Source organism: Saimiri boliviensis, chromosome 4 (assembly GCF_048565385.1).
Source record: "Saimiri boliviensis isolate mSaiBol1 chromosome 4, mSaiBol1.pri, whole genome shotgun sequence".
Taxonomy (NCBI): Eukaryota; Metazoa; Chordata; class Mammalia; order Primates; family Cebidae; genus Saimiri; species Saimiri boliviensis.
Genome location: NC_133452.1, coordinates 92,204,129 through 92,348,307, shown reverse-complemented (window position 1 = coordinate 92,348,307; position 144,179 = coordinate 92,204,129). Strand labels below are relative to the sequence as shown.

The 144,179-nt window shown below is 40.1% G+C and overlaps 1 protein-coding gene across 3 annotated transcripts; it reads left to right on the top strand.

Moving 5' to 3' along the window:
- The first annotated feature begins 75,302 nt into the window (after window positions 1–75,302).
- ADGRF1 (adhesion G protein-coupled receptor F1) lies at window positions 75,303–122,476 on the top strand. 3 transcript variants are annotated; one of them, XM_010333978.3, is made up of 17 exons: window positions 75,303–75,454; window positions 87,918–87,992; window positions 88,974–89,085; window positions 90,325–90,382; window positions 92,195–92,344; window positions 93,911–94,084; window positions 95,660–95,760; window positions 97,270–97,328; window positions 102,176–102,327; window positions 104,092–104,255; window positions 106,343–106,531; window positions 108,564–109,937; window positions 111,622–111,663; window positions 113,296–113,355; window positions 114,914–114,967; window positions 117,634–117,700; window positions 119,068–122,476. In XM_010333978.3, exons 2-17 carry the CDS (start codon window positions 87,964–87,966, stop codon window positions 119,139–119,141), a joined length of 2,859 nt encoding a protein of 952 aa, XP_010332280.3. In that variant the 5' UTR covers window positions 75,303–75,454; window positions 87,918–87,963; the 3' UTR covers window positions 119,142–122,476. The 3 variants fall into 3 exon arrangements, 2 of the variants coding, with proteins under 2 accessions (XP_010332280.3, XP_074253974.1); XM_074397873.1 differs by having other exon boundaries at window positions 87,918–89,085; XR_012517269.1 differs by lacking the exons at window positions 117,634–117,700; window positions 119,068–122,476 and adding an exon at window positions 114,451–114,603 and having other exon boundaries at window positions 87,918–89,085; window positions 114,914–114,959.
- The last annotated feature ends 21,703 nt before the right edge of the window (window positions 122,477–144,179 follow it).

The window sequence follows — 144,179 nt, the reverse complement described above, 5'->3', positions numbered from 1 at the left end:
TAACATAACCAGATTCTCACAGTGACTATTGGAGAGAGATTCCCTCATACTTCTGGCAGGGGGAGGGGAAAAATCTCTTGAAAGATGCCAGAGCATTTTATTCTTCTTCACAAGGCCTGTCCTCAGGGAAACCGTTTAACCAGAGCCTAACTCACCTGGAAGAAGGGAATTATCTACGTCTAGCCCACTCTAGCCACCCTGTCCCACCTGGGAGTGGGGAAAACTGACAAGCATTTGTAAAGTTCATAGTCTAGAGGCACAGGCTCATTAAAAGACTATGACCTAATTGTAAGACTATAGGATGTTTCTCCTTCCTCCACAGCTTACCACCACATGTCAAATGGCCCATTTGCAGCAGCTCCTCTTTTCTAGTATGTCATGTCTGACTATCAAAAATTTACAAGGTATACTGAAAGGCAAACAACACAATTTGAAAAGACTGCAAGTATCAGAACCAGACTTTGATATGCCAGGAGTGCTGAAATTTTCAGACTGGGAATTTAAAATAACTATGATTAAAATGCCAGGAACCTAATGAATAAAGTAGATAGCATGCAGAAATTGTTGGGCAATGCAAGCAGAGATGGAAATCCTAAGAAAAAATTTAAAAGAAATACTAGAGAGGGGGGGCGGGGGAAAGAAATACTAGAGACCAAAATACTGTAACAGAAATAAAGATTGCTTTTGATAGGCTTATTAGCAGACTGAATGAGGTTGAGGAAGAATCTCTGAGCTTGAGAATTTCCCAATAGAAACTTCCAAAACTGAAAAGCAAAGAAAAGATATTGAAAAATAAAAAACCCAGAACACAATATCCAACAAGTGTGACATCTAAAAAGGTATACCATGCATAATGGGAATACCAGAAGAAGAAAGAGAGAAAGAAGCAGAAGAAATATTGGAAACAATAATAACTGTGAATCGGCCCGTCTCACACCTGCAATCCCAGAACTTTGGAAAGCCCAGGCAGTTGGATCACTTGAGGTCAGGAGCTCAAGACCAGCCTGGCCAACATGGTGAAACCTATCTCTACTAAAAGTACAAAAAATTAGCCAAGAGTGGTGGTGGGGACCTGTAATCCCAGCTACTCGGGAGGCTAGGGTAGGAGAATTGCTTGCAACTAAGAGGCAGAAGTTGCAGTGAGCCAAGATAGCACCACTGTACTGCAGCCAGGGCAACAAAGCAAAACTCTGTCAAAAAAAACAAAACAAAACAAAAAAAAAAACCTGAGAATTTTCCCCAGATTAATGTCAGACACTAAGCTCAACCTGATAAAAGATATCTATGGAGACGCCACAGCTAACGTCGTATTCAATGAGAAGAAAGTAGAAGATTTCCCACCAAAATCAAGAACAAGGCAAGGATAATTCTTTTCACCACTCCTTTTCAAGGTCATACTGGAAGTTCTAGGATAGAATGCAATAGGGTAGCAAAGGAAATAAAAGGTATACTGATGAGGATAAAATAAAACTATCTTTGTTCACAGATGATATGATTTACTGTGTAGAAAATATGAAAAAAAAATCAACCAAACAAAATCCCTTCCTGGAACTGATAAGCAATTATAGCAAGGTTGTAATATATAAGGTTAATATAAAAAAGTAATTGCTTTTTCTTATACCAGCAATGAACAAATAGAATTTGAAATAAAAAATATAATACTATACCATTTAAATTAGCACCCTCAAAATGAAATACTTAGGTGTAAATTATAATAAAATACGTAAAAAATCTATATGAAGAGAAATACAAATTGCTTAAAGAATTAAAGAGCATACAAACCACAAAAAAAAGAAAAAAAAAGAAAGAACAACTAAATAAATGAAGAGTTATTCCATATTCATGGATAAGAAGACACAAGAGTGTCAAGATGTCACTTCTTCTCAACGTGGTCAGTAGATTCATTGCAATCCCAATCAAAATCTAGGCAAGTTATTTCATGAATTTTGACAAACTAATCCTAAAGTTTCTATGAAAAGGCAAAAAGCCTAGAATAATCAACATGATATTGAAGGAGCAGAACCAAGTTGAAGGACTGTCATTACCTGACCTTAAGATTGACTGTAAAACTACAGTAATCAAGAAAATGTAGTATTGGTGAAAGAAAAGACAAATGTTTATTCATCCATTGAAAAATAAAAACCCATTTTTGGTAGCATAAATAACATACTTTTTTAAGGAAATATAATAATATTTTCCAAAATAAAGTGAGAAGACGTACATTTATTGTTTTACATTTTTGCAAAGCTCTTTGATGTTTGGCTTATTTATAAATAAATAGATTCTCATATGTGCTTCTTTATTTGATGTATTGTGATGTAACATTTTGATTGAAAATCTAGCCTGTCACACGTATTCATTTGGAAAGGAGAAAAGTATTTTAATAGCCTTTCAGGTAATTATGGATATTCTTCTTTAATAATATAGTTAAACTTGACAGGTGATAGCTTCTGAAAGATTAGCCACAATGTGAAATCTCAAACTATATTAATGAACTTCTTATACTCTGTACAAATGTAAGAGAATGAGAGTGAAAAGGACAAATTATGTCTCCTCCTCCTCTTTTTACTCTCCCTCTTCCCCTCTCCTCTTTTTTCTATTATTATTATTAAAATAGTTTTTACCTCAAAGATAACCCTAAACAAATATTAGGATCTATAGGTGTTCCCAGCACTGTCTTAGATAAATAAGCTACCTGTCCCCCACCTCCCCAACTCTTTATTTTTTCTTTCTCTTTTGACTCTCATGGTTACATAGAAAGAGACTTGTTCAGTTCAACTCAGAAAATATGGCTTTATTTTATGGATACAAATGACCTGAACTTAACCTGTGCAATTCTTTCTGGCCCATGTTCATGTGCTACATGCTCTCTTTCCCATGAAACTTTATCATCTTCATTCTTTTTTCTCCCTTCTCATACTTCCTGCTTGCTATTAACGTCAAACTTACCCTTGTCTTCTCCAGCCTCAGTCTCAACACCAAGACTTGTTAGCTCCTGTAGATAATTGCATATTCTGCTGATGTTTTCAACCTCACATTTATAATGGCAAAACTCTAATTAATCAGCTTATATTTTTGCAGCAGTAGCAACTGGCATATTCAGTGGTGACACTATGGATTGGCTGCCCTTAGGCTAGGTGTCCCTCAACCCCCGCCATGCAGTGAGCCCATCAGCTATGAGTAATGGAATGGATAAACAAATACAAATTGTATTTCTTCTGTGTTCTTTTTAAAGCAACTGAAAATGTATCCCTATTTTGGTTAGACTTGAAATTCTTTGAAACTTTCAAGCATTACCAGCATTCTCTAAGACTCTCCCACTTAGTATGAAGTATAAGGCAGCAGTTAGTCAGACTGTGGAGACACCCAACTGGATTTAAATCCTATCTCAGTGACTTGCTGTCTGTGTGATCTTGGATAAATTATTTAATTTCAAATTGTAAAATGGAAAGTAAGGATGATAATGGTACTTAGCTCCAGGGTCCTTGTAGGATTAAGTGAGGTGATGCATGCAAAGCACTCAGCATATATGAAGTACCCACATAAAGTTAGTGCTCATCAGGGAAGGTTTCCTTCCACGTGGAGAAGTGAAGTCTGTGATGCCAGAGAGGGTGAAGAGCAGTCCCTGGGCCAGTTCACTAACATGCCTCTTTTTCACTTGCCTGTAGACTTGACTAATTCAGGCCACCTTTCCTCAATTCCCAGATTTGCTTATTTGGAAATACTACTATCCTCAGTCACTTAAGCACTAGAAAGCTTAAACAGTATTTTTTTTTTAATTTTCTTGTCAGTCTTATTTTTCTCCAGCTTTCACCCTTCCTCTTCTTCTTTCCTTTTTTTTTTTACCTGCTTCCATTTCCTCTTTCAACTTTATTCCTCTTGTCCCTTTATCTTTTTCTTAATTAGAGTATGGGGAAGCTGCTATAACAAGGAGATGCTCAAATGTCATGGCTCTAAAAAGAGGGAGGTGTTTGTTTGCATTCCTTTTTAGGATGGTCCAGAAGCAGTGACGCCATGTTGGTGGGATCTGTTCACTGCCAGGCACTTGCAGATCCAGATTTCTTCTTCACGTTGTTCCGCTCTCTCCTGAAATATTGTACTCATCAGCATTGTGGAACCTGGCTCACTCCATATCCACAAATTCTAGCCCACAGGAAGCGGGAGAGAGAAACTGGAGGGCAAGCACATTCCTTAAAAAAAAAAAAAATGTATCCTGGAAGTTGGCATGTTGGCCAAAATTTAGTCACAAGGTCATGCGTAGTTTCAAGGAAATCCTGGAGGCTAAGTAGTTGGCTGAAATCGGGAAGAGATCAGGTCTTCTTACCAAAAGGAAGACGGGGAGAATAGGAGATAATTCTTTTTCTTCCATAACTTTAGGTCTATCAGTGGAACTCACAGGGTATGGAATTTAATGTTTTAGTGACATGTTTCTCATACTTTACAGCAGTTGAAATGCTGTTGTTTCCCTCTGCCTGAAATGCTCCTACCAGCCTCCTCCCTATCTTTGTGCTACCAATTCCTTCTCCTTCAGATCTCACTCTAGACATCACTTTCTTAACTGGGAAGACAGAGTTATGTCGCCCCCTAAGCTATCCCATGACAGACTCCTTAACTCTTGTTCTCCCTTCTTACTTTACTACTGCAATTGCCACTTTATCTACCTTGCACACTACACTGTGGATGCAGCAGAGCTGGAACTTAGTCTGATTCATGAGCCTATTTTTAGTATGTAACACGGTTCTTGGAGCTGAGAAAGAACGATCATACAAAGCAAGCCACAAACAAAGATCAAAGGTCAAAGATCTGCTGGACTGCTAAAGATAGACATGTTAGCATATGCTTATGGACTATGTGACCAGTAATGCACTAAGCTCTTTATGATAACTCATTTAATTCTCACAGCAAACTCAAGAGCCAGGCCCTACTCTCATTCCCATATTACAAATGAGAACGTGAAAGCACAGAGGGGATAAGAAAAATTCTCCAGGTCACATGGAATTTGGATTCAGGCAGTGGAGACCAGAGTCTGTGTTCCTGTCCACAATGTTTTATGGCCCATGACAAATCACCCACCCTGTACCTCTTGGATTATGGGCCATGATAAACCAACAATCTTGCACATCTTCAGGAATTCATAGGAAGGAGTCAGATTCAGTACCTTGAGTTTTGACAGGCAACATTAAAAACAGGTCCTCACCCCTCAGCCCCACATTGGGTTTGATTTCAGGGATAATTAAGGGAAGAGATTTTGTGACTTGGATACGCCCTCACAATCCTCCTGTCCAGTTGTACGTATGAGGTAACGAACTCATCCCAGTGTGACTGGAGCGTTCTCAGTTTTAGCGTTAAAAGTCCATTACGTTGGGCAACCTCACATTCCCTGACAAACTCTTAGTTCTGGACCATCTGGAAAGGTTGGTCACTCTAGTGTGGGGCTTTTGTGCATGAGCCTGAAGGATTCTTGCCACACCCAGGCCAGCCAGCTGGACCCAAGGAGGGACAAGAAACGTCATTACCCTGCAATAGGCTCCTCACCTGGCCCTTGCTCCACTTTCTGTGTGTGTGTCCAACTTTCTCCCTGCTCTTCTTAGAGCAGGTGATCTCTGATCCCCTGACAGGGAAAGAACCTTCCCATAAAGAGGCTCAGGTCTTAGCTGGAGTGAGATACATATTAGTCTCAGCAAGTCAAATCTCATTATTTTCTTTGGTAGAGATGAGAGAAGGTAAGGATATGGGTTAGGCTGGAGATGGTTCAGCTGAGAAATTGTAAGTATTTTTCAGGAATCCATAGCCAGGGATAGACTCAATTTAATTCATTAAAAATATTTGTTAGGTGAATATCAACATATTTACATGTTTTCCCTTTGCCCCTTTTATAATGATGCAAAAATGAGTCACTCAATTACCCCAATTCCTTAGCTTATACTCAATGGGAAACATCATTTAAAAAGGTTAAAACTGTTTAGATGACTTCTTTTTATTACTCTATTTATGTTATGCCCCAGAGTGATTTCAGTGCCTATGCAATTGTAAAAGATCCAGAAATATCATTAAGTAATTGTGACATCAACATACTGCTGAAGTTTGAGTAGTGATCCCTCCTAGTCAATGGTATACATCCATTTTTGTGGATTCCTAACTCTCCATTTAGGCTTCAGCTTTGATCTAGTGCTAGAAAATTATTATATCATTAACTCAAATGAGAGCCTCAAGTAAAATACTTCATTATTCTATTCCAATTTAATACCAGACACATTTTTAGTAACTACTTCTGCATTTTGTCAAACCGTTGAAGTTTACCAAAAAGGCATTGTGAAAAAAGTTGTTAAGTTTTTCAATGACATATAATGGAATGGTATCTTTTCTAAGTTAATGAGGTGAACACTAACAATATGACCCTGAAGAAGAACCCAGTGGAGAAGGAGGAAAAGGATAGCATATGCCACGGTGGTCATGGCTTGTTTCTCTTCCCAAAACCGAATATTTTTATTGAACATTTGAGCGAAATCTTAACTGGCCTGATTACCAATTTGGAAATGACACAAAACTGGGAAGGATGGTTAATGAGAAGTCAGTATCCAGATTCAAAGTGGCCTTAATAAGTTCTATTGGAAGGCAGCTAAAATCTACATAGTAAAATTTAACAAGAATAAGTTTTTGCCTTCAGTCAGATGAAAAACAAAACAAAATAAGTGCATAAACATAAACTAGTAATTTATTTGAAAAAGACAAACTGGAATTAATTGACTGTAAAGGCAATACAAGCCAACTGTGACTGCCACATTGCAGCAAATAGTCCAGTGTGGCATTAGGTTGCATTGAGGAGAAAAATGTGGCCAGCACAAGGGAGATGATAGATCTGTTGAATTTTTACCAGATCAGATGGTATTAAGAGACTTTTCTAATATTCTAGATGCTGCAATTTTAGAGGAACATGGATGAACTAAAATGTATCCAAAAGAGAGTGAATGTTGAGGGTTTTGGAAACCATCACTTGATGGATCCGAGACTATTCTACTAAAAAATAGAAGGCTTTGGGGGGCCTTCAGAACAGTCGTCAAATACTGAGATGTGTTCAGAACTCAGGGTTGTTGGGGAGAGGAAGCCCTGTTAGTTCCCCAACAATCGCCCCTACAATCTCCATTTTCCTTGGAGATTATGCCAGAAATGGAAGAATTAATTAAATGTATATAATTGTCAAATAATTCTTAGTATTACCTTGCAAGATGTCCTCCTATTCCAGTTACCTCCTGTGACAAATAAGAGTTTCCACAGCAGAGCAATCTCCCCTGCCCTGCCCTTAGAGACAATCTCATTTATATAATGAGATTTATATTTTCTGAATCCAGAATGAAGGTGCAAAGCCCTCTAAAATGATTCCACTGAGGAAGGAGGATCACCTGAGCCAAAGAGTTTGAGACCAGCCTCTGCAACATAGTGAGACCCTATCTGTACAAAAAAATTTTTGAAAGTAGCCAGGAGTGATGGTGCATGCCTGTAGTCCCAGCTACCTGAGAGTGCGAGCAAAGGGGCTGAGGTGGGAGGATCGATCATTTGAGCCAGGAGGTCAAGGCTGCAGTGAGCCGTGATCACACGTGACCTGTACTCCAGCCTGGGAGACAGGGCAAGACCCTGTCTCTAAACAGATAAATGTGATTCCACTCCCACTGATGAACTAAAATGCACCCACAAATCTGCCTCTCTTAGTGTCTTCACTTTCGTAATGTTTTTCTGCTTCTTGACTAGCCACGCCTCAGTCGTCCTGGCTCAAAAACACATTTACCTTTAACACTTCCTGTCCCTCATCCCTTATATCTCAGGAAATTCCAAGACCTGAAATGCAACCAGATTTTGTACATTGCACAATGGACTGGACTAATCCAGGAATATTCACTGGAAACCTGTGGTTTTTGTAATACGTGGCTGTGGTGTACATGTTACAAACCTCCTGTTAAGTGCAAATCAGAAACTCTGCACATGGGAAGAAAGCCAGGGAAAATTTGGGGAACAACTCCTTTCTTCTTACTCTGCATCAGAGTGTGCAACCCTGACATCTATACAAGTTTCAACCTGTAAAGAGATTGAAAGATATTTAAGGGAAGTCAAATTCACATCTTTGGGAGCACATCTCACAAGTTGGGTGTATTTCCTGAGAGGCAGGAGGATGGTCCGGTTGAACCCTCGAGTCTTCCTCTGTCTGAGGGAGGTTACTGTGAGTCTTGTGAAGCCCTGGTGCAGAAAACAGCTGCAGATTTGACAGGAAATTGTAGGAGATGGGAATGAAGCATGAGGCAAAACGTCTTGTTTTGCTGTTCTCAGCCTCCTGGGGTCTCCAGGGCTCTGGGCCAAAATTTGGACACTGGGAAATTCAGGGGAATGTTGTGCTGTGTCTGCAGCTCCGTTTCTTGAGATTGAGATTTGGATAATTAGTTGCTAACATTTATATTGTGAAAACTGTTCTTAGACTAATCTTGCGGGTTGAGAGAGTAGCCAGAGTTCACCATTTACTTCATCAGTCTTTCTAAAGGCTTGGGTGTGGTACAGGCCATTCAAAAGAACAATGCGTTGGCTTTAGGGAATCTGAAAGTCTCTCCCTCTCCAGTTTATTTGGTTTACCTTGAACATTCCCAGCTAGGAAGTTATCTTTTCAATAGATCTGGAAACCTTGGAGATGGCCCTGGCACCTCCATAAGGGTCTGAAAAGATTTCCCAGCCAGGAGGCCTGGCAGGAAACTCTGGGATCTGGGGATATGTGTGAACCCTGTTCCAAGTTCATGTGTTCCCAGCTCGTGGTTCTAGGACATAAGGTCAAAGCTATGGGATTTGGGGAAATCTGGGTAATGTTGTCAACATGAGCTGTAGTGCCATTCTTCCCTTTGCCTCACATTATCTGCTCCTGACACCCACGTGGAGGGGGCACCTTTGGCTTCCCCACCCCGCTGCGCATCTTCAGGGAGGCTTCACTCACCTTCACTCTGTCACTGACAGCATACTTTTTGAGGACTGTCAGTAAGGGCAGGGTGAACGTTTAAGACCTCTTGTCCCTGGGGAGCCTGTTTGGAGCAGCAGGCCTGTCTTATTGGGAGATTTTGATGATCTGTCATGGGATGCTCACTAGGTCACATCTTCGTCTTTGAGGTTTTTCCCATAGTTTCCAGTCGCAAGACTGGCTGTTCATTGGGGGGAGATTCCTGGCAAGGCTAGGAGAAAAGCTTTGCCTCCGTTATGCTGTTGGAATCCTCTTTCCATCCAGGATTAGGGGCTCTGGCTTTGGAAGAGGACTCCTAATACAAAAGTAATAATAAAAATAATGAAAATGTTTGCAGTGTGCTTGCTCAGGGAACATGAGTGTGCTATGTGCATGATGTTGTGATGATCCGATGTAATCCTTCCCAACACTACCATGAATAATATACTATTATTAGTTTCATTTTCCTGATACAAAAACCAAGGTTGAGCACCACCAAATGGCAAGGGATGCAGGATCTGAACCTGAAGGACCTAAGCTGCTTAGAAAGAACGCCTATCTTAAAAAATCGCTGCTATACATAAAAGTGTCGTATTCTCCTAAACTTGCCTTTGACACTCAGCTAAGAACACACTGGTTATGAGTTTTGCACGCCTCCTTGACATTTTAAGAGGGAGAAGAGTATCATTTTTCCTCAAACAATTAAAGAAAATCTTTCTCACCTCCTAATTTATTGAAGAAAATGTGGGAAAATCAGCAAATTAGAAGAGAGGAAAAAAGAAAAAGAGAAAGAAGGGGTCACCATTATGTCACTAATATTTTGAGATTTTGGGGGGTAGCATTTATCTAAGGCATCACGTTTGAAGGATAAGTTCACGTGAACGATGAGTTCACGTCCTTTGTAGGGACATGGATGAACCTGGAAACCATCATTCTCAGCAAACTGACACAAGAGCAGAAAATCAAACACCGTATATTCTCGCTCATAGGCGGGTGTTGAACAATGAGAACACATGGACACAGGGAGGGGAGCACTACACACTGGGGTCCGTTGGGGGGAAATGGGGGAGGGGCGGAGGGGTGGGAAGAGATAGCATGGGGAGAAATGACAGATACAGGTGAGGGGACGGAAGGCAGCAAAGCACACTGCCATGTGTGTACCTATGCAACAATCTTGCATGTTCATCACATGTACCCCAAAACCTAAAATGCAATTAAAAAAAAATATATATTAAAAAAAAAAAAAAAGATTAAAGTAAAAAAAAAAAAATACTGTGCTTGGAACTCAAATCGCTTCCCTAACCTTGCTGACCACGTGCAGCTTGTTCAGAAATTCCTGTGGGGGCAAAGGTCAATAGGACCTATTATGTTATACACACTAACATTAGAAAATATGTGTGTGAAACAGAAAGAAAAGGAAGTCTCAGGACTTGCAATTCTGCAAGTTGGTCTCATCTGGCTCAGGACAGTTCCAGCCTGGCTCAGGAATGCAGGTGGAGTTCTGGAGCTGATGTTTATTTGCATTGGAGTCTCTAGGATTTTCACAGTTTTACATGTCTTTTAGGTCATCTAAACAAAAACAGTGGATATTGGTTGTGTTTCTGTTAATGAAAAACGGAATCATACTTTACAAAGTTTGAATGTGTGTAGTCAGGGGGAGAAGAGTCAAGAAGATTGATTCTTCTTGGGTTGAGGTATAACAGAAAATCTTAAATTACTTGATACTAAGTTCTTGGAATCTGCCCACTAGTAATCACCATTAACAATCCTGGTGAGGCAGATAGGTGGAGATAAGAACTAGTGGGACTGAATTTTTTTCCCTCATAAATTTTGCTCAACGTCTTGTCTGTAAGCAACGTTCACATCCTGATTCAGACCTCACCAAGCAGATAATTTTCTCTTCTGATTTTCTTCTATAGTTTGTGTTATGAAATTTCCTGTGGAAAACACAGCAATCTATTGCCTTACATTTTCTGCAAATATAAATCCAGTTCCCTCTAAAAACAATTTTTGAGAGTTCTTTTGTTTTCTCTATTGTGATAGAAAATTATGAGTTTCCAAGTGAGTATAAAAACATATTTTTTTGAAACAGAGTCTCACTCTGTTGTCTAAGCTGGAATGCAGTGGTACAATTGTGGCTTACTGTGGCTTTGACCTCATGAGCTCAGGTGATCCTCCCACCTCAGCCTCCTGAGTAGCTGGCACTACAGGCACATACCAGCATGCCTGGCTAAATTTTTTTAAATTTTTTTGTAGAGACAGGATTTTGTCATGTTGCCCAGGCTGGTCTCAAGTTAAGTTAAGCCACTCTTCTTGACCTCCCAATGTGCTGAGGATTACAGGCATGAGCCACCTTGCCTGGCCTAAAACTGTATTTTTATTTCAAAAGATATAATTAAGGATTCAGGACATGGAAAAATAAAATAAATGACAGTAAAAGGTGTTACAGTTCTCAAAATGGCAAATAATGGTTGTGTTAGAGGTTAGAGACAATCGTGTGGATTGGACGCTCAGTTGGATGGCCCCATGCTGTGTGTTTTTCCAACTGTGGCTCTTTTAGTGGGTTGTAAAATTAATTGAGTAGATTATGACCACTATTTATGACCACTATTTAAAATATATAACAGAAAATATCAAAGTGCATTGCATGTAGGAAGGTTATGTACTATTTTATGGGCATTTTTTTCAGCTATAACCAGTCACACACACACAAGCATATGTGATGAGTTTCATTACAAAATATAATTCTTCTCATGGATTTAACCAAAGAAGTTTGAAAGATGCTCCATTAGCCCACTGTAGCAAAGTAATCTACTCTCTCTCTCTCTCTCTCTCTCTCTCTCTCTGTCTCTCTCTCCATATATATATATGTTTTTTGAGACAGAGTCTCATTTGGTCATGAAGGCTGGAGTGCAGTGGTGCAATCTTGGCTCACTGCAACCTCCACCTTGCAGGTTCAAGCAATTCTCCTGTCTCAGCCTCCCAAGTAGCTGGGATTACAGGCATGCGCCACCATGCCTGGCTAATTTTTGTATTTTAGTAGAGACAGGGTTTTACTGTGTTGCCCAGGCTGGTCTTGAACTCCTGAGCTCTGGTGACTGGCCCACCTCAGCCTCCCAAAGTGCTAGGATTACAGAGTGAGTCACTGCACCTGGTCAAAATAGATCTTTATTGCTATAATTTATTAAATGCCTAAAAATTGTCAGGCCCATTAATAATATACTTTAAAAAACTTTTTAGGAAATTACAATTATAGCACTCTAGTACATGAATCAGCCAAAGGCTGTCTTCAAAATAACAGCAAGCATTTAGTGAATTCTGTTAACATGTTGGGCATGGTGCTAAATCTTTTTCATGCATTATCAAATCTATTTCTCATACTGACCCTATGAGGAAGCTACTTTTATTCCAGTTTTTCAGAAGATAAAGCTGAGGTTTCTAGAGGTCACACAGCCAGTAGAACTCAAACCCACATCTGTCTGGCTTGAGAGCCAAAGCATTTCACTACCATACTACATTAGTTTTCAAGAAACAAATTCCTCAAGGGTCTTTGCAATCTGTAAAATCTTCTTTGCTGTCTGATTCTTTGGAAATGTTCCTTACCCTAACGCTAACCCTAAACTCTAAACCCTAACCCTAGGATAATTTAATCCACTTTTATCTCCATTGAATGTTGATAAGGGATATTTCTGTGGTTTTGGGTGTGGAGGGTTGGGTGATATTAGAGAAAGTTTGTTACTGACCTAATCCTAAAGAACCTGTTCCCTACTTTTCTTACAGACTAAGACTCAAAGTCTTAGATTCCAAGGGAAACCCTCCTACCCTCACTGGGGATAGTGGGGATTCTCCTCATTCTTCCCTTCTACCAAAAATGAAGTTTCCTCAGCAGCAGAAACCAATCAACAACACAACAATAAAAATCAAATAGGAATTCTAAATTTTGGAGTCCCTGGCACTAGAACAAATTTCTCTAGGTCAGAAATCAGCAAACCTTTTCTATAAAGGACCAGTAATAGTTAATATTTAATATAGTTAATATTTTGGGTTTTGTGAACCATATGGTCTCTGTCACTTCTCTGTCATAACTATTCAACTTTGCTATGTTAGTGTGAGAGCAGCCATAGACATACTGAAACGTCTGCGGGCTGTGGATTGCCAACCCCTCTTCTAGAGCTCACAATGGAATCCTCCCTGCTGGCCAGTTCAGAGGAAGAAGAAGATAATTTTCATCTTTTTTAGTTTTATATCCTCCCTGAACACTTTGGCACTGTGTGTGCCTAGCCTCCAGCAGCTAGGGGAAACCATCATCTATCTCCTCTTCCGAATCTTCAGAAACATCTTTTGTCTAAAGTATTGTAGGGTTGAGTCTTTGTTTTTTGGATATGTAAAGAAACAAATGAACACCAGTGTGAAAACAGATGTCTCCACCAAGAGACAGCCAATATATGCTTACCTTTTTTCTGTCTCTTCTCTCTCTCTCACACAATTGCATTACATATATTTATGGAAACATTATCCACATGCTATGTATATTTACAGAAACATTTTCCTTATATAGATGTGTAATATATGATAAAACATACAAAAAAACTTACAGTTAATTCTCTCTCAGCTTTTTTTTTTTTTAATTTAAGAGAAGGGATTGCACTCCATTGCCCAGGCCAGAGTACAGTGGCACAATCATAGCTCTTTGCAACTACCTCGTGGGTAGCTGGGACTACTAGTGCATGCCAGCATGCAAGGTTAATTTTTTTTTTTTTTTTTTTTCGTAGAGACATGGTCTCACTATGATGCCCAGACTGGTCTCAAACTCCTGGCTTAAAGTGAGCTTCCCAACTCAGTCCCCAAATTCTACAGGGTGGAATTACCTATGACTCTTTTTAATGCCTTTAAAAACTATTTTCTAAACTTTGTGTAAGGAGCATATATTAATTTTATCCTCAGGGAAAAAGAGAAAATAGCCCCTTATCATTTATTTTCATCTTAGTATTTATATAGATGAAGGAGAAAGGGAGGAATAAATGTTGAGGAGCAATCTGGAGGTGCTAGAAGGGAAAACTGGGGCTCCAAAATCTTTCCATACTCCATTTCTACAAAGGGATGTTTGGTTAAAAACATTGGGGAAACAAAGTCAGCACTGCACTTCCTTTTTGAAATCCTGGAAGGAAAGGCACGGAGAGGGTAGAAGTTGGGACGGATGAGCCATTTTTCCCACATTCTGCATTCAGAGACAGAAAAGAGACTGCTTTTGACATTTGAAGGTGGGGACGTGGATGTTTAAAATAAGTATTTTCTGCATGTTTACTTGTTTTGCCTTATTTAAAAGTACTACTGGCTAAGTGTGGTGGCTCACACCTGTAATCCCAGCACTTTGGGAGGCCAAGCTAGGAGCATCACTTGAGGCCAGGAGTTCGAGACCAGCCTGGCCAATATGATGATATCCTGACTTTACAAAAAATACAAAAATGAGCCAGGTGTGGTGGGTGGGGGGGGGCTATAATCCCAGCTACTTGGAAGGCTGAGGCAGGAGAATTGCTTGAACCTGGGAGGCGGAGATTGCAGTGAGCTGAGATCGCATCACTGCACTCCAGCCTGCGTTACAGAGCAAGACTCTGTCTCAAACAACAACAACAGCAGCAGCAACAACAACAACAAAAGATGCTACTAACATTTTTCTACTTTCCTCAGTCTATGCTGATTTCAGAGAGTCTAATTCTCTAGACCTCGAGACAGCCTTAGTCCACGAGGTTTATTTCAGGTGCTTTGTTGAGGAGAGGGGAAGGTTTAAGTACGGTGAGGAGAGGGGAGAAGCAGAGAATGGACAGAGGACCTGGGCTCCTTTATCCAGCTCAAGCCACATTTGTTAAGTGCTCATGCATGGCCAGCCACTGTTCAGGGTGATAATAGATCCAAGAATAAGGCTGAAACCCTGTCCTTTGACAACACTGTCTAATACAGTGGTCCTCAGCCTCAATTACATATTACAAATACCTGGTAGCCTTCAAAAAGTATTAATGTCAGAGTCCCACCCCAGACCACCTGATCAGAATCTCAGGGTTAGGGTCTGAGCCAAAAAAAAAAAAAAAAAAAAAAAGCCAGGCTAGTTGACTTTAATGAGTATGCAGGGAAAGTTGAGAACAATGGTCTAAAGGCAAAGGCAGTCTAAGACCATATCATCCTGAACGCATCAGATCTCATCTCAAGGCAAAGGCAGCACAGGCCAGTCACTGCGATTCTACGTGCTCGTGCTATGAGAGGAATATGTAAGTCCTGGTTGGTCATGTCGGAGGAGGAAGAGATCAACTGTGCTTTGGGAAGGGAAGTTCTGTGAAAGAGTCATAGAAGAAAAGATGCTTAAGCTAAATCTCAAAGGACAAGCAGCCGTTTCCCAAGCCAGACAAAGACGGGTGGGGTGGGGTGCATTCCATGCAAAGAAATCATGGAGGTGTGGAGGGCGGGTAACGTACCCTGTAGCTGCGTGGAGGAGGGTCAGGCACTGTTATTTATCTGCCCAGGTTGCCATAACAAAATACCACAAACTGGGTAACTTAGACAACAGAATGCATTGTTTCAGTTTAGGAGGTTGAAAGTCCTAAGATCAAGGTGTTGGTAGAGTTGGTTTCTTCCGAAGACTGTGAGGGGAAATCTGTTCCATGCCTCTCTCCAAGCTTCTGGTGGATTTCTGGTAAAGTTCATTGTTCTTTAACTTGCAGACCCATCGCCCAACCTCTGCCTTCATATTCACATGGCATTATCCCTGTGTGTGTCTGTTCCAAATCTCCTTTCTTCATGAGGACACCAGTCATGTCGGATTAAGGGCCTCTCCAACTCCGGAGTGACCTCATTTTAGCTAATTGCATCTGCAACGACCTTATTTCCAAATAAGGTCACATTCTGAAGTACTGGAGGTTAGGATTTCAATGTATGAATTTTTGGAAGACACAGTTTGACCCCTAACAGACAGAACAGCAGAGGCTTGAGAGGAGGCTTGAGAATAAGGCATAACGTTGGACAGAGAGACCCTGCACAAGAATTTGAATTTTGTCTTGAGGGATCTAAGAACCACTGAAAGCTTTTAATATTGAGACTAACAAGATAAATGTAATAGCTAATATATATATGTGCCAGGCACTCTTCTGGCTTAACTTTACATGCTTTCGCTCCTTTAATCCTCATAAGTAAAGTCCTAATTTTACAGATGAGAAAACTGGGGCAGAGAGGGGGTTAAGTACTTTTTCTAAAATCATATGCCAAGTAAGTAGTGCTATCAGAATTTGAATCCAGAGGAACCTAGCTCCAAAGCCTCACTGTTGCTGCTGCCTTTGGGCCATGAACACCTCAGAGTCTCAATTTTTCCCTCGCTGTGGGTAACTTCCTCTCTGGGTCTCCTGCCCTTACCCTTCTCTCGAGCTGCAGTTCCATGTCTCTTGCGGTCTGTGGACATTCCTATTTCAATGTCCTTTATCATCTCATACTCACCAGCCCTGAAATTGAATTCCTTCTTTCCCCTGAAACAGGAGCTTCATTTCTGTTTTAAAACACTGCTCTTCATGGCTAATCCATTCCTGTCCTGCCAGTGCACGGGGGTAATCATGGAGGCCAAAGATACCTGGTGTCTTGGTTTCTTCTGGGGCAGTGGGGATGGTTGTGACCATTCAAGGAACGGGCTGTGTCAAAGTGGACTCCGTACAGGTGTTCAGAGGCAGTACACCAGGGCCGCCAGGGGTATTGCTGTGGGAGGATGGGGAGTCTGAATTGCCATCAAAAGCACGGGCATTTAGTTTTCCCCAGATACATTTCAACATCTTGCTAGGCCTGGCAAAGAAGACAAGTAAGCCCTCACTTGGTAGTGGGGACCCCATGGGTACAAAGTGATTCTGAGGCTTCCATGGGAGGTTTGTATAAAAAGTTGGTGTTCCACTGCTCCCTCCTTTCAATAAGTGGATCTGTTTTAAAGCCTGGGTCCCATCGTTTAAGCCATGAAGCCATGCCCCTTGAGTGACATGTGAAAAAGGGCACTGCACTGTGAGCTGGAAGACCCTCATTCTAATCTTTACTCAGTTTCTTGAATATTTAGCAAGCCACTTCAGAAACACGGAGAATAAACAGACCTTAAGTGTATTTCTTCGTCTGCAGAAAGGTGTTAGATTCTATGATCTCTAAAGTTGCTTGAAGTTCCAAAATTTCGATTGCTATGTCGTAATTGGATATCAGACCGAAGGTATTCGATGTCAGCCACACCTGAAATTGGCAGATCAGTCTTAAACCAATTATATTTGTGAGAATGGAGGAGTGAGTTGTTTTTTTTTTTTTTTTTTTTTTTTTTTTTAATGCTGATAAAAAGTTCTTTTATGCCTCCTTTAACCCTAAAGTTGGGTTTCTTCATTGCTGTCTCCTGTCACCTGCTGTTTATGAAGAGAAGTATCATCAACAAAAATTGCTAAATGCAAGCAGTTTTGGCTAGATTGACTTCTGGGTAACTGAACCAAACAATTTCCCTAAGGATATATTTGTCTTTTTTCAGCCACTGTGGCACCAAAGACAAACTTCTTCCATGGCAATGGGCTCCATTTGCCAATTTGTGCAGGTAACAAGCTGTCTTTCTCCCTGGCAATGGAGATTTTCCTGTTGTGACATGAAAAGAAAGCATTGTCAGTTTTATTATTATTTTTGAAAGAAAATGTTTTGAATCACTTGTTTGAGGCCTTCTCTTCTAGAGTTGCATGGAGTGATGACTAAGTTAAGAGAGGGCCTTAACACGGGGGAAAGTGGGGGCTCCTGGGAATGATGGGAGGACACTTCTTCTTTAATAGCAATTACCTTGCCTGACCAATTCTAGGCAGCCAAAGGACAGTCATTTCATATTCTACTGCTTGACTGTTGGCTTTTGAGATAGAGACATAAAATCAAGGAATCATAGCCCCACGTTTCATTAAGGGAAGTTCAACACTGAGAAGTGAAGAAATGCACTTAGAGTTATTGGTAAAGGAGATAAGATTTAAACCTGAGTGTCCCAAACTTAATCCCAGATGCCCATGCTTCTTCATGTAGAAGTATGTCCACTTGAGATTTGTCGGAAGGTATTAGGTACTTACCGAAACCCTGGCCTTCAGCTGTTTGCTTCCTAATGTTTCATACTTCCTTATTGCAGAATGCAAAGGTGTGCCTCAGATGCTGCCAGGACTGGTGCTATGATGACTGAGTCTGGGCATTTCAGGCCACAAGGACTTCCAAAAGCCAGAGTTCACACCATGTATTAAAAACCTTGAATTTCCGTTTCTCCTAGACAGAAGACAGTTTCACTTCTCTGTGACACTCCCAAAAGAACAAAGCTTTGAAGGAGATGAGATCTAATTGTGAAACTATGGGTAACGTAGCTCAAGCATGTTTAAAGTACAAAGAGGAGTATGGAAAATAGAATCACAAGATTTGGAGGAAATTTGAGAATATATAGCATCTACCCCACTGTCCTCAGGCAGGAGTGCATGTAAATTTAGTAAGTCATCCTAATTTTAGAGATCGCGAGGCCTAGTGATTCTATAACTCCCTCAGAAGGGCATTTCAAGCAACCTTCATAGTCATTCTTTCTTTGTTCATCCATTCTGCCTCCTTTTCTCTCATCTGAGATGCATATTCTCCAAAAAGCCCCTTCTTTTTTTCTTTTTTACCTGAATAGAGTTTAATAAGAGGGCAGGATAGGGCATCAGCAAGTAAGGGTGAAGCCTCGAGGGACCAGCAGCAGTAGGAAGCCATCACCGTCTCCAGGGTTGAATGGGCAGGGGGAGATGGCATGTTATTGGAGCCTCTTGAGAGCAAGATCCATGCTCTGGACAGGAGTAATGGCCACAGAGGGTTGCAGCTAAACTGCAAAGAAGCCACAGGAAGGTAGGACAATAAAGAGCTGGACTTCTCTCCAATCCCACCCTTCAATCTCTTGATGGTCCCTCCCACTGGCTAATCCAACCAGGGCCAGAGAGCTAAGAAGCCCAGGAGATCTGAACTTAGAGGTCAGTCTACCTGGAGCTGGAAGAGAATGGAGATAAGCAATGAATAGATGGGGAAAGAGAACGGCAAGTGGAGGAGAACCAGCAGTGGAGCCCCAGGATGATGGGAAGGGCCAGGAAACCCCACCTCTCTCCATGGAGACCTTCAGCCAATCTACATGTGCTCAGCCCCATCAGAGCCCTATTCCCTGAGGGGCCAGATTCCTCCTTGTTGAGAGTCTGAGCAGCTCATGAAGCCATTCTGGCCATGCCCTGCTGCGTAGATTGCATTTCTACTCTTCTCCCATCTGTTTCCTTTCCTCCTGCACTGAGGGAACATTTCTCATCTAATGAGTACTGCTTCTCTCTTATTCTAAAAGCACCCAATATTTGAAAAGCAAGATTTCATCATGCCTCAGACCTATTTTCTAAGTTAGATAGCATACATTTTTAATCCTTTATTCAAATCTTTAAAAATATTTTTAGACATGTGATCAATTATCAGTTTATTGTGAATTCCTAGAACTCACACATTATTTCTGTTTCTCAAATGGTGACAATTCCTCTCACATCAGCTCCTGCATAACCCAAGTTAGGTATATATGTTTGTATCCAAGCCCCAAGTGAGCCCTTACCTACCCAGAAAACTCTTATTTGGCAGCTTTGCCTTTAGAAGTAACCTTGACAACTGTAAGCTGTAACTACCAATGGAGGTAACAGAAAAGCCAGAAAGAGAAGAGAAGAATCATATTGGGGCCAGTTATAAAAAAAGAAAGCAGCCCTGTATGCCTTATTGGACCTTAGGCAGTCAGTGGGTTTAAAATACCATAAATTCAATCACTGATTTTTTTTTTTTTTTTTTTTTTTTTTTTTTTTTTTTTTTTTTTTTTTTGAGACAGTCTTGCTCTGTCACCCAGGCTGGAGTGCAGTGGTGCAATCTCAGCTCACTGCAACTTCTGCCTCCCAAAATGAAGCGATTTTCCTGTCTCAACCTCCTGAGTAGGTGGGATTACAGGTACATGCCCCCACATCCAGCTCATTTTTGTATATTTAGTAGAGACAGGGTTTCGCCAGGTTGGCAAGGCTGGTCTCAAACTCCTGACCTAATTCTCCTGCCTCGGCCTCCCAAAGTGCTGGGATTACAGACATGAGCCACTGTGTCTGGTCTCATCACTGACTTTTGTACATCCTCTAGAAAAGATGTTGACAAAGGGTATGATTAGTAAGACCTGTTTGAAGAAATTTGTTTCTTGCTTTAGAATGCTTTCCAACCAAATTTATTCAAGTAAATTGAATCTTAGCAGGAAAAGAGGTCAATTAGCTAGATATTTTACCACCGTAGGTTGTCAGAAAAATGTAAGCCAAGAAATGCTTTGGTTAACAACTCATTTAAAAGATGAGGAAAGTGGAGAGCAAAGAGAAGAGACAAGTCCCTGCAGGCAATTAAAGATAGGGATAGGAGGGGGTGGGAAGGATCTGCCTGACTATGGGCTTTTATTTTTCAGAACACTCAGTCTGAAAATGTGCTGCAACCTCTGGGTTACCAGCGGCACCATGAGTACTGAAAATGTTTATAATAGTACTGATCAGGGGAAAGTTACAGTTGGGGTTTTGGCTAGAAAGTTTGACTGACTGCTATAATAGCTCCTTGGCTTTTAGCATCGGCCACCCTTTCTACTGCTAGGTACCTCAGGCTTTGAAGGACAGATGGAGGAAAAATCCCAGGAAAGCCAAAAGTTTGAAATTATACTCATCATCAGCTTTGATGATGAATTCAACTCTCTTTATTGTTTGGATATCAATCACATATTGAGCTTAGATTATACCCTCCTTGAGGTCACAAATCTGAACTAATCTATGCCTTAAAGTTCTGTAAATGTTCTTAATAAATTACTCATTCAGCTTTCACTTAACAAACATTCACTGAGTACCAGCTACATGCCAGGCAGTGTTCTAGACCTGAAGGAAACAGCTGAAAATTCCTACTCTTCTGGAGGTCTCCTTTACAAGGACATACATAGTGTTGGTATATGCTATATTTTTTTTTTGTCTGTAACCATAATGAGATCATGAAATGTGAAATGGAACCAAGAACAAAAAGCACTGATGGGGAAGGAGGGCCCATCAGGGGCCTCAGCAGGGAATGCTTCCCAGATCTGGCTATTCATAAGAAATAGCAGGGAAGGTTTAAGAAATACAGATTTTCGGGCCTCACTCAAGACCCATGACATTAGTACTCTAGCTGTGAGGTCCAGGAATCTATTTTTCAAAAGCTCCCTGAGTGGTTTTGATGTGGCCACTTCAGAACTGGTTCCCAGGCCTTTGCTTAGAAATTACTGAGCTAAATGTTCTTTCGATGCCTGTATCAGTCAGGGTTCTAACAGGACAAAAAAGGCACTTCCTGTTGGGTAATTTGAGGAGAGTTTACAAAGAGATGACTTACAAACGTGTGGTTGGACCACTGGGAAACCTTATAGAAGTATGCAGAACCTTGAGGCTGGTAACCCACAGCCAACAGTTAGCATCCCTAAATGTGAAGACGAGAGGTGAATGGGGTTCCTAGAACCAGAAGGCAGAGGGCTGGGGGTAGAGGGCCTCTTGACAAGACCTCTGCTCTCCAGTTGAGAGACACAGCCAGAGGATTTAAGCCAAATCCAACCAGAATCCAGAACGCAAGGTGCCTATTTTTTTTTTTGAGACGGAGTTTTGCTCTTGTTACCCAGGCTGGAGTGCAATGGCGTGATCTCGGCTCACCGCAACCTCCGCCTCCTGGGTTCAAGCAATTCTCCTGCCTCAGCCTCCTGAGTAGCTGGGATTACAGGCACGTGCCACCATGCTCAGCTAATTTTTGTATTTTTAGTAGAGACGGGGTTTCACCATGTTGACCAGGATGGTCTCAATCTCTTGACCTTGTGATCCACCCATCTTGGCCTCCCAAAGTGCTGGGATTATAGGCGTGAGCCACCACACCTGGCCAAGGATGCCTATTCTTAGAGACCACATAAGCCAGCCTACCAGGCACAGAGAGCAAAGAGAGATAGAGGGTGAATCTGGAGGAGCAAATGAGGACATTCAGCCTTTGCCGGTCCTTTGCCGCTGGGGGAATGTAAGAAAATAAAATGGGGCTGGAAACAGGTCTAAGTAGGTATTCCTAATATTTCATAACAAAATTGTTTTCCTGAGCTGTGTAACTCTTAGCTCCTTATCGTCTCTACTTGGTACGCCCAGGGACAACAAAACGCCAGGTTTTGCATTTGCTTCTGTTTTTTGATAGTAGTTAATATTTACCAAGTACTCACTATATTCCATACACTGTGATAATTTTATTTTAATTTCTAGAACAACATTTTAAAGTAGGTATTATTATTTTAAAGAAAAGAAAATTAGTGTAGAGAAGGGTTGAAAAATTTACCTTGGGTGACGCAGCATGTAAACAATAAGGCCATTATTTGAAGCTAGATCTGTCTTCTATCAATGTCTATGCTATTAGCCTACCAAGGAAAATGTAAATCTCACTCACTCTTGGAAACTTGGGAGTCTATGTTCTAAGTAATTTCATCAAATACAAACACACACACACACACACACACACACACAAAAGACACACACACACAGTTTCTTGTACTCTTGCATGTAGTTTCATATTCATTCATGACCTATCCATGTATCTGTTAAATATTACATACCTTTCCATTCACACTCAGAAAGCAACTTGAGCCTTGTACACTATCTATGATTGTAGACATTCTTGATTCCGGCCTTAGCACTAAGCTGGTACATTTTCTCTGTGCTCTGCTGGTACTTCTTTGTCCAGAACGGAGCTAGGATGATCAACTGTTTGTTCTATTTGTTCTGGACTGTGTGATTTCCCAGGACATGAACATTTCAGTGCTAGAACTGGGACAGTTCCAGGCAAACTGGGATGATTGGTAAATGCCAGGTTTTAAAAATACCTCCAATTTTGTATGTCAGCCTCAGAAATTCTAAAGGCACACAAAAGATTATTCTTTATCTTTTTCTACAATTCAGGTTCTGGTTACTTCTATCTCTGTGTTATCCTACACTTAATTTCTAGCCCTTCCTTACTACAAATAAATTGCAGCATGGAAGTTGCATGATAAGACAGGCAGGGAATTGCAGCAACACAAGTCATCTTGGCATCCAAATATGGCAAGTGATGAAGCATGTAAGCCATCTTCAACATAGCCCAGATCCCCATCTCTTACAATTTTAGTCCTAGACATGTGACACTTGGCACAAAATGCACAGTGCTTATTTCACTATGTTGTAATTGCTTGTTTATTCCTTGTCTCCCTTGTTAGACAGAAAGATAATTGAGGGCAAGGATCTAGCAATCTCAAGATTTAGAACTGGACCTGCCCCGTGATATTAGCTCAGTGACTCACTGGGGAGCATCTTGGGTTACAAAGAGGGTACATTTACTCAAGATTTGTTTCTGAACTTTTTTGATTCATTATGAAGTTTGGCTTTTTGTATCATCCTTGAAATACATTAGGCACTTGAAGTGGGCATGAGGTTTGGGGAGCTCACATTACAGGAGAGTTTCCTGCTAAGTTAAGCTTCCAGGCTCATCCCCATAGATTGATCTGTCCTGTGGACTCTTCCCACTCCCCACCCAGCTCTGTAGGAATCAGAGTCACCAGAGTGAAGAGAGCCCTAAGGCTTCTTGGTTAGCTTACTTTCTGGCTCTGATGTGGCCTTTACTCTTTCTTGTTGTTTGAGGGAATGCCAGACAAATGAAAAAAAGTTTATTTTTTAGGGGGACAATGATTAAATTCAAGAAAGTGATGAAGATTCTTTAGAAAGATGCCCAGGAATCATGCCTTCCTGCATAATATCTTTTAAGATAGAGAGAAGGACAGCAAAAAAAAGAATTAGCTTTTTAAAGCATTTATTTTGTGCTAGGTACAATGCTAGCTTTTTACATACCCAAATGAAATTATGACATACCACAATATTACAAGATTAATTATCATTTCCAGTTGCAGGTAAGGTTTCAGTGTGGTTGTATAACTTGCCCAAGGTCATAAGAAACAGAGATGCAATGTTAAATCAGGTTTTTAGCCTGTAAAACTCATGTCTGTGTTTGCTAAGATGTACCATCACCTCCTGATGATCTTGAAAATCTCTGGACTGGCTCCCGCATCCCAGATTTCTCTCAGTTTTCTGATGTTGCTCAGATACTGAACATGACCAGGAAACATTGGGTTAGTTTCCAGAGAAAGTCTACTAGAGGCATAGGGCTAATGACAGGATGGTGGAAAACATCCCTAAAGGAAGGAATGAACAGCATGAGCCGTGGTTTGGGAGCGTCCTTATAATATTTAGGGAAAAAGACTCCATTTATAAATGCTCATAAAATCTCTGATTAAATTCCACCTTATAAATTATTCACAGAGAACTGCTCAGGATTTCCCCTCACAGCCGGGTGAACAGCTGGCCTTCTGCAATGCCAGGACTAGGGGTTTTGGTTAAGGATCAGTGCCCTCTGCAGGTTGAAGTCAGAGAAGCTGAAAGAATGAGAAAAAAAAAAAAGGACAAAGAATTTTCTGCTCCTGGTCCTTCTCATGTAAGTGCTTGCCTCAAAGTACATGAAAGACAAAGGGTAGGGGACTTACGGAGGAAATATTTTTCCTCGTGCGACCTTGAGTGTGAAATGTCATAGAACCACTGGGCAGGTGATGAAGAAACCAGTTCGTTCCTCGAATTCATCCTCATGGTGTTGCTTTGGCCCCACTGGGTCTTCCTGCACGTTCCATTCTGTTTAACTGTCTCAGTCCAGCTGGACCTCAGCAACAACCCTTCAACAGCGGGGAGAGTTTCCCAGTGAAAAGGCAGCACCAATGCACACCAGAGGACTCAGATTCACTGTCTGTGTTTTCTTTATTAAGATACAAGGTACAAGAAGGCCTAGAGAGCAGATGCAGAACAGCTCCTTGGCTCTGTTTCTGGCTGTCAGCCCCAAGTCAGTGGTGGCAGGGGCTGGGAAGAAACTGACCTAACCTTTTTCGACCAGCTACTTTGTGCTGGGTTCAACTTTAACTCACTGATTTCCTTAAGAAGAGGAGTTCTATCCTCTGGTCCTCTTTGAGCCTTTGGTTGGGTTTATTTCTAAATGACTGACTTGTCATTTCTATAGGACTTTCCACAGGAAGAGCTGAGGTCGGAGTCAGCAGCAAGGAAATGATGTGGCAGCACAATCCCACCAGGGTGCACCTAGGAGATCTTGTGCCAGTGGTTAGGGCAGACAGAATGCAGAGGATTCCCAGCCTCTAAGCCTTCTTCTTCTTCTTTTTTTTTTTTTCTTCCCAGCAAAAGTAGTTTAGGAAGCTCAGACAAACAGTCAAATCTAGGAAACCTTTGCTACTGGCCTGAATTCATTATCTGTTTGGAGAACTGGGCTTTGATTTTGTTCCTAAGTCTCAGTCACCATGCTGTAGCCACAATCCTGATGACTAGATCTTTGCCATCTTCCTGTGCCTGAGGCCTTGATGTGGTAACTGAAACAGATGTTGGTATACTCCCCACTATCCCCTCAAGCCATACCATTTCTGAGCTTGTTGGTTCAGCTTGCAACTGTCAGCATCTGTGTCCATTTGTCTTCTGGCTTTTTGTGGAGAGGGGAACCCTCTGTGGCCATGTACATAGCAAGCCAGAAGTACCAGGGAGCTAATGTACATTCTTTCTGCAGCCTTCAACCCTTCTCAGATACTAAACATAAAGCCAGTGTGTCTTCTACAGAATTTAAGAACAATGTGAAACTCAGTACATCTGTAAGATCATGCTCAGAGTCAGTGCTTGGCAGGCTTGTTCCTTAGAATGACCACAAGTTTCTTGAAGGCAAACAATAGGTATTGATGAGTACCCCAATATTCAGTGCCAATTATGGGAAAAGATTTTCTAAGAATTACTGTTGTGGTATTGGACAAAATGGTGAAGCATTCATTGGAGTCTGGAACTCAGGCTGAAGAGATTGAAACTTGTTGGGCTCAGGAGACTGTGGTCTCTTCCATTCAAACTTGGTGCCTTAGAATATGTTTTGTATCAGTTATCTCTTGGTGAATAACAAATGATGCCCAACATAGTGGCTTAACACAAGAATCATTTATTATCTCTCACAATATAGTTCAGGGATACAGGAGAGACTTCTCTGGCTGCAAACTCAACATCTCCCATTGGGTTGTGGTTAGATGCTGGCCAGGGCTCTGGAAACTGGAAGGCTTGATTGAGAATGAAAATCAACTTCCAAGGCTGCTTCCTTACATGCCTGGCCATAAGTGAGAAGTCCCAGAGAGCCTCTTGAGTGCCCTCATGGAAGGGTGGCCCATTTTACCAAGATCGAGAAACCCAAGAGCCAAGGTAGAAGCTGCAATGCCTTCTCCCTCTTATTTATTTATTTATTTATTTTTGAGACAAAGTCTTGCTCTCTTGCCCAGGCTGGAGTGCAGTGCCATGATCTTGGCTCACTGCAACCTCCACCTCTGGGGTTCAGGTGATTCCCCTACCTCAGTCTCCCGAGTAGCTAGGATTACAGGTGTGTGCCACCATGCCCAGCTAATTTTTAGTAGAGATGGGATTTTGCCATGTTGCCCAGAGTAGTCTCAAACTCCTGACCTCAAGTGATCCATCCACCTTCCCCTCCCAAAGTTCTGGGATTATAAGCATGAGCCACCACACCTGACCTCCAAGGCCTTTTCTGACCAGCCTCAGAAATCACACATCACCATTTCTGCAGTATTCTGTTGGTCACAAGAATCAATCCTGCTTCAGGGTAAGAGGGGACTCCAGAGGGCATGGATACCCAGAAGTGAGGATCACTAGGGGCCATCTTGAAGGCTGGATGCCATAAGTTTCTAGGAAAGAGTTTATTCCTTAAACAGTTTTAGGTGAGAAACGTGAAACAACAATAGATTCAAAAGATATTGGAAAGTGCCTGTTGACTGGACAAGCAGAAACATTTTAAATGATTTGTGTAATTTCCAATAATGCTGTTGACACAATGGGCAATGATCTGTAGTTTGAGGTTGGGACTCCTTAGAAACATGTAGATTGAGTTGAACTTGACCAAAACAGAGAGTTTTGCTTCAGATGAGGGAGAGTTAGCTCTCCGTGATTGACTTTCTTCTAAAACCCTAAAATCCATTCCATTAATTCTGGAACCTTGAACCCAAGAGTTAGGCCAGTGCATGGTCTGAGTTTTGCTACCTGCTTTCTGGACCGGGATGTGGCTGCACAGTGGAGCCCTTTGTTGTGCTCTGAGCAGAGGAATCCCACTGGCCTGACTGCTTCGGGGCTCATTTCCTGAATAGGACAATTCTACCACCTGGTGGATCCGTCTCTCCAAAGCAAGCAGGCTCCTCTTCATGCCTCCAAGCTCCGAGGCCTGTGCTGATCCCCAAACACTGGGGAACAGAGATGACCCATGGACACCTTATCAAGTGTCATCAAATGCCACTTGCTCATAAGAAGCTTTTACGTTCATTAAGTTCATGCTATCAAAGGTCAAGTTCCCATCATATAAATGAAAAAAAAAAAAAAGAAAAGAAAAAGAAAAAGAAAAAAGAAGATTTTAAAAACCACAAAGCTGAGAAAGCAGCATTGAAAGAAACCAGAGCAAATGAAAAGCCAGCAATTAGTATGCTGAGCCTTATTACTCAGTCATGGACATAGCCTGAAAATGCCACTGTCATCTTGTGGGAAGTTGTCCTTTTAGCCATTCAAAGCGAAAATAATCATAACAATACTATGGTACATTTACTTCCTGATGTAATATATTAAAATACATGATCCTTTAGCTTTCTCAAAATAACTTGCTGAGGTCAATATTATTTGCTTCTGGCCACTCTAACTAAAATGGCAAACCCTCCTTTTTCCCTTATCCCACTTAACTTTTTTTCATAGAGCTTCTCACTATTTGGCGTTGTATTCTATGTCTACATATTTGCTTATCTTCTTATTGTCTGTTTGCCTGTCTAAAAGGTAAGCTCCATAAGAGCAGGGGTTTGCCTATTTTGCTTTTTGCCACACTCCCAGAGCCTAGTAAATACTCCATAAATGATTGTGGAAAAATAAATTTTACATCAAATGAGCTATGAGAGGTATAAAATTTGGCCTGAAAGATCTGGGGGAAGTTATAGCTGACTTCCCCAGATCTTTCAGGCCAAATTTAATGTACTTTTTATCCCGTTGTGCTTCCGGTTTTCTATATCAAGAGCCAAAAGTCCAGGTTTTAAGAAACCTGAGGCCACCAAGTTGCAAAATGGGTACATGGAAGAGCTGAGACTAGAACCGAGGTCTTCTGATATTCAGTTAGTCACGTTCTTGCTATCACAAGCAAGCTAAGGGTTGTGCCCCAGCATATAAAGGTAATGGTGCGGTAAGAAACAACCCTTTTATCCTCTGGCTTTTTCCGCTGTGGCTGGTTGGCCTCCTGGTTTATAGGCTTGTGAATGCACAGTGTGTATATCTCAGGATTGTGCAATACGCCTTGTTCCACGTCCATTCCATTCTATTATCAACACGATCTGTAAGGAAATAGCTTGAAAACAGTTATGCCTGCCTACCATGACTACTTGGACTCATATGTCTACATTTCTACGTGGGAGTAATTTACGTCCAAGCTCTAGGCAAACATCTGAATCAGGGCTGGATGTGGTAGCTCAAGGTAATTCCGGCACTTGGGAGGCTGGGGCAGGTGGATCACCTGAGGTCGGGAGTTTTAGAATAGCCTGGCCAACATGGTAAAACCTCATCTCTACTAAAAAGAATTAGCCAGGTGTTGTGACATGGGCCTGTAATTTCAGCTACTCAGGAGGTTGAGGCATGAGAATTGCTTGAACCCAGCAGACTAAGATTGTAGAGAGCCAAGATTATGCCACACTATTCCTGCCTGGGCAACAGAGCACTACAGGATGGGCAACAGTGTCTCAAAAACAAACTAACAAAAAAACAAAACAAACAAGCAAAAAAACAAACAAACAAACAAAAAAGTCTGAATCAGCACAGAGATTAAGTCCCACAGAAGTTCAGAACAGATCTCATTTGTCACGTTTACACATTTTCAGGCCCATTTGACAATTCTTTATCTATCTTCTGCTTTACTAGGTAAAGCTGAACCCACACCACCTGTGTTTTTCCTTTGCTTCTCTGGCTTTGTCTCTCTTGAGAGCTGAAAGTAGCTGTCAGGATGGAGCATGCCCAGTGAACACCCAGGAGTTTTGGTTGTCAAATTGGGAAACCTACAGCAATTACTCCCTTATGGTCATTTGCTTGTAAGGCCAAGAATAACCGAAATACATCAGCTTGGAGTAGACCCTCAAGAGCAAACGGATTAGTTCAGCTTATATCCCTGAAGCAGCTTGTTAGTTGGGATCTGATTCTGCTGAGCAGAAACACATGTTTATACCCAAATGACTCAGTTCAGTGTATTCCTCCCGAAAACAGTGTTGGAGTCCACGTACTGGCATTAATTTGGCGGATTTGTTATGCCGGACCCACCTTGTCCCATCACTACTGTCTGAGCTGCCTTTCTAAGCCCTCTTTCTGCTCTACACCATACAGTGAACAAAAAAAGCATTATCTGATAAACTACTTAAGAACTGCAGGAATCTGGCTGAAAATAAATGAAGGAATTTTTGCTACTGAATACACGGAATCAAGCGACTGCAGAGTGTAAATTCTCCACAGTTTGTCACATTTTCATGCTATCTTTTCCCCTTGGAAAGACAGCATAAAGAAAAAAGAATCACTGGAAGGGGTGTGGGCCTTGGAATGTGGATTCAAATCACAGATCTGCCATTTACCGACTGTGACACTTTGGGATGGCTAACATTTAAAAATCTCCGTTTTTATTTTTATCTGTAAGCCAGGTATAGTGACAACTATCTTGCAAGCTTGCTGTTAAGTCTGGATAATGTGAGTACAACCACTGACAGTTCCCAGTAGACAAGCAGGGTCTTCATATATGGCAGTAAATGTGATTATTGTTAATAACATTTGCTAAGTGTCTTCTGTGTGAGTCAGGATTAGGGCAGCCATAGTCTCACCGAAGGGCAGAGAAAGGAAAGCTGAGGGAAATCCTTGTTGTAGCTGACTTCTGTGATTTTGGACAAGTCAACCTGTCTGAGACTTAGTATTCGTTTCTTAAAAAAAAAAAAATAGGGAGAAATACAGGTACCGTGGCTCATGCCTGTAATCCTAACACTTTGGGAGGCCAAGTAATCCCAGCACTTTGGAAGGGCGGATCACTTGAGGTCAGGAGTTTGAGACCAGCCTGGGCAACATGGCAAAACCATATCTCTAGTAAAAATACAAAAATTAGCTGGGCATGGTGGCACACGCTTGTAGTGCTAGCAACTTGGGAGCCTGAGGCAGGAGAATCGATTGCTTGAACCCTGGAAATGGGAGGTTGCAGTGAGCAGAGATCATGCCACCGCACTCCAGCCTGGGCACAACAGAGTGAGACATTGTCTCAAAAAATAAATAAATAAATAAATAAAATAAAATAAAGAGTCACAGGAGTTCAGAGAATGGAGCTCCAAGGGCAATGGAGCAGGTTGCCTGAAACTCAGAGATTTCTAGTTTAAAACAAAAGATGTTGAAAGTGATTCATCCTCACAGCTTTCAAAGGGTAGACCTGAGGATGCAATAGAAACACCAAAGTCCTTAAATAATCTGGTCTATCTTGGAAGGGCAGGGCAGGGTGGGGCAAGGCCAGCTACCAAGAGCACATGTTAGTTTTAACTTTGCAGACAAGGAAACTGGAATCCACTGATATGGTCAGAGTCAGATGGGAAGCGTGAGGTGAAGGCCAGATATTTCCAAATGTGGTCAAAGGAAATGGAAAGAAACTAGGGTTTAGAGCCAGAGAGTCTGAGTTTGCTATTCAGTTCCTCCCTTTACTAACCATGCAAATTTAGGTAAATTACTCCGAACCTCTCTGAGCTTCATTTTCTTTTCATCTCTAAGAGGAGGATGAGGAAAACACATCAATGACATCACTGGGGTTGGCATGGGGATGGAGTGAAATAGCAGAGACAAGGATGCAATTTAGTACAGAATTGTGTTTCTACCCCTCCCTTTCAGTTGTGATAATGAGTTTCACTTTTTTTCTAGGCTGAAGCCAATAGAGAGCTCAAGTTTTGTAGGCCAGAAGGTAGGGAAGATTATTCTTTTCTCTTAACTGGTATAAAAGTGTAAACTGATTCAAAAGCAGGGCTGATGGGTTTTATTATCTTTGTGTTCTCAATAAGTATCCCAGAGCCAAGAACTTGGAAGGCACTACACAAATTCTCATGAACTTGAAAGCATCACCAGGCTGTTTATAAAACTTCAAATTATTCCTCCACCTACAGCAGCCCATTTTGATATTAGAAGAAACGGCAAATCAACATCGTTTGAGAGTGTTCTGCTTCTGGTCTGGTGAAGTAGCTGCAACTGAGTCAACCTGCAAGATAACAACTATAAAATCTGGAGATAAAATATTTTTAAAAATTAACTGAAGGCACAAGAGAGTGAGGAAAAGCACACAGATACTGGAGGGGAGTTGATTCGTGAAGGGAATGATACTGGGTACATTTCTCTTTTTTTTTTAATTAAAAAAAATTGTTTTCAGCTTTTGGCATGAGGGCAGGCCATAGTCTATCCCCTCTGTTGTGAATAAAACCAGTGGAAAATTATGTCTTACTGGCTTAATAAAAAAAAAAAAAAAAAAAAAAAAAAAAAAAAAAAAAAAAGACGGAATTCAGGACAACCAGAGCTGAGGAGAAAATTCTGAAAAAGACAGTCAGGGAGAGAAAGCCTTCAATTCTGCTTATAAACTCCATCTGAATCTTTGTCTAATCCGAACCATAATAGGCACAGGGAACTACTTCAGAAAACAAAATCAATGCTTTTTTTTTTTTTTTTTTTAACTTTTACTTTAAGTTTAGATGGCATGTGTAGAATTTCATTTTTTATTTTTTATTTTACTTTAAGTTCTGGGATACATGTGCAGAACATGCAGGTTTGTTACATAGGAATATATGTGTCATGGTGGTTTGCTGCACCTGTCAACCCATCATCTAGGTTTTAAGCCCTGCCTGCATTAGGTATTTTTCCTAATGCTCTCCCTCCCCTTGATCCTCACCCTCCGACAGGCCCTGGTGTGTGATGTTCCCTTCCCTATGTCCATGTGTTCTCTTTTTTCAACACCCACTTATGAATGAGAACATGCGGTATTTGGTTTTCTGTTCCTGTGTTAGTTTGCTGAGAATGATGGCTTCCAGCTTCATCCACGTCCCTGCAAAGGACATGAACTCATTCTTTTTTATGGCTGCACAAAATCAATACCTTTCAGAGGAACGTAACAGAAGTCAAAGTTTCTACAACGTATTTTTTTGCAATGTCTGGGATATAATCTCAAATTAATTGTTGTATGAAGAAATAGAAAATGTGCTCTCTGCATTAAAAATACCCCAAAATTACAAAATTGTAATCGGAGGCTTATAATACATGTCGATATCATACCTATTAGAACTGTTTTGCATAAATGATGCAGGTTTGTTATATTTTACATGATGTTGTATAATATTAACTCTACATTGGTTGTGAAAAGTTAAGAATGTATATTTTAGTTCCTAGGGCAAACACTAAAAAATGACATGGAGACATGGCTAAAAAGTCAATAAAGAAGTTAAAATAGAATATCAACTTAACTTTATTTGATTAGGGCTTTCCAGATAGGCTTCCACTGAAGATTTTCAGACCCACTCAATAGCAGCCTCAGCTTATAATCACAGAATGAAAGGATTAGCAAAATCCGATGTGAGAATCTAAAAAGCCTCCCTAGAGACATGACCCCTCCAGTCTTAATGAGAACAAGAAGGGAAGCAGTAGAATTCAGGAGGGACATCCCAGATTTAGGGACATGAGCAAGAACTAGGGACATGTAAACATAAAAGGGCAGGGCCACTAAAGTTCAAGGCTCGGAAATGTGTAAGAAACTCCTGGCTCTCTCCTTTGAAGTCTGCTTCCTGCAGCTGGTTGTCCCAGGACTTAGAGAAGGTAAGGTTGAGGGAGGCGAGTTCCAGCCACAATCAATCATTACAGCACTTTGGACTAATTTGGGTAAACAAGTGGCTAGGCATTTGCTGACTACACTTCCAAGATATTGAAGAAGGAAGGAAAAGAGCAAATCAACATTCTTGTCCCTCTTTCAACCTGGTGTTTTTGCACCTGTATAGCCACGCCACAAAGCAGGGGAAGTTGCTTAACTTGCCTGCTATTAATCCCTCAGATTATTCACATACTCCCTTGGGATATGGTTTCCAAGTCAGCACTGGCTATTTCAAAATCAACAGCTGTGGGGGCATGAAAGTGCCTGAGAAGTCCATACTGAGCCAGCCCCAAATCCCACATTATTTTTGTGTAAACAAGGAATCGCAAGGACTGAAGAAGTTTTACGAATACAAATTAAACTGAGAACTCCAAACCGTATATCAGAAACTCCTTCACGTGGTTTTCTGGAATCTACATTTCTGACTTAGTCCAAAAGGCAACTAAATCTTACTTTGTTCTGATTCAGCACCTTCAGAGAACATGTTGCCTTCCAAAAGGGATTAGCATTTGAGAAAGAGCTTCTTATTTGGAACTGAGTCGGGGAAAAGAGGGCTGAGATAAATAATAGAATAACAAGGTAGATCCAGAATTTTCTTTTTTTGAAATGGAGTTTTGCTCTTGTTGCCCAGGCTGGAGTGCAATGGCTTAATCTCGGCTCACTGCAACCTCCGCCTTCCGGCTTCAAGCTATTCTCCTGTCTCAGCCTCCTAAGTAGTTGGGATTACAGGCATGTGCCACCATGCCTGGCTAATTTTTGTATTTAGTAGAGACAGGGTTTCACCATGTTGGTAAGGCTGGTCTCAGACTCCAGACCTCAGATGATCTGCCCACCTCAGCCTCCCAAAGTGCTAGGATTACAAGCATGAGTCACTGTGCCTGGCCGGATTCAGAATTTTTCAGGGGGACAAAATACTGGCTGACTCTAAGGGCTATTGTGTCTTTGGGTTCTATAAATGACTAGACAAGGGCCTGGAAATGCCTATGGTGGGGAGAAGCTGTCTGACTGCAGCACAGGGACTAGGTTCAGGGGAGACAGGCACAAAATGTAAGGGAGCACACACACACACACGCACACACACAAAGAGCAATCAAAATAAACGTTTTAATGCAATACTGAAAAAACCCCACAGAATTCCTGTAAAAATCTGTGACAAAAAAATACCCAAATTTTACATAAAGACTAGGTGTTGCTCTTTGTTTGCTACCTTGGGCTTTTATGTGACAGGGAAGGCTGTTTCCCATCAGTGCTTGGTTCCTGTCTGCGTTGCCATGGCATCCTTCTGTGTGGGCATATGAGGAAAGTTGGTAATGATGAGATGGTGAGCAAACAAGCTAGATAGCACAAAGGTTTGTGTATAGATAAGATTTTTGGGTTTGGTTTTAATGGCAGAGATTTAACTAATGCTTCTACTTGATTCAAAGTAGGAGGATATCTTGATAAATGCATTTAGGGTCACATATTTTTCCTTCGCTTTAGGCTCCAACAGGACTCAGCATGACACTGGGCTGAGCAGGATGTGCTGTGATTGGGGAAGACTTGGGAAAAGCCAAGAACACTTTTACTGAGAGCTTGGCATCACAGAGGAGCTTTTGAGAATTCAGGATGAGTTGATCCACAGCTGAGGGCTTGAGGAATAGCTGGCTGCAAATTCCTAAGAAGGGCAAGGAACAAAGCAAACTGGAGGGATCAGCACAATAATTGAGCCCACAGAGGGAAGACAGCTTTGGCCGAGGAGTCAGCTACTAGTCCCAGGCCTGCCCCTAACTTCCTGTGTGACCTGGACTTATCACACCCTTTCTGAGCCTCAGTTTCTACACCAGTAAAATGAAGTGGTTCTTATGCTTGTTTTATCTTGGAGCCCATTCCAAATACATTTTATGTGGAAGCCATAGATAGAAGTAGTATGATCTGGTTGAACTCGAGTTTTGCTATGGTCTGAATGTTTGTGTTTCCCCAACATTCATGTGTTGAATCCTAACCCACAATGTGACGGTATTCGGAGTGGGCGGGCTTTGGAGATGATCTGATCATGGAGGGAACCCTCATAAATGGCATTAGTGCCTTACAAAAGAAGCCCAAGGAAGATCCCTTGCCTCTTCCCCATGTGAGGTCACAGCAAGAAGATGCTGTGAGCCAGAAACCACCCTAAACCAGACACAGAGTGGCAGACTTCTCAGACTTCTCAGTTTCCAGAACTGTGAGAAATAAACTTCTGTGTATACGCTACTCAGTTGACGGTATTTCGTTATAGCAGCTGAATGGACTAGAAAAGGGTGTAAAATGAAGACTCTCACCTGTTTAGTTTTCCTGGATGCCCCCAACATGGTCTCCTGTGGAAACCTCCACCTCCACCATCTCAGGGCTCTTCAGAGGACAGTTTGAAAACACTGTGTTAGGGAATGATTGATGTCCATTCCAGCTCCAGCATTCTATTCTAGCCCAGAAGAAAGCCCTGCCTGTGCTGCATGTTTACAATTTGACAGTGAAATGTTTACCCATGTCAAAAAACCAGAGGAGCCTCCAGCTTTTGGACCGCACTTTTGGGTGTGTCCTGTTCTGTTTCTGGGCTCTTCCAGCCTGGAGGGCCCATGGAATTAGCAGAAGCATCAATAGGATTTAGTCAGCCTTACTGTGGCCAGTGCAATTATACAGTGGAGTGAGGCACATTGCCAGGATTTTAACATGAAGCAGGCACTCCTGGGGAACATTGACAAATGACCAGAGGTTGTCTGCACGTGGCCAAGTGCCAGCCACAGCCAGCTGGGCTGTACTTCCTGATGAATGTGACCATTCCTGACTTGTGAAATGTTCCAGGACTAGGAGTAAATGAATTCTAGGGGTATTCAAAACAACAAAGTTCTCTTCTTCTTTGATAGGGTTGTTGTCAGCTGGGTTATGATTTTTTTTTTTTTTTTTTTTTTTTTTTTTTTTTTTGAGATGGAGTCTTACTCTGTCACCCAGGTGCCTCCTGGGTTCAAGCAACTCTCCTGCCTCAGCCTCCTGAGTAGCTACACGCCCAGCTAATTTTGGTATTTTTAGTAGAGACGGGGCTTCACCATGTTGGCCAGGCTGGTCTCTATCTCTTGACCTAGTGATCTGAATGCCTCGGCCTCCCAGGGTTCTGGTTTTAATAGCAGAGCTTTTTACTAGTGTAGAAGCCCTGTTATTCAATTGTTATGGATCTTCAAACATGTAACAGCTGACTCTTAAAACAAAGGGGCTGGGGATGTAACAGGAACTATGGAATGAATGGGAATTTCAGGCCCTGGAAGCTCCTAGCTGGAACTCTAGTTTCAGTTCTTAAGAACTGGAGTTCTTCAGAATACTAGCTGTGTAATATTGACCCAGTTTTTAAAACCTATCTGAACTTCAAGTTTCTTACCTATACAATGAAAATAAGATACCTGATAGATCTGTTCTGAGGATTATAAATGGGATTATGTGAATAAAATGCATATAGTAGATGCTCAGTAAATGTTTCCTTCCTTTCTTTTTTCTGTAACTCTCATCTCTTTAGAGAAATAGGTCAAGAAGAGTTTTCTGCTTAGATCAACAATGGGATCTGTTTTGTGGGATTATGCTGATTATTCATTTTTATTTTTCCATTTTCCAAGTGTTTCATAGTAAGCATGTGTATCAGGATATTTTAACTAGCCTAACACCTAACAAAAATTGAAGTTTAGAAGAAGAATAGAGTTCATATTTCTGACAAAGGGCTAATTTCCCTATACATAAAAGGACAGTAGAACTAAAATTTTTAAAAGACCAATAATCCAATATAAAAAATAAATTAAAAAGTTTGTGTAATAGGAAATGCAAATAACTCTTAGACATATAAAATAATGCTCGTGGTTCACTCAGAGTAAGATCAATATAAATTTAAATTACACAAAGATACCATTTTTCACCAATCAGATTTGCAAAAATACAAAAGTGACAATACATTCTGTTGGACCAGTTCTATAGAGAGTGGTCTGACATGCTTACGTGTGTCACAGATGTATGCATATCTATAAACTTATATGAAATGATCTCCAAGATATAAAGCAACAAAGGCAAAGTGTATAGAAGAATGTGTAAAATGAGCTACTTTTGTGGAAAAGGAGAACATTTTCTTGAAATGCAACAAAATTATGGAAAGATACACTAAGAAAAGTGTTGGAAACTGGCTGGGTGCAATGGCTCACGCCTGTAATCCCAACAATTTGGGAGGCCGAAGAGGGCAGACCACCTGAGGTCAGGAGTTCGGGACCAGCCTGGCCAATATCTCTACAAAAATACAAAAAATTAACCGGGCGTAATGGTGGGTGCCTATAATTCTAGCTACTCAGGAGGCTTAGGCAGGAGAATCACTTGAACCCAGGAGGCGGAGGTTGCAGTGAGCCTCGATTGCACCATCGCACACCAGTCTGAGCAATAGAGCACGACTCCATCTCAAAAAAAAAAAAAAAAAAAAAAAAGTATTGGAAACTGAGCAAATGACAGGAGTAGAAAGATTTTTCACTGTGTATAATCTTATGATTTGTTTATTTTTAATTGTTAAAAACGTATTCTCATTAGAAAATATTGTGATAAAACATAAAAAGTATGTTAGGAAAGATGGAGAATGTTGTATAGACAATCAACAGTGATTGCCAAGCATGCCTTAATGCCTTAATTTCTAATCAGATAAAGGACAATACAAATTTTTTTTTTTTTTTTTTTTAAGATAGCAGTCTCCCAATATGCGGGGAACTTTATTTCTGAAACACAGTGATTAGGGCCTTCTTAATTTGCTACAATTCAGATTCTGGTTGGGAGTTTAAGTAGTACTTTACCAATGCCACATTTCATCAGTGCATTATTTTTATAACTTTTTAAAAAAATCTATGCATTTTAACATATAATATTTCTTTAAGAATGCATATATTATTATTAAAAATAACACAGCATTTATAGTTCCATCAACCAGAGGAGAGTAGTGGCTTCAGAATTTCTGTGTAGAAAGAACTAAAGACAGCAAACTAGTTGGAGAAGTGAGGAGAAGTGAGTCAATGTTTCTTTGCAATGTTTCTTTTTACTGAGGTTTGCTCTAATCAAAGATCGAAGATTAAAAGCTAAGACACTGAAGTAGCTGTTGGTGCCTGAGGCAGACTGCATTTTCCAAAGGTCCCCACAATATATCTTATCACACCTGTTCTTCCTACAATGCTATGTTGCCCCTCCTGTCACTGAGAGGCAGAGTCTGTGTTTCCTTCTGTCTGTCATGTGCTGAATTGTGTCCCCCCAAATATTTATGTATTGAAATCCTAATACCTAGTACCTCCAAACATAACCTTATTTGGAGTTAAGTTTTTTAAAGAGGTGATTAAGTTAAAGTGAGTCTTTAGGGTAGGTCCTTATCTACAGGGTCATTTTTTTTTTTTTTTTTTTCAGAGACTGAATCTCACTCTCTCACCCATGCTGGAGGGCAGTGGTGTGACCATAGCTCACTGCAGCCTCAACCTCTTGTTTAAGTGATCTTTCTGCCTCAGCCTCCAGAGTAGCTAGGAATACAGGCATATGCTGCCACACCTGACCTGGCTAATTTAAAAAAAAGTTTTTGCAGAGATGAGGTCTTGCTATGTTGCCCAGGCCTGGTCTGTAGCTCCTGGCCTCAAACAATTCTCTTGTCTTGGCCTCCCAAAGTGCTGAGATTACGGGCATCAGACACTGTAAGCCAAATAAGGACTAATGTCTTCATGAGAAAAGGAAATTTGGAGACACGGAGAAACACTAGACATGTATACACGCAGAGATGATGATGTGAGAACATGGTAAAAAGGTGGCCATCTGCAAGCCAGGGAGAGTTCCCCTAGAGAAACCAGCACTGCCAACACCCTAATCTTGGACTTTGAGCTCCAGAATTGTGAGAAAATACATTTTACTGTTTAAGCCACCCTCTCTGTGGTATTTGGTTATAGCAGCCCTAATAGACTAACACACCTCCTGTCTTAGTTCAGGCTGCTGTAACAAAATGCTATAGACTGGTGGCTTAAAGAACCGACATCTATTTTTCATAGTTCTTGAGACTGGAAGTCTGAGATCAGGATGCCAGAACGGCTGGCTTCTACTGGAGGCCCTCCTCCTGGCTTGCGGGAGGAGCTAGTGTCCTCAGGTGGTGGAGAGATAGAGGGCTCTGTTTTCTTCCTCTTCTTGCAAATGCGCTAATCCCATCATGGGGACTTTGCCTGCATAACCTTATCTAAATCTAATCATCTCCCAAAGCTCCTACCTCCAAATCCCACTGGGGACTTGAACTTCAGCATATGAATTCTGGGGGGGCACGAACATTCAGTCCATAGCACTTCCCTTTGAATCTGGAGGGTCCTTTATGGGTGCCTGGACCAATACAGTAAGGCAGAAGTGACACTGTGACTTTCAAGCTTAGGTCATAAAAATACCCAGTGCATTCTCCTTGTTGTCTTGAGATACTCCTTCTTGGAATCCAGAGCTGTGAGGAAGAGAAGCCACTTTGTGGAGAAACCACATTTAGGTGTTATAGCTGACAGCCAACACCATCATCGTTTGACTTCAGATGACTTCAGTCCTCATCGTTCATCATCACCCCCAGTATTCAAGCTACACCAGCTGATACCATGGAATACAGTAACAAGTTGTCCAGCCAAGCTTTACTCACATTGTAGGTTTGTAAGAAAATGAATGATTGCCGTTGTTTTCGTGACTAATGTTGGGGTGGTTTGCTACCCAGCATCCGGATCCCTTTGACCGAGCCAGTGTATCCAACCTTCACCTGATAGGAATGTGGGCTGCTAACAGCTTACAGCTGCTCCCTTTCCTTTGGAGAATTACCCTAGGCTGACTGGAGTCCCAAGGGAGGTTACACCACCCTCAGCCCAGGGGCAGCCTGCAGCCAATGACTGGTACACAAGGTGGTCCTTTACTTGAAGCAGAGCCAACTCTGTGGTATAGTTCACACTCCATGAGATTAGGGTGAAGCCAGAGCTCAGGTGAGGCCACACTCCTATCTAGCCCTTTCCCTGCTCCATCTCCTTCCTGCTCTCCCTTTCTTCTGAGACTTCCCCCAATAAATCACATGTGCGGAAATCCCTGTCTCCAGTGCTGTGTCTAGGTGTCTGACCTAAAACAGGCACAAATGGAAGACATTAGGCAGGGTCAGGGAGAAGTCTTTCCCAGCCATGGGTTGATGGCTCTGCTGCTCTGTTAATATTTTACTATACATGAGCTTATCTAATACTTGTAAAGCATTTAGTAAATTCCCCAGCCTACAGTAAACACTCAATAAATGTTAACCATTATTACCATATCTCTCAGTACTTTTTCTTTTTTTGACATAGGGTCTCACTCTGGGTCCCAGGCTGGAGTGCAGTGGCATGATCTCGGTTCACTGCAACCTCTGCCTCCCTGGGTACAAGCGATTCCCCTGCCTCAGCTTCCCGAATAGTTGGGATTACAGAGGCACACCACCATGCCCAGCTAATTTTTGAATTTTTAGTAGATACGGGGTTTGACCATGTTAGCCAGGCTGGTCTTGAACTCCTGGCCTCAGTGATCTGCCCACCTGGGCCTCCCAGCTAATTTTTGAATTTTTAGTAGATACGGGGTTTGACCATGTTAGCCAGGCTGGTCTTGAACTCCTGGCCTCAGTGATCTGCCCACCTGGGCCTCCCAAAGTGCTGGGACTACAGATATGAGCTACCATGACCAGCCTTTCAGTACTTTTTCTACATTTAATAATAATGTCTACTGAGTACATACTATACATCAGGCACTGTTTGAATCATATTTCATGTATAACCTACTTAGTTCTCACAACAAATCTATTAGGTAATGGGTAATATTATGATTGGGCAAATGAGTCTCAAAGAAATTAAATAACGGATCCAAGGATATGTAGGAAATAAGAGACAGAACTGGAAGTGTTTTATATATGCTCATATGATGTTTTAATAGTTCACCAATTTACCTTTTTGTGACCAATTGCCTAAGTGTGGAGTGGGATACTTCACTGCATTTTAAAGAGCTACGAATATGTGTAGTGGTTCTCTGCAGCTGTTCCTTCATTATCCCATCCTGGGAGCTACCCTGCTCATAGACTTCTTGGTAACATCATTCCTTTTGATTCTTTCTTACTGAAGTGCCTTACCTCTTCTCTCTACTTATCCAAATTCTAACCATCCTTTAAGATTCACATCAAAGCCTATCTCTCCAAACATGAACTCCCATGTTAATTACAGCAGTATCCACAATAGCCCAAATGCAGAAATGTCCATCGATGGATAAATGGATTTAAAAACTGGGCTATACACATACAATGGAATATTATTCAGCCTTAAAATGGAAGAAAATCTTGCAATATGTGACACCATGGATGAACCTGGAGGACATTAGGCTAAGTGAGATAATCCAGTCACAGAAGGACAAATGTTTTATGATTCCACTGATGTAAAGTATCTGAAGAATAGTCAAATTCATGGAAACACAGAATAAAATTGTGGTTGCCAGGGGCTAGGAAAAGAGGCAAATGAGGAGTTGCTGTTCATTGGGTACACAGTTTCAATTATATAAGATAAATATGTTCTAGAGATCTGCTGTACAACACCATGCCTGTAGATAACAGCATTGTATTATACCCTAAAATCTGCTAAGAGGATAGATCTCAGGTTAAGTGTTTTTATCACAATAAAATTTAAAAGAAAAAAGAAAACCCTAAGTTCTATTCTTCCATGTTGTTTTCCTTGATGTCTGATGCCCTTGCTCATATCTTCTGCAGCGAACTCTTTCAGTATTTATTGGATGTGCAAGTCACTCCTGGCTCTAACCATTTCCTGCCACCCCTGATCCCTATACTGATGAGTCTGTTTCCATCAGTTGCACTGTGGGCATTTTGAAGGCAGGAGCAAAACTTACGTATTGTTATTTCTCCAGCATCTTGCATAGTGTCTGTGACAAGGCAGAGTCTTAATAAAATTTTGTTGATTGCATGGAAAAATCAACAAACTATTTCATAGATGTGCGTGTTTTGTGTCTTTTATCTCGATTATAAGTCTTTGAAGTCCAGTCCTGGTTTTTAATGTCTTTTGTCCCTCATTATGTTAGGCAAATGCTAGGTCTATCGCAGAAATACTCATGGAACTGAACCAGAATTGTCTGCCCTGAAGAATTGGCCACAGTTTACTCTTGCTTGGGAAAAAGGACAACTCTCTGTCAAAGGGAAGCAGACCCATGTGAAAGCCTACATGGAATTAGCAAAAATTTTAAATCTCTGAGCTTGCTGCATGGCCAGCTCTGTGTACTGTTTCTATAACTCTGCATGTGACCAAATGTCCTTGATTTGACCTTGTGGGGATATGTAAACCATGGGACTCAAGGAGGGATGTTTGTGGGAGGCAGGGATCATGTGATGTGGAACAAACTTTATTTGCAATTCCCTGACCCAAGAGTGATTTCTGGGAAGTGGCAAAAGGTGACTCCACAAAGAGCCTTGCTGGCTTCTACAAAGACTTGACTTTTTGTGGGGATGGCACTCTGCCAGGCTGAGAGGAAGAAGAAAGCAAAGGGGCGTTTTACTCCAGGTTCCATCCTGACCCTCACCAGCTTTTTTAATGCTAGTTTTTAGCATGAGGCTTCTCCTTCACAAGTTGAAGGCTGAGCTAAAGGAATACTGGTATGCCCCTTTGTACTGGAAGACTGAAGTCATTCATTTCTATAAACAAAAAACAATTTTAAAAACGCATCAAGGGGCTTGCTATTCAGTGTATCACAGTGCATACTTTTGCAACATGAACTGTCTGATCGCCCTTAACTTTATCAATTTTATAAACATAGATGATCAATATTGTGGTTTGTTCAAAGGAATTTATGTTTACCTTCAATGAATAGAAAAAGGCCACAAGGTACAAGCACTTTAGGAAAGTTCATGAAGCTTTAGAGAATATTTCAACTTTGTTCCTATTGGGGCGCTTGGATAGCTTCAAGTTCAACCTCAAGGTCATTGTATGTGCATGCTGCTGTCAGCCAGAAAAGATGAAGGCTCCTTGGGTTGGGGTCAGGGTTGTAATAGGGTAGGGAGAAATTCTGGGCATTTGCAGCTGTAGGAAGTGCGTGTTCTCTCTTAATTTTGTTTACTTAAAAAGAGAAAAAGAAATCCACATGTCTCTTTGAAGCCCTGTGGGACTGTTTTCACTGTAAGCACACAGAGAAAGCCTGGGATTGTTCCTGGAATGCTGGTCTTACCATTTATTGTCCTTGAATTTAATGCCTGCTTTGCATTTGGTATAAAGATTCATTCATTCCTGTGCCAAGAAATAAAGAATCCCATTGTCTTCCTGCCCAAATTGTTCCAAGGCCATCTTTTTTCCCAAGGCCAAAGAGCCCAGATAACATCTTGCATGGCCTCATGACCTGGGGTCCAAAGGGAAGTTGTACCCTTTCTTGTCAGAACTTTTCTACCACAATACTCTGTTACACAGAGTGGACCTGCTCCTCTCAGCACCAGAAACCTCATCCTTTTCACAGGGATCCTTAATCACCTCTGCAGATTGCCAAACAAGACATACTACAATTCACTGAAATGATGGCTGTGTCATTTTACTAGAGTGATGAGCCCTTGGTGACAAGACTAGATCAGTGAGTGTCATTGTTTTGCATGCTGTGACATGCTTTATCTCAGAATATTCCTTGATTACTCACAAGAATAAAAGCCAATTTAATTAAAATGAACCCAGAAGTGTGAAAAAAATCTCAAGCAAAAGGGGTTCCAAGTAAGGTGGTGATTTTTTCAGGCTAAAGCCACCCCCAGGGGCTGCAGCCTAAAACACATTTCTTTCTCCTTTCTAACAGAATGTTCTGATTCATTTAGAGGGTTTAATTCCAACCATCACGAAAATGGCATGTTGTTTCTCCCACACTTCTTCCACATCTGCCCTCCTAAACCTTCATCCTTTCCTTCAGGCCTTCCTCCGCCAAAAAGCTACTGGCCTCCAACTTCCGAGAGAAAGCAGAAGATAGGCCCCCTCCTCCCCACCTCTCCCTTCCTTCAGTTTCGCACAAAGGCAGTCTTTTTCCAGTTTGCTGCTAGTCTCGCCTCTTGTGTTCCTCATCCAAATGTCTCCTCCAGGAACTTGTTCCAAGTTATTTCTGCTTTGTATTGTATTGTCCTTTTCTGTTTCAACTGGCTCCATTCCCACGTGCTATAAAGATGCTTAGGTCTCCTTCATCTTTTAGAAACACCCCTCCTTACCTTTACTTAGCCTGTGTCTTTCTACTCTTCCTCAATACTTCCCTTTGTCCTTTCCCTTCCTGGATAAGGCCCTTCAAAGGATCCTTTCTACTGGACATCTCTACTCCTACCTACACTGTATTTTCGTGATGTTGGTTTCCTCTTAATGGCCTCAACCTTCCCCACAATAACTCTCCCACTCATAGCCCCACAATTCCAACGAAACCATTCTGAAGTAGGGCACTAAATACCTTCCTTATTTTCTTTTTTAAAAAATGAATTTAATTATTTATATTTGAGGTTTACAACATAGACTACCTATAGTTAGTAAAATGGTTACTACAGTGAAGCAGATTAACAGGTCTATCATCTCATACAGTTACAATTAAAAAAGACCTTCTAATTGTTAAAGGCAAAGGACTTGTTTTAGACTCATTTTGTTTGGATTTTTTACATAGTATTTGTCTCCATTAATCACTTCTTGAAATTCTACTCTTGATTTCCACGACACCACCACCTCTTCCTTTTCCTTCACTAGAATTTCTCCCTACCCTATTCTGACCCTGACCCCAACCCAAGGAGCCTTCATCTCTTCTGGCTGACAGCAGCATGCATATATACTGACCTTGAACTTGAGCTTGAAGCTATCTATGCACCCCAACAGGAACAAGGTTGAAATATTCTCTAAAGCATCATGAACTTTCCTAAGGCCTTTGTACCTTGTGGCCTTTTTCTATTCGACAAATAAGAATACTTTTCCGTCTCACTCTCTCTGACAATTCCTTCCCACCCACACCCCCAAATTCCTTAGGGTCCTTGGGTCTCATTCCTTCTCAATCTCTTGTGGCAATTTCTTCCATGTCCATAGTTCCACCTTCTACCTACATACTGATGGCTCCTATATTTATATCTCCACCCCAGACATTCCTCCTAAGTTCCAACTGCTTCCTTCAAGATCTCTTCCCCTTAAATGCCACACACGCTGCTCAAACTCAACACACCGAAACTGCACTTACCTTTATTATAAAACTTGTACCCCAAACCACAAAATGACAGGACCATCAAAATCAGAAACCTGGGAGTCATCCTCACTCTTCCTCTTTCCTTCACCTCCTATGGCCTCCTAGTCAGTTACCACATCTTGTAGACTTGACCTCTCTGGCATCTCTGACATATATTTACTGCTCTCCTTCTCCTCTGTCCTCGTCTTTTTCTTGGATTATTAAAATGCTCTTCTTGCCTCTGTGTGTGTGTGTGTGTGTGTGTGTGTGTGTGTGTGTGTACACGCGCGCGTCTGCAGTTGATCTTCCTTAAAGCAGCTTGAGTGAAATTCCTTCAGTGTCTTCCTACTGCTTTTAAGATGCAGTCCATACTCCATAGCGGGACCAATAAAGCCGATTATCATCTAGCCCAGCCTGCCCCTGAGCTCTCCATTTCTCTCTCACCTACACCTCTTGCACACCACCCAACACACAGACCACAAGCTAAACATATGCTCTGTTTTCGCTTTACCCACACTGACCCCTCTCTTACTGCCTTTCCTTACTTGTCTTGCTGCTCCATTTTCCTCTGTCCTCAGCCCTCTTCTACACCGCATTACCTAAAAATCTGTGTTTTAATTCCCAATCCAGGGTTATTTTATCTCTAACCACTAGGAGGATTTTATGGAATCGATCCCCACCCCTACTTCCAGGTACAGCTATTCCCTCCTTTAAGCCTCGTGGTGCTCTGTACATTCTTGAACGTGGATGCTATTGTCCTTTATTACCACGATTGTTCATTTTTGTTTCTGTACTCTTCACAGTGCCGGAACCGAATAAATCTTTTTCTGAATCAGTGAGGTGGACTGTTACTATTTCCAGTCTTACAAGTGCAACTTACAAATCTCGAGTACCAAGAGTGGCTCAGTTTTGCCCTACAAGATAACTCTGCCATGAGGAAGGAGGTAAAGCTATCTGGCTTGCCTGAGATTTTCAATAACCGAGAGTACGAGTTTTCTCTTAGTTAGCATTGGCGGAGTGCTTACTGAGAGTTAGGTTGTGTGAGAATATTCTCTGCTGTCAGTCAAACGTTTAAATGCCTCTTTCAGGATAAGTGCTTTTAATGCTCTTTAATACTTTGAAGATAATTGTAATTTTGGGTTAGAAAACACTTCAGCAGCCGAGCGCGGTGGCTCAAGCCTGTAATCCCAGCACTTTGGGAGGCCGAGGAGGGTGGATCACGAGGTCAAGAGATCGAGACCAACCTGGTCAACATGGTGAAACCCCGTCTCTACTAAAAAATACAAAAAATTAGCTGGGCATGGTGGCGCATGCCTTTAATCCCAGCTACTCAGGAGGCTGAGGCAGGAGAATTGCCTGAACCCAGGAGGCGGAGGTTGCGGTAAGCCGAGATGGCGCCATTGCACTCCAGCCTGGGTAACAAGAGTGAAACTCCGTTTAAAAAAAAAAAAAAAAGAAAAAAAAAGAAAACACTTCAGCAATTTAAATTTATAAGTTTTTCAAATTGGGTTTGCATTTTGCTTTTACAGGCTGGCAACATAACTAACTTGAATTTGTGGTTTGCTATTTCTTTCTTTTTTTTTTTTTTTGCAAGAACAGGCCTCACTCCTTGGGAGCTAGGAGGAACACATTCTCAGGTCCCCCTATGTAGAATATTTGCCTAATGGTCTCAGAGGAAACACATCATAGCTGATCCTATTTACTGAACATTTACTTTGTGCTAGGCACTTTCTTCTTCTTATCTCATTTCATCCTTACAACAACCCTGGTGTGCAGGGATTCATTTACAGAAAAGGAAACTGAGGTTCTGTGCATGCCATTCAGTGGAAAAATCCCCGTGTGGCAAAGGGTGTTTATCAGGAGACTTCTTGGCCAGTGTGGTGGCTCACGCCTATAATCTCAGCACTTTGGGAGGCCAAGGTGGCTGAATCACTTGAGGTCAGGAGTTTGAGACCAGCCTCGGCAACACAGTGAAACCCCATCTCTACTAAAAATACAAAATTACCTGGGTATGGTGATGCAGGCTTATAATCCCAGCTACTTGGGAGGCTGAGGTGAAGAATCCCTTGAACTCAGGAAGCAGAGTTTGCAGTGAGCCCAGATCACACCACTACACTCCAGCCCTGGGTGACAGAGAAAGACCATGTCTCAAAAAAAGGAAAAAAAAAAAAAAACTTCTTTGCTCCTGGAGACATCTTTGTGCATTAGGATGAGTAGGCAATCATCTGGGATCTTTTCCAACCACTGGCCTTCAGTACCTGTCTAGCATTTTGGGTCTTACCCTACCCTGAGACCCTCATCCTTCTGTAACCACCAAGAAGAAAGGCCCGATTGTATCATCTACCCTGATTCAAGGCACCATTCACTTCCACGTTTCCTGATGACTTTGGGTGCTAGTTTGTTTCATCCTCTAAAATTCAACACCCTTGAAATTCAACTTGAATCAGATGCTCAAGATGAAATAAACTGAGCTTCCAATCTTATAAACTAAACTATTAATGGGTAATGGGGGAGGGTTAGAGAATCTCTATCTTCCCATTCGCTTCAAAACTTCACGTTAAATGCTTTCTGGAAACTATGTCTTACAGTGTCAGTGTTGTTTCCCCTAAGGACGATTCTTAGGGTACATTTAAGGCATGAAGTAGGAAAGGGTCATAGTGCAGTTGACCAGAAGATATGCTATTTTAAGGAAAGTATGAGGCCTTGAGTTGAGAAAGCCTCAAATTAGCTAGAACAGTGCTTTCCAACAGAAATATAATGTTAGCCACATAGCCACATATGTAATTTAACATTTTCTGGGAGACGTTACACAAAAGTAAGAAGAAACAGGTGAATTTAATTTTAATAATATACTTTATTTAGCCTAATTGTTTAAATATCATTTCAATCTATAATCAATATAAAACTATTCATGAGATATTTTACATTTTCTTAGTACCAGGTCTTTGAAATATAGCATGCTTTTTATATACTGGGTTAGCTACATTTCAACTGCTCAATAGCCACATGTGGCTAATGGCTACCGTTTTAGAAAGTTACAGCTCTAGCATCTTGGGGTGGAAATAATACTTAAAAGTCATTGCATCCTACAATGCATTGAAAGCCTGAAGCCCCTATAGCACATCTGAGCTTAATGGCTGTTCTGGTTGTGGGTGATCTATTGGAAAACATAATTTTTCAATGTTGGGATGATCTGACCTTTAGCAATTTTTTGGACTCTGATCATCCAGGTTCAGAGAAAGCAAGCATAATACATTTTACAGAGGAGAACGTTTCAAATACCTTAAGAAGACAATTGTTTTCTTTAGGTTAAGCATCCCTGTTTTCTCTGCCCTCTGTATCAGGGGGTGGATTTCCAGAGTCTAAAGGAGGTTGGACATGAGTCTCTCCTAAGTGCTCCCCAAGTCAAATGTTCTTACAACTCCAGATGTTAAGCTATCAAAGGCTCTGTGTAATGTAGAAATGAAAATCTTCAAAGAAAAAATAGGCAAGTAAATCGATGAATCACTGTGTTCGTGTACTCAGGTTATAGGGCCTGGAACCAATAAAAAGATAAAATTGTGATATTTCTGCATAGGCCCACAGCTTCTCCTGCTACATATAGATCTTAAACCTCTGCATGATGTGCTTTTTCTCTTCTGAACTATTCCACCCTTTCATCTGGTCTACCATTTAATTTTTCTCTAAGCCTTCCACATACAAAGAGTACACCCAACACCACCTCTCAGAGAGGAATGAGTAGTCACTTATTAGTGTGAATTCAAGCCAGTGAGTTTTTCCCCAGGATAATTATAATTTAAACCCTAGCCCTACTTACAGGTGTTAAGGAGGCAGGAGATCATTCTCATCCATGAAACAATTAGTAGAAATTCAGCTATACTTTAATTTAAGCAAAAATTCAAGTTTAGTTCTTTGATTTGTCTTATAGATTGAGCAAAAGGCATCTCTTAAGTAGCAAATCATAATTTCTTCCTTCACTTTATCCAGACCATTTACCTATTTAATCAACAGGTGGGAGATTGCAAGAGGGTCACTACTCCCAGGCCATGGAAGGCCCAGCAGTGGGAACTCAACCAAGAGCTTTGGGTGAATTTGCAAAAATTCTTCATCCCTATTGGAAAAGCAATTTACTTTCTTGAGGAGAGAGAGTATGCTTTGTGAAGTAGCAGCATCATTTTCCCTTAGCAGGGGCACAGTGACAACACATTATTAGCGTGATGGAGAGACCTCTGGAGTTGAAAGCAGGAATGGATGGAGGGACCTCTAGAGTTGAAAACAGGAAGAACATGGCCCCTTATCCAAAAAGAAATAGTTGGTAAATCAGTGTCACACAGGTAAAGGATATCCTTTGCTTTTGGTAAAACTCATAAATGCAGGACAATTTAATACTTAAATTAGGAAATTTATAAAATTATTTATTAAAATCAAGAGTAAAATCTCCTGGAGGAACTTAAAAAGTAATTTGATTTACAAAACACAATTTAACTTTTCCAAAACACTTCTTTTGGGCAGATGTGGATATACCATTTGTACCTATTTGTGTACCTGTGCTTATCTTCCAGAGTCAACTTTCAGAAGACTCCAGCCAGCAACCATCTAAACATCAGTAAAAACAGTACAAGCAGGTAGAACCTTAAATAAAGGGAGGTGGAGGGAGAGTTACTTTTGAATGAGAAGGGATATGATGAAAATAAGGAGTAAATTAAGAATTCATTCATTCCTCCTGAGGCCCTTTTTTCAGTTAAAAAAAGAGGATAGCTGTGAATAACATTACTCATGGTGGCAGATTATATTCGGCCACAACAATATCTCTCATCACACACACTTTTTTAAATAATGTGACCTTATCATGCACTCATCAATAGGTGGAATCTAAGTCACCTCTTCTGGAATGTGGAATGGTACTATGGCTTGCTTGGAACCCATAGAATGGGAATTGCAGTGAATTTGCATGACTTTCATATATTGTTTATTTTCTCAAAAACATACTATATTTACCTTGCCATGATGCACGATGTATACATTTAATTTCTTAAACATGTTATTTTAGATGATTATAGAGTCACAAATAGTCATAAGAAATAACACACAGAGATCCAAGGTACTGTTTTCCCTGATGGTAATATCTTTAATATTGTACACAACTGTATAGAATCAATATCACAGCCAGGATATTGACATTTGTACAGCCAAGATATGTATCATTTTCGTTACTGCAAAGATCCCTCATGTTGCCCTTTTAAAGTCACACCTACTTCCTTTCCATTCACACCCCATCTTAGCTTCTGAAAATCACTAATCTGGTTTCCATTTCTATAACAATAATTTTGTCATTTCACAAATCTTAAGTAATGGAAATATACAGTATGTAACCTTTTAGGATTGGCTTTTTCACTCAGCATATTTCTCTGGAGATTAATCAAGGGTTATTTGGCCAGGCACTTTGGTTCAGGCCTGTAATCCCAGCACTTTGGGAGGTTGAGGCAGGCAGATCATCTGAGGTTAGGAGTTTGAGACCAGCCTGGCCAACCTGTTGAAACCCCGTCTCTACTAAGAATACAAAAATTAGCCAGGCATGGTGGTGTGTGCCTTTGGTTTCAGTTATTTGGAAGGCTGAGACACCAGAATTGCTTGAACCCAGGAGGTGAAGGTTGCAGTGAGCTGAGATAGTGCCAATGAATTTCAGCCTGAGCGACAAAGCAAGACTCCATCTCAAAAAAAACCCAAAAAACAAAAACAGGTTGTTGTGTGTATCAATATTTTGTTCCATTTCATTGCTGAGAAGTGTTCTATTGTAAGAATGTACCAGTTTGCTTAATCATTCACCTGTTGAAGAACATCTGGGTTATTTCCAGTTTTGGGTTATTACGAACAAAGCTGCTATGAACATTTATGTTCAGCTTTTGCGTGTGTGTGTGTATGTGTGTGTGTGTGTGTGTGTGTGTGTGTGTGTGTGAACATTTGCTTAAAAAATGCCCAGGAATGCAACTGCTAGTATACAGAAATAAAGTAATTTTGCATACTGATTCTGCAAACTTGCTAACTCGCTTTTTAGTTAAAGAATTTTTGTTTTGTCTATATAGAAAACAAAATATATTCTGACCTTTCAGAAAGAAAAAAAGAAAACAAAATATAGATGTTTTGTTTCTATATAATCATGTTATTTGCAAATATGGAGAGTTTTATTCTTCCTTTCCAATCTGTATACTTTTCATTTCCTTTCTTGCTTTGTTGCATTGGCTAGAAGTTCCAGTGACATGTTGGCTAAAAGTAGTGGTGAAAGTGAATGTTTTCACTCTGTTTCTGATCTTAAGAGGAAAGTATTTAGCCTTTCACCAATAAGGATAATATTCACTGTAGACATTTTATAGACATGGTTTATCAAGTTAAGGAAGTTCCTTTTTATTCCCAATTTTCTGAATTTCTTTTTAATCATGAAGAGGGACTGAATTTTGATAATTGCTTTTTTCCGCATCAATTGATATGATCATGTGATTTTAGCCTTCTGGTATAGTGGATTATGTGGATTGATTTTGGAATATTGAACCTGCCTTGCATCCCTGAAATAAACTTCACTTGGTCATGGAATATGCCTCTTTATATATTTGCTGAATTCTATTTGCTAATATTTTGTTAGGGATTTTTTTTTTTTTTTTGTCTATGCAGGATGTTGGTATGTAGGTTTCTTCTTTTATACTGATGGGAGGTGATTGGATCAAGGGTGTGGTTTCTATTGGTTTAGTACCATCCCCCTAGTGCTGGCTCGTGATAGAGTTCTCATGAGATCCGGTTGTTTAAACGTGTGTAGCACCTCCCACTTCACTGTCTCCTCCTGGCTATGTGAATACCCTGCCTGCTTCCCCTTCACCTTCAACCACAATTGTTCCTGAGGCCTCCCCAGAAGCCAAAGCCTATACAGCCCACAGAACTGTGGGCCAATCAAACCTCTTTTCTTTATAAATTATCAAATCTCAGTCTTGTCTTTATAGTAGTGCTGGAATGGATTAATACAATGGATGAAATATATGAACAAAAATGTTTTCCGATTGGCAGCATTTGGGTTTGATACTATCCTTAGTTTCAGGCATCAATTGGGGTCTCTGGAATATATTTCCCACAGATAAGAGGGGGCCACAATTCTTTTCATGCCATTTCTCTTTCTTTTCCCCTTTATGTTCTCATGATTCTATAGGTTAGAAGTCTGATATGAGCCTCACTAGGCTAAATTCAGGGTGTCACCAGGGCTTTGTTCCTTAATGGAGGCCTTGGGAAAAAATGCTTCCAATTTATTTATATTTTTGACAGAAGTCAGTTCCTTGTGGTTGTAGCACTGAGGTCTATGCTTCCTTGCTGGCTGTCAGCCAGGGGCTGGTCTTTGCTCTTAATGGCTGCCCACTTTCCTTCTCATGCTTTCTATGTTCCAAAGGCCTTGCTATCGTCCTCGCACAGGTGCCCCAGCACTTCAGAGCCTGCAAATGTGTGTCGGTCTCTCTCAGGCTTCAAATCTCTTTCACCTCCCCTTCTGTTGCATCTCTCTTCCTGTTTTGCCACATGTCTCTTCTGCTTCTAACTGAGGAAAGTTCTCTGCTTCTAAGAGTTTATATATCATATTAGACACACCAGGTAATCCAGGATAACCTCTCATTATTAAGGTAAATTGACTAGTGGCTTTAATCACATCTGTAAACTTTCGCCATAGGTTCTGGGCATTAGGGCATGACCATATCTGGGGACAGGATATGACGACTATAGCAGTCAACCAAAAAGGAAAATAGAATTCATTGTTATCAGCACATTTGTGCAAACAAATATATATAAGGCAGAGCTAAATAATTTTTTCAGGTTCTTTCTGGTCAAAGTTTTTAAAAAATCCACCCTCTTGATGTTTTCTGCCATCTCACAAAATGATCTGCCACTTACTGAAAGGCAACACTTTCGAAAAAAGGAAAACAGTTGTGTTCTGAGTATCAAACACTTTTTTCTTTGTGGCTTCCTTCCACTGTTAACTGTCCTTCTCCTTCCAGAGTGTTTCTGAGCATTTAGGGATAAGCTAGTCATCTAATATGTGACAACAGATTGACAGCAAAAAGGAGGAGAAAAGGAGAGGGTCAAAGGAAAAGGAAGGGAAAGGCGGAGAGGAAAAGGAGGAAGGAAGAAAGAAGAAATAAGTCGTGGTGTGGAGACGATGCAGAGGGGCAACTGGCTATAAGATGCTACTGATATGCTATTTGCAAAGCTACCCAGCCTAGTCATCATGGAGCAGAGATACATGAATGCACATGGGGCCCATGCTTTATGGAGATTTTATGAGAATCACAAAAGACATCCCTTCCGGGCAGATGCAGCACATAGCTTAGCAAGTGTTGGAGACCAGGCGGGGTTGTTCAGCCATAACTGGGCCAGTTCCCCTGGGAAGGTACAATGCTCGTGGCTGTGTGCAGTGTCCCTGACAATGGGTGCCATAGAAAGCTGCCTTCCCACTGTGGGAAGAGTGGCCTCGGACTGCTGCACAGAGCCGGCCTGGGACTGCTGGTCACTCTTGCCAGGGTCCTTCTCCTGCAAGGCCTACGGGAGAACCTGGAGTCGGACAGATTTTGCCTGGTTACCAATTGGATTAGGGCTCTTTGATCAGAAATCTGTCCTTTTTTTCCAGCCAAAAGAAGTCTCCAGTTCCCTTCTCTTTCTGTTTCTTAATTCTCCTTGGGATTAGTCACCTGGTCCGTGTTAAAGGAAGCCGAGAGCTGGCCATCTCTCCCAGCACCCTCCCCATTTACAGGAAGCTAAATGGCAGCAACTGTCCAGTCCTTACTGGCTATTTCCTTTGAGACAGTGGCCAGAGGGAGCGGTGGAGCCGAGGCAGGAAGGAAGAATAATGTTGTTGTTTACCACTGCTTGGCTCAGCAGATGAAAGCCTCCAGGCCTTTGGCTCGAGATAGCACAGAAAGGCACAGGCAGGGCCAAACTTCAGTCCTTCCTCATCAGTGTTTACACCAGAGAGCCCTGGGCACTGCCTTGCTGGCAGCCTGGGTGCTAGCAGCTTTTTGCTCATGGCCTGATTGGAGAAAGATTCCAGATCCTGGAATGGGTGGAGGGACGTGCCCACGAACATGTCCTGTTCACTTGGCCAAATGTGCAGGTCACTTGGCTTGAGGGTGATGCACCCTCCCACACTCAGGACCACATGTGCCAGGAGAATCTCAAGATGGAGCTAGAAGAGGTCTTACATTAGGATCTGCTTCAGCTTTCTGACTTCAGCTAGGGAGAATGGAATAAGCCCATTTTACGGATAAAGCAGCTAAAGCCTGGCCTTACCTTAGGCTAGAAAGTAAGGGATTGGCGGAGAAAAGAGGATAGGGCAGAAACATCGTTTGTGGTCCCCTTCTGGGGCCAGTGTGGCAGCCTGTCCAACCCAGACCAGCATAAGCAACACTGTAGAATTAGTGTTTGTCTGTTTACCCTCTTCCTGCCCCCACCAACCCACACATATAGCATCACCTCTTTTTCAGGTGTTGCCTATCATCCAAAACTTAAGTGTGTGGTGTTGCTTATTTAAGGGATGCCATTCCCACAGGAATTGCAGGGGGACTTTGGGGAGGAGAACTTGATTCAGGCTTTAACTCTCAGTAAGTTAGTATCTCATGATTTGAAGAAATAGAGAGGAGACAGTTGGATATTCCAGAAAGTGACTTTTTAGAAAGCATTTATGATATGCTAGTCATTGGCGAAGCACGGGGCATATAATATCTCATTTAATCTTTACAGCCAACCCTACAAGGTAGGAATTAATTGTTCTAGGCTCATGGATGAGGCTTGGGAAGTGAAATACCATGTTGAGCATCACAAGCTGATTGATGAAGTGGAATTGGATTTGAACCCAGCAGTTGTCCCATGTTTATAACCTCTGCACTGTATTGCTTCTCATGGTAGAGCAGGAGAGACAAAAGGGTGTTCTGAGAAGAAATGGGGAATGGAGTTGGATTGGCAGAGTATGTGAGTTGGTGAGCTGGCCAACCTTTCAAAGCCTTAGTTTCATCATCTGTAAAAAGGAAAAAAAATAGAACTCACCACAGGTGATTGTATTTAAAATTTAATTAGGAATATACCTGTAAAATTCCTGGCACTAGTAAGAGTTCCATAAATGCTCAGTGAGGAGGTGAAATAAATTAGTGGGACTGCCTCAGTTATTTGCATCCAAAGTCTATTTGTGTCTCCGAGGAAGGGGTAGGTGCAAAGGGCGATGGGTGCAGGAAGTGTTGTGGTTTGCTGTGAGACAACAGCATGCAGAAGCGGTTTCAGCAGGTCCCGTGAGTCAGTGGGAAAATTGCCCAGGTATTGCTATGCCTGAAGGAAATTCACTGCCCAACAGCCCCGAACAGAGAGAACGGTAGATTCTCACATTTTCTTTGAAGGGCAGTTTGCTCTATTTCTTAGTGCAGAAATCTATTCTGTGAAACATTACACTACTTTTCTAAAAAACTCCCAAAATAGTGGTCAGCAAAAAGCTTCTTCCTCTTTCCCTTGGATTTTATTTTCCTACCTCTTATGCAAGCCAAATACATAAAGTGTCCTGATGCCTAGAAGACCTGATATTAGTAACTCTCAGCATATTCCCTGTTCCTAAGTGGTCACTCTGAAAAGACATTGCCCTTGGAGACTTCTTAGGATGGTGGGCCATGGTACCACAGTAACGATGCATGCTGATTGAACAGGAAGGGTCCAGTGATTGCTATAGCTAGTCAGGGTTGTTGGGAATAGTTCGACTTAGCATTGGATCTTCACGTGTTACATGTCAAATCACCTGTCATCTACAATGTTGTGGGAGATATCAGGGGGATCTGTGTGGCCAAGGAGATTCAGGTGAAGTGCTAGCAATTTTCCATACAACAGGAAAGGAATGGAAGGCTCTTGGCCCACTGGTGGCTTCTGTATAATGCCCATTACCTCACTGAGTTTTCTTTATTTCTGGTTGGTGAAAAAATGCACCTCAATAATACAGTACAATTTTATAATTTTCAAAGAACATGGTAAAACTCAATCTTGTGAAATCTCAGAACAACATCAAAATTCTAGAGCCATAGATTGGAAAACTCTGGGATGGACAGTTTGTAGTTATTTAACTTGGATGTGATGGCTAATTTTATGTGTCAACTTGACTAGGCCATGAAGCGCCCAGATATTTGGTCAGACATTCTTCTATGAGGGTGTTTTGGTCAGACATCCTTCTATGAGGGTTTTTTGGATGAGATTAACATTTGAATTGGTAGACTGAATAAAGCAGACTGGCGTTCTCGTGTGGGTAGTCTTCATTAGTTGAATGTCTGAATCTAACACACAATCTGACTCTTTTGAATAAGAGGGGACATTATCCATCTGACTGTTTGAGCTAAAGCACTGGCTTTTTTTCCAGACTGGAACATTGGCTCTTTTTTGGTCTCGAAGCTGCCAGCTTTTAGCCTGGAGCTAACACTACTGGTTCTCCTGGTTCTCAGGCCTACAGACTCAGATGGAAGTTACACATCAGCTCTCGTGCAGATCCTGGGGCTTCTTAGCCTCCGTAATCACATGAGATAGTTTATTAAAATAAATCTTTTTATCTTTTTATCTATCTATCTATCTATCCATCCATCCATCCATCCAATCATCCATCTATCCACCTCTCTCTTTCTCTTTTACCTATTGACTTTCTTTCTTTGCAGAACCCTGACTAATACATTCGGTAAATTAGACATGCTTTTGTCTGGCCATGTTGGTATGCTCAAGCATTTGATGGGCATTTAAGTTTGCTCTCCCACAGTTAAGTGTTTGTACTGTCATCCCTGCCCTGCTGCCTGACTATGAGTAAGTGTGTAAGGGAACCAGGAAAGAGAATGTGGATTTATCATGAGAAATTTATACCCCCTCCAAAATTCTCTAAATTTATGTGGATTTGTTTAAAAGTTTTTGTTAAATAGTTTTATAAGTGACAAATTACAAATGAGGTTTCCAGCTTATAAAGCGTAAGTATGAGCATGTGATCAAACTCTGTGAATAAGGGCTAGCAAAATGTGGGAAAGAAGCACTAAGCTTGGGAATAATTGACATTCTGCTTTTAGGTCTAAAAATTAAAGTTAAGTTAAAATAAAGGAAGTCTTTATGAGAGGTTAAAATAACTTACATGAGACGTTGTTATATGCTGGAGACAATAAATTTAGCAAAGGGTAAAAATTTTAATATATGATAGCACCGTGATGGTTTATCGAGAAAAGTAGAAAAAGTAAAAGTAGAACCCCCTGTCTCTGAAAAGTGATATAATAGTGTATACTGGATTTCCCACCTCATTTTCTTTTGTGTCAATTATGAAAATAAGAGAAGACCAGCGGATGTGGCATATTGTAAGGTTTTAATTAAGTTCTTAGGTTATTATGGTTAGTATCCTCTTTGTTGTTTTTATTGAACATAAGCAGGCAACAGGAAATGTTTATTGTAAGATCTAATACTATTCTCAAATTCTTATGCATTTGTACTGTTTACTATACAAAGTCGCCAGCTACTTATATCCTGGGACTTGGTATACTTCCTATTGTGTCTGACTCAGTACTTACTTTAGTTCTGGGATCCATCATCCACTAAAACAGGCATGGAGGCACTATAAGAATTGGCTGACATCTTCAGTAAATGTCATCCAAAGTAGGCCACGAGTGATAGTGTTCCTGAAGGAAGAGTATAGGTTAAAACCAAGGAAGGTAATATCTTGCATTTATACAACATGGTTTTTCCATAGAGTGCAAAGTTCTTATTATTGCTTACAGTTCCAGGTGTCTTGCTAAGAATGTTGTGTTGCTTCCTGGATAGTATTTCACTGTAAGGTTATATCTGAATTTGTTTCTTCCTTCACTTGTTCATGAACATTGGATTGCTTTTAGATTTTGTTGCAAATAAATCTATGAATATTGCATACAACTCTTTTTTTTTTTTTTTTTTTTTTTTTTTTTTTTGAGACAGGGTCTCACTCTGTTACTCAGGCTGGAGTGCAGTGGTATGATCATGGATCACTGCAACCTCAACCTCCTGGGCTGAAGCAGTCCTTCTGCCTCAGCCTCCTGAACAGCTAGGACTACGGGCATGTGCCACCACATGTGGCTAATTTTTAATTTTTTAAGAGATGGGATCTCACTATGTTGCCCAGGCTGGTCTCAAATTCCTGGTCTTAAGTCATCCTCCCATCTCAGTCTCCCAGAGCACTGGGATTAGTCAGTCACCATGCCTGGCCCATACAGCAATTTATGTTGATGTATTACCTTCATTTCCCTTGAGTAAATATCTACAAGTGGGATTGCTGGGTCACGTGGTAAGTGCATATGTAATCCTATAATTAAAAGTAACACCCATTGTGCCACAAAGTATACACCACGAAGTATATCCAAGTTTCAATAGCCAAATCGACCAAGCAGAAGAAAGGATACCAGAGAGTGAAGATCAACTCAATGAAATAAGATGAGAAGGTAAGAATAGAGAAAAAAGAGTGAAAAGAAATGAAAAAAGCCTCCAAGAAATATGGGATTATGTGAAAAGACCTAATCTACATTTGATAGGTGTGCCTAAATGTGATGGAGAGAATGAATCCAAGCTGGAAAACACTCTTCAGGATATTATCCAGGACAACTTCCCCAACCTAGCAAGGCAGGCCAACATTCAAGTCCAGGAAATATAGAGACCACCACAAAGATATTCCTCAAGAAGAGCAACCCCAAGACATATAATTGTCAGATTCACCAGGGTTGAAATGAAGGAAAAAATGCTAAGGGCAGAAACCCTACAAGCTAGAAGGGAGTGGGGGCCAACATTCAACATCCTTAAAGAAAGGAACTTTCAACCTAGAATTTCATATCCAACCAAACTAAGCTTCATAAGTGAAGGAGAAAGAAAATCCTTTATGGACAAGCAATTGCTGAGAGATTTTGTCACCACCAGGCCTGCCTTACAAGAGCTCCTGAAAGAAACACTAAACATAGAAAGGAACAACCAGTACCAGCCACTCCAAAAATGTACCAAATGGTAAAGACCATCAACACAATGAAGAAACTGCATCAACTAATGGGCAAAACAACCAGCTAGCATCAAAATGGCAGGATCAGATTCACACATAACAATATTAACCTTAAATGTAAATGGGCTAAATGCCCCAATCAAAAGATACAGACTGGCAAATTGGATAAAAAGTCAAAACCCATTGCTGTGCTGTATCCAGGAAATCCATCTCACCTGCAAGGACACACATAAGCTCAAAATAAAGGAATGGAGGAAGATTTACCAAGCAAATTGTAAGCAAAAAAAAAAGCAGGAGTTACAATGCTAGTCTCTGATAAAATAGACTTTAAACCAACAAAGATCAAAAGAGACAAAGAAGGACATTACATAGTGGTTAAAGGATCAATGCAACAAGAAGAGCTAACTATTCTAAATATATACGCACCAAATACATGAGGACCCAGATACATAAAACAAGTTCTTAAAGACCTACAAAGAGACTTCGACTCCCACACCAGAATAGTGGGACACTCTAACACTCCACTGCCCATATTAATCAGATCGACAAGGCAGAAAATTAACAGGGATATCCAGGACTTAAACTCAGATCTGGACCAAGCAAACCTAATAGACATGTACAGAACTCTCCACCCCAAATTCACAGAACACACATTCTTCTCAGCACCACCTCGCATCTACTCTAAAATTGACCACATAATTGGAAGTAAATCACTCCTCAGCAAATGCAAAAGAACAGAAATCATAACAAACAGTCTCTCAGACCACAGTGCAATCACATTAGAACTCAGGATTAAGAAACTAACTCATAACTGCACAACTCATGGAAATTGAACAACTGGCTCTTGAATGTTGACTGGATAAACAATGAAATGAAGGCAGAAATAAAGATGTTCTTGAAACCAATGAAAACGAATACACAATGTACCAGAATCTCTGGGACACATTTAAAGCAGTGTCTAGAGGAAAATTTATATCAATAAGTGCCCACATGAGACAAAAGGAAAGACCTAAAATTGACACCCTATCATCAAAATTGAAAGAGTTAGAGGAGCAAGGTCAAAAAAACTCCAAAGCTAGCAGAACACAAGAAATAACTAAGATCAGAGCAGAACTGAAGGAGACAGAGACACAAAAGAAACCTTCAAAAAAGTCAATAAATCCAGGAGCTAGTTTTTTGAAAAGATCAACAAAATAGACAGACTGCTATTTTTATTAATAGATTAATAAAAAGGAAAGAGAGAAAAATCAAATAGATGCAATAAAAAATGATAAAGGGGATATCACCACCGATTCCACAGAAATACAAACTACAATCAGAGATTACTAAAAACAACTCTATGCACACAAACCAGTAAACCTAGAAGAAATGGATAAATTCCTGGAAATTTGCACCCTCCTAAGCCTAAACCAGGAAGTTGAAACCCTGAATAGACCAATAACAAGGGCTGAAGTTAAGGCAGCAATTAGTAGCCTATCAACCAAAAAAAGCCCAGGTCCAAATGGGTTCAGAGCCGAATTCTACCAGACATACAAAGAGGAGCTGGAACCACTCCTTCCAAAACTATTCCAAACCATCCAAAAAGAGGGAATCCTTCCCAAATCATTTATGAGACCAACATCACCCTGATACCAAAACCTGACAGAGACTCAACAAAAAAGAAAACTTCAGGCTAATATCCATGATGAACATAGATGTAAAAATCTTCAGTAAAATAATGGCAAATCGATTGCAACAGCACATCAAAAAGTTTATCCATCACGATCAAGTAGGCTTTGTCCCGGGGATGTAAGGCTGGTTCAACATAGGCAATTCTATAAATGTAATCCACCACATAAGCAGAACCAAAGACAAAAACCATATGATCATCTCAATAGATGCAGAGAAGGCCTTTGACAAAATTCAATAGCCCTTTATGCTAAAAACTCACTAGGCATCAATGGAATGTATCTAAAAATAATAAAAGCTTTTTATGATAAACCCATAGCCAATATCATACTGAATGGCAAAAACTGGAAGCAATCCCTTTGAAATCTGGCACTAGGCAAAGATGCCCTCTCTCATCATTCCTAGTCAATATAGTATTGGAAGTTCTAGACAGAGCAATCATGCAAGCAAAATAAATAAAGGGTACTCAATTAGGAAAGGAGAAAGTCACATTGTCTCTATTAGCAGATGACATGATTGCATATTTAGAAGACCCCATCATCACAGCCCAAAATCTTCTTAAACTGATAAGCAACTTCAGCAAAGTCTCAGGATACAAAATCAATGTGCAGAAACCACAAGCATTCTTATACACCAATAAGACTAAAAGAGAACCAAATCAAGAGTGAACTCCCACTCACAATTGCTACAAAGAGAATAAAATACCTTGGAATACAACTAACAAAGATGTAAAGGACCTCTTCAAGGAGAACTACAAACCACTGCTCAAGGAAGTAAGAGGACACAAACAGATGGAAAACATTCCGTGCTCATGGTAAGGAGGAATCAATATTTTGAAAATGGCCATACTGCCCAAAGTAATTTATAGATTCAACACTATCCCCATCAAGCTACCTATAACCCTCTTCACAGAACTGGAAAAAACGACCTTAAAGTTCATATGGAACCAAAAGAGAGTCCACATAGCCAAGACAATCCTAAGCAAAAAGAACAAAGCTGGAGGCATTATGCTCTCTGACTTCAAACTATACTACAAGGCTACAGTAATCAAAAAAGCATGGTGCTGGTACCAAAACAGAGATATAGACCAATGGAACAGAACAGAGGCCTTGGAGGCAATGCCACACATCTATAACCATCTGATCTTTGACAAACCTGACAAAAACAGGCAACGGGGAAGGAGTCCCTGTTTAATAAATGGTGTTGGCATAACTGGCTAGCCATGTGCAGAAAACAGAAATTGGACCCTTCCTGAGATCTTACACTAAAATTAACTCCAGATGGATTAAAGACTTAAACATAAGACCTAATACCATAAAAACCCTAGAAAAAATCTTAGGCAAAACCATCCAGGACATAGGCATAGGCAAATACTTCATGACTAAAACACCAAAAGCATTGGCAACAAAAGCCAAAATAGACAAATGGGATCTAATTAAACACCAGAGCTTCTGTACAGTGAAAGAAACAATCATTAGAGTGAACTGGAAACCAACAGAATGGGAAAAAATTTTTGCAATCTACCCATCTGATAAAGCACTAATATCCAGAATCTACAAAGAACTGAAACAGATTTACAAGATAAAAACAAACAAACCCATTCAAAAGTGGGCGAAGAATATGAACAGACACTTTTCAAAAGAAGACATATATGAGGCCAAGAAACATATGAAAAAATGCTCGTCATCACTGATTATTAGAGAAATGCAAATTAAAACCACATTGAGATACCATCTCATGTCAGTTAGAATGGCAATCGTTAAAAAATCTGGAGACAACAGATGCTAGATAGAATGTGGAGAAATGGAACACTTTTACACTGTTGGTGGGAGTGTAAATTAGTTCAACCATTGTGGAAGACAGGGTGGTGATTCCTCAAGGACCTAGAAATAGAAATTCCATTTGACCCAGCAATCCCATTACTGGGTATATACCCAAAGGATTATAAATCATTCTATTATAAAGACATGTGCACATGTATGTTCATTGCAGCACTGTTTACAATAGCAAAGACCTGTAACCAATCCAAATGCCCATCGATAATAGACTGGACAAGGAAAATGTGGCACATATACACCATGGAATACTATGCAGCCATAAAAAGTGATGAGTTTGTGTCCTTTGTAGGGACATGGATGAATCTGGAAACCATCATTCTCAGCAAACTGACAGAAGAACAGAAAATCAAACACTGCACATTCTCACTCATAGGTAGGGTGTTGAACAATGAGAACACATGGACACAGGGAGGGAAGTATCACACACTGGGGTCTGATGGGGGGTACTAGGGGAAGGACAGCGAGGGGTAGGGAGGTTGGGGAGGGGTAACATGGGGAGAAATGCCAGATATAGGTGATGGAGATGGAGGCAGCAAACCACATTGCCATGTGTGTACCTGTGCAACACTCCTGTATGATCTACTCATGTATCCCAGAACGTAAAGTACAATTAAAAATATATAAAAAATAAAAAGTAACACTTGTCATTAACAATTTGTTAAATTAATAATTGCCAAACTATTTTCTAAAGAGATTGTACAATTTTACAAGTGTTACAATTGTTCAGCACCGTCGCCAATCTTCATATTGTTGGAAAGCAGGAGACTATGTCATATGATCAATCATTTATTAAATTAAGTATACCTATGCATACATATATGTATATGTACACATAAATGGTGTTCTAAGAAAGTTTTCAATAGTTGATGACAAAAGTATAATATTATACTTTAGAGAAGCTAGACTCCAAATTTATTAGTCACTAGAGGGTGTTACTTCTGAGAAAAATATTTTCTTTCTTCTTTTTTTTTTTAACACCACAGTGTTTTATTTTTCTTCACTTGAAATTCACATTCCATTTTTTTTCTTTTATCCCATGTCAGAATACAGTGCCTTCGGCAATGATTAGAAAAACGTGGCAAAGGGCTAAATTACATTGTCTACTAGTTTTTTTTTTGTCTGATCACTCAGGTTAATTTTATTCATCTCATTGTTTTTTCTCCCTTATTAATAATTAGTGTCAGTGCATACTCAGGCATTGAACACGTATTTCACAGGAAAGGTTTGGGCCTTATTCCTCATCATTCACAGTACCCTCCCCGCCACAATGCTCTTACAGGCAGAAGGTCGCCAAGGCGAGGAAGGGGAGAAAAGAAAGGGGCTACTGGAGATTGATCAACAATTGTGGGTGATCTGATCCTACTTGCATTTCATCTGTGTGTAGGGAAATAGAAACTGCCTGCAAATACACATTATACCCCAGCAACATAAAGAAGGAGCAGAAACAGTAAGTAAACAGGACAGAAAAATCATTGCAAAAATCAGTGTACTTTATGTGTCTCTCTACATACATAAAGTCAAATGTATTTTTTATGGAGTCAAGTTTATAAAAAATACATACATAAGATGAATTAGAACTCTCTAAAAGTCTCTACACAATTTATACCTCCAGTATTGGAAGTGAGGCAAAGATAAAATACTCTTTTATCTTTCCTTATGAAATAAATATATTTTTCTTTAAAGATATATCTTTTGTCCATTTGCCCCAGAAGTGCCCCTTGGCTTTTTTATGTTAAATTTGCAACAGAACTTCATCCTGGCTGGAAATATTTCCTAACATCAAGTTCAATTTCATTTTATATTTTAATGATACATGAAGACATATAATCATACCTCACAAGCCTTAGGATATAACTGAGGAATCTTCTTTTGTGTTTTTTCATAGATTTAAAAATATTTTTAATATTATTCCTGCATAGTTATTAGATTCATTCCTTGATAATGGGTTTGGGCATAATCCCGAGAGACACGATCCTGAACACTGTATTTCTGAAGGTTGAAATCCTGAAAAATCAAAATCCTAAAAATATAATTCTGGAAAAAAGTAATTTAAAATATATTTATTTTCATTTTTAAAAGGGGGTTCATTTGCAAAACATTGTAAAAACACAACAGAACACTTCATAGCCCACTTCACACAATAAAATAGGTAATAAAGCATATATGTTTTTGCAAGTCCACTTACGTATACTAGCAACAATTGCATGGGTATAAGTTATGAGCAGACAATTGTATTCACAAATAGATCAAAAAGCGAGATGTATAAATTATGTATCACTATGGCTGGTAAATTGTGCACACTCACCTTTGTAACGGCAATCCTCTAAAATGCTGTAATGGACAACCCGTGTTTTTTGACAAGATCGATAGAAATTTGTGATCAGTTGCCATGGCATATGCAGTCACCCAAAGAGCCGAGCTCCTCGGTAGTTTTATCTTTTACAAAAGCAGATGCACTAAAAGGACATTTCTTCATTTATTAAGGGAGTTGCAATATTTTTACATACACATACAATGCTTACACATAAAGTCAAATGTATTTTCACGGAGTCAAGTTTATTAAAAATGCATGTAATGAATTAGATCTCTCTAAAAGTCTTAACACAATTTATACCTCCAGTATTGGAAATGAGGCAAAGATGAAATACTTGGCACAGCAAATAGTGACAAATAACAGTGTCAATTTAAAATAGTTGGGAATCAAAAATTTGAAAAGAGAAAAGGGAAAAAAAATCTCAAACTCAAAAGAAAATTTACCATATAAAAAAGGAATTACAGGGATAGATTATGGACGATTGCATATAGGCAGTTCATAAGAGCTGGCCAACTTTCACTATCACTAGCTCTATTTTGAAGTCTTGCATCACGATGAACAGCAACTGTTTTTTTTTTTTTTTCCTTTTAGGGTATGATTCTCCTTGGAGATTATATTCACTTTCATTTTCTTTATGGTGCTGCTCTTTTTGAAATCATTCTGTGGTTCAATATACAACAACATGAGCATTCCCTATTGTTTTCCCATCTTCCTTACCACACTTCTAGGTTGCTTTGTGTATGTGAAATCCATTCTGCATGCACTCATATACAGACTACAGATTTGGTAGAAACTATACTGCTGATCGAACCACGACACTGTTGCATAAGTGTCTTCCTATCCTACCATGTACATAATTATTTTTAAACTAGTCAGTAACTTTGCTGGCTTCTTCAGAGAAATGCACTTTTAATTCATTAAAAGCTCCTGGAATTTCATCATCTGAAAGGAATGCCAATCCAGACAAATAATGCTTTTCTGTTTTTGAGACAGAGTCTCGCTCTGTTGCCCAGGCTGGAGTGCAGTGGCGCAATCTCGGTTCACTGCAACCTCTACCTCCTGGGTTCAAGCGATTCTCCTGCCACAGCCTTTCGAGTAGCTGGGATTACAGGCACGTACCACCATGCCCAGCTAATTTTTGTATTTTTAGTAGAAATGAGGTTTCACCATGTTGGCCAGGCTGGTTTCGAACACCTGACCTCAGGTGATCACCCACCTCGGCCTCTCAAAGTGTTGGGATTACAGGTGTGAGCCACTGTGCCCAGATGAAATATGGTATTTTTAAACTGACGCTTTCATTATTGCCTTATCACATGACCTGTCCAATCATCTGAAATGTGTCTCCAAATGCAAATAAAGGTAATAGTTCTTGCCTTTATTTAAAAACAAGGTAATAGGTCTGCCTGACATCATAATGCAACTAACATGATGCAACTACCCTGCTTACAAATGAGAACTCATTTATACCTTTCTCAGAATTCGGTTTGCAGAATTTCAACATTTGGGATTTTAAACTTTCAAGATTGTGATTTTCAAGATTTTAGACTTTAGAGATTTTGACCTTTTGGTATCTTGTCATTCAGAATTGTGATCAGGACTTGCCTCATTAGTTGACTTGATTTGAACATGTAGAAAATCAAGCCATATTCTTCGTTAAAGGAACTCGGAAGACATTAATTTTCCCCCAATTTACCTATACACTTAACATAATCTCAATAAATATATCAATAGGTTTTTGTGGTGTGTGGGGAGGGGGAAAATCAAGCTTATTCTAACATTTACATGAAAAAATTAATAAGGAGCAATAGAAAAAAATTTTGAAAAGGAAGAAAAATGAATAATTATAATAGATTTGGAAGTATATGATGAAATCACAATAAACGGAGTGTTAAGCTGTTCTTGAATAGACACGGATAAATGAAGTGAATATGAAGTCCATGAATTGACCCAAAGCTACATAGAAATTTAGTATTTAATCGAGATAGTCTCTCAAATCAGTGAGGAAAGGATGTGTTATTCAGTGCTTGGTGTGAAACACTGCATGGAAAAGAATGTGAGGCATAGCTATGATGGCACACACAGCTGATTGGAATGAAAGAAAGTGACAACTATATTTTAAGAGCATTGTACTGAAAAGAGAGCCACTAGCTGTGCTAAAAGGGATTGTAACTTTCTTGCTTGAAGCCCCAAGCTCATTCAGCATATTAACTGCCCTCCAGGTTTATCACAAATATTTCTCTTTTTAAAATTTTTATTTATTTATTTATTTTTGAGATGGAGTCTTGCTCTGTCGCCCAGGATGGAGTGCAGTGGTGCAATCTCAACTCACTGCAACCTTCATCTCCTGGGTTCAGGCAATTCTACTGCCTCAGCCTCCTGTGTAGCTGGGATTATAGGAATGCACCACCATGCCCGACTAATTTTTGTATTTTTAGTAGAGATGGGGTTTTCCCATGTTGGTGAGGCTGGTCTTAAACTTTCCTGACCTCAAGTGATCCAGCCACCTTGGCCTCTCAGTTTTGTGATTACAGGCGTGAGCCACTGCGCCCAGCACAAGTATTTCTTATATAGGTCATGCCCATATGGTTTCCAAGAACAATTTCTTTTCTTTTTTTCTTTTGCAGTAGTAAGCTTTATTTTTTAAATGATTGAAAGCAAATATATGAGATGTAATTTACTTTACAGCTTCAGCATGTTACGACTCAGAATTGATAATGAATGTTCAATTTGAATATTGGCTTCGTACAGCAAATCAGAGTTTTCCCAAATGTGTTCTGTGGAACATTTATTCTGTGAGATGTTTCTGGAAAAGAGATCTGTGCTCAAAAAAGGGCAGTATACATTTTTTTTTTTTTTTTTTTTGGTGGTTAGTTTCTAAAATAATTGCGGAAGATAAAAATTATGTATACACAAAATTGTCCTTGAAAATTCCTTTGCTGTCCAAGAACAATTTCTTTGCTTCCCATTGGCCAGACAAGAAGCAAATGCCATACATTATCAGATTTCTCTTATGGCAGCTTTTTCCCACTCTTAGTACCAATTTCTGTATTAGTCGGCTTAAGCTAGGTTACCATATAGTAACAACCTCAACATTTCAATTGCTCAAAACAAAAAAGGTTCATGTCTTGCATATATATTTTAAACAAAATTTGCCACATCTATTGATGGACTTTTAGATTACTTTCAATCTTCATATATTAGAAATCTGCATTGTATACATGTCATTTTGCAAATATACAAGAATGTGTGTAGCTTATATTTCTAGAACTAGAATTGCTAAGTCAAGTGATATATAAATTTAAATATTTAGTACAGATTTACTGATTTATATTTTCACTAGCTCTATATGACGCTGCCTATTTCCTCCTACCTGCAACGATAGTGTCATTAACCCTTTTGATCTTTGTCTACTTGAGAGGTAAAAATAGTATCCCATCATTGCTTTAGTCTTAATTTTTCAAGTTATACTAGATGTTTCCTTGCTTTTCATATGCTTTAGAACTATTTGTCTACTTTTCTGGGTTTATTTACATTCTTTTGTCTATTTGGTTAATTGTATCTTTTCTCATCGATTTCAAAGAACTATTTGCATATTAGGAAAAAGTATTAAGTAAATTGAAAATACCTTTTTTTTTTTTTTTCTAGATCATTATTTCTATTTGGATGCTGTTTACTGTATTGCTGGCCAGGCAGAATTTTTTTTTTCCTTTTTATGTAAATACTAATTTTTTCTTTTTGTGACATCTGGGTTTTGTTCTTACTGTAAGAATACCATTGCCATTAGAGTAACAGCTTATTTAAAGAATGTGTCAGCAATAACTGTTTTCTTCTACTATCTTTATAGTTCCATATTTTGCACTTACAGTTTAAATCCAGATAAAATTAACTTCAGTGTAGACTGTGAGGGAAGGATATGTACTTGTACAATTTCTAACTGATAAAGTGGGTGCTTTTGTAAATGAGGATAGGTTAGTTGTAGAATAAGAGTAGTTTACTGAATATGCTTTTGTAATTTTGAGTTTTCTACCCTGTTCATGTAAAATTTACCCAAATTTTATTAAAGTAAATAAATTATTGACTGTTATGCAAAAACCTCCAGAAAGAAGCTCCAATTGAATGTGACTCTGCAAGAATACAAACCAGTGTTGTCAGATCTTCTCATTTTCCAAAAGAAGCTGAAATTTGGATTTCCATGTGAAATCCCCTGATGTTTAAATGTTGGCAACTAATTCAGAGTTACAAAAACAATGCATGGCCTAAACGAAACACATCTGCAGGCCAGATGGGGCCCACTGGGTGCCAGTTTGAGACCTGGGTTTTAAACACTTCTTATCCTCAAAGATTCATTTAAGTGCCTCTTCTATAGCCTTCTGTTGCACAGTGTGTTCAGCACCCATTGCAATGTTTTTTACCTGATTACTGCTGGCTTCTCCATTATAGATGCTTGAAGAGTGTATTTATGGATTTTAAAGTGCTGGGGCTTAACACAGTGTCTCACACCTAGTAGACATTTAATCTAAATGCTTGTTGAATGAATAAATAGATGAATGAATGAATGAACTCTGCTCCAAGCAGAATCTATGTCCTGAAAAACTGGACAAGGCAACTCAGGTCAGAGATTACCTGGTTTGGACCGCTCCTTCTCCCGCTTCCTCCATTAAGTCCCTCAGTCGCCTTCATGGTAAATTGAAAATGACTGTACCCTATAGTGATTTTGCAAACACGTGGCCTATACAACATTGTGAATATTGGACACTAGATGTCTCTCTTTGCCTAGAGGACATTTGGAAGTGCTGGTGTCGACCTGGGGTTTGTTGAAACAATACTTATGTGAAAAATAATGTCCTAATCTCAGGTCACATCTTCAGATGTTTGTCCTCACGAGGAAGTTGAGCACAACCATGACGTCCAAATGTCCAGGGACGGAATCAGCTTAATTTTGTTCTAGGAGAGCTTCTCATCCACAGGAATGGACCCTTCACACTCTGAGTCTGGTGGGTGTTAGCCTCTAATCCAGCAGACTCATGAGTGTTTTCCAGAAGCCTTGCTTGTGCTATTTTTCTCTGATCCTTTAGGCTGGTGGAGAAATGCAACTTACTGTAAGGGGTCTGGAACTCTAAAACCTGCGTGGTGAAAAGCAGGATTCTTGTAATATGTAGCAGATTCTCCTTTGAGGCTTCCCTGACCCTGTAGAATTCCTGTGCATCCTGTGATTGCAGGGCATGTGTTCTCGTGCCTGCAGCTGTACATTTCCTGTGGCCTCAGGAGGATCTTTTGAGCTTGGAGACGTGAACTTCTTGGTACTGTATAATTCTCATTTTAAACACAGAGTGAGGGGGAGAAGCTTATCATTTATCTTATAGGTCATAGCTTTCTCTTCTCGGTGCTATCTCTGGCATCCAAATACTGTACATTCTGAACTGATTAAAGCCCATAGATAGTGTCTTGACTGACTCTGCCAAATTTACCTAGGACCTTGAATTTAGTGACACTTGAAGCTTGCTTCTTAAATAAAACGCAGTGTGGATTCTGCAGGACTTTCGTGGCTCTCTAATTTATTTTGGAAGATTCAGATGATAAGAATGTTCTGTCTTATCAGTACCTGTGCTTGCCTTTTCTTTTTCTTTGGTTATTTAGCAAGGTTAGGACACGTCTATTTGTATTTTCCATCTGTCTTTAGGAAGTAGTAGAGAATCGGGTAACAGAACAGACTTTGGAGTCAGGTGGTGTAGATTTTCTGGCTCACCATTCACTTAACAGCTCTATGCCTTGACTCCCTTATCTATAAAATATGGTTGCAGGGAATATAAAACCATGTGAAAACTGATCACAACAGTACTTGGCACATAGGAAATACTCAGTAAATGTTGGATGATCCACCACACAAAAAAAGAATGACATCCTGTCATTTGCAATGAGGACAGAACTGGAGGACATTTAGTGAAAGGTGCCAGATATAGAAAAACAAACTTCACATGCTCTCACTGTTTGTGGGAGCTAAAAATTAAAACAATTAAACTGACGGAGATAGAGAAAAGAGTAATGATTTCCAGAGGCTGGGAAGGATAGTGGGCAGTGGGGGAGTAGGGATGGTTAATGGGTACCAAAATATTGGTAGAAGAAATATGGTCTAGTATTTGGCAGCACAACAGGGTGACCATAGTCAATGCCAATTTATCAAACATTTAAAAAATACCTTAAAGTGTATAATTGGAATGTTTGTAACACAAAGAAATGATATTGCATAACCTCAAAGGTTTGGGGTGATGGTTACACACTGTATGCCTATATCAAAATATCTCATGTACCCCATAAAAATATACACCCACTATGTGCCCATACAAATTAAAAAAATAATTAAAAAATAAGATGTTGGCTTAGCCGGCCATGTGGCTTACCTGTAATCCTAGCACTTTGGGAAGCTGAGGCAGGCAGATTGCTTTGAGCTTAGGAGTTTGAGACCAGTCTGGGCAACATGGTGAAACCCTGTCTCTCAAAAAATACAAAAATTAGCTGGGCATTGGTGGCTCACGCCTGTGGCTCCAGCTACTTGGGAGCCTGAAGCTGGAGGATCGTTTGAGCCCAGGAAGTGGAGGTTGCAGTGAGCTGAGATCATGCCATCTGTTACCCTATTCTCTACTGCTTCCTAAAGACAGATGGAAAATACAAATAGAATGGAAAATACAAATAGAATGGAAAATACAGCCTGGGCAACAGAGTGAGACCCTGTCTCAATGAAAACAACAAAATGTTGGTTGATACTAAGTGCTTGATAGTTCTTTTCTTCCTCTAATTAGCTGTCCAGGTCTCAGTTATAACACAATGACACCCTACCCATCCAATAAAAGCAATTTCTCATAAGTCACATTATCCAATGCTTGTCCTTAAATGGCTTCATAATTTCAAACCCCACCTCTCTTTATTTTAGGCCCTATTTCCGAATGTGAAGAGCCTGTATCAGCTTTTATAAGACTTTTATCATGGTAGTCAGAAAAACTTTCTTGCTGATATTTACAGTTTATACTCAACTCTTCTCTTTTTTACTCCTCCTTTTAGTTAAAAAAAATTATACTTGCAACATATACATATACATATGCATATATGTTGCTTTCAAATATTTTGCAACTATGAAATAAAGCCATCTGAAACAGTCCAGGACCTTTTACACCCTTGAATCACCACATCACTCAAGTCTGCCATTTGTGTTTGCAGCCCCTGGGGTAAAACTTCTCTATGACCAGGCCCAAAGAATGCCCAGCACTTTCGATGGATGGACATGGCCGTCAGGGTCCTTCTCCTCTAATTGAATTTCTGTCCTTTTCTGGTCCACCTGCTCATCTGTCTAATTTAAATATTGTCTCACACCCAGTAGTCACTCAGGGAAAGTTTATTGACATATGAATTTAGATAACTAGTTCCAATAGCATGATTCCATTTACCATTTTTCTTTCTCCCGGGGCTCAGGCTTGTTGCTCTTCAATTGTGTTACCCTGCTCTTTTGCTGGGAAACCAAACCATTGAACTTCTCACTAAACCAACACAAACAGATGAAGTTAGAAGGCTTGAAGCTCTTCCTCACTCCAGGCCTTTCTTCTTGTTTTCTTTCAGCATTTGTGGAATGTAAAGTTGATCGGATGAACCAAAATACATTTGTTTACCTGTCTTCCTATGCGCAAGTGAACACCTTGTTCATGCCTGTGAAACATTAAAATCAAACTAGAGGGGAAACAAAGTTCCACAGCTCTGCACTGAGAAGGTTAGGTTTAACCCGAGCTCTTAAGGTGACGAGATGTTTGAATGGGGCCACAGTGCTTAAATTCATGCTGCTTCCTTTTGCTCGGTGTCCTTTGCAAGGACCAGAGAGCTCCTCAAACTTACCAGGAAGTATTGAGGAATTTAGAATTGCACGCACTAACAAATTCTTAGGAGGAAATTAGAAGGGGTGAGTAAATTGCTTACTGGTGAGTCATCAGTTTCAAAAACACACCTTATTTATGAAACTTATTGGACATACTATGACTTCCTTCTATTAAATACAGAATTAAAAGACCATTAAATGCATTCATTTGTTTGGATTCAGATTTTCTCCAAAATCAATATACTCATGGAATCATTGAGGTCTACTGGTTATCTTACCTACTAGTGTCTGCGAAATTGTTTTTGGTCTAATGAGACATTGTAGGGTTTCCTTTGGTTCTCAGGGCCATATCTTGGCCCCTAGGAAGGTATTGGGCTTTAATGACACAATGAGCTGAAAGTGGGTAACAAAACTTCCATCTCAGCTTCAAGCCCTCACCAACTTAAACTCCACACTAGTTAGTCATTTTGTCTGACTTTTAGCTGCTTCCACCCAATTCCATGGCCACATTCTTGCCCAACTGATTAGCAGATTATTAATTCCATTTTATAAACACATTTCTACTAAGATGCCAGTGAATTACTTCAAACACTTGCAATTTAATATAGACAATAGGAAAGGGATGATACTGAACTGAAAAGATGACATCTCTTATTTTAAAACTTTAGACATTGAACCTGCTGAGTAAGAGTATATATTTCTGGAAGTCCTTGACCTTTTGGAATGCAAATTTGGTCTACAGTTATAACTGGTGGACTGTGAAACAGGTGAAACTCTGCAGAAAACAAGCAGAAGGAGAATGGAATTAACTGGACAAAAATATGAGATTAGTTTTTTTCCACCCAGGTTGATGGAGGACAAAGGAACAACGGCTGAAGCTTGAGCTTATCTGACAGGTGAGATTTGTCAGGTAAGCTCCATTCTCTTGATAACTTTTTCAATGGGCTAGACCCAGATGCAATCATGACGAGTACAATATGGATCACTGGTCCAGTTGGTGTGGAAGACAAGAGGGTCATACTGGCTTTAGGTCCGCATGGCACTAAAGGTCTTCAACATCCAATTAGAAGCTCAAATGTTGAAGGGGAATATTGTTCACTCTAAAAAATATGTTTCTATTAGAATTTACCTACTCTTTCATGAAAACATAGATGCTTCCTCTTTTCTTACTGTGAGAACAATGTACTTGACTAGCTTCCCTTTTTATGTAACTGTTAGGAAGTTCTGTCCCTAGAGATAAGTTTCAAATTTATGAAACAATAATCTCAGGGATTATTACTTGCACTACTTTTCTTAATTGACTCTTTAGTTTTATAGTTTAGTTTTATAGTTTCCCTTTTTATAATGATTTTTACATTTTTATTCTCATACTATATTGTTTTGTGCATTTGCATTGTAAGCCAGCTCAAATCATTTGTAAAATGTGGAGTGCTTAAAGGAAACAAAAGAAAATTAATAAATCGATTAAATTCAGAGATATCCTTTGCTTTCTTTTTGGTGGGATTTTTGAGAATTAACATATTATTATCCCCTTCATTATTCCATAACAGAATGACAAATTGCTAATTTAGACATAGTTGCTAGTATCTCATTATCTTGACCAAAGGTAATTTATGACCCAATGTGGCTAAAGATATAGCACATAATAATCTTGACCCTTCGTAGTTTTTAAACTGGATGACTCTTTGGAAAGAAAACAAATCTTTACTGAAGAAGTTAATCAGGTTTCACTTTAGGTTTTCTAAGGACAACATACCAAAAGCATTCACTCCAGCATCCACCTGTTGCTGTCTTTTGCCACAGCCCCTGCGGTACTACCCCACCAAGAAGTCTGACATTGTTTTATCTGGGAAAGTAGCTAGTTGATTCTTCAGCCTTAAATGAAAAAGTTGGAAAAGGAAAAAAAATATCTACCCCTAATCTACCCCACAGGAATTACCTATCTCTCCTCACTGGAATTACACATGAAGGGCTACATTCCTTCAGCTTTGTAGGGTATGACCCAATGTGTTAAGAGGCTAGACAGGAAGACTTGGTGGAGTAACATTTCGCAGTAAACCAATCGAGGGCAAAAGTGTTCCATGTTCCCCTAGAGCTTTTCCTCTCCCATTTCCCTTCTGTGATTTCAGACACTCATCTACATCTGCTGGGAGAATCATTAAGTCTTGAGCTCTGCGCTCCTTCCTCTTACCAGACCTGATACTTTAAGGGGGAGAGGGAGCTAGCAGAAAGTATTTTGTTTCCTTCTTGAAGGGGGTGTGTCCTGGGCTTGTCTACCTGCACAGGCAGCAATGCGTGCCAGGAGCTGCTGATGGATCAGTGAGCCTGTGTTCATGCCAGTGAGCTGCTTGGCTCAGATACTAATACTTTCTTTCCAAACATCCTAAGAAGTGATTGAGCCACGAGTATACTGAAGGGAAGGCTCCTGGAGTTGTGGTGTCAAGAGAGGGCTCACCAGGTAAGCCCAATAACTATAGTTTGATTGCTAAGAATGTGTATTACTATAACCAATACTACCTGTTAATCTGAGGTTATTTTTTTCTCTCCTTGAAAAAACTTCTGATTTTAATATCTCATTTCCCAAAGATGGTTAAATAAGGGAACAGAGTTGAAAAAGCAATGAGCAGAAACAACGGATTTCAACCCTCTTACTAATATAACGAAGTGATTGGCTGAGACTCAAGCTCCAGGTTTTCTGAATCAAAGCATACTCTTCCCTCTGTGATAATGCGGGACCCCCATTCTCTGATGCGCCAGGGAGGTAGACTAGGATAAAAAGGACCCCACCAAAGATACTTGTTAAAATATCAGTCGTATGGTTTTCACCAATCCTTAATATGTTAACCATAGCAATCTCTTAAAATAAAACTATACTTGAGAGAATTAAGCCTATTTTTACGTTTGGGAGAATTAGTTTAAGCTTTGCCTGAATCCGTATATGCCCGTACTTCTCAATTTAACTCCTTCCCAGGACTTGAAAAAACCCTAGAATTGACTCCCTTAACCATTTTTCCTACTGTTTCCCCAAATAAATATAAAATGACACACCATATTTTCTTAGCGTAGGCCTTGAAAATTTATGATTTTCTTTTTTTCTTCTTTTTCATGAAAAATCCATTTACATAAACCTGATAGCCTATGTAAGGTACCATGCCAGAGACACATGATGTTTCTATACTGAAGGAGGTATAGAAAGAAGGTCAAGGTGGGAGAGGCATGGAGAAGTGATGACTTTGGCTTTTTCATGGTGATATCCATTAAGCTCAGCTTGATAATAGCATTCAAGGGCTGGGGATTAAAAACAGAGAGAGAATAAACATAAATAAATATAAGTACATCTAATACATTGGAATATTAAAACAAACCTTTTATTATGTTCTTTTTTTCATTAAGAAAACACCACTCATTATCCAACAATAATCAAAATTGAAAACAATTTTCTAATAATGGCCCCATCATACTTTATCCAACCGTTGACAAGCAGTAAAACATGGAGCAAATTATTTAGTTGTCTTGTCTTGGCTATTTCATTTGTAAAATGGTGCCAATAGCGTAAAGATCGGAAAGAGTGTATGCCTGTGGATTCTGACAAGCTCAGCTTGCAAACTCACCTTTGGTGCACAATCCCAAGCTGACGTGAATTATTGTTGGATGCCTCATATAGTTTGCTTCTGCAAAAGGACAGCAAATTTCTTAAAAGACAGGGACAGTGTCCCTATGAGAGGGTCTGTCTGTTGCTGGACTGAGGGTGAGGAAAGCACCATACTTTCACAACAATGTGCCTTCTGATGTCTTTCATAACTAAAGGAATACAAACATCTTTCTAGAAAAAGTAAATGAACATATTCATTCAAATTAGGATATAAGTAAGTGATTTTAGTGCTTTGGTTCACAGTAAGTAAAAACTGCAGCAAGCAAGACATACTGGGTATCTGAGAGATTAGCAGGGGTAGAAGTGTGTGTCACAAGGGTGCATGACTCAGAAAATGGGGGAGTGGCAGCCCCAGAACAAGTGTCACTGAATTCGCCATTTTGCTTAAGGCCATCCTTATGAAACTGTGTATTGTGTAACCTACTCAATCTAAATGTTTATATTTGCAATTTTCAGAATATTTTGTCTGGTTCTCTTTTTAATGTTCTTTGGCAGGGAACACGCATAGCTATAGAGAAGGGGAAACGCTGTTCCCAAATACGTATGTCTTGGGATTTTCTTAGATTGTGTTTATCTTAGCAGGGTAGTGCTCACAAGATTTCAAGGCCTTCAGAGTTCTTGACTGGATAGATACATGATTTAATTTATTTGTTTTTGAGACAGGGTCTCACTTTGTCACTCAGGCTGGCGTGCAGTGGTATAATCCCTGCTCACCTCAACCTCCACCTCCTGGGTTCTAGCAATTCTCCTGTCTTAGCCTCCTGAGTAGCTGGGATTACAGGTACCCGCCACCATGCCCAGCTAATTTTTGTATTTTTAGTAGAAATGGAGTTTCACCATGTTGGCCAGGCTGGTCTGAAATTACTGACCTCAAATGATCCGCCCACCTTGGCCTCCCAAAGTGCTGGGATTATAGGCATGAACCACGGTGCCCAGAGATACATGGTTTTAATAACTGTGAAAACAATTTAGAATCTTGGAGGAATAGTATCAAAGTTCTACAGCATCGTGATCTGAAACATACCCTCTTCCATTCACAGCTGGGTTCAAGCCTTGGTAAATTTGTGCCGTAGTACACAAAACCACTAAGAAGGGGAAGCCTTCTTATTACATCCCCTCCCTAGTAAGCCACAGATAATCTCATAGAGGCTCTTGGTCAGTGGCTGATGGAAACTGGACTCTCACATGTTTAGAATGAAAATCCATAGGAATTAATAATAGAAGTGGAAAATGCCCTAGCATTTCATAGAATTATAATAAATTTCCTATGTGTAGTCAGTTAAAGAAATAAAATGCAAAGAGTTTAACAGCAATGAGGTATGCAGTCCTAAAACTGCAAACTACAGTTAAATTTTACTGATGATTTTTATCAAATCCTCATGGTGTCTTCTTGGTCTCAGTGCAAATGTCAGTTTTTAATCTCTAGAGGTTCACAAATCTGAAGACTCAAGTTTTCAGAAAATTTTCTTATTCTTTGCTTCTTTCTCATAAGACAAAACTTTAAAACCTGGTAAGTTTCTTAATTGTTTTGGGATAAGCAGATGTTTATTATACATTTGTGATGTTAGGACAGCCTGTCATAATAGAACAGATTCACCCCTGCAAAGCTTTGGGTAAAGAGAGTGTTTTCCATGAAAACCTTTTACATTGTTTGTACTACATGCAGCCTGACTCCACTTGGAAATTTTCCTATACTTAATCTCTTAGAGAATCAAGCTAATTATTTCTGATAAGACAATGATATACTTTTTAGGTATATCACACTCTTTTATGATGTTGACCAAGGTATTAATTAAGCAGGCAATTGGTAAAAGATGAAGATAGCAGTAGAATTTTAAAAATATATTTAGGTCTTTTCTTTTAAGTTGAACGACCCCGCGTTCCGGTCGCTTGTTGAAAAGGCGCCGGGATCTCCTGTGCTGCGACTCACGGAGTCGGCTCGAACTGCGGCGCCGGCTCCTGGCGGATTTTTTGCCTAGGAATCTCCTGGCCTGACTCGCTATTTCAGCTGAATCGGCAGCTCTGCCGTCTCAGGGCTCTGCTCGCCAGCTAAGAGGGCTCCCAGACCAGTGGCTTTTGTCCGGAGAACCGCAGCAACAGGGAGTGGTCACAGCAGCCGCGCGGGCGGAATCAGCCCCGTGGGGGCCAAAACAGCCGCACCGGCTGGGACTGCGACGCTGGCGACTCCTCTGCCTGGGTATCTCCTGGTCTGTGGGCAATAAGAGTTCGTCTGGAAATGCGGCGTCCATTAGGTCAGAATTTTATAGGAAAAGGTGGGCCTCATTAAACAAGATTACAGCTACATAGAGGGAATAAATTCTAGTGTTTTATACCACTGCAGAATGATTATAGTTAACAGTAATATGTAGTTTCAAATAGCTAGAAGGAGAATATTGTATGTTCCCAATACAAAGAAATGATAAACATTTGAGATGATGGATATGCTAATTACCCTTATCTGATCACTGTATATTATATATCAAAATATCACTAGGTACCCTATAAAGGTGTGCAATTATTGTCAATTAAAAATAAAATTTAAAAAAATAGATAAAATTGATAAAGAATTATCAAAGTGTTCTAGATAAAAATTGGTTTAGTTGGGAAATACAGTTGGCAAAATTAGCTATTCACTTGGAGGAAATGAAAGGAAATCTGAAAACCTAAATAAGCTCCAGAAAGATTGAAGATTTACTTAGTTCATCTCCAAACCGAAATTAACTTAAGAAAGGTTAAAGATGTAAGTGTATTAAAAATAATTGAAAGAACTAAAGAAGTGTTAGAAGAAAATGTAGAAGAATGTTTTGCAATCTTTTTACAGAAAACACATTCTTCAGCTGGGTGCGGTGGCTCACACCTGTAATCCCAGAAATTTGGGAGGCTGAGACGGGCCGATCACTGAGGTCAGGAGTTTGAGACCAACCTGGCTAACATGGTGACACCCTGTCTCTACTAAAAATACAAAAATTAGCTGGGCATGATGGTGGGCGCCTGTAATCCCAGCTACCTGGGAGGCTGAGGCAGGAAAGTTGCTTGAACTTGGGAGGCGGAGGTTGCAGTGAGTTGAGATCCTGCCATTGCACTCCAGCCTGGGCGACGGAATGAGACTTTCAAAAAAAAAAGAAAGAAAGAAAGAAAAGAAAAACAAACAAAAACATACATTCTTCACATAACCCCAAGTTCAAAATCCATAATGGGGCTGAGTGTGGTGGCTCATACCTGAAATCTCAGCACTCTGAGAGGCTGAGGAAGAAGCATCACTTGAGCCCAACAGTTCAAGACCAGTGTGAGCAACATATCAAGACCTCGTCTCTGCAAAAAATAAACTTAAAAAATAATTAGCTGGGTGTGGTAGTGTGTGCCTACAGTCTCAGCCACCCTGGTGGCTGAGATGAGAGGATTATTTGAGCCCAGAATAGGGCTGCAGTGAGCTATGATCACAGCACTGCACTCCAGCCTGGGCAGCAGAGCAAGACCCTGTCTCTAAATAAAACTAAAAGTCAAAACTGAGTAAGTAAAATCCATTATGGAAAAATTGACAGATGTGATTTTATGAACATTTTAATCTTTTGTACAGAAGAAAATAATGCAAAAGGTTAAAAGACGAACTACGAACCATGAGCAAATATCTATAACAGGAGTGACAAAGACGAAAGAGCTCCTAAAACACAATTTTTTTTTTTTTCTGAGATGGAGTCTTGCTCTGTCACCAGGCTGGAGTGCAGTGGTGCAGTCTCAGCTCACTGCAACCTCCACCTCCCAGGTTCAAGCAATTCTCCTGCCTCAGCCTCCCAAGTAGCTGAGACTACAGGTGCCTGCTACCACGCCCAGCTAGCTTTTGTAGTTTCAGTAGAGATGGGATTTCACCATGTTGGGCCAGGATGGTCTCCATCTCTTGATCTCAAGATCCACCCGCTTTGGCCTCTAAAACACAATTCTTAAGAAAAAAATGAACATTCCAACAGAAAAACTTAGGAAAATGACTTAAATGGTCAGGCTGGAAAAAAATACAAATGGCCAATAAATCTCTGAAAAATGCTTAAATTACGGATACTCAAACTCAGGAAAATTAAAACAATAAGGCAAAAATGTTGCCTGTTTGGCAATATTAGAAAGATACTGTGGACAGAGTGATGAAACAGGTATTTCTGCACCTTACCAGCGAGTATAAATTGATACAAGTTCAGAGGGTAACTTGGCCATATCTATAAAAACTCAAAATATATAAACCTTTTGAAGCAACACTTTCCTTTTAACTTAGAAAAAGTTAAAAGTTAAATTCTGGCTTGCCTGGAATTCAGATGTGTGAAAGGAAGCTTAACAGAAGGGAAGTTTGAGGGCAAATTGTGGGAGTTCAAAAATGCCATGACCTTGAGTTTGCTTTTCATTCTGTGTGGTGTGGAATCTTGATGGCTTCTGAGGATGAATTGATGTGATATTTTCAGGACAGGTGAAATGTCAGTCAACTGGTTTTATTTCTAGAAGATTCATTGGGGAATATGATTTGAAAGCTTACTTTTACTTTTTTAGACAATTATGATGAAAATACTATTCATATGTAAAGAGAAACAAAGAGTTAGTGGGTTTTGGTAGGTTTGAAACAATGAAAATTTATCAGTGTAAACATTGAATGAAAAGTCAGAGAAGTGTGTTTTACTCTTATTTAAAATAGATTACCCAAGAAGAGTTTCTAACATCTTTAATCTGACCCCTTCCTGTTCTGCAGGGATTTTCCAGCAGGCTTGATCATTTGTGTTTCCATCTTTAGACACCTGACTCTCCTTAGACACTGAGGACAATCAAATTTGTCAGGAAGATAACTTTTGTTTTTCTTTTATAATTTCAACTTTTATTTTAGCATCTAGGATACATGTGCAGTTTTGTTATATGGGTATATTGTGTAATGCTGAGGTTTGGGGTACACATGATCCTGTCACCAGGTATTGAGCATAGTACCCAGTAGACAGCTGTTTTTTGTGTGTTTGTTTGTTTGTTTTGTTTTGTTTTTGAGACAGGGCCTCACTCTGTCGCCCCGGCTGAAATGCAGTGGCATGATCTTGGCTCACTGCAATCTCCGCCTCCAGGGATCAACTGATTTTCCTGCCTCAGCCTCCCAAGCAGTTGGGATCACAGGCACGTACCACTATGTCCAGCTAAGTTTTGTATTTTTAGTAGAGACAAGGTTTTGCCATGTTGCTCAGGCTGGTCTCAAACTCCTGAGCCCAAGCAATCCACCTGCTTCAGCCTCCCAAAATGTTGGGAATATAAGTATGAGACATCGCACTAGGACCAATAGGTAGCTTTTCAGCCCTTTCCCCTTCTCCCTCTCTCTCTGCTCTAGATTCGATTGTTTCCATCTTTATGTCCATGTGTACTCAGTGTTTAGCTGCTACTTATAAGTGAGAACATCCAAATTAATGCAGGAAGAGGAAGATAACTTTGAAATGTATGTTCTTCCTTTTTCTGAAAAAAAGAGAGTTGTTTGTAAGGAACTCAGATGGAGATCAAATTAACAATCATGATTTTATTAAAATCATGCCCCAAGCAATAAAAACTAACTGGCTCATGGTCTAAGGGAAATACTTAATTAGAAATTTAGGGAAATAGTTAACAAATTCTTTTTATTTAGAATTTAAATGTTACCTTTTTAATTTTCTGCAAGTGTGAAATGGAAATAAATTCCACTTAACTTACATGATTGCCAAAATAATCAAATCAAAACATACTAAAAGCGTTTTGTAAATTAGAAGGAATTACTTTATTTCTTTTTATTAGGTAACTATCAGCTCTCTGGAGTTCTGTTCAGGTCCTTTTTTTTTTAAAAAGCAAACAAACAATTCAAGAAACTCAAATTATCTGGACCTTACCTACATTAAGTGAAGTCGAGTAGAGCAGATGAGAATTAAGCCCAACCTAGGAATTCCAGGAAGACTGGGTCCTGTTACTAAGCTGATGTCTTGCCTAGAAGAAAGAGGTTGGCACCTTTTGCGGAATGCCATTATCTTTTAAGGGCTTCATGGTCACTCCTGCTATACCAAACCACAAGCAGCTGGTAAGCAGCTTCAGTTACAAGGGATTGGAATAGAGCCAACCCATGAGGCTTGCAGCTAAGCCTTTTACAGTGGAAATGAGCTGGACTAGTCTTCTGTGGGAAATGAATCTTACTAGGATGCCAGAGGCATATTGAGCAATGAGTTAAAAACAACAAATCATCATGAGTGAAGCTCTTCTCAGATGCAAAGTGAAGACTAAATAGAAAAACAGAATCCTTGTTAGGAAAGAGCAGAGAACTGTGCTAGGCTGAAGGTACCAGCAGCAGGAGAAATAATCTTGAGCTCAATGAAGTTTTGATGAGTGGCAAAGGAAACACAAACGTATAAGCACATACCTTAATTCTGGGATGGAAAAGGATCAGATTCAGAGGTAAGGTCACAAACTGGACTCTGAAGGCACATCCAATCAATGAAACAGGAGAGTTAAAATAGGGATCCTGGAACAGAGATTCTTGGTAACCCAGAAGTTTGCAAAAGTGGGTCTGGATTGTGGCTTTTGGAGTTTCTCTTGAGTCATGGAGTTACCATGCATTATATCCCTCAGTGACTACATTGTTAATTGCCAGGTCATGGCACAATGCCTGCGAAATTGGAGGCTGTCAATATAAGGTAGTTGAACAAATGCAAATTTAGCAGATTGGTAAAGTGTCCTGGGGGAGGAGTGACTGAGCCAAGTAATTACTTTTGTCCCTTCTAGACTTATAATTCCAGAATTCTTAAAAATTATACCTCTGGGGCCGGGCGCAGTGGCTCAAGCCTGTAATCACAGCACTTTGGGAGGCCGAGGCGGGTGGATCACGAGGTCAAGAGATCGAGACCAACCTGGTCAATATGGTGAAACCCCGTCTCTACTAAAAATACAAAAAATTAGCTGGGCATGGTGGCATGTGCCTGTAATCCCAGCTACTCAGGAGGCTGAAGCAGGAGAATTGCCTGAACCCAGGAGACGGAGATTGTGGTGAGCCGAGAGCGCGCCATTGTACTCCAGCCTGGGTAACAAGTGCGAAACTCTGTCTCAAAAAAAAAAAAAAAAAAAAAAAAAAATTATACCTCTGTTCTGAACCCAAGAACTAAATTCTTAGTAGGTTCTTAGCTCATCTCGAAAGATGTTCAAGAATGCCGTAACCAGTTTGAGGAGACAAAAATAAAGATGAATAGAAATCAGTAATCTTTGCAGGCTTAGGTTTGGTGACTGCCAGACGTTGATAAAAGAACAATTAAATACGCAATCTACAAACAGAAGGTGGGGAATGGGCATATAATAATAAAACCTGAATGTGAACAGATCTGAGCTCACCTTATTTTTCCCCTTACTGTATAAAGGAGGAGACCTAGTCCACAGAGCTTTAACTTTCACAAATCCTCACAGAAGACGTACGAACCTGAGGGTAGGGTGTAATTCATCCAAACCTCTTCCTGCTGTGTTTATAAACACAAATGTGCTAAAACATGGTAAAATATAAAATATGTGTTTAAAGTTTTACTGTGCACACATGTATATAGACTTTCCCTGAGATTTTAATTGACTTTAATTACTGTCTTTCCACAGGAAGTTTGTCTCGCTCATATAACTTACCAAACCTCCAAATATTTTTCCCAGGATAGAAATGGCTCTTTTCTGTCCTCCCACCGATTTTCTCAGCTGTATTCTCCTCTCTCTCAGCCCACTTACAGAAATACAAAGGAGCTTTTCACCAAGGCAAGTGGCCCAACAGTTTCTATCCAAAGATGCCAATGAAAATGTTAACAAAAACGTAAAAGGAGAGGTAAAATAAAATCAAGGTTTTACAGGTCATCTGCCTAATTCTTTTTCAGTCATGATTTCTTTTAGATCCTATGTGGAGACCTGCCCTTTCCATCAATGTCTGTGTGCACATGTACCCATGTGAGGCCAAGATGGACAGGAAAGAGACAATTCTACTGGGAATTCTATTTATAGAGAAAGAAACGTAATCCCATAAATATTGATGCCAGAGAAACAGCGCAGAGTTCAACTGTGCCTAAGATTAGATTGTTGCCAAGCATGCTGGAAAGTGTAGGTGTAAGCAGTTTCAAGTAAGCCCACTGTTGATAAGGAGACAGCTGTTGGCATAAATAAATGATATTTGGAGTCTGTCAGTATATAACTAAAAGAATAGGTAGATGACAGCCAGCCCTTTCTAGAGGCATAATGGCAAGTTCTAATGATTGTTCCCTGTAAACTGAAGGACAGGGAATGAATTCACTGAATGAATTCAAGGAAGTGCAGAGGGAGGGTCCCACCATAGCTGAGGCTTCCCACGGAAGCTGGTGCCCACACAGCTGAGGGTCAGGCATCGCTGGCCCCAGCAGCCGCAGTGCAAGGTATGATGGAAACATGTCATGCTCTAATGACAACAACGGCTCATCTGTGGCAAGGACACAAGGATTCTGAGAATTTCTAAATAATCAGGACCCTTCCGGCTTGCAAGGGAAGCAATGAAAATACCATGGGGTTGATGTTCACTAAAGGCGAAGTGCAGTGGGATTTATGATGACCCCGCACACACGCAAAGCAATCCCTGAAATCCTTGCTGCTGCGGACTCTCCTTTGAGTCAGATAATTCAATTACTGTAAAATGTACTTTTATTGCTTTGAAGCTAGGATCCCTCCATTTCCAGAGCAGCAGCTGTCCGTCAACCCACTTGTTCTTTTCTGATAAGTTAATTTGACTCAGAAGTAAAGTCAAATTCTGACACAATCTGGCAAGTAACTGTAAAAAATGACAGTAAGATTGAAATACTAGGCACCACTCTGGGTACTTTACTTGCAAATTACTCATTCAATTCTCCTAAGAGCCAGCAAATTAAATACTATTTTCCCCATATTCTTGATGAGTAAACCAAAGTATGGAAAACCTAAGACAATTCCAAAGGGCATCCAGTTGATTAACGTCAAAGCTGGGAACGGAACCCTGCCTAGTGCAGCTACAGAGCCCATTTTGACCCACGTGCCTTGAGATTTCATATTTTCCTACCTTTGACTAGTTTTCAAATATAGGATGTCCAGTTACATTTGAATTTTAGATAAGAGACAAATAATTTTAGACAACAAGTAATGTTGCAAATATTGCACAGGGCATACTTAACTAGAAAAAAAATCCATTGTTTATTTGAAATTCGGAAGTTTAGGGGGTATCTTGTATTTTTAAATCTTCCAACGGTATCCCAGAGGTAGCTATATGCACCAAGGAAGCAAAGAACAAAATTTTTATTTGTTTGAGCTTTGGTTTCAAATCACAGAGTAGAACTCCTATCACAGGACTAGGCTAGGTGGAGAAATTTTTAATTTTTAATTTTTTTAAGGAGGAGGTGGCAGAGTGGAAGCCACAGCTGCCACAATCTCTCCCTCAGCCTCTTCCCCCTGGAGAAAATTTTTTCCTTTCCTTAAAACAGTCTAGAATAACAGCTCTCAAACCTGCCCGGATGTGAGCATTGCTTGTTTACTTTAATAATACATACGGGCTGGCCTGGCATGGTGGCTCATGCCTGTAATCCCACTTTGGAAGCTGATGTGGGAGAACTGCTTAAGCCCAGGAGTTTAAGACCAGCTTGGACAATATAGTAAAACCTTGTCTCTACAAAAAATATTAAAAGAATTAGCCAGGCATGGTCGTGTGTACTTATAGTCTCAGCTACTTGGGAGGCTGAGGTTCAGGGGTCACTTGTGCCCAGGAGGTCAAGGCTGCAGTGAGCCATGATTACACCACTGCACTTCCAGCCTGGGTGACAGAGCAGGAACCTTTCTCAATAATAATAATAATAATTATCATTATTATAAAATATGTAGCTTGGCCTGACCTGTCCAAGATTTAGTTAGATTTAGGGTGAGATAAGGACACCACATTTTCTAATGAGCTCCTAAATATTTTCTCTTTTCCTTCTCTTCCTTCCTTTCCTCATTGGTCTGAAACTCTGACTGTAAGTTAGAGTTTACCATTTGTAGCAAGTCCAAGGATGCCAGGATATACCTCTAGGGTGGGAGACGATGGACTAAAGAGGTGGGGTCTATGAGAGAACGCTTTCTCACAATGCCCAGAGCTATCCTCAGGCCTTCTCAAGCTGGCTTTACAGTCTCAGGCCAGGACTACATGTACAAGAAAGATTTTTCAGAGTGACAGAGGGGGTGAAAGAGAGAAACAGAGTGAGTGAGCAAGAGAGCTGTATGTGGGCCAGGTCTCCCATTTTGGGCCAGGCTCTGGTACCAAGAGTGAGAATGGATCACACCACAGGCACCAAGACTGTCTTACATTTGAAAGTTCCAGCAGTATAAACTGTGGCCTAAATAGACCCTGGGAATTCAAATTTAAAACGTCTTCCCTAGAAGTGAAGAAGTGGCTGGGCACAGTAGCTGATGCCTGTAATCCCAGCACTTTGAGAGGCCAAGGCAGGTGGACCATTTGAGGTAAAAAGTTCGAGACCAGCCTGACCAGTATGACTAAATCCTATCTCAACTAAAAATAGAAAAATTAGCCAGGTGTTGTGATAGGCACCTGTAATCCCAGCTACTCAGGAGGCTGAGACAGGAGAATCGCTTGAATCTGGAGGGTGGAGTTTGCAGTGAGCTGAGATTGTGTCACTGCACTCCAGCCTGGGCAACAGAGTAAGACTCCATTTCAAAAAAAAAAAAAAAAAAAGACTGTACTTCATGAGGGTATTGCTAAATCAGTTTAATAGGATATAACAATTTACTAATAAAAGTAAAATATATAAAATAAAAACAAGTAGAAAATATCCAAGGTACACACACACATACACACACACAGACACATATACGACATATATTATTCATTTTATAACATATCCTTCTTTCTATGGGATCCTGTCAAAAAAGTTTGGAAAACATTGCTCTAGAGACAAATATTCATCACTTTTAGAAAAAAGAAATTTCAGGCAGGAAGGAATAGAACTCAGAGCAGATAAGCTGTGGGAAACAATACCCTAAAGAATAATCTGGAGCCCAGGATGCTGCCAAAGAAGTCTAAAGCAGTAGATTTACAAGGCGTCTTTGGCAAATAGGAAGGTGGGGCATAAGAGGACCATTCATCCAAGACGAGAAGGTAATTCAGAAGCTGTGACGTGTCACATTGCCTGTTTTTCATGCTGCCCTAGAAAGCCCTAGAAAAGATCTCTGCTGAAACATAGGCCACGTCTATGGTAGTTCTTCCCTGTCTCTAACCGCTTTTCTCTGCTTTTAGATCAGAGGGCAGTGTGGGGCAGCAGTGGAGAGATGGCAGCATTTGTATGAAGTTTAAGCACACTCAGGAAGCAAGGTAAGGGCTGCATGGAAAGCCCAACTCTGTGTACTCTGGATTGCTAAGCAAGGACACTTATTCCAATGGAGGACTTTTGAGTTCGAGTATCAAACTTTTTCATCTTTTTCTGTGAGATATAAAAGAAACATTGAGAGGTCAGAAGGAAGCATTACTTTAAGTTCTATCAATGCTATGCAGTTAAACTTAGCAATGATGTGAGCATTCTGTGTTGAGCTACCCAGTGTGGTAGCCACTAGCCACATGTGGCTCCTAAGCACTGGAAATGTGATCAATGAGACCACTGAGTAGCTAATTTTTAAATTTAATTGAATTCTTACTAAAATTAAAATTTAGATAGTCACACATGGCTAGTGGCTACTGTATTAGACCAAACAATTCTAACATTTTGTAATTTTTGATGCAAAATAACCTGGGTATAAGTGATTAGTCTTGTGACCAGGTCTATGTACTGAGTTTTGTCTAAATTATTTGAGATAACCATAAACTTGAGGACATTTTACTAATTATATCTACTATACAAAAAGGAAATTTGCTGGTTTGATTCATTTTTATTTTTATGCTTAAACATTCGAATTATATCCTGGTGTTAATGGTTTCAAGAGTCTTTGATTATTGTAATGTTTTTCTTTCCTGAAATGAAAAGGGAACCTCAGTGAAATATAAAAGACTGGTATTAAACGCACCTAGTTGCAATGTTAAGCAAGCGAAGACTTTAAAAGCCTGTGTTTAGTCAGATATTATCACCCGGAAGAGAGCTCTAGAGCAATTTTCTAGTAAGTTTGTAAAGAAGGAAATTTACTACATCTGCAATGGTAGCAGAAGTCATGGCGTCACAGATTCCATGAAGTGGAGACATCATCAAACACCCAGGAGGGTTCGGATCAGCTCAGTGAGGCCCTACCACTGTGTGCGTTTTACATTTTGGCTTGAATTCCTTGTTTTTGTGCCTCTACCTTACCTGATACCCTGCTCGTTTAGTCACAGACTATGCACCCAACTGCTGCTGTTCAGTCCGGGGAAAATGAGAGGTGGCGTGCTATGGCTCATTTCTTTTTTCATCTTCACTGATGGCCACGGTGGCTTCCTGGGGGTGAGTTGGTGCTATGTCTCATATCTCCTCTCAGCTATCTGTTTCCTTCTGGCACTTTTAGAACCCCTCACTCTCTAGGGGACTGCAATTGCATAATTTAGTGGACTTGAGATCAGAAGTCCTGAGTTCCTGTTTCAATGTTGCCAACATTCACTGTGTGGCCTTGGATGAGTAAGTCATTTCATCTCTTTGGAGCTTAGATGATCAAATTGCAAAAGGGGGATCTTTGATTCAACTATCTTAGAGACATTTTCCAGTTCAACACATTCTCTCCTATGGCTTCTTGGAAGTAGAGAAATCACATGGATGGACATGAGCAATCCTTAGACACTCTTTTCCCTATCTACACTTGCTTTCTTGATGCTTTCATCTAGGACCATGTTTTTAATATTCTCTACATGCTGATGACTCCCAGCTGTATAGTTCCATCTCAGACCTCTCCCCTGTACTCCACACTCACATATCCATTACCTATATGTTATTTCCAGCCAGGCACCCAACAGGCCTCTGAATTTCATTTATCCAAAATCAAACCCACTCCTTCTTGCCTATCTCAGTAAGCGGTATCACCATCTTTCCAGCTACTTAGGCAAAACAAAAACAAAAAACCTTAAGAATCATGCTTGACTCTTCTCACATTCCATATCTAAACCATGGCATTACTTTTCAAGCTTGACCTTTAAAACATATCCAGAATTCAAAAACATCTCACTACTTCGGTGGCTGCTGCCCTGATTCACACCTTCATCGTCTCTTGCCTGCATTATTTCAACAACCTCTGAAATGCACTCATTGCTTCTGTGCTTGTCTGTTTTCAGCGGGGCTTCTGGACTGAGCCTTCTACAAAGTAAGTTACAGCATGTCTTTCCCCATTCAAAGTTTTCCAGCAGTTTCTCATCACAGTCAAGGAAGAGGTAAAACCCTTTCCATGGCCTGTAAAGGTCTGCAAAACCTGCCTCCCCAGAGACCCTCTACCCTCACATCCTGTGACTCTCCCCTTACTCTTCTCTCTCAGGGGCTCTGGTGTCCTCATTCTGCCTTCACTTGCCAGGCATATTCTTACCCTTCAGGTGTTTGCTCAAAAGTTACTACAGTGAGGCCTCCCGTGGCTGCCTTTCCACCATCCCTGGCTTGGATTTTAGATTCATGATTTTAATTATTTTGGGAAACTCAGCAAGGCCTTATGAAGCACAACTCTTCAAAGCCTCACTATAATTAATTTTTTTTTCTTTTAAACAGAGAAATGATGGCATCAAATCAAAAAGAGAACTCCTTGTGAATAAGAAAAACCATCTAGGTGAGGCTATGTTAGACAGCATGGTACAGTGGATTTTGGTGTCAAGGGACCAGGGTTCTAATCCCAGCAGTGCCTCTGACTGGTTATATGATCTTAGGCACATTATTAAATATCCAAATATGTACAAGGAGAATTACAGTAATTCCTACGAGCAAAACATTTGTGAAGATTAAATAATATCATCAGAGCATGGTGTCTTACAAGAAACCTGGCAAGTAGCTGTTCACATACATCCTTTTCTTCTGTGCCTTGATTCTAACACTGTAATTAATGGCCATAGCCCCAGTATAATAATGACTTGCATTCTGAAATTTAATTTGGGGATCTGGTGTTTCTAGTGCTGAACACATTTCCTCACAGGAACAGTGATGTACATGTGGTGGTTAGGTTCCTGGGTCAGTCTACAGTAGTTTTTCTACCATGCAATAAATCCACCATACAGCAATGTGCTAATAGTACTGTCGCACTTATCACCATGCAAGGCAACACTTCTTTAGGAAAATGAAATCAAAATTTCAACTTGGAATGACATGAATTCAACTTCCCTGACAGTAAAAATAACAATAAAAATATAGCAAGTATTATTGGGCTGTTTCTATGTGCCAGGACGATTTGAAGTGCATTAGATGAATTCAAACCTTGCACTGACATGTGGTTGTTAGGTTCCTGGGTCAGTCCACAGTAGTTATTATTGGGCTGTTGCTATGTGCCAGGACTATTTGAAGTGCATTAGATGAATTAAAACCTCACACTGCATATGTGGTTGTTATGAACAGTGATCATCTTTATTTCACAGATAGTAAAACTAAGGCACAGAGCTAGGGGCAGGAGCCAGGATCCAAATCCAGTCAATCTGGCTCCAGAACCAGTGCCATTAACCCCTGACGGTGTGAGCAGGGCCACCCTTTTCCCTGTTTCTCATTGCTCACCTGCTTGGACAGTAGGAGTGGGCCTCACCTCAGCTCTCACCACTCAGAGGGGGCTTTCAATGCCTAGGGAAGGCGCTCCAGTCCAAAAGGAGATGGGGAGAGTAAGAGATGGGACTGGGGTGCAGTGGTGTGGAGACGTTGGGTCTTTCATAGATGAGCTTCAGGGGACTTTGAAGCCCATGGTAATTTTATGCCAAGTTTTATGTGAATGGGCTTAAATGAATTCTGTGTGGGAGAAGACACATAGGATTCCTCTCCTTTCTATGTCAAAACCAGTTAATGGCTTCTCTACGGGGAAAGAAAAGATGCTGTCCAGAAATGATGAGCTGGAGGTGAGGGTGCATAAAGCCTCAAGGGAAAGTTTAGTTTTGCTTTTGGATTTCATATAAATACCCAAACTCAGCTAATGAATGGAATATTTTCACAGGAGGAGAAAGGGCTCTTTGTAAGTGTGAGATTGGAGGTCTTATATTGAAGGTACTTCAAGGAGATCAGAGCTGGGCGCAGAAGAGGGAAGGTTGACTCGGACTTCCTCACCTCTTCCCTCTTCAGTCTTGACACCTTAAGCTTGACTCTGGTGTGCCCTGAGGAAGTGTGTAATATTGATAGAGTGATTCTGGGGAGGGAGAGACAGCACTGGAGCAGCCAGCCTGGCAGAAGTGAGAGGACAGACGTATATTTGGCATGTATGGGAACCGTCTGCGTGTGTTAATTCTGGGTGTTCATTTTTAGTCCATGTTTGGATGAGAGGAGCTCAATGACAAGCAGCATGGTGGAGTCCCTAACCTCCAGGCTGAATTTGATGAATGTTTCTCAGTCAATTCCCAAGCAATATTTTCCCCACTGACAGAAAAAAGGTTTCTGACTCTCTTTCTCTCTTCAGGCCCAATCCAAGAATATGAGCTGCTGCTTCAGGTGACCTATGGAGATTCCGAGAAGAAGAGAGATTTGACAAATTTTCTGACGCTCTTGAAACCTCCATTATTATGGTCACATGGACAAGTGAAGATTATCAGAGCAAAGGCTACCACATGTAAGGTGGCTCTCTGGTAACTGGTTATGTAAATGGGGAAGGCGAGTGTATCAGTCAGGCTAGGCTGAGTTATGCTGTGGAAACAATCATCCCTACAATCTCTGTGACTTAAAAGAATAAATGCTTCATTTCTTTTTCATGGTACATGTCCACTGCGGTTGTCAGAGGGCTGTATCTGTTGCCACCAGTATCCAGAGTAACGTGTCAGACCCTATCATCTCATATGCACCCATGAGAGTCAAAAACAAGTGGAACACTGGAGAGTTTATAGGCAATTAAATTCTTTAACTCGGAAGTGACTACAGTAATTCTGCCCACAACTTATAGGCTAGAACTGGTTTCATGGCCCCATTCAACTTCAGGGGGCCAGAATATGCAATCCTGTGTATCTGGAAGAGAGCAAGAAATATTTGGCAAACAGCACTAATAAGCACAAAGGTGGGGTTCAGAGAAGTTGAATTATTGGTCTAAAGTAATGATTCTTAAAGTGTGGTGGTCAGACCAGCAGCAGCAGCAGCAGCATTAGGGAGCTTAGCAGAAATGCATATTCTTTGTCCGTCTTAACTTACAAGATAAAAAACTCCAGGGTGAGAACTTTCAGGTGATTCTATTGCACAACAAAGCTTGAGAACCATCCACTACACACCATGCACATTTCACAAAGGAGTCTGGTGACTTTGCCCTGTTTTTTAATCTACTGAAAAAAAAATGACTTGGATAGGAATTTCAGGTATGACAGAAGGGACAGGCATACAGGATTGCTGTATGGATTCTACCCATACAGATGGGTAGAAAGGAGCCTCCAATCAGATGGTTGTTAAATACTATCTAGAATCCTTTAAATAACTTTCCTGTTACAAATGTTCTCTTCTTCTCTCTTCTATTGCAGTGGATGTGTATGGGGAATACATCTTTCTTTTGCGTGCTAACATCAGCCATTTTAGCTTTATGTTTGTTAGCTTTCTGAGGCCAACATTGGAATTTATTGAGTTGGACATTTCCTTACCTGAAATATATTGCTTCTGGCTTTTGGTGAGGAATATTACTGTCATTTTACTTTTAACGGCAAAAACCACAATTACTTTTATAGCAACCAAATACTTGGTCCAGATTCCATGTCAGAGCCAAGGATCAGAAATCACTACTCAGGGTGGGGTGCGGTGGCTCACGTCTATAATCCCAGCATTTTGGGAGGCCGAGGTGGGTGGATCACTCGAGCTCAGGAGTTCAAGACCAGCCTGGCCAACATGACAAAACACTGTCTTTGCTAAAAATACAAAAATTATCCAAAGTGGTGGTGCGCACCTGTAATCCCAGCTGTGCTTCAGATGGCTGAGGCACAAGAATCACTCTAACCCTGTAAGCAGAGGTTGCAGTGAGCTGAGATTGTACCACTGTACTCTTGCCTGGGCAACAAAACAAAACAAAATGAAACAACATAAAACCTACAGAAGATGTGGGAAGTTAATCTGAAAAATAAACAATAAATATAAAATGAAATCACTACTCAGAAGCAGTCATTTTATAAACCAGAATCCGTGAGACTGCGTTCTATTTTTTGTGCAGACTGCAACAGCCTGAATGGGGTCCTGCAGTGTACCTGTGAAGACAGCTACACCTGGTTTCCTCCCTCATGCCTCGATCCCCAGAACTGCTACCTTCACACAGCTGGAACATTCCCAAGCTGTGAGTGTCATCTCAACAACCTTAGCCAGAGTGTCAATTTCTGCGAGAGAACAAGTAAGCAACTAAGAATGTCCTGGGCTGGGGCTTCTCCCATCCCAACATGGAACAGAGAAGGGACTCTAGCTCCTTGCCTTGCTAGTCAGTGTTTGTTTACAGGAGATTGAAGGACAGCGATGATGTGTGATGTTAGGCCTGGCTGGACACAGTGAGAGCTTTCATAGTACAGAAGATCCAGAAACACATGTGATATGGGAAGGTCACTTCAACCTTTAGATCCATCCAGCTCAGCTCTGCAATCTTATGATTCTATTGAGATTGAGGGAGAGTTGCTAAAAACCCCAAAACAGGCAATACTTGAGTAAGCAACATTTGTCTTTCTACCTTCTTCACCTCTTTTGACATCAATTTCAAGAAAAGGGAAGTCTAGAGATGTGAATGCAGGGAGGAACACATAGCGAGTCATTCCATTGAAAGAAATGCTTTCACTGTCAACAAATATGTGTACTTAATGCCTTGTTAAAACAAAAGCTAAAAGTCTAGCTTAGGAAACTAGCAGAAGCCGAGGGAGCTATGGTTAACTTAGGTGTTCAATGAATGATGAGAAGAGCCAAATGACACGGACTCCAGGGCATGAAGGACTTTAAGAAGCTCCTGCAATGATTACTCTGGTTAACTGGATGCCCCAGATATTGGTAACTGAGCAAAGAGTGTTGGAGGAGCTTGAAATAGCCCAGCATAATTGGGGATGCTGGTTCCTCTTCCTGGGACTTCAGCAATTCAGGTTATGGCAACACATACTTATTAAGCACCATCTTTACACCCAGGTCAGGGGCAAATTCTAGGAGGATACAAAGGCATTTATCTTGCTTCCTATGAATTAGGAGACTACCAGCCTGTAATACAAGAAAGAAAATAATGTAATTTCTTCAACAAATATTGATGAAACCCTACCTTTTGAAAGATGGACACGGTGGCTTACATCTCACCTGTAATCCTAGCACTTTGGAAGGCTATGGCGGGCTGATTGCTTGAGCTCAGGAGGAGTTTTAGACCAGCTGGGCAAGATAGCAAAAACACATCTTCACAAAACATACAGAAATTAGCTGGGTGTGGTGGTATGCCTATAGTACCAGCTACTTGGGGAAGATATGACATTTGATTAGGTCCTAATGAAGGATGAACAGGATTTGTCCATACAGAGAACTGTTGCAGTGCAGAGAAGCACTGGCAATGAGTAAGTAAGGAATGTGGAGTTAGCAAGTAGTTTTGCTGTTTTCATCATCGTTTAATTTTTAATAGGTACAATGCTTAAGTTTATTGCCTAGATGAAGATACGTTTCAGTGTTCAGTGAATGCTTTTATTGGTGACACATGAGAGGCCACACATTTATCTACTTTTAAGGTTGTCTTAATTACCAGCACTTCCCTCTTACTGTTCCAAATGTGCAATTGAAAACTCTGGTTTTATGTATGCTTCCTGTATTATGTTAGGTGAACATTTCTTATAAAAAATTTTGAAACATTACTGTTGAATAGATGACTCTGAATTGTACTTCTAAAATTGTATGCTACTAATAAAATCAAGTTAGAAATTGATTGTATCTATACACTTCTTTTTATTTCCTACAGAGATTTGGGGCACTTTCAAAATTAATGAAAGGTTTACAAATGACCTTTTGAATTCGTCTTCTGCTTTATACTCCAAATATGCAACTGGAATTGACATTCAAGTAAGCACTTTCTACTTCTTATATAAAGAATTGCTTGCTACACTCAAGTTCAAATGTTTTCAATTCTGCATGTATATTTAATACATATTCTTAATTATTCATTTTCAGTGAGCAACTACAGAGCAGTTATTTGCTCTGCCCACATTGAATTTCCCTGAGCATCTTTCTAAGAAAGTTTAGCAGCTGACTTCTTTGCACTTCTCTTGTGTTCAGTTTTGCTCACTTATTTAAGTAATATACTAAGTCTTCTTGATTATTTTCTGTTTTTATTTTTATTTTTACTTTTTGTTCTTGAGACAAAGTCTCATTCTGTCTCCCAGGCTGGAGTGCAGTGGCATGATCTCGGCTCACTGCACCCTCTGCCTCCTCTGCCTCCTGAATTCAAGTGATTCTCCTGCCTCAGCCTCCCAAGTAGCTGGGACTATAGGCAAGCACTACAAAGCCTAGCTAATTTTTGCATTTTGGTAGAGATGGGGTTTCACCATCTTGGCTACGCTGGTCTCCAACTCCTGACCTCAGGTGATCTGCCTACCTCGGCCTTCCAAAGTGTTGTGATTACAGGCATGAACCACTGCACCCAGCCCTGTTTTTATTTTTTATAAAAATTTTTTATGGACCAGTCATGGTGGCTCACATCTGTAATCCCAGTACTTTGGGGGCCAAGGCAGGAAGATCATTTGAGGTCAGGAGTTCGAGACCAGTCTCTCCAGCATGGCAAAACCCCATCTCTACCAAAAAAAACACAAAAAGTAGCAGGGCATGGTGACATACACCTGTAATCCCAGATACTGGGGTGATGAAGCACAAGAATTGCTTGAACCTAGTGGATAGAGTTTGTAGTTAGCTGAGATCATGCCACTGCACTCCAGCCTGGGGGACAGAGTAAGATTCCACCTCAGAAAATAAAAATAATTAAAATAAATAAATATTCATGTTCTAAGCTCAATTGTCAGCACATGGGATTTGTTCTATCAAGAAAACTCTGTTGTTAGAGGCTGAAGAGACTTACTGTGCAAAACTCTCGACTTTATGATAAAAAAGTCACATGAAAACTAGACCAGTGTCCCCTCACCTAGAATTATGGCTCAGGTGTAGTTCTAACTGAAGACCCAAGCAAATACTTTACAGGTGGCTTCAGTCTAAGTACATGTAAAAATTAATGGCTTCTTTTTCATAAGGAAAAAATGTATTTTGGGTAAATTTATTCTATGATTTGGCACCAAATTCATCCCCTATTTTAAGCAGTTGGTTATTCACAATTTATTAGCAATTGCAAAGATATATTTTATACATGCATGTGTACAGATATGTGTGTGTGTGTATGTAAACATTCACAACTGTTATTTTAAGTGTATTTGTATGATATGCAACTACTTTCCATTGGATCTCTTTTCTTTGCCTGTTTGCTACTGTTGGTTTATTTATTGTCTGTATTCATTTTTTTCTCAAATGTCTTTCTGAAATATGGGAATAATGATTAACACATTTGCTCTTTGTTCTCTTTTTAAGCTTAAAAAAGCATACAAAAGAATTCAAGGTTTTGAGTCGGTTCAGGTCACCCAATTTCGGTAAGTAACACAATGGCCTTAGAAGGGCATCCCCAGAACTGGGTGCCAGTTCTGCAGAAGGCAGAGTGCTGTTTTTAGATGACCCTGACAGAAAACGGGGCAGAATTTGTCTTTATAGTAAGATTTTTACTAAGCGAACAAGCATCTGTGATGCTTTAAAATATCTGAAGAGGAAAGCCTAGATTCTCACTTAAATGAGTTTAGGACCTTAATTTTTTCATTTTTTATTTTTATTTTTGAGATGGAGTTTTGCTCTTGTTGCCCAGGCTGGAGTGCAATGGCACAATCTAGGCTTGCTGCAATCTCTGCCTACTAATCAAGAGATTCTCCTGCCTCAGCCTCCTGAGTGGCCGGGATTACAGGTGCCCACCACCACACCCAGCTAATTTTTTTTTGTATTTTTAGTAGAGACAGAGACTTACAATGTTGGCGAAGGCCTGTCTCAAACTCCTGCCTCGGTCCGCAAAGTGCTGAGATTATAGGCGTGAGCCACCACGCCTGGCCTAGAACTTTAAATATTGAAAAGCTTTCTTAAAACTGTGGGTCAGTGAGTAGAATCACAAAACAATAGTAGTAGAGCAGAAACTTGGAAGGAAGCAGGAGATCATGGAGCTTGTGCATTGGAAAAAGTGAGGGGTGGGGATAAGAGTTGTGGGTTGTCGAAGGGTGGATTTTCTCCTTCAACAACCTAGGTAGACATGATGCCTCATAATTCGGAGCCAGAAGTGGGGCCTTGGGTGAAATGCCTTTGCATAGATATCACATATATATCACAGTTCAAAACCCCATAGTCATTGTCTACAGCAAATAAAGAAATATTTAGTAAATTATCCTTTTGTTTATACTTTAACTCCAAAACTCGTTTGGTTAGTTAGCCATATGAACATTCATTACTAACTATTAACAGTCTGTTTGTTAGAGCAAGTGGCTTAGAGGTCAGAGAACTTGACTTGTTATATTTCTTTTCACAGTTAACTTAAAAACACCCATAGGAAATTTTCAGTAGTATATGCTATAAACATATTGTCCTAGGCATTGTCCTTTAACTCATACATAAAGAGTTTTTAAAATTCAAGGATAGCAAAAACACTACTTCTTCTTCTTCATTTTTTTGGAGACAGAGTCTCACTCTGTCACCAGGCTGGAGCACAGTGATGCCATCTCTACTCATCGCAGCCTCCGCCTCCTGGGTTCAGGCAATTCTTCTGCCTCAGCCTACCAAATAGCTGGGACTACAGGCACACACCACCATGCCCAGCTAATTTTTGTGTTTTTAATAGAGACCGGGTTTTACCAGGTTGGCCAGGATGATCTCGATCTCTTGACCTCATGATCTGCCCATCTAGGCCTTCCAAAATGCTGGGATTACAGGAAAGAGCCACCATGCCTGGCTTGCTTCCTTTATTATATTGAGGTTTATGTAGTTAATCATACATTCAATATTCATATTTTTATTTTCTGTGATCCTGGTTTTCTATTTATACTTGTAATTTATATTCTATCATGTGTATCTTATAAGCTGTCTCCAATAATTTGTAGACAAAATCACAGTAAAAGTAGGCACAAGTCTATAAATCACAACTTTTAAGGTTTTACTTTTGTTTGGTTTTGTTCTGTTTTGATATGGGGTCTCACTTTGTTGCCTATACTAGAGTGCAGTGGTGTGATCTCAGCTCACTGCAGCCTTGACCACTTGGGCTCAAACAATCCCACCTATGCCTTCCTGGTATAGGTAGGTGGCTAGGACCACAGGCACATGCCATCATGCTTGGCTAAATAGTTGAGATCTTGTTATGTTTCTCAGTCTTGTCTTAAACTCCTGGGCTTAAGCAGTCTTCCCAACTCAGTCTCCTATAATGCTGGGATTACTGGCATGAGCCAGCATGCCCAGCCTGAAGTTTTACTTTTTGCATATATGATTTAAAATACATCTCTTTTAAAAAATTGATTTAAAAAAGTAAAGAAGGGTTTCACCATGTTGGCCAGGCTGGTCTTGACCTCCTGGCCTCAAGTGATCCTCTCACCTTGGCCTCCCAAAGTGCTGGAATTACAGGCATGCACCACAGCACCTAGACTAAAATAAATCTTTTTTGTTGTTGTTGTTTTTAATATATATATATATATATATATATATATATATATATATATATATATTTTAGTAGAGACGGAGTTTCTTTTTTTCTTTTTTTTTTCCTTTAAGATGGGGTTTCATCATGTTGGTCAGGCTGGTCTTGAACTCCCGACCTCAGGTGATCCACCTGCCTTGGCCTCCAAAGTGCTTGGATTACAGGCGTGAGCCACCACCTCCGGCCTTAAAATAAATCGTAATCTCTCCCTGTATTGACTTATCATCTGTCAAACAGGACAGTTATACACTTATGGAACCTGATTTAATTTCATTAAAACAAATGCAATAATAGGTAGGAAAATTGTTTGGAAACAATAGAAGGGGCATATCAATGCAAAGATACTGTGACCATTATTACACAAAAGGGTATTTGCACTTATTTGCACATTGTGCACAGAAGTTCAATGTGTAAGAATTTGAGCTGCAGAACTTCTGATCAATTAGTAATTAATAATTTTCTGATTCAACTTCTCATCCGGCCTCAGTTCTTTTATCTATAAAATGGGAATGATACACTGCTTATCTCATGGGTTATTGCAGCATTGACTTAATACATGTGATCTCATGTGCTTTCATGGCTTCAAACACATCTGTGTGCTGATGGATTCTAAGTTTATTACTCGAGCTTGGGCACTCCCCCGAACTCCAGACCCAAATATCCAACTGCCTACTTGACAACTCCACTTGGTTTTCCAGCTGGCATGTCAAATGTCACATGCCCAAACTGGGAGTCCTCCGACTCTCCCCTTCCTAACCTGTTTTTCCCACTGTCTTCCCTGTTTCCGTTACGGCGATGCTGTTCTTCCACTTGCAGAGACAATCCTTGGAGCCATCCTGTGCTTTAATTTCTTTTATTGAGGTATAACTTGCACACAGTTATATGCACCAACTTTGTGCTCAAAACCCAATCCGCCTGAAAAATGCTTGTACAGGTCCCTTCCTATCAAGATGGAACATTCCCATCACCCCAAAAGTTCCCTTGGGTTGCTTTCCAGCCTCTTTCCATGCCGTCCTCTTATACCAGAAGCAATCGCTGGTCTGATTTCTATCGCCACAGGTTAGTTTAGTCTATTCCAGAACTTCACATAAATGGAATAATCCAGCATGTAGTTTTTTCGAGTTTGGGTTCTTTTACTTAGTATAATATCATTGAGATTCATCCTCATTTTTCTGTCAGTGGTTCCTTCTTGCAGGCTAGTAGTATTCCATTGTACGAATATACAAAAACTTGTTTTTCCATTCCTTAGGGTTTTTATTGGTGGGTTTCTTTCTCTCACACCTCAATTTCTTCTCTGTTAGTAAGCCCTATGGCTCTGCCTTCAAATAAAACCTAAATCTGACCACATGCACAGCCACCCAACTAGTTCAAGCCACCACCAGCTGCTTCCTCTCTGGGTTCCCTGTTCCTTGCTGTCCTCCTTTCCATCTGACACAGCAGCCCTTGATGGTCTTGAAAAGATAAATCTTTTGATGCTACTGCCTTTCTATAAAGAAGAAAACTTTTTAATACAGAATGAAATCCCAACTCTAATGTCCTATGAGATCTGGCTCCTGTTACTACTCCAATATCATCTATTGTTCCCTTGCTGTTGAATTTCAATCATTGTAGTATTTCAGTTTGTGAGAGTCACAGGCATTTTCCTGCCTCAGGATCTTTACATGTGCTCTATATAAATATATACATATGTATATAAATGTACATATAAATATATCTGTATATATACATATATTTAATACACAAATATATAAATATATTTATATATACAGGTAGCCCCCAAAAATATATATTTATAATATATAATAATCTATAATATATAAAATAATATATATTAATATATCTGTATATGATATATAAATATATATAAAAATAAATATATATTATATAATAGATATTATATAATGCCTTACATAACATATATAGCTGTACATATTATAAATATATATATATAGGCTAATTATACTAATTAGCCAATAAGAAACAAGGAACCACCAAAAATATATACATTTATAATATATATATATCTGTACATATTATAAAAAGCCCAGAAGTTTAAGACAAGCCTGAGCAACATAAGACCTCAACTAATTAGCCAATAAGAAACAAGAAACCACCAAAAAATATACATTTACAACATATATTATATATATAACATTATATATTATACTAATTATTATATATAATACTAATTATTTATAACATATATTATATATCTGTACATATTATATATGTTATAAATATATATTATATATGTTATAAATGTATACATTTTTGGTGGTTACTTGTTTCTTATTGGCTAATTAGTTGAGGTCTTGTTATGTTGCTCAGGCTTGTCTTAAACTCCTGGGCTTAAGCAATCTTCCCACTGTGGCCTCCTATAATGCTGGGATTACAGGCATAAGCCACCATGCCCAGCCTAAAGTTTATATATATATATATATATATATATATATATATATATATATATAATGTATAAATAATAGATATTTTATATATGTATAATATATGTATTATTTATACATATTTTATATATATATATATATATATATTTTTTTTTTTTGGTAGTTACTTGTTTCTTGTTTGCCTTGCCTTATCCACTAGAATGTAAACTCTGTTTGGTTTATTCTTATGGACCCAATGCCATGTACACACGGTGTAGGCCCTGAGTGAATGAATGAATAAGTAGTGAACCTCATTTCTCTTTCCCCATAATCACTGCAGAAATGGAAGCATTGTTGCTGGATATGAAGTTGTTGGTTCCAGAAGTGCATCTGAACTGCTGTCAGCCATTGAAGAGGTTGCCGAGAAGGCTAAGGCAGCCCTTCGCAAGCTGTTCTCATTAGAAGACAGCTCTTTCAGAGTGTTCAGAAAAGGTAATGCTGGATTCCCATCCTCTGCTTAGGTTAAAGGAGCCCTTTAATTAGTGTTCATTTGTGTCCTCAGGAAGTAGATTTGAGACATTTCAATAAAGACTTGTTTTCTAACTGACTTTCAGTACAAACTGTCTTCCCCCAACCACATTGAAACTTAACTTCAACTATTTCAAATTCTTGCTAATCGAAGATCTGATCTCTACATTTTAATGTAAACACTGTGGAGGACTGACTTCACTGTAGGCTGTGATGGAAAGAACTCAGCAATAGTTGGCTGGTAACCATGTTGAAAGAGCCCTGAGGCTGACAATATTCCTAAATCACAATCTAAGAAATCATGTCTTTAACACATATAAAAACAGACAGACAGACAGACACACACACACACACACACACAATTTTTCTTCAGATATTTATTTTTTCCTTTTACATTCAATCTTGTCTTTCCTACCAAACTCTGTACCACTCTCTTTCAACAATATTTATTCAATTAATATTTACTAAGAGTCCAAAGTGTCTATACACTTAAAATCAGCAATAGTGAAAACAAACAAAAATCTTAGCCCTGGCTGGGTGTGACTCCTGCCTGTAATCCCAGCATTTTGGGAGTCCGAAGTGGGCAGATCACTTGAGGTTAGGAGTTCAAGATCAGCCTGGCCAACGTGGCAAAACCCCGTCTCTACTAAAAATACAAAAATTAGCCAGGCCTGGGTGCAGTGGCTCATACCGTAATCCTGGAACTTTGGGAGGCCAAGATGGGCAGATCACCTGAGATCAGAAGTTTGAGACCAGCCTGGCCAACATGGTGAAACCCCATATCTACTAAAAATACAAAATAATTAGCCAGGTATGGTAGCACACACATGTAATCCCAACTACTCAGGAGGCCGACGCAGGGGAATCACTTGAACCCAGAAGGTGGAGGTTGCAGTGAGCTGAGATTATGCCACTGCACTTCAGCCTGGGTGACAGAGTAAGACTCAGTCTCAAAAATAAAATTAGCCAGGCATGGTGGTGTGCACCTGTAATCCCAGGTATTCAGGAGGCTGAGGCAGGAGAATTGCTTGAACCTGAGAGGCAGAGGTTGCAGTGAGCCAAGATCACACCACTACAGTCTAGCGTGGGTGACAAGAGCAAAACTCCACCTCGGAAAAAAACACAAACAAACAAAGAACCAGAAAGAAAAATCATAGCCCTTGTGGATCTTCCAGTTAATGTCTCCATCTCCTAGTTCTAGTTATGGTAAGAATGCATTACTAAGGGCCAACTGCAAGAGTAGCAACTGGTTGCAATGTGAGAAATGCTTAAAGGGGTATAGGTAGTAAGTGCTATCCATTCACAAACAGCGACTACCCATCTTTTAACTATGTCATTACCGTTTTATTCTATAGCTTGAAAATTGTCTGGTTTTCTAATATTCCTTTGAAGAGTAAAAATATTTCCTGAGAGTAATAACACCTATTTTGATTATCACCTAATGTTCACTAGTTGATAGCCCATTAAAAGTGATATTGTTGGCACAGATCAGACACCTGGAAGGAGGAGTCAGCCTTAGGGAGGGTATGGCATCAAGAATGAGTAAGGAGCGTTGAGAGGGATGCAGCTGGGCATCAAAGACAAATTTCTCTTACTTCTGAATTTTGCCTGGATTTTGTCTCCAAAAATAAGAGTTTTAAAATATTTAAACATGACTGTAGTCATGTTTACATAGAATGCCAGGATATTCCAGGGTCATTTTTCTTATTTGTTTTCTTTTGTTTCCAGCCCAGTGTAACGACGCAGTCTTTGGATTTGGGTCCAAGGATGACGAATATACCCTGCCCTGCAGCAGTGGCTACAGGGGAAACATCACAGGCAAGTGTCAGCCCTCTGGGTGGCAGGTCATCAGGGAGACTTGTGTGCTTCCTCAGCTCGAAGAACTGAAGAAGGTAAGGCATTTTCACTTTGTAGACTTGCCTGGACTTGAGTTTCAGAGTGGCTGTCTCTCAGTGAGCATAGCAAGGTGTAGGGTAGGTATATCTACGTGCATCCTTGGCCAGTATGCAAAGAGTAAGGATGATATTAGACGCTGGTGACCCTGTGGCTGATTCTGGGCAGCAGAGTCTAGGTTGCAGCTCAGAGGTCAGAGTTGATAGTTTTGTCAGGCAGGGGTGTTGTGGAGGAGTGTATCAGTGCAGAGGAGGTCTATTATGGAGGTAAAGCAGCAACTAAGCTGGCCTTAGAAGTCCAGAAGACATGGGAATTAAAGAGAAAAGTGAAGAGAGCTTTGACTCACAGTTATGCAGGATGTACAGAAGACCTATCTGGGGAGGCCTCAGGAAACTTACAATAATGGTGGAAGGCAAAAGAGATGCAACCGCATCCTCATACGGTGACAGGAAAGAGAGAGAGAGTATGGGGAAAGTGCTACATACTTTTAAACAACAAGATCTTGTGAGAACTGTATCATGAGACAGCACTTGGGGGATGGTGCTAAGCCATTAAAAACCACGTCCATGATCCAATCACCTGCTGCCAGGCCCCACGTCTAACAAAGGCAATTATAACTTGACCTAAGATTTGGGTGGGGAACAGAGCCAAACATATCAGGTGCTATGCCCTCCACATGATGCTGTCTTAGGAAGTTTCAAGTATTAGACAAGGTAGACATAAAGAAGGAAATAAATATCTAGGAACCAGAATAACTCAAGTCACTGAAAAGAAGGACCCCAAGACCAGTTCACAGATACTGTTCAGCAAGTAGATCTCCATGTTAAGGAGAACTTCTATCTCAGCCAGAGATCTTGCTACTGTAGTAGGAAACCCTAGAATGGTATTCCTCAGGGGACTGTGGAACATTTACTTCTGACTTTCTGGATCTCGGTTTCCTCATCTGTAAACTGGGGAAGGGGATTGGATTAGCTGGCTTCTGGGGTCTTTTCTTGCTCTTGCCTTCTTTGCCTCAATTCTGGACATGAGCAATAGTTGAGACCCGTTTGCTCCAGGCAGATTCCAGGTGCCTTGAACAGAAAACAGCATTGTGAGTTGAGAAGAACAAGAAGGAAAACAGGGGGGCACCTGGGCTCCGGGATTGACTTATGTTGAGTGAAAGGTGTCATTCTTCCTTTGCTGCTTTCCAAGTTAGCCAAGTGTGGTAGAAGCAGATGGGAGACTTAAAGAAGAAGTAAAACTCCAAATCTAGGGCTGGGCGTGGCTCATGCCTGTAATCCCAGCATTTTGGGAGGCTGAGGCAGGCAGATCATGAAGTCAAGTGTTCAAGACAGCCTGCCAACATGGTGAAACCCTGTCACTACTAAGAATACAAAAAAAAAAATTAGCCAGGCGTGGTGGCATGTGCCTGTAATGTCAGTTACTCAGGAAGCTGAGGCAGGAGAATCACTTGAACCTGAGAGGTGGAGGTTGCAGTGAGCTGAGATCATGCTACTGCACTCCAGCCCCGAGAGCAAGATTCCATCTCAAAACAAAAAACAAACAAACAAGAAAAAACTCCCCAAAACTCCAAATCTAGTGACAAAATGGTCCTGGCACAAGTCCAGTGGTCAAATCTCCATGTATGTTCTCTATCTTCCCATTTTACAAGGAATTCTCAGGGTAGCACGGTGAATGTAAAATAGGATTAGTACCAATAGACCTATCCTAACATTTCCAGCTGACTATTCTTTGGGAGGTCATTAAATCTCACGGAACATGAATTTCAGTATAATTAGAATAATAATTTATATGAAAATGTTTTTTAGTACATGTTTTCAAGTTTCAGTTTCCTTAGCTATAAAATGATAATGACAATAGTACCTCTCTCAAAGGACGTTGAACTAATTCAATCAATGAATCCCTGGCAAAACATTTAGTACAATGTCTAAACTATAGAAATCATTGAATAACAGCCATTATGTAATTATCCTGTATTAGAACATGCCATACAAATGTTAATTCTATGTGGCCAAGACATCTGATTGAAATTTGATGAAAAACGGCATGTCATTTTTTTCTAGAACTTAACCATTTTTGCTTCTAGAATTTCAGTATGATTGTGGGCAATGCCACCGAGGCGGCTGTGTCATCCTTGGTGCGACATCTTTCTGTCATCATTCGGCAAAGCCCGTCCACAACAGTGGGGAATCTGGCTTCAGTGGTGTCGATTCTGGGCAATATTTCATCTCTGTCACTGGCCAGCCATTTCAAGGTGTCCAATTCAACAATGGAGGTATGGTCTGCCTATGCCTGAAGGGCTCACTTTAAATGCTTGATCTTGTAGGAAGAATGACAAAAGCCTTAAAGACGGGGAACTGCTGGAAAAGACAGAAAGCCATGTAACAGTCCTTATATAAAATTTACTGCTTTCTCTGCAGTATACAGGGAACTCTTGGGATCAATAGTGTGAGTTCAAAGGAAGAAAGAGCTGCCCTTATGCAGGTTGCCTGGGCAGCACCTGGTTTAGAGGAGGGGATGAGCTGTTGTGCTATGTGACACAGGCACGACTTTGCAACACATTTGTAGTCTATTATTTTTCTTTCCTGTGGCCACAAGTTCAGACTTGAACACTGTATATTTTAAGAACTCCCTAGCTGGGCGTGGTGGCTCATACCTGTAATCCCAACACTTTAAGAGGCCGAGGTGGGCGGATCACCTGAGGTCAGGGGATCGAGACCAGCCTGGCCAATATGGAGAAACCTTGTTTCTACTAAAAATACAAAAAATTAGCCAGGCATTGTGGCAGTCGACTGTAATCCTTGCTACTCAGGAGGCTGAGGCAGGAGAATTGCTTGAACCAGGGAGTGGGAGGTTGTAGTGAGCCGAGATCATGCCACTGCACTCCAGCCTGGGTGACAGAATGGGACTCTGCCTCAAAAACAAAATAAAACAACAACAACAACAAAATAGAACCCCCTTTGTAACACTTTCTCTCAACTGAGGAATTTATGGTTTAGTTTGTATATTTAAAGATTAACTTAAAATTACATAAATGATAGTTGGTCACTATAAGAAATGCTAATAAGCAAAAAGAAAAATAAATTCTGTAGCCTGGTCACTTTAAAATAGACACTGCTTACATTTTAGGTTTTGCCTCAGTACCTAGAAGAATGAAAGTGATACATAGCATGTGCTCAATAAGCATTTGTTCAATAAATATCCTTCCAAACATTTTGGGTGTATGCAATTTATATATTAAAGGATATAATGTTTTACAAAATTGGATTGTATAATGATGTTAAATAAGCACACAATAATACTTAACTATATATGATGAAAATTGTTTCAGAAGTGACACTAAATATCAGTAAGTTAAAATTCCCTGAGTTAAAGAAAAGATACTCCAATTTGTTTTTTTAGAAACCTTGACCACATGTTGTTTACAAGAGACCAACAAAAATAAAATGACACAAAAAGGCTAAAAATAACATGAAGGGTGAAAACAAAGCAGGCAAACACAAAGCAAAAGAAAACAGATTTCTAGGGACAGTAGAAGTAGAACATCATGGGATTCTGGGGCTGGAAGGCAGAGGGGGTTGGGTCAGGGTAAGACTCAGTTGGAGTGACAGATGCTGACAGCAGAATGTCTGGGAGCCAGACCCATAAGCAAGAGAGGGGATTCTGTGGGAGGAAGTAACAACTTTCAAGGAGTTATTGGAAAAGGAATCTCTCAAGCTAAGACTGAACCTAAAGCCATGACAATTCAATGCCTGGGTCCAGGCTTCAAAGTTATTTATTTTTTTTTTATTTTTATTTTTTGCTTTACATAGTAGGAAACAAGAAACATAAATACTTTAGTAAACAAGAAACCTAAAAATTTGAGCACCTCTTATGTGAGTTTTGAACTTCTGATGTTAGCAAAACAAACATAATATGGGAAAGCAGTACAAAGTAGTGTCTGCGTCTTTGAGCCTCAGCCTGAATAGCAGTGCAGTCATTTTTGCCATCTCAGAGAAAAGAAAATGCACATGTGCAGCCCAAATTGCAGGATGCTTTCTCATTTGTTCTGAAGTCCCAGTGTGCTTACACATGCTCTGGGGTGATCACCCTGGGACTTACTTGATTCTATGGACCCAAGATTTTTGCCCGAAGTTTCTACCGTACAGAGGAACTGAGCTAAATTTAACTGATGAGTTTTAATGTGGTTCATGACTGAGCCAATTATCTGGGCATTTTTCCTATACTTAAAGTTAATGACTATCCACTCCTAGTCCTCTTATCTGTTTACTCAAAAACACAAACTGACTTTCATCCTTGTATTTCAGGATGTCATCAACATAGCTGACCATATCCTTAGTTCAGCCTCAGTAACCAGTTGGACAGTCTTACTGCAGGAAGAAAAGCATGCCAGCTCACGGTTACTAGAAACTTTGGAAAACATCAGCACTCTGGTGCCTCCAACAGCTCTTCCTCTGAATCTTTCTCGGAAATTCATTAACTGGAGAGGGATTCCAGTGACCAAAAGTGAACTCAAAAGGGGTTACAACTACCAGATTGAAATGTTTCCCCCAAATACATCTGTTCCCATCAGAGGCCATGTGTTAATTGGGTCAGACCAATTCCAGAGATCCCTTCCAGAAACCATTATCAGCATGGCCTCGTTGACTCTGGGGAACGTTCTGCCTATTTCCAAAAATGGAAATGCTCAGGTCAATGGACCTGTGATATCCACGGTTATTCAAAACTATTCCATAAATGAAGTTTTCCTGATTTTTTCCAAGATGGAGTCAAACCTGAGCCAGCCCCATTGTGTGTTTTGGGATTTCAGTCATTTGCAGTGGAACGATGCAGGCTGCCACCTAGTGAATGAAACTCCAGACACCGTAATGTGCAGATGTACTCACTTGACCTCCTTCTCCGTGCTGATGTCACCGTTTGTCCCCACTACGATACTCCCCGTTGTGAAATGCATCACCTACGTGGGACTGGGTGTCTCCATTGGAAGTCTCATCCTATGCCTGATCATTGAGGCTCTGTTTTGGAAGCAGATTAAAAAAAGCCAAACCTCACACACACGTCATATTTGCATGGTGAACGTAGCCCTGTCCCTGTTGATTGCTGATATCTGGTTTATTGTTGGTGCCACAGTGGACACGACGGTGAACCCTTCTGGAGTCTGCACAGCGGCTGTGTTCTTTACACACTTCTTCTACCTCTCTTTGTTCTTCTGGATGCTCATGCTTGGCATCCTGCTGGCTTACCGGATCATCCTCGTGTTCCATCACATGGCCCGGCCTTTGATGATGGCTGTCGGATTCTGCCTGGGCTATGGGTGCCCTCTCATTATATCTGTCATCACCATTGCCGTCACACAACCTAGCAATACCTACCAAAGGAAAGATGTGTGTTGGCTTAACTGGTCCAGCGGAAGCAAACCACTCCTGGCTTTTGTTATCCCCGCACTGGCTATTGTGGCTGTAAACTTCCTTGTGGTGCTGCTAGTTCTCACAAAGCTCTGGAGGCCAGCTGTTGGGGAGAGACTGAATCAGGATGACAAGGCCACCATCGTCCGCATGGGGAAAAGCCTCCTCATTCTGACTCCTCTGCTAGGGCTCACCTGGGGCTTTGGAATAGGAACAATAGTGGACAGCCAGAATCCGGCTTGGCATGTTGTTTTTGCTTTACTCAATGCATTCCAGGTGAGAACAGTAACAATAACCTATTGTATTGTCAGATAATTGGAATAAGTAGAGAACTCAGGTTGGTAAAACCACTCCAGAGATTATCTCATCTCCCTGCCTCCAGCAAGACCATCACAAAAACTGATGGAAAGAATGAATAGAAAAAAATATTTTTCTTACTTAGTTACTGTCATACTGAAGCAGAATATGGGATTTCCTCAGTAACCCATTACAGGGCTTTAAATCTATTAGAGTTCTTACAGCAAACAATCCCTCTTGCTGCTGACTCAGTTCTCTTTCTCTTATGCAGACCTCTGGGAAAAAATAAACAGAGAAAGAGAAATGCATAAGTACTTGTTGACTCTGAATGGTGCAAAGAAATTTTCTAGGGTTCAACAGAGAAGGGGCTAGCAAAATGCAACCAGTATGCTGTTTTTGTAAATAAAGTTTTATTGGACTACAGCCATGCTTATTCATGTACAGGTGGTCTATGGCTGCTTTCACGACAATGGCAGAGCGGAGTAGTTGCAACAGAAACTGTATAACTTGCAAAGCCTAAAGTACTTACCACCTGGCTGATCATAGAAAAAGTCTGCTAACCTTTGCTACAAAGAATGGGTTTTTACTTGCCACAGTCAGGGAGTGTGCAGAGAGGAGGTGGACAAAGCAATCATGAGGTTTTGATAAATCTGGAAGAGCCTTCAATCCCAGTACAGTGAAGGTTTTGCTGGACCACCTCAGACAATGACTCAGGGAAGTGGTGGTTAAACATTTGAGCTCTGGAGTTAAACAGCTCTGGGCTCAAATACATCACTTTACAAACTGTGTGACCTCTAGCACATTGCTTAATCTCTCTGTCCCTCAATTCTCTCATCTTTTAAATAGAGATAATAATGCTTATATCATTGAATAAATGTGAGGGTTAAATGAGATAATTTAGCACCTGTCACATTGTCTGGCAATTTTCATATAACAAATGCTCAGTAGGTGTTTCCCAAAAGTAATTGGTTTTCCAACTATTCAACCAGTCAACAGTCAGGTGCTAGTGTGGATGGCAATCATAGAGCATGCCCCCTAGTGGTGACAAGCTTAGGAAGCTTCTGTTGGGGGAGCAGGAGTACAGTCTCACCGTGATACATTGTCTGAACACGCAACAACCAAAGGAGTTGTGCCTGGGAGGAGGATTCAAGGTGCACCAAAACATTTACCAAGGGTTCCCCAAGACCTGCACTGGAAGGAAAGGATGCTGCTATAGGTCAAATCCCTCCACGGGGCCATATGATTGGATCTCTGTGCCTGCAGCCATCATAGATGCTTAGTAGACATTAAATGTCTGGTCTAAAGAAAGACTAAGATACAGACACAATCGAATGCTATTTGTTTTGGGTTGGGATGGTACAACAGGGGAGAGTGTAGCTCCACATGCAAAACTTCATTCACTTGGTCATTTGCTTATTTGTACAGCAACACGTTTTTTTTTTTTTTTTTTTTTTTTTTTTTTTTTTTTTTTTTGAGTACTTTGCATTGTGTCACGCACTTGTGGAGACCACACAGTGTTCTTGCTTTTAAGGAGCTTACAGTCTCTTAGGGAGACAGACGAGAAAACAGTTTCAGCGTAGGGTGGTTGAATAGTGTTACATATAAATGCTTTCTCTTCTGGAAAAGAAAAATACATGTGATTTATTCCTTTTTTTTTTTAAAGGGATTTTTTATCTTATGCTTTGGAATACTCTTGGATGGTAAGGTATGTATATTTATTTCTCTCTTTAACACCCACCCCAGACATCTTAAGGCTCATTCCCTTTGTTCTGAGGACTTTATTCATGTAATAAGAGGTTGGACTATGGGTACTTTTGTAATAAAATTCTGTGGTTTTAGAGAAGTCAGGCTCAGTCAGAAGACAAAGGAACGAAACAGTCACTGTTGATAAAGCTGTACAGAACTAATCAAACACATAATGTAAACATTGTCAGAAAAAAAGAGCAATTCTTTTTACCTTTAACTTTTCTAATTTAAATTATGATATGGCAGTAATTCCACAGCAAAATTACTTTCCTAAGAGGTGAATTCTCTTTTGTTCTTTTAATTAGTCTGCTCATTTATTTAGGATATGCTGAAAGAGATATCAATGTCTCTATTTGTAGAGTTTTAAACAGTAAATATTAAACAGCCTCTCTTGCTCTGTCACCAGGCTGGAGTGCAGTGGCGCAATCTCGGCTTACTGCAATCTCCGCCTCCTTGGTTCAAGCGATTCTTCTGCCTAAGCCTCCCGAGTAGCTGGGACCACAGGCACGCGCCACCACGCCCAGCTAATTTTTTTTTGTATTTTTAGTAGAGACGGGGTTTCACCGTGTTGGCTAGGATGGTCTCGATCTCTTGATATTGTGATCTGCCCGCCTCAGCCTCCCAAAGTGCTGGGATTACAGGCATGAGCCACCGCACCTGGCCCAGACTATTATTCTAACTGAAGTAACTCAGGAATGGAAAACCAAACATCGTGTATTTTCACTTATAAGTGGGAGCTAAGTTTTGAGGATGTAAAGACATAAAAATGATGCAATTGACCCTGGGGACTCAGTGGGAAAGGGTGGGAAAGGGGTGAGGGATAAAAGACTACAAATTGGGTGCAGTATATACGGCTCAGGTGATGGGTGCCTCAAAATCTCACAAATCACACTAAAGAACTTACTCATGTAACCAAATGCCACCTGTTTCCCAACAACCTATGGAAATAAAAAAAAAATTTAAATAAGGTATATTGTGGAAGAAAAATAAATAGCCTCTCACATTAAATAAAATTCCCAGTGAAGAATAATGAGTTTAAGTAAAAGATAATAGAAAAAAATTTTAAATATGCTTGTTTCATAAATCCAAGCATTAAACAGTTCTGTTGGGTGGGATGAAGGCAGTAAGCTAATAGACATACAATCTTTGTTTTAATAAGAAAATAAAGATATTTTATAATTAACAGAATTGTTGCTAATTACAGGAACAATTCTGCACATGAACAAACCCCTATCTACTAAGAAGCAATTTGCTTTTCTTAATTGTACTAAATAATAAACAATTTCCTTGTCTGTACCATTCATGTGATTAGGAAACCTTTCACTTCAAAGATATACCTCAATTTAGTAGTTATTACCAATTACTAATGTCTAAAATCTGAATGAGTATGGCATTTGGTACTGTCATTCTTTGTTTAATTCTAGTTTTGTTTATGGGTAAAGAGACAAAGAAAATAATCTTTCTACCAGATACCCATTTAGTTTACTAAATGCTTCTAAGAAATAATACCATTAAATAACCATTTCAACCTGCAGTCATTCTTGTCTATGTATGATTATAGCTCCTCAATATTTCTTTGTTGCCCTTATAGCTGCGACAATTTCTGTTCAACAAGTTGTCTGCCTTAAGTTCTTGGAAGCAAACAGCAAAGGTAATTATCACCTACTGCCATGAACCCAATGCATGAAGTTCCAGTTTTGCATTTTTCTTTTTATACAGTCTTGCTGCAAGCCAACTTCTGTGTAAACCCCTTGAATTTCTTTTACTGTTATATTCCTGGTATCTGACATGCAGCCTGACACATGAGCGATAGTAAAGAGTTGTTGAGTGAATGGGTGATTAAATGAGTGGCTGTGAAGTCACAGCACCTTACAAGGATGCTTAAGCATGGAGATCTGTGGGCGTCTGTGAGTGAATACCTTTGAACAAAGGCATTTGCTTTAGTCTGACTTGCTTGTCACCATTCAGAACTAGCAAGTCCCTTTTCTTCATCTGACTCGCTGAGCCTTCTGTAAACCATTTTTTCCTTCTCTAGAAAGGTAAAGGGGGAGATCTTGGTTAAATTCTTGTCTTTAAATTTGGTTAAATTCTAATATATAAAATTATTAGGGGTTAATAATTTTCTTTTTTAAGCTAGTATCACTGACTCTGTTCCTTGCAATCTTAGCTCTTAAGTCTACAAAAATGACAAGTTTTTAAGAAAATGGAGGATTTCTGTTTTATTTTTTGCCATAAAAGTATAATCCATATGAGGACAGTATATTTAGAAACAAAAGTACTTGAACAGATATTTTGTGTTTTCAGTGTTATTTAGACTTTCGCTTTTCAGCAACACACTGAGGGCCTTTCAGAAAGAGTTCTAAGGCAGAGGATTTCTGTATTTTATAAAAGTCAACTGGCTTAATTGCATCCAAACCTATATGGGTGTTTAGAGATTTTTACAAGTGATAATATAGTCTTTTGAAATAAAAATCAACAAGGAAATGATCCTCTGGCATTAAAAAATCTTCCTTGGTCTGCATTGTATAGCAGACAGCACTGCTGTGAATTAGGAAGCACTGGCCCGTAAGCAGGTGAACCGGACCTGCCCTTATATTTCTGACCCTGTAACCAGTTGGCTTTGTGATCTTAGGAAAGTCACTTCATCTCTAAGTTTTGATTTTCTCAATCGTAGAAATTAAATGTTGGTCTAGTTATTCAAAGCAGAAGTTCTTACACTCTGGGATTTACATTTTATGTCTGGAAGAACTAAAAATCCCTCAAACCAGAAGTTGTGAAACTAATGAGTCACTATCTACACTTAAGAAAAGGAGCAAACTACAGCACATGTGACTGTATCAAAGAAAAACCTTTAATGAATATGATGAGACAGGACACTCCCCACCCTGCAAAGCAGAAAGTAAGTCAACATTTTTCTCTTTTGAAAACCAAAGAAAGAAAAATACCCACAAGTAAAATCAAACAAAAGCAAAAGCAAGAATACCTGACAGTTTGTCTCTGCTTCTAACATCAAGTGCTGACACTTCTCAGAAGGCAGCACTGGTCAGTGAGGGCTTTGCTGTGTCTGCATCTGTACCTTCTCCTGAATTTCATTTCCAAATTAGGTGATACAAATGAGATTTTGTTTCTGGTTAGGTGGTTTATTTGCTTTAAAATAAATATACATTTTTTTCCAGAAGAAAAGATGTGGATTTATAATTTTCTTACAGAATTTGAATGAAAAAGCAGGACCTCAAGGACCCCATATGACAGATGATGAGCAGGTGAGAAAGAGATAATACTTGATGAATATTCCCACCAAGAAACTCACTTGTGAGCCAAATCAGTGAGGGTGGTAACCAGATGTAGACCCAGGACAGTGGTGACAGGCTAGAGTTGAAGTAGCCAGGATGTGACAAGTTCATATGTTGGGAGGGGTGATCCAGTGAAGAGAGAGTCTGAAAACAAATGAGAGAGAGAGGATAATGGGCAGAAGACTCCTGGGAAGACAGAGGGAGTGGCTAGATTGAAGATGGAGGGATTAGCTCCTTAGCTTGGCACAGGAAGTACCACACTGATGCAGGAGGAACAACATGGAGAGATTGGGGTTGTAAATGAAAAAGTATCTGAGACAGGTCTCAATCAATTTAGAAGTTTATTTGCCAAGCTTTAGCATCATGAGCCATGACAGAGCCTCAGGAGGTCTTGAGAATGTGTGCCCAAGATGGCTGGATTACAGCTTGAATGTACACATTTTAGGGAGACATAAGACATCAGTCAGTACATGTGAGGTATGTATTGATTTGGTCTGGAAAGATGGGACAACTCCAAGTGGGGGCAGGAGGGCTTCTAGGTCATAGGCGGATTCAAATATTTTCTCATTGGCAATTGGTTGAAAGAGTTAAGTTGTTATCTAAAGACCTGGAATCAATAGAAAGGAGTTCCTGGGTTAAGCTGAGGGGTTGTATGGACCAAGGTTCTTTCTATGTAGATGAAGTCTTATAGGTAGGTACGCTTTGATGCAAGAGATGTTTTCTATTCAGACATTTTACAGGGTGCTAGACCCTCAGCTAATCTCTCCAGGATCAGAAAAAGATTTGGAAAGGGAAGGGAATGTTCTTCAGAATATACATTTCTCCTACAAGAGACAGCTTTACAGGGCCATTTCAAAATATGTCAAATAAATATATTCTGCAGTAAAATACTTTGATTTCTTTCAGGGCCTACTATCTGTCATATGATGCTATACTAGAGTTTGGATTGAATTTGGTGTCTTATTGCTACAGAGTCTGTTCAGTCAGTCTTAAGATCTCAGTTTTGTGCCTGAGCTCCAAAAGGAGGAGAGTATAATGAAACGTGTCTGACCCCCACTTCCCATCATGACCTCAACTAGTTTTTCAGGTTTCTTGGAAATCTCCTTGGCTGAGAGGGGGATCCATTCATTTGGTTGTGGGGCTTAGAATTTTATTTTTGGTTTACAGGGCCATGATGTTGAGAGTTCGAACCTGGATACTTTTTTTTCTTAAGTAGGGAACAAGGCTATCGACTGAGAGATAGCTAAAGGAGGGATAAAATAGGGATCTTGAACAGAGTAGTGACTATAACAGCTGGCTGAAGGGAATGAAAGAGGAGCCAGCAACAGTCTCAGCAAAGACCCTCCTTCAAGCTACAGCACATTGTGTGGACACCAAAGCCTCTCCATGCTCAGGCCCCTGTCTTGACCCTCCATTGTCCCTATCCATGTTTTCTATAACTCTTCTCCAAGACACAAACTCTGATGGCCTCGACAGACCCCCCACTGCACAAAGAATAGATTTACAGACCTACATCTGAGTTCTAGTAACTCAGGGTCTATTACTTGGCCAACTGCCTAGACGCATTTAACTTCATACACCGGAGGAGGCTGCTTCTTCCCAGACCACAGGGAAGCATGTTGAGTATGTTACAACCTGAGATTTCTATCTCCAAATGGTACAGCATACAGTTTTAAGTGCCATGATCCTTGACCTTAGGATTATTTTTTTTTTAGGGTTATAGCATTGTATGTTTGCTGAGCCCTGAATTCTAGAAAATTAATTATTTTGCTTTGAAAGTTTCAAATCTTTTTTATGGTTATTTTTGTAACTTTTTTTCCCCAGAGCTCAGTATGCCTTAATAGCAGCGAAAATTGAGAACCATCACTGGTCTACCTACTGCATATAATAAGCACCTGTTTCTCTCACCTTGATTTGGTTTATTTGTGGCATACACTGTGGCGGGGAATGGAACTTATTCCTTCCAATATTCCCAGTGCCTAGAACAGTATCTGGCACACAAAGGCATTCAATATAAGATGGTAAATTAATGGATGAATGAGTGATGAACTAATGAATGGAAAAATATATAATGTATGTAAACACTTTTATCTTTCCCAATAAGTACATGCTTTTTGCTTCAAATATTTTACTTAATTTGATAATTCAGCTTTTAAATTATTAAACTATATAGCCTCTGGAGCAGTGACCAAAGTGTCATTCACAAATAGGTTTGAGAGCTAAGATGAGCAAAGGTAAAGCAAAGCTTTATTGGGAACCATTTTTAGTAGGAACACTATTTTTTCTCCTTTTTCCTCCAATGGATTTCTCTTCTAGTAACAAATGTGAACCAAAGAAATGTAAGCACAGACATGAAAAGGGATAATGGTGCCTTTAAAACTGTTTTCTAGTTTGTTGTTAGAAGTTGTAAAAATATACAGAATACAAAATTCAGTTGGAAATAAATTTTTAGGCATTTTAAATAGATTAAAATAGAAGAAAGAGTGAGAAAGTAGCCACTCTAACGTTTTGAAAAAATAGTAACACCTATGAAAATGGAATAAAGAATTGCTAATGACATCAGGAAGTCAGGAAATACAGACCAACAGTAAAAAAATACTGCTCATGTCCAAATAATGCATTTTTCTTTTGTGCAGCAAAACTCATCAGATTTATCTGCCAAACTCAAATTCTCAAAGCCTTTCAACCCATTGCAAAACAAAGGTGAGTTACCATAAAAACAAAGGTTATAAAAGGTGTGAAAAGAGAATATAAGTATATCATATGAAGAAAATTCGATGGCAACATCTAAGAAACTCATGTGAGAAGTGTGGGATTATCAGCCAGCCATGCATTCAGAGTTCATCCAGACTGTGCTCAGTGCTGACCAAACAGTGTACGCGACTTGATGCTCATGGAGAACCAGAGTTTTTTTGAATGTAATTTCATCACAAATTGTCTCTATTTTCCCAGTTAGATGTTATATAAACCTGTGGCATTGATCATTGAGGCCATGAGGGGAAAAAGTGTGGTGAGATTAACACTAAAAAAAAAAATTCCTCTTTCAAATTTTCCAGTTGAATTTTATGTTTTTTGCTTTTGCTTTTTAGGTTTCATCACTTAACATTGAAAGTTAATCAGAAATGAAATAAAAAACTTCCGTTTCAGATAGCTTTGTACCAATATCAGAAAGTATAATAATGTGTCCTTACTGGAGGATCACGCGTCTCGTGCCAGCTGCTGAGCAGTGGACATGCAGCCAGGTGCTTGTGCCCTGATGTTGCACATGTCCTCCTCCCTAAAATGCCCCTGGGCAGGAAGGGACCACACCTGCTAAGAGTGAAAGAGCACTGTCTCCTCCACCTGTGACATGCATTGGCCCTATGTTCATTGATTGGGGGTTACTAAAGTCTATGCTATTCAGCAGCTGCAAGACCAGTATTTAAGTATTGCAAATAGTCACAGTATTCTTGGAGAAGAGAGAAGGATGGAGCATGGAAGTGGAGGAGGAGAAACTGCCTTACAAGTTCAGTTGAAGTCATACTTAAGATCAAGACCCATTTCACATTCAGTTAATGTCATCGTTAATGTAGGAAAATGGGAAACTCATTTTATAGTCCCATTAAAATTATTAAATTATTTAAATTCCAGATAAAGTTCAAGTGTCTGGAGAATGTGCTCATCCAGGACACTTTGGTTCTGTTGTCATTGTTACCAGTCAGCTTGAGGGCTTTTTATACGGTTCTACGTTTGGGGGGCATTTGTTCCTCACATATTAAAAAAAAAAGGCTAAGAGATTACTAAGATTATTCCAGCAATAACATACTGTGATCTCAATCTACTTTGTGTCATTTCCCAGCAATATTTGAAAAACATGGTATTTCTTAAATAAGAGATACTTGACAAATGCAAGACTCTAGGGTGTCAGTGAAATGCTATTCCTCTCCACCAACATTTTTTTGTGTTTCCCTAGACAAACTTCTAAAACTGCTCCCAGTTGTAAAACAAAAATCGACATGCTAATTTTCATTTTGGTCTCATGCTTGGTTTCAACAGAGTAGCAATAATTATTATCATTTTTTCCTCTTCAGGCCATTATGCATTTTCTCATACTGGAGATTCTTCCAATGACATCATGCTAACTCAGTTTTTCTCAACTGAATAAGCAAGGAACTATAAAACCAAGAAAAACATTTCAAAACAACTTGACATTTAGAGATAAATGTCAATGAAGAAATTATGCTCACTATTAGATTGGGTTTTCTGATTTAGGAGTCTGGGAATAAAACAAGAATGTCTCAGTGGCTTAATTACTGTTCCCTTTTGTCTTCAATTAAATGAAAAGAAGATTTATTTCCATGTGATTTGATTCAAAGAAAGTGCTCCATAAATGCAGAAGGGTAGGTTTTATTGGAGATTGTGTCAGTTATACCTTGACCATACAAGGTGGTTTCTATTTCATAAAACAGCATTATTCATTTGGCATCCCCAATCACCTGGGTTGGAGTAAGAAAATTTTATGAAACAGCTTTAGATAAATTAATAGGCCATGTTCATTTTCTTGTTAAAAAGTTATTTGTGGGGGAAGGTGGGAAAAAGTTATTAGTGCAAATTTTCAAGAGATAAAAACATTTCTCATTCAAATTTTCCAGTTGAATTTTATGTTTGCTTTTGCTTTTTAGGCAAAAGCACTTAACATTGAAAGTTAATCAGAAATAAAATAAAAGCTTCCATTTCAGATAGCTTTGTAACAATATCAGAAAGCATAATAATGTGATGATACGTAATGTGGCATTTTTCAGTTTACAAGGCACTTTCATCTGGTCCCCAGCCCTGCAAAGTGCAGTGTCAAGGCAGACCTAGTGTAGAGATGAGGGCATGGGGGCTCAGAGAGGTAAAGTGACTTGCCAAAGATTTTAAAGTCAGTTAAGGGGAATTGGGGATTTTTAGGACTTTTGTCTTCCAGACCATTTCTGTAGCCCATGAAAGCCTTGACAATTACCTACAGCCCAATAAATCTTTATGATGTCAGTTATACAGTTCACCACTCACAGAATTCTATGTAATAGAGAAATTAAGGGAGATTTTGACTGCGAGTTTCCAGGGAGATGCCTTAAAACATCCTTAGTTTCTTTCATAATACACTGTAGGCACTTTGTGGAAGTTATTTTCTTATATAGCCAGTGCTACTTTTGGGTGACATACAGAGCAGCAGGTGAGTTGATACTATGTGAAGCAACACTTCCCTTCTGTATTTCCAACACATTTGGCTCACCTACCTGAGTTTCAGCCCTGACCATAGTGCCCAGAGGAACCCAAACCTTTGATTCATCCTTGCAGTTTTGAGAGGCTTATGGAGTGTCTCTTAGCCTCCTGACATGGAAAGGCTTCATGCTATGCAAATAAAGACAGCTGGGGGAATTTCTAGTTAATAGTGGTGGATTAAATAAGCATGCTGAACAGAAATTCAAAGTTAGATTTCCACAAGACACCAAGGTGCAGCACACATGAAATACAAAAGTGAGATGTTCAAAGGAAATGACTGAAAACCAGTTACATTGTTCTATAACCCACAAATATATATGAAAGTCAACAGAGTATTTTATGAGAAAGATTTCCTTATAGAAAACTGCTCTATGAGCCTTCTCTCTCTACCCCCAAGAGTGAGAGAAGGAGGAATGTCTGCTCCTTGATCTCAAATATAGTGAGAGAAGATTTTTCAGGTAGCTTCCTGTGGAACCACAACAATTAGAGGGCATGGCTGTTGGAAGTCTGATTCTTGCCTAGAATTGTGGCCGCAGCTGTGGTAGTAGAGCCCCGAATGGGTTCTGTGTTGAGACTGGCCTGCAAGTCTAGTGTTTGTCAGGGCAATGAATGTGTGTGTTTCCCATGAACCATGGTGAAACATGCCAGAGAGAAGGTCAGCATGGGGCTCTTTTAGGTCCTGTCTGATAGGGTTGTACAAAGAGGTGGAGGGAACCCAGCATCAAAAAGTGGGAAGTGAAGCCAGATTGTGGGATGAGGAAGGAGTCACAAATAACTACCTGGAATACAAAAGAATTTGCATAGGCGAAAGGTGAGAAGTCAGGGCTGTGAGAATTTCCATGGGAGTTCTTAAATGCTCCCCTGTCTCATTATACACAACTACTCTCCACAGAACCCTGACACCATGTGAAGGCGTCCCTATCTTATAAGATGCATTTTTTATTCTGGGACCTTGGTGAAAAGGAGGCCAGAAAACGTCAGTGCCCAAAGTGGTGTGGAAGGAGAGGTAGAAAAGCTTAGCAGAATGTCAACCAACAAAAAGAGATGTGCTAGTGAAAGCAGGCAACCCAACACAAGACTCAGTTGGGGAGGGGAAAAAATCTAGTACTAAATTATTGTAGTTTCTTATTATTATTGAAGACTAGGCATCATAATTACAAAACTATTTAAAATGACCAAAATGTTGCTACTACTTGAGTATGTTGGAGTATAACTGGAGGGTATCTGATGGAAGAAAAATCTTCTTCCACTGAATAAATTTTATGAGGATGACGAGAAAAAAAAAAGTATGTTTGATCAAATACCGTGTATATGCATGCTTATCTAATTCACTGATTACAGATACATTCACCTCAAAATGCTACTAAAACAACAATAAAACCACCAAAAAAATGAATGGCATTGTAATAATTTTCTATTGCTGTGTTTTCTATTATAATAGTTTATTCCATTTCTATTATAGTAGTTTTCTATTGCTGCATGTAAAATTGCCACAAACTCAGCAGCTTAAAGCAACACACATTTGTTATCTCAAAGTGGTCGTAGGTGGATTCCATGCACAGCTAAGCTTGTCCTTTGCTCAGGTTTACACAAGGCTATCATCAAGGTGCTGGCTGGGCTGTCATGTCATGTGGAGGCTCAGGTGGGGAAGAATTCACTTCCAACTCATTCGAGTTGTTGGCAAAATTTGTTTCCTTGTGGTTGTGGGTATGAGAATGGTGGCTTTTTGCTGGCTATTGGCTAGAGTCCATCTTCAGACCCTAGAGGCCACCTGTATGTTTCTGCCACCTGGACTTCTCCAGCTTGGCCACTTACAACATTAAGCCTGCAAGGAGAGTCTCTGACTCCAGTCTGCTTTTCAGACAGAGTCTCGTATAATGTAAGATAATTAGGAGAGTGACAACTCATAACTTTTGCCATATTTCACAGGTTAGAAGCAAGTCATAGGTCCTGTCCACAGTCAAGGGGAGAGCATTTAAAATGGTGTGAACACCAGGAGAGAGGGATCACTGGAGATCATGGACATGAAATTCCAAAGATAGGGAATGAGAGAAGAGATAATGGCAACCCAACTTTGGAAAGCAGGTGGGGTGGTGTGAACTGATTTGGAAGACCTGAAAAAGTTAAATTTTAGGCCAGTAGTGAGGAAAAACAAGAAGCAACCTACTTTACACTGCAGAATCCCCCGAAAGACTCAACACTTGGCAGCACCAGGTACCTTAAGGAGTGGGTGAATATGGGACTGAATAGTAAAGTTGGTTCAACTTCAATTTAGGAAGGAGCTGGGCCCCCAGGTACTTCTCTAATCCCAAGTAGCCAAGCAAATGTCCATCCTACTAATAGATTATATAGAGATGTGGGACAAGATGGGATATTGGAACTGAGAGACACCAGAATCAGATGGGAGAAGATTTCCCATACTGAAAACAAAAGGTTTAGTGAAAGTTAGCATATAACACTGGCAGCAAGTCTTACGTTTTTAAGGCAAGAGTCTTGTATTAGTCCATTCTCATGCTGTTGATAAACACATACCTAAGATGGGTAATTTATTTAAAAAAAGATTTAATGGGCTCACAGTTTCATATGACTCGGAAGTCCTCACAATCATTTTGGAAGATAAAAGAGGAGTAAAGGAACTTCTTACATGGCAGTGGGCAAGAGAGGGAATGAAAATGAAGCCAAAGAGTGTTCCCCTTGTAAAACCATCAGGTCTCATTAGACCTGCTCACTACCACGAGAACAGTATGGAGGAAACTGCCCCCATCATTCAGTTATCTCCCACTGGGTTCCTCCCACAACATGTGGGAATTATGGCTGCTACAATTTAAGATGAGATTTGGGTGGGGACACAGCCAAACCATGTTAAGTCTGAGCAGGCATCTCTGGAGAATCTGATTATAACAGGAGGAAACACTAAAGATACTGACTTTGAATATTTGCTAAGAAATTATTTTTCCAGATAATCACCCTACAGGAAGGCCAAGAGTCATCATACCTCACCTCATACACAGACGATCCAACCATCAAATCAGCTTTTTAGTGTCTCAGTCTGAAATATAAGCAAACAGTCTAGGATCATTAGGTACTCTACAAAAGCTTCCAGTATTAAATGCAGAGGCCAAAAAGAAAAAAAAAAGGCAGAGATAGGCAATGTGGTCTCACCTTGAGTCCTGTGGTATAAGCTCACCTAGAACAATGAAGAAACAAACAGAGAAATACAAATTAGGAGAAAAAACCATACTAGAAGAGGAGACTTAAAAGACAATCAATTTTATCCTCAAGTAGGATATTGCCTCTATAAATAGTGTTATAACAAGGAATCCACAGACAGCAAAAAGCTATCTTTGAAATTTTAAACATCATAAATAAAATGCTTTGATAGAAGGATTGGAAGATAAAGTTGAGGAAATGATCCAGAAGGTAGTATTTTTTTTTTTTTTTTTTTTTTTTTTTTTTTTTTTTTTTTTTTTTTTATTGCATTTTAGGTTTTGGGGTACATGTGATGAACATGCAAGATTGTTGCATAGGTACACACATGGCGGTGTGCTTTGCTGCCTTCCGTCCCCTCACCTGTATCTGTCATTTCTCCCCATGCTATCTCTTCCCACCTCCCCACCCCCCGCCCCTCCCCCATTTCCCCCCAACAGACCCCAGTGTGTAGTGCTCCCCTCCCTGTGTCCATGTGTTCTCATTGTTCAACACCCGCCTATGAGCGAGAATATACGGTGTTTGATTTTCTGCTCTTGTGTCAGTTTGCTGAGAATGATGGTTTCCAGGTTCATCCATGTCCCTATAAAGGACGTGAACTCATCGTTTTTGATGGCTGCATAATATTCCATGGTGTATATGTACCACATTTTCCCTATCCAGTCTATCATCGTTGGGCATTTGGGTTGGTTCCAGGTCTTTGCTATTGTAAACAGTGCTGCAATGAACATTCGTGTGCACGTGTCCTTGTAGTAGAATGATTTATAATCCTTTGGATATATACCCAGTAATGGGATTGCTGGGTCAAATGGGATTTCTTTTTTTAGGTCCTTGAGGAATCGCCACACTGTCTTCCACAATGGTTGAATTAATTTACATTCCCACCAACAGTGTAAAAGTGTTCCTATTTCTCCACATCCTCTCCAGCATCTGTTGTTTCCCGATTTTTTAATGATCGCCATTCTAACTGGTGTGAGATGGTATCTCAATGTGGTTTTGATTTGCATTTCTCTGATGACCAGTGATGATGAGCATTTTTTCATATGTTTGTTGGCCTCCTGTATGTCTTCTTTTGTAAAGTATCTGTTCATATCCTTTGCCCATTTTTGAATGGGCTTGTTTGTTTTTTTCTTGTAGATCTGCTTTAGTTCTTTGTAAATTCTGGATATCAGCCCCTTGTCAGATGGGTAGACTGCAACAATTTTTTCCCATTCTGTTGGTTGCCGATTCACTCTACTGACTGTTTCTTTTGCCGTGCAGAAGCTGTGGAGTTTGATTAGGTCCCATTTGTCTATTTTGGCTTTTGTTGCCATTGCTTTTGGCGTTTTGGTCATGAAGTCCTTGCCTACACCTATGTCCTGAATGGTTTTGCCTAGATTTTCTTCTAAGGTTTTTATGGTATTAGGTCTGATGTTTAAGTCTTTAATCCATCTGGAGTTAATTTTGGTGTAAGGTGTCAGGAAGGGGTCCAGTTTCTGCTTTCTGCACATGGCTAGCCAGTTTTCCCAACACCATTTATTAAACAGGGAGTCCTTTCCCCATTGCTTGTTTTTGTCAGGTTTGTCGAAGATCAGATGGTTGTGGGTGTGTTGTATTTCCTGTGAGGCCTCTGTTCTGTTCCATTGGTCTATATCTCTGTTTTGGTACCAGTACCATGCTGTTTTGATTACTGTAGCCTTGTAGTATAGTTTGAAGTCCGGTAGTGTGATGCCTCCCACTTTGTTCTTTTTGCTTAGAATTGACTTGGCTATGCGGGCTCTCTTTTGGTTCCATATGAAGTTTAAGGTGTTTTTTTCAGTTCTGTGAAGAAGGTCATTGGTAGCTTGATGGGAATAGCGTTGAATCTGTAAATTACTTTGGGCAGTATGGCCATTTTCACGATGTTGATTCTTCCTAACCATGAACATGGAATGTTTCTCCATCTGTTTGTATCCTCTCTTATTTCGTTGAGCAATGGCTTGTAGTTCTCCTTGAAGAGGTCCTTTACGTTCCTTGTTAGTTGTATTCCTAGGTACTTTATTCTCTTTGTAGCAATTGTGAATGGCAGTTCGTTCTTGATTTGGCTCTCTTGAAGTCTATTACTGGTGTATAGGAATGCTTGTGATTTTTGCACACTGATTTTGTATCCTGAGACTTTGCTGAAGTTGTTTATCAGTTTCAGGAGATTTTGGGCTGAGATGATGGGGTCTTCCAGATATACAATCATGTCATCTGCAAATAGAGACAATTTGATTTCCTCCTTTCCAATTTGGATACCCTTTATTTCTTTTTCTTGCCTGATTGCTCTGGCTAGAACTTCCAGTACTATATTGAATAGGAGTGGTGAGAGAGGGCATCCTTGTCTAGTGCCAGATTTCAAAGGGAATGCTTCCAGTTTTTGCCCATTCAGTATGATATTGGCTGTTGGTTTGTCGTAAATAGCTTTTATTGTTTTGAGATACGTTCCGTCAATACCTAGTTTATTGAGGGTTTTTAGCATAAAGGGTTGTTGAATTTTGTCAAAAGCCTTCTCTGCATCAATCGAGATAATCATGTGGTTTTTGTCTTTGGTTCTGTTTATGTGGTGAATTACGTTTATGGACTTGCGTATGTTGAACCAGCCTTGCATCCCCGGGATGAATCCTACTTGATCATGGTGGATGAGCTTTTTGATATGCTGTTGCAATCGGTTTGCCAGTATTTTATTGAAGATTTTTGCATCTATGTTCATCATGGATATTGGCCTGAAATTTTCTTTTCTTGTTGAGTCTCTGCCGGGTTTTGGTATCAGGATGATGTTTGTCTCGTAAAATGATTTGGGAAGGATTCCCTCTTTTTGGATTGTCTGGAATAGTTTCAGAAGGAATGGTATCAGCTCCTCCTTGTATGTCTGGTAGAATTCAGCTGTGAACCCATCTGGACCTGGGCTTTTTTTGGGTGGTAGGCTCTTTATTGCTGCCTCGACTTCAGACCATGTTATTGGTCTATTCAGGGTTTCGGCTTCTTCCAGGTTTAGGCTTGGGAGGTTGCAGGTGTCCAGGAATTTATCCATTTCTTCCAGGTTTACTAGTTTATGTGCATAGAGTTGTTTGTAATAATCTCTGATGATGGTTTGGATTTCTGTGGAATCTGTGGTGATATCCCCTTTATCGTTTTTTATTGCATCAATTTGGTTATTCTCTCTTTTCTTTTTTATTAATCTGGCTAGTGGTCTGTCTATTTTGTTGATCTTTTCAAAAAACCAGCTCCTGGATTTATTGATTTTTTGAAGAGTTTTTTGTGTCTCTATTTCCTTCAGTTCTGCTCTGATCTTAGTTATTTCCTGTCTTCTGCTAGGTTTTGAGTTTTTTTGATCTTGCTCCTCTAGCTCTTTCAATTTTGATGATAGGGTGTCAATTTTAGATCTCTCCTTTCTTCTCATGTGGGCACTCATTGCTATATATTTTCCTCTAGAGACTGCTTTAAATGTGTCCCAGAGATTCTGGTATGTTGTGTCTTCGTTCTCATTGGTTTCGAAGAACATCTTTATTTCTGCCTTCATTTCATTGTTTATCCAGTCAACATTCAAGAGCAAGTTGTTCAGTTTCCATGAAGCTGTGCGGTTCTGAGTTAGTTTCTGCATTCTGAGTTCTAACTCGATTGCACTGTGGTCTGAGAGACTGTTTGTTATGATTTCTGTTCTTTTGCATTTGCTGAGGAGTGATTTATTGCCAATTATGTGGTCAATTTTAGAGTAGGTGTGATGTGGTGCTGAGAAGAATGTATATTCTGTGGATTTGGGGTGGAGAGTTCTGTAAATGTCTATTAGGTTTGCTCGTTCCAGGTCTGTGTTCAGGTCCTGGATATCCTTGTTGATTTTCTGTCTGGATGATCTGTCTAATATTGACAATGGGGTGTTAAAGTCTCCCACTATTATTGTGTGGGAGTCTAAGTCTCTTTGTAAGTCATTAAGAACTTGCCTTATGTATCTGGGTGCTCCTGTATTGGGTGCATATATATTTAGGATCGTTAGCTCTTCTTGTTGCAGTGATCCTTTTACCATTATGTAATGTCCTTCTTTGTCTCTTTTGATCTTTGTTGCTTTAAAGTCTATTTTATCAGAGATGAGAATTGCAACTCCTGCCTTTTTTTGCTCTCCATTTGCTTGGTAGATCTTCCTCCATCCCTTTATTTTGAGCCTTTGTGTATCCTTGCATGTAAGATGGGTTTCCTGGATACAGCACACTGATGGGTTTTGGCTTTTTATCCAATTTGCCAGTCTGTGTCTTTTGATTGGGGCATTTAGTCCATTGACATTTAGGGATAGTATTGTTATGTGTGAATTTGATGCTGTCATTTTGATGCTACCTGGCTGTTTTGTTGGTTAGTTGATGCAGATTCTTGATTGTGTTGCTGCTTTTTTACCATTTGGTGTGTTTTTGGAGTGGCTGGTACTGGTTGTTCCTTTATATGTGTAGAGCCTCTTTCAGGAGTTCTTGTAGAGCAGGTTTGGTGGTGATGAAATCTCTGAGTGCTTGCTTGTTCACAAAGGATTTTATTTTTCCTTCACTTATGAAGCTGAGTTTGGCTGGATAGGAGATTCTGGGTTGAAAGTTCTTTTCTTTAAGGATGTTGAATATTGGCCCCCAGTCTCTTCTGGCTTGTAGGGTTTCTGCTGAGAGATCTGCTGTGAGTCTAATGGGCTTCCCTTTGTGGGTAACCCGACCTTTCTCTCTGGCTGCCCTTAGAATTTTCTCTTTCATATCAACCCTGGTGAATCTGACGATTATGTGCCTTGGGGTTGCTCTTCTTGAGGAATATCTCTGTGGTGTTCTCTGTATTTCCTGGATTTGAATATTGGTCTGCCTTGCTAGGTTGGGGAAGTTTTCCTGGATAATATCCTGAAGAGTATTTTCCAGCTTGGATTCATTCTCTTCATCACATTCAGGTACACCTATCAGACGTAGATTAGGTCTTTTCACATAGTCCCACATTTCTTGAAGATTTTGTTCATTCCTTTTTGCGCTTTTTTCTCTGTTCTTGCCTTCTCTTTTTATTTCATTGAGTTGGTCTTCGACCTCTGATATCCTTTCTTCTGCTTGGTCAATTCGGCTGTTGAAGCTTGTGCATGCTTCACGAAGTTCTCGTGTTGCGTTTTTCAGCTCCATCAATTCACTTATTCTCCTCTCTATGCTGTCCATTCTCGTCAGCAGTTCGTCCAATCTTTTTTCAAGGTTCCTATTTTCTTTGCGATGGGTTAGAACATGTTCTTTTAGCTCATTGTAGTTTCTTACTACCCATCTTCTGAAGTCTGATTCTGTCATTTCATCACCCTCCTTCTCCATCCGGTCTGGTTCCCTTGCTGGTGAGGAGTTGTGATCACTTTTAGGAGGAGAGGTGTTCTGGTTTCGGGAGTTTTCATCCTTTTTACGCTGGTTTCTACCCATTTTTGTGGGTTTATCCACCTGTTGTCTGTCTCTGTCCCAGGGAGTTGGAGCTTTATGAGTTTCCGTTGCACTACTGCCTTTTTTGATTTTTTTTTTTTTTTTTCAGGTCGGACCCGCCCAGCTAGCAGCACGCCTAGCCTCTGCCTGCCCGCAGGGGCTTTGCTGAGCTGCTGTGGGCTCCGCCCAGCTGCCCTGAGCTCTTCCCTGTAGTCCTTTTTATATGGGCGTAGTTAGAACTGTCTGGGCAATGGTGGCCCCGCCTCTGTTATGGAGGACTCTCTCTGTTGTGGCAGGTTGCCTCGGCAACGGCGGGTTGCCTCGGCAACGGCAGCCTGCCTCCGTAGCGGTGGAGAGTTCAGTAATGGCGGAAGCCCCTCCCCCACGGAGCCGGACCGTCCCGGTTCAGCTGTGCTTGGTTTGAAGGGCTCAACCCAGAGGGTTTCCAATTACTGTTTTTGTTTTCGTTGTTGTTGGGGGTGGAGGGGTGGGACCAACCGAGCCTGATCACCTGGCTCCCTGACTCAGAGTCTTTTCTTTTAAGTTGAACGACCCCGCGTTCCGGTCGCTTGTTGAAAATGCGCCGGGATCTCCCGTGCTGCGACTCACGGAGTCAGCTCGAACCGCGGCGCCGGCTCCTGGCGGATTTTCTGCCTAGGAATCTCCTGGCCTGACTCGCTATTTCAGATGAATGGGCTATTCTGCCGTCTCAAGGCTCTGCTCGCCAGCTAAGAGGGCTCCCAGACCAGTGGCTTTTTTACGGAGAACGGCAGCAACAGGGAGTGGTCACAGCAGCCGCGCGGGCGGAATCAGCCCCGCGGGGGCCAAAACAGCCGCACCGGCTGGGACTGCGACGCTGGCGACCCCTCTGCCTGGGTATCTCCTGGTCTGTGGGCAATAAGAGTTCGTCTGGAAATGCGGCGTCCACTCACCCTCTGCACTTTCACTGGGAGCTGAAGTCCTGAGCTGTTCTTAGGCGGCCATCTTGAAAGTCGGATCCAGAAGGTAGTATTAAAGAAAAATAGATGTAAATTAGAAAAGAGATTAGAATACAAGGCCAAGAGTTTCAAAATTTGAGTAGATTTCACAGAAGAAAAGAGGAAAGAAGCAGAAGAAAGGACATTAAAGAAATAAATGGAGAAAAAATGTTGATCGCTAAGAAACATGAGTTTCTCTACTGAAGTTGTCCATCAAATTCTCAGTAGGATGGATGAAAGTAGAACCATAGTTAGATACATCATTGCAAAATTTCAGATCACAGGAGACAAAAAGCAGATCTGAATACTTTCAGAGAGGAAAAAAAAAACCCAACAGGTTTTATACAAAGGGTCAAACACCAGAATATTATAGAATTCTCCACAGCAATATTATAACCTAGAAAATAATGAGGAATACCTTCAAAATGTTGAGGAGAAATGATTGCAACCTAGAAGGAACTAAATGTGAAGAAGGATAAAGATATTTTTATGTATGGAATTTTTCAATAGATTTCCTTCCAATGCTTCCTTTCCTCAGAACTGTTGAGGAATGTGCCATGCAGCTAAATGTGAAGAACGATAAAGATATTTTTATGTATGGAATTTTTCAATAGATTTCCTTCCAGTGCTTCCTTTCCTCAAGACTGTTGAGGAATGTGCCATGCCATAGGTGGGAGTAAATCCAGAGGGATAAAGACATGGCCCCATGAAAACAAAGGATGCAATGGAAGAGGAAGCAGAGGACACAGAACCTTCCTGATGAGGATAAAGGGAACTTCCCAGACAGCAGCTACAGGACAGATCGAGGCTAGATCTTCAGAAAAGATTACTCAGAAAAAGAAAACAGCTGAGCACCTGATGCATCTGAGTGTTATTTAGAAGTTTACTTACTGGGGAAGGAGAGTTTGGGGATGAATTTTGATGAGAACAGATATGTTCAAGCAAATTAAAAGAAAAGAATATAACATCTAACAGAAACAAAAAGCCGTACAAAAATAAAAATAAAAATAAAAAACCAAGCATACTACCTAGCTCAGCTATGAGTAGAATATAAACGATCTTAATCATATGAAATGCTTTTGATATAACCAAACTAGTAACAGTATAACTCTATTGAGAAGGTGGAGACGAGGATGTATTTTGGTTGGAGAGGGGATGGCAAAAGAGATCTAAATCAAGCTTATTCACCCCTCTGCCTGCAGGATGCATGTGCCCAAGGATGGCTTTGAAAGTAGTCCAACATCAATTCATAAACTTTCTTAAAACATTATTTTTTGTTTTGTTTTGTTTTGTTTTGTTTTGTTTTGTTTTGTTTTGTTCATCAGCTATCACTAGTGTTAGTGTATTTTATGTAAGGCCCAAGACAATTCTCCTTATTCCAGTGTGGCCCAGGGAAGCCAAAAGATTGGACACCTGTGCTAAATCTTCATTTTTTGTTTTTGTAAATCAATAAAAGTGAAAAACCAAGAAAGTAGCATTATAATCGTGCTATTTAGAAATATGTGAAAAATACCCAAAGAATCAGCTAAATCAGTTAAAAATGTCTCTGAGGAGCAGGGAATCATAGAATTATTTGACTTTTAAAACCATTTCCATATAACTTGATTAAATATAAAGAGAGAGAGAGAGAGAGAGAGAGAGAGAGAGAGAGAGAGAGAGAGTGTGTGTGTGTGTGTGTGTGTGGTATAAATTGAAGAAAACATTCAGGACACCCTAAAATTAGAAGTCATTTTGAATCATTTGCTTGCACTTGAAGGCCACAGTGCTCTCCATGCTTATGTGGCATTGGTCAGCAGCTTCAAGTCTTTGAGCTGCCTATGAGATATCAATTTGTGATGTCAAGTGGGTCACTGGGTATATTAACCAATTGTTCAAGGGAAGGTCTGGCTGGAGCTGCATTCCTGGGGTCATCAGCATAGAGATGGTGCTTAAAGCCATGAGACCAGATGAGATCACCTAGCAGGGACTGGTGGAGAAGTGAGGAGGTCCTTGGATTATCCCATCATTTAAAGAAAGGGAAAGGAGAGGAGGATAATTCAGTAAGGGGTGTGAGAAGGAACACCCTTGTGAGGTAGAAGGAAAACCAGGAGAATGTGTGTCCCAGAAGCTCAGAGAAGCATTTCAAGAAGGTTTCTAAGACAACGATTGCTAAATACTGCTGAGAGAATCAGGGAAGATGAGGGCCCTGACTTGACTATTTGAGTTTGAAACATGAAAATCATTGGTGTATTGATATAATAGGCCCTCAGAGTAAGAAATTCCATTGTCAGGTGGTTTCACGTAGAACTCATGTTTAGACTTTGCATAGCCCTAAATTGAATAAGCTCTTCCAGATCTGTAAATAACTATTTTAGAAAGATTAACTTTCTCCATTTCTCTTATGCTTGCAGAATGAATGAAGGAGCTGACAGATGGTCACTCTGTAGTGCAGTGTTTATCATACTAATGCAGATGTCAGGAAAAGTCCCATTCTGTTTCCTTCCAAGTGGCTCTTACATGGAAAGACAATTTGCATTTTGTAAGAAGGCAGCAGGCCTATACTGTACTTACCCTTATAAAACTTCAGGGGGCAGGCTCTGACCAAGAAATAAATCCTCAACAAATTCTTTAAAACTTATTAAAGACATCTGAAATTCACTCTCAAATTTGAGAGTGCAAAAGCGTTTTAATCTCACCTGTCTAATTAGGAGCAATCTGCAGTGTTGCCTCTTTGGTTTGTAGAATAAAAGAGATTAGGGATCTATGACCATAATAGCTCTGTTTTCTGATGGCAAACAATGCCTCCGTTTCCTGGGTTTATGCCCAAGTGTGCTGGTAAACACTGAAGGCTGTTTTAAACAAAGCGGGAATTAGCCATGGGTGGTATGGGACTTTCACCTGCAAAGAAAACAGTGTTATTTCTTTTTAAAATATTTGAGTCATATCAATGGGTACCTTGAGCAAAACAGAGTTAACTCAAATATGTGGTTTGAAAAATAGATTAGAAGTATTCTGTGCTTTTTGGATTTATTTCTTACTTTGAGAAGAAATAGTTTGGAAAATTGTATATAGTTTTGTCAGCCTAGAGCCACACTTCCGTGGATGGATTACACAAAGCTGTCTACAGACTCCACGTTGTAACCAAGGTCTTAGGGTGGAGGGAGCAAAATAAAACAAACAAACATAAAACAGTGACTTGAATGCAGTGCAGAGATTGGTGAGGTCCCCAGGGGTTGGCCTGGAAAGCTCAGAGCTTTGCAGTTAACTGCTCAGCCTTCACCATTGTGACCCGGGCTAGCTTTAGCAAGCTCCTCTCCCTTGTTGGGAAAGCCTCCCCAATGACCTCACCTCCGGAAGCAGCAACAGATCATATTTTATCCATAGATATGTATTCCTTTTGGAGAAAAATTGTACACTGGGGCTGTCTTTTAACAGGATAACATTCTTAATACCATGCTGTGAGGTAATTTTTTCATATCCCTTATCTTCAAGTCTCCTGCTAACCTTGGCAAGGTGGAGGAGGGGTGGAACTGGATTAAAGAACTAAAAGAAGTGATAGGAAAAGAGTTCCCTAGTTCACTGATTACTCTGAATTCTCCCATAGGGGGTCCACATTTCACCTGGCTTGGTCTTAAGCAAATGTGCCTAGTTGCATTTCCTTGATTAGCTCCTGTGGGGGAATAGGGAGATTTTTCTGTGGGACAGGGAGTCCTTGTGAGACTTGGGCTCTAGCTTTTTCCTGTTGTCTCCCTTTGTTTCAGTTTCCCATCTGTAAAACCACAGATCTGCATTCATTAGATAAGCTTAAAGGTCCCCTCCATCTCTGACTTTCTAGAATTCTGGGTCTCTTCATGGGTATCATGCTGAGAGAAGAGAAATTTATCACTGAAGAATACCAGCCCGAAGGGGCTTGGCAAGACCTTATCTTGCTGGGTAGAAATCTCAGATAAAGCATTGCCAACAGCCACATTATGCCAGGCAAATGGGAGGCAACACCCCTTTGGAATTCTGACCTGATGCTTGAAACCAGAGCAAAGAAGTTCCTCAGTGTGAAGTGCTGCCAAGGGACACATTGGATTTGTGGATAAGGTTTCCTGGTTCTTAGATCTCAGCCATATCCCCGAACAGGGCATGGACAAGGCAGCTGTGAATTCCATGACAACATGCTGCTGGGCACTGCCAAGGATCATTCTTTGCAGCATGAAAGGGTTGCCTGGTGCTGGTGATAATGTGACTCTGTCTTCCTGAGGCAGGCTGGGCAGGAGAACCAGCCCCATCTGTCTTCTATTTCACGTCATTGTGGGAAATGTCATGCGGGCACCCCCTCCCCAACAACTAATGTGAAAAGGCTTAAATTAAAAAGTCACATTCGTGGAATCACTTCCAGCATTTATGCTGACAATTGTTTTCATAGGAAAGTCTGCAGCAGTATGAATTGCTCATGGCCTGCTTTCTCTTAGACTAGAGAATGGTTCTCAGGGAGTATTCCCCAGCCAGCAACATCATCATCACCTAGAACTTATTGGAAATGCCCACTCTTGGACTTCTCCCCAGACTTTCTGAATCAGAAACTCCAGAGTAGGGCCCAAGGATCTGTGCTTTAGCAAGCACTTTGATGACTCTGGGGCCTGCTCCAATTTGGGAACCACTGATTGAAAGAATTCAGATAGGGAATGTCAGAGACTAAGGGCTAGAGGCTAGGAGCAGCAGGGCTGTGAAGCCTCCTTTATACTGGAGAGTAGGGGCTGGGGGTGAGGACTTGTTGCCATTTTATTTTTTATTGACAACACATCAATGAGCATCAGTAAGCAAGAAAGTCTTGGTAATGGCGTAAGCAGAGAAGTGATTAATGCTGGCTGGTGGTATTCTGGAAAATGTAATAGAGCTGTTAAGAAAGAAATGGGTTTGAGGCTTGCCTCCAACACTTACTAATCAAATTAACTTGGTTACATTACGAAAGTTTGGTTAATTCATCTGTAAAGTTATTGTTGAGAATACATGAGAGAAGCCTGAAAATTCTTAGAATACTGATGTTCATTTGTCAATCAACAAATGGTGGCTGTCATTTGCCTAATCACACTAATGTTAATAAAGCATGAATTCTATAAAACATGGTTACTGCTGAAAAGCAAAGCTCATAGAGGAAAACACAGTTTTTGGGGACGATAGACAGAGTTCAAACCTCTGTTATGTTACTGACCACCATGGACAGACCATCTTATTCCTTTTTATTTGTACAATGAGAAAGATGGCATTTACCTTGCAGGGATTTTTGGAAACTTAAATGGAGATAAAGGTAAAGCAGCTTGTTTGGTGCCTGCAATATAATAAGTGTTTGATAATTTTCTTCTTACTTCCTCTTTTTCAGAAGGAAAAATAAGCCCAAATTTGTAAAAATATGATCAGTATGACATGACTTTAATCAGGCAAAACATTCCTATAAGGGTATTCTACCTAGATAGCTTAGAAAATGCCTGTTCGGTTTTACAGAAGACTTAAAAATGGCCAACAGGTATATGAAAGACCATCTTATCAGCAATCATAAGGAAAATGCAAATCAATACCGCAATGAGATACCATCAGACTGTAGTTAAAATGGCTATTATCAAAAAGACAAAAAGTAACAAATACTGGTGAGGATGCTGAGAGAGGAGAATGTTAGTGCCTTGTTGGTAGGAATGCAAATTGGTAGAGCCGCTATGGAAAACAGTGTGGAAATTCCTAAAAATATTTCAAATAGATCTACTATATGATCCAGCAATCCCACTACTGGGAATATATCTAAAAGAAAGGAAATCAATATATCGCAGCACTATTCGCAGTAGCCATGCTATGCTATCACCTAAGTGTTTATTAAGGGGTGAATGGATAAAGAAAATATAAAATATATATTAGATTTCTATATATTAAATGTAATATATATTAATTGTAATATATATTAAATTATATTTTGTAATGTAATATATTATATGTATTATGTATAATATATTTCACATATATATATATATATATATATATACATATATATATATATTACATTACAAAAAACATTATTTCAAGCAAAATATGCCAGGTACAGGAAGAAAAAGATTGCATGTTCTCACTTATATGTAGGAGCTAAAAAAGTTGATCTCATGGAGGTGGAGAGGGATGATGGTTGCCAGAGATTGGGAAGGGGGAAGAGGGATGAAGAAAGGTTAGGTAATGTGTATAAAAATTTAGTTATATAGAAGGAATGAAAGTTCTAGTGTTGGATAGCACAGTAAGGTGATTGTTAACAATAACTTACTGTATATTTCAAAACAGCTAGGAGATTTGAAATATTCCCAGCAAACAAATTATAAATGACCAAGATGATGAATATCCCAATTACCCTGAAGGAGTCATTACACATTATATGCATGTATCAAAAGACCAGATGTACCTCATAAATATGTACAACCATTATGTACCAACAAAAAAAGAAAATGCCATTTAAAGGTAAAGGGAAAGGGCTATAGGGGCCCATGAAGAAGAAAGGGACCCTTGACAAGTAGAAAGAAAAATAGCTCAGGGAAAATAAGGCTTTTTAATGGAATGATACTGAAGAACTGTAAACCCAAATACATTTCTAACTATTGTTTTCTCTTTAAATATAAAACAGACTTTTAATATATGTCAAAAAACCATTAGTATTACTTCTCCTTAGGACATTTCCAAGCCTACAGCACTTTTAGGTTCCTAAATTGCAATCTCATTCTAGCCCAACTGTCCCTCTGCCTTTTAGTTGTAACTTTACAACTAAAAGTTGTAAAGAAAGACCTCACCAGCCTCAGTTATCTTTTTCGTGGCCACTCTTCTTTTATCCACTCTGCTTCCGCCAACTGTATATGTACTTTCCTTGTCCTCGTGTTGCAGGGACTGAGAGGGGCTGTGTGTTACAAAAATGTACATTCAATTGTTTAAATGAACCGAAGTTTATATTTGAGTGTAAGCATAAGACGTGTAAGAGGTGTGACTATGAGGTAGTGAGACTGACTTCTTGCTTTCCAAAGAGGAATTTTTACTTTATTTATTTATTTATTTATTTATTTATTTATTTATTTATTTATTTGAGGAGGTTCAGTGGTGTGGCCAGAATTATAGAATTGGGGCTCTATATTTACATTATAGCTCTCACACTTAGCTGTGCATCCTCTGGTAAGTAATTTAGTCTCTCTAAAACCTCAGTTCCCAAGCTGTAAAATTGAAACAGTAATGGTTCCTGCCTATAGGGTTGTTATGAGAATTGAATGAAATAGTGTATTTAGCAAAATTCTGGGAACATAGTATGTGTCCAGTGTTAGCTCTTATTATTAGCTTTTATTTTACCAGAAATGTAAAAATTTATAAAAGACAGAAAGTATACATTTCTTTCCTCATTATCCTTGCCTTCTTAATTCCCTATGCGCCCTCTCACATCCACCCCCCCCCACCCACCAAGAAATAATCACTGTTAAAAGTTTGGAATATGTTCTTTAAGACTTCCTTCCACATAAATAGGATCCCACTTTCCATATGTATGTATTCTGCCTTCTAGACATATTTAGTATTTATTTCAAAAGCTCACAAACGAAACTTGGCAATTTTCTGTGAGAACTGAGCCAGGTTTGAAATGCAGAAGGAAAGAGATCTCACAACTTAATTTTTTATTTTTATAATTATCCTGTCCAAAATGTCATTTTGCTTTTGTTTTGAGACAGGGTCTCATCTGTCACCCAGGCTGGAGTGCAGTGGCACGATACTGGTTCACTGAAACCTCTGCCTCCCAGGCTCAAGCGATCCTCCTTCCTCAGCCTCCTGAGTAGAGTGTGAGCCACCACACCTGGCTAAATTTAAAAAAACTTTGTTGTAGAGACGGGGTCTCATTATATTTCCTAGGCTGGTCTCAAACTCCTGGGCTCACGTGATTCTCCCATGTTGGCCTCCCAAAGTGTTGGGATTACAGGTATGAGCCACCACACTTGGCTGACTTCATGACTTTAGATCTATCTCTAAAGCTCTATTCAGAGCTTTCAAGTTATATTCAATTTTTCAAAATAAAAACTACCTTGCTCTACATGGTTATTTACACCCATGGGTGTGGATACATTTTATTTTCTCAAAAAATTTACACTCCTCTCAAAGATGCGGATGTTGTCACCATAATATTTAGAAGATTGTGATGCAAGGAATAGGCTGGAAGTCTGGCTTCCTGAGGATGGGTCCTTGGTCTCTCCAGAAGTTATTCATTCTTGGCATGCTTGTCTATCCATAGATTGTGAAAATGAGGCTGGGGAAGCAAGGATTGAAGCTTCTGATCTCTCAAAAGAATGCATAACCTGCAAAACGTGGGTAGATCCATACTTATCATGGATAAGTAAATGCCTGTACTTACCATCTCTACTTTGTCCAAGAGGAGTCCACTCAAGTCACATCATGTTAAAGATTAACACCTTTGAGACAAAACAAACCCTAGATTACAAATCTTCTGTATTCTTCAGTACTAGATTCTTCTTCAGTACTGGATTCTTTTTACACAGCATGTCACTTAGCCCTTATAATACCCTCTCAGTTCTACAGATGAGGAAACAGACACTAAGTTCACCTAGAAAGTGACAAAAGTAGGATTCAAACTCAGGAAGTTCACACTTCAAAGCCCATGTTCTTTCGCTTTGAAGCTAAGAGCTACTGACAGGCTGGTGAGAGAAGGATTACCAAGATGCTTTCTGATCTCTTTCACATTCTACCTTGGTTAATGTTTTCTGATCAACCTGCTAATTTAGCCCTAACAAGCAATGCCATTCCTTAGCTACTAAAATATCGGCCATGGAGTTCATGGCTGAGGGTTCCACTGCTGGGCCTCCTGCATTCTTCACAGGCTGTGCAGCCTTTTGAGGGGTCAGAAGCTCCAACCTTAACTCCCACAAGCCGGCCACAGGCAAGCCTGCGAAGATGGATGAATAACTTACCCAGAGCACAAGGACACACCCTCAGGAAGCCAGGCTTCCAGGCTGCATTTCTTGATGGAAAGAAAGCCTGTTCCTTCTCTCTGCAGTGGAAATATACAAAGGGCAGGTCACTTGAGAAGCTCCAAGAAAATTCTCCGCTTTCACTCTCAGCTCATCTCTAGGAGAGATAGGAGGCAGAGGAGATCTGTCCAACAGACAAAAAGAAACAAAAAACCCTTCATTGGCCTGTACGTGGTGGCTCACGCCAGCACTTTCGGAGGCTGAGATGGGCGGATCACCTGAAGTCAGGGGTTCGACACCAGCCTGGTCAACATGACAAAATTCTGACTGTACTAAAAATACAAAAATTAGTCAGGCATGATGACACACATCTGTAATCCCAGCTACTTGGGAGGCTGAGACAGGAGAAGTGCTTGAACTCGGGAGGCAGAGCTTGCAATGAGCCAAGATCTACCGCTGCGCTCCAACCCGGGCGGCAGAGCAATTCTCCGTCTCAATAACAACAGCAGCAACAACAACAACAACAACAAAATCCCTTCGTTGAATGTTGGAAAGCATGAGGGCAAGTGGAGGAGAAACAACATAAAGAGATGCAGATACCCTTTCTCTTCCTGCGGCCACTATGAGCAGGCTGTGGGGAGGTTCCAAAGGTTTTATATTCTTAGAAGGAAAGCAAAATGCAGACACTAAGCATTGCCATCTGTAAGACACTGGCATTCATCTTTCCCTGAAGGGCTTTTGAGATCACACAGGAAAAAGAGGTGCATATTGGAAAGAATCTCTTTAATTCCTTCTATTTGTCAAAAGTAAAGGCTTAAGGTGGAAGAGGTGAAAAGCGTGAGAAAAACATGCCATTTTCAGAAAAAAATGGAAGTATCACAGTTGACATATAACCATGAATTTCATGGCCAGTGTTTTGGCGACTGAGCACTGACATTTCTTGGTAGGGTGAAACTAACAGCGTGATAGAAACTATTAACCAAGGTAGAATGTGATCAATACTAGAAGGCATCCCTTAGTTCTAGGAAAAGAAACAAAACATGATCTTTTTACTTTTATCCTGCAAAATTACATCCCAAGTCCTTATTTTCTTAGGTGGGCATCTCCTCCTTTCAAACATAATCTATTAATCTTGGGACAGATCCATTCTCTGCATTTAGTTGAAACTAAATCAGGGGATTTGACTAGATTTGAAGCCATTTTTCACAACAAGCTCTACCACACATACTCAATTATCAGAGTGCACAGATGAGACAGGCAAAATAAATAATGTTTGTTTGTAAAGGGCTAAGCACTTTTATGAACTTTATTAACATTGGTAGTCATGCATACTTTGGAATGAGCAATCGAATTTCATGCTTCTAGGCTTGGGCAGGGAGCAGACTAACTTAGAAAAAGACATTTACCTTCACACACTTCTGAAGGGAAGAGAGCATTCCTTGAGTTCTTTCCCCTTTACTCTAATAGGGAAATGGGCTTGTATTTTCAGCAAACACCACTGGAGGCCAATCCATTCAGGAAAACAAACACAGCGCTCACTCTATTGGTCTCTGCAATGGTTCTGCTTCGGTGTGTATAAACTGGGCCTCAAACTAAGCCTTAAAAACAATATTTCGAGATTCGTTCTTGTATTTCACAAAAATCATTTAGGTGCCTACCAAGGACCAGGCACTATTCTAGGCATTGGAGATACAGTTGTGAACAAAATGAACAAGGCTAACCAAGTTCCTGCTTTAGGGAACCTAGGTGTCTATCACCCACTGTGTATTCCCACCTGGCCACAAACCCATCACAGGCCTTAAGCTTGTCTGGCCTGTCTCCTTGCTTTCTCCTAACTTCGGCTACCTTGAAAGGTGTTATTTTTTTTTAATTGATTTAGGGTACGTAGGGTCCAAGAATAAATGATTTTTATGCTCTAGTCCCAAAAGGAAAAGTTATCACTCACCATGTTATTTCACTCAACTAGCAAAACTACCCAGTCTTTCTTTCACCTTTGCAAATCTCACTGCCCTTCCACGTTCAGGCAGGACCCAGTGTCTGCATGAAGACAACCCTGTCTTCTCCTGCCTCCATCAACTCCCTGCTCCTCTGAACTTTGTAGTACTCAGATAGCCATCAAGATGTTACAGTGGAGTATTGATTGCATATACTTTGTATCTTTTGATGTTTTTCACCTCTATTAATCTTGTTTCACCAACTAGATTATGCACTATTTGCCATCGAAGACTACTTTATTCTTGATGGCAGTTAACTCATTGACACGAGACTGATATGAATTGCCTGCATTTGAAATTTTTTTAAAAAATTTATCTTTTATTTTAGGTTTAGGGGTACCTGTGAAGGTTTGTTACACAGGTAAGCTCATGTCACGGGGGTCTGTTGTACAGATTATTTCATCACCCAGGAATTAAGTGCAGTAATGAATAGTTATTGAGGAAGAAGACCCCCTTTCCCTCAGCTTGTGCTTAGGGGAAAAGGAAGAAATAAAGGTCAAAAACCTGCCAGATGAAGTCAGTGAAAGAACCTGCTGAGTGCCGCTGACCAGGTCTGGAAGTTTAAAATGAAACCCCCTACTCCTAACCACAATCCTATGTATAGATCACAGGTATGGAGGAACCTTATCCCGGAAAGGCATTGTTTTTTACTCAGCCACTCAAGACCCCTATCCTGTCACGTCCCCCGTACTTGCTAAATCAATCACTACCCTCTCACATGTGTACCTCTTAGATCTCTTAGATTGTGAGCCTTTAAAAATCTAGGATTTTCTTTGTCAGGGAGCTCAGTTGTTGAGACATCTATGCCTGTCACAGCTCCCAGCTGAATAAAATTATCACTTCCTTCCCTATTCGATATTTGAGAGGTTTGTTTGTGGTCACTCCTGCTTCAGTTATCTTTTCTGAAATTTTCTAATTAAAAACCTGTCAGTCATTGAGTTATGTTCTGAGTCATTCATATATGTAGTCTTTTAACATATTCTGAGTTCCTATTATGTCCAAAATGGTGTAGTGCCACGGGGAATAGGAAGGAAGTGGAAAATACAATATATGCCCCTGAAGGACTCAGGTTTTCCTGAATGAGCTGAGAGAGGCCAAAAAACAATTCAAGAAATTTGAAATAAAAAATAGCTCCATGTTGTAATTATTGATTTCCATTACCAGAAATTGCTTGTGTGTGTATATATGTGTGTGTATGCATTCATGACTGTGTGTGTGATATGGACTATATTTGTTTATAAGAGAAAAGTTCAACCTTAACCTGTTTTAGAGAACTTTTATATTATGCTAAAATTGTTTACAGGAAAGCTAGGTGATGGGATACAAGCAAAAATTCAGTTAAGTCATCCAGATTTTCAAAATGCAAAGAACCCACTGGAAGATGGACCTGTGCTTTTCTCAATACTAACCAACTAACCAGTGAACTGGACCCAATGAATAAGTTGTTCAGATTTTCCCTCTTCATGCAACCTGAAACAAAGGCATCACCTTGGTTAAACCTTTTCGCCTTCAATATTATTGATTCATAAATCTGGTGTAGGAAAAAAGTAGCTCTGGATATAGTAGGAAAATACAGCCAGAGAAAATGAGGAAAGTAGGGCCCATTCATTCAACATGACTCTATATATTCACTTCAACACACCCTAATAGAGAGCCACTCACATCTGCCTGCTATTCTTTAAACACGCAAATTTTTAAACACGCAAATGAGGGCTTTCAAGTAGTTTTTTGGTATTTTTCCACCTCAGTCCTTTCTATTGTTTACAAACCCTCTGGACAGGCCAAAATCAGATGCATTTCCTCTTTGGTGGTTGTTTGGTTTGTAAATATGTACATGTGTGTGTGTTCTTGTGTGTCCCCCGCCTAGCTTGCAGGCAGGCAGATTTCCCTTACACCCCTGGGCTTTGAATGGAGCAGAAAAGGTGGGCCTTATTTTTTAACTTGGTAATAATAATACTGACCTTAGAACGTATCAAATATTGAATCAAAAACAGCTGATTCAGATACATGGCACGAGGCTCTCATTAGAAATGGAGCTAAAGACAAGTTTTAGGGGTCCCAGGACCAACTAACATTGGGTGTTGAGGCAGATTATGTGTGTGAGAAGAGGAGTGATATCTTATTTCTCTAGGTAGAATATGGTGATTTTATTTCTGTACTTCTACAGTCTTTGTTCTGAGTTATCGTAGTAATTTTCACTTTGTATGCATGTGTGTATACTTGTTATTAAACAGTATGTATAACAAACTTTAGTCAATTAATCATTTATTTTTATGAATAATAAACTGGTGACTCATATTTTATTGTTGTTTTTTGTTTGTTTTGCTATACAACAATTGGTAAAATCAGAAATGGTGCCAATTACTGTGAAATCATTAAAATGCAGAAACCTTGGAATCATTTAGGGCACTTCATATTGACACCTGGTCTGCCATTTTAATGTCTTGAATTGCAATGTGGTGCATCTTTTGAGTTTGAGGATTAAAAAGAAAACAAACAATCAAATTCAAAAATAAAGACAAGAAAAGAAAAATGATTGGAATTCTGGATCCATAAGGTAGCAGATGTCTAAGTCTCTATCCTAACACTACATTCTAAGATCTATTTGTAGCATGGATGGTACAAGGACCTACAGAGGAAGGAAGGTATACTACAAATGCTTCTATCCTCTATGGCTTCAGCCATAGAGTGACCTCACTGATTTCTCAGTTTCCAGATTGGAATATGCTGGACCACTTTAGGTGTCTATGGAAGAGGACACTTTTGTCATATATGGCAGCTTATCCTTTACGTGTTTCTTTCTGTCACCAGGTTACAAGCCTTTAAGTGGAAGATCGTATAGCTCTACTCATCTGGATAGTCTCAGTCTTAGCATAAATACCGTAAAGTTTGTTCAGTAAATGAAGGAATGAATTAATAAAAGTAATAGGCAGAGAGAAAGAAAAATCCTTGCTGAGAAACTGTCTTGTCTCTACAACTGACTTTCCAAGGAGGATTTTCTAAGGAAGGCTTCCCTGTCCTTTGACTTTAAATATTGTCAAAGCCTGGCAATAGTTAGTAGGACTAAAGGTAATAGGAAGAAAAGAAAAGTCTCTGTTATTCTTTAAAAAAAGATACAGAACCTGAATGGGGAGGGGAAAAAAACCCACATTGCATGGAAACTAAAATGTGAGCAACTGAAAAACATCACTAAAGCAGAAGAATATAAATATATTATTGGTTAGTTTAAAGACATCATATACATGCACACACACACACACACACACACACACACACACACTTCAAATTAAATATACAAGGCTATGCTCTACAAATTTCCCCATGTCGTAAGTACATTTCAAAACAAAATTTTAACGAGCTGCATGTTATCCCATAACATTATGGTACTATATTCAATTTAACCAATCCCT

Coding starts and splice junctions, on each gene's coding strand:
- ADGRF1 (XM_074397873.1), top strand. CDS start 88,837: ATGAAGTGGAGACATCATCAAACACCCAGGAGGGTTCGGATCAGCTCA. Junction 97,329..102,175: donor GTTCAGGTCACCCAATTTCG/GTAAGTAACACA, acceptor TAATCACTGCAG/AAATGGAAGCATTGTTGCTG. Junction 109,938..111,621: donor CTTTACTCAATGCATTCCAG/GTGAGAACAGTA, acceptor TTTTTTTTAAAG/GGATTTTTTATCTTATGCTT.